Raw genomic sequence first — 130621 nt, 5'->3', positions numbered from 1 at the left:
ATCCAGGTGAAAGCGTAGAAATGACAAGATACACTGATATTGTTACCCTGGGTGAAAGTGAGGGAGAATTAAAGAATCTCTTCGAGGGAATGAACGGTCACCTGAGCATCAGAAATGAGAAAGGCGACAACCTAAAAATCAAAATTTAGGCACAGCAGACGAAGTCGTTTTTGCCAACTTCGAACCAAACTAACGTATTTCAGGTGAAATACGCAGGACATAACAAGCAGATTAACCAAGGCGTAGACATTCTTCGCCAAAAGAAGTTATTTACTATGAAGGATAGTCATTAATTGGAGGGAGAAATGTTATTGTTTACCATGCTGCCGACGAATATGTCATTGTAGACATGGAACAAGCTTAAATTGCAAGAATGTAAGAACAGGCCCTCGGTCGTATCCTATCCGATGTAGCTATTCCTGCATTTGCATAAACTATTTGGGACAATGACGACAATGTTTATCTGGATAGACCGGGATATGAACAGCCTTCTTCCGAAATGGGTGTGTTGTATGCTGACTACTGTCCCACTTCACCTGGTTTGAGTAAGAAATAGTATGGAAGTGAATCACGAAATGTGAAAATCGAGTAAGAGGAGAGTGGAAGCATTTGATATGTAAAGTTCTATAAATACACTAAAATTAAGCGAAATGGTAAGATAAGGAAATAGCAGCGTATCTGAAGGACTGGCGAGGAGAGATATAAATGGAAAACAATTTGTTTCAGGAACGAGGTGCTAAGGAATGTACGAAGGCATCGGCAAATACCTTTCATTGAACAGTGGAGCAATATGTAAGACTTGGGCAGTGTTTAAAGGTTATTCACAATTTGAGCAGGAACTGGGCTGTAATTGAGTCGAACATGGGAAGGAATTAGTATTTGAGGAGGTAGTAGTATAGGATTTTAGCCTATTCCATTGCTATTTAATCTATACATTGAGCAAGCTGTAAGGGAAACCAAGGAGAATTCTGAAAGGGAATTAAAGTTCAGGAAGAAGAAATAAAGACGTAGAGTTTTGCTGACGACAATGTAAGTGCATCAGAGACGGCAAGGGCCTTGTAACGACTAATGTCTCGAAAAAAGACTGTAAGATGAACGTCAGCAAAATTAATATAAGAAGGGTAACGGAATGTAGTTGAATTAAAACAAATGATGCTGAGGCAAGTAGATTAGTAAATGACGCACTACAAGTAGAGATGAATTTTTCTAATTGGGCGGCAAAATGACAGCTGTCAAAATTAGCCACTGAACGCGAGCAGCTAGAAAAGCGTTCCTATAAAAGAGAAATCTGTTAACATCGAATATAAGTTTGTTAGGAATTCACTTCTGAAGATTTATGTCTGGAACGTAGTCGATAAACACTTCAGACGAGAAGAGAACAGAAGTTTTTGAAACATGCTCTCACAGAATAATCCTGAAGGGTAGTTGGGTAGATCGAATTACTAAAAGATGAGATACTGAATCGAATTGAATGTAAAAACTTACGGTACAACTTAACTAAAAGAAGGGATCGACTGATATTACGCGTCCTGAAGCATCAAAGCATGGTCAATTTGCTAACGGAGGGCTACGGGGATAAAAATTCTAGAGACACCAAGGCTCCAATACAGTAACCAAATTCAAATGGACGTACGTTGTTGTAATGACACAGATGAAAAGGCTTCCACAAGACAAGCTACTGTGGAGAACTGCATCTAACCAGCCTTTTAGCTGAAGACCACCACCACAACAACAACAACAATAATAACATTAATAATTGAGGACGTTAAGAATAAGTGTCACTGTGAGATGATAAGATCGTCACAATAACTGGAACGGTGGATTTGTAACCTGTTCACACGCTAATGCTGTGTGCGTGTATTGTGAGGTGACTAATGGCACCATTGTGAAATAACCTTGAAATTGCGGAAGTTATTATGTCATTACAGTCCAGGGAGAACGAGAAAACGCAGTCAAAGACTGTGCATGATAGCAACCAGGCGTAGAACAAAAGAATAGCTCGCAGTTCATACAGTATAAACCATGTCTGGCCAGATTTGCGTCTACTGCAGCACTTTATCAAAACCTGCAGCCTATAGGTCGCCGAAGCATATCATTTATAATAACTCTGCATCGAATAAACACATTATCTCGATTATATAGAACAAGGGCAGCAACTGAAGCTTACACAACAATTTATCACAAGATCGCCTAAGTACTATAGTATTCACATTACCGGTTCTGGAAATTTACAACCATCATCAGATGTGGTAATTAATTCACTAACAGATTCGCCGTAATACAAAAACCCTCAACTTAAATCCATTCTGAAAATAAGTGGCTTATTGTTACTTCATCTCCCTCGTCCCATATGGGCGGGAAGTGGGTTGTCAGCGGTTACAGTTCGTAAATATTCTGCCAAACGATTTCAAAAATTTAAAACATAGTAAAATTTGACATAACGTTAGAAAAATTTATGGGATAAAAGAAATTGGAATTAAAATAATGTCGCGTGGTCTCTCTATTGTACTTGTGGAAGACAATGGGAAGGGAAACTTATCATTTAAGTATAGGAAGAAAGTCACTATTAGAAACCAGTTGTAAAAGTTACATTTACGAACAAACGAGAGCAACAAATCGACATTAAAATGTTAGTTTCAAGAAAATGGATTGACTTTAGGGTAACACTGTCCTGTACTAGGTGAAGTGGTTCCTTCTCTACTTCTTTATTTTTCAGATTAGAAGGTATCATAAAGACTTAAACAATAGGATATGCGCCACAGGCAATAAGAGAGGAAGTGCAACTACTCCCATTTGGAAATGAAATTATTGTAAGTGCTGTTTATTTTTACCTCAAACGAAATCATATTGACCGGCTTTATTGGACTGAACGTAAATTAGCATGAGGCCAAAACGCCGTTTTTGATTGATGGTGCACTTGGTGACGAATGGCCTGACAAGTAGATAACTTTCGTATAAAAGAAGTTATTTTGTAAAATGTTAGTCCGATTTCAAGGTAAGACATTAATAATAACAAAAATAATGATAGAACACTGGTGGCGCTCGTTTATTGCGTCAACAAACCAGCAGTTTCCAGCTTAATTTAAACGCCACAAATTAATTTCTTAGTTTAATTTAAACAGAAGAACTTTCAGGTTTGAAATTTTACAATAAAACGAGCTTACAATGGAACACTAATTTTTATTGGCAAAAATATATATGTAGTAAAATTTATACATCGCCTCATTGTCAGAAAAAGAAGAGAATACGGTGCTGCATAATGCTCAGATATAACGTGTCAAAGATTTTCATTTTTTACAGGACCTTGCTCTGACATCGGTACAACCAAAAGAAAGATTTTTTTCCTTTTCATTTATTAGAGTTGACAAACTCGCGAACATTGTAACTGAAATAATACTAGTAGCTGTTAAATGGCTGTCCAGGAAGAGGATTGTCATTTGACATTTTTAGTACCATGACCCTTCAGGATTATTCAACCACGCACAAGGATTCACCACGTACGTTTTTATCAAAACATGTTTTATATGGATAATGTAAGAACCTTAGGTTGGCGAACAATTTCGTAGCGTTTTTCCATAAGTTTAATGAGCACAACAGATATACGTAACAGAGAATTTAGTCATCAACAATGTATCCTCTTTGACTGTTTACAACAGTCTGTAAACGCTGGTATAATTTTAATTAATTATTTTGTGTTAATACTGGTTGCTAATGAGGAGGAAATTTAGTTATTAGTATTTTATTAATAAATCTCATTCATAAGCAGCCATATCACAGTCATCACAGTCGCTGTAGAAAGCTATAATTAATCTTTACTTGTTTAATCAGAATCGGACGATGACTCTCGTTGTCCGCAGTCTCGACGATTCGAAGCGATCTGCAATCCTGTGTATATAAGTCTTGAAGTTCTTGCGTTGCGTAGTCAGTCGGGAAACCTCAGATCAAGCTGAAATTTTGCTTTGATAGAGTTTAATTATCCAATGAAATAGTGGAGCTCTTGGATCTAGTAATTGCAGGTTCGTTTCCAATTCATCGGAAATTCCCTTATGATTACCAACGAAACGACACCTCCGTGCAAATTTCCAATTACAGAATACATATATAATACACGCCTTTGATGTAAGGGTTCAGTATATATTTTCTTCAGTAGCATACAATATATTTTCAATCTCTTTCTCCCAGTAATCTTGATAGAAAATTACAATTATTCAATGCGGTTATTCGGCACGGAGAAAATCCTAGAAGTCCTCTCAACACACACCAGAGAGAATATTACAAAGCGTAATTAAGCGCTCATGGAATAGTAATAGTACTGTACCACTTTGCGCATCGATTGTGAGAGTATATAGGTGGTCAAGTAGGAAACATAATCACTCATCGAATTGTTCAGGGATAATTGGTAGAATATAGAGAGAGATTACACTGGGATAACTTTTAGATTCCGCGACTCTTAGAAATCACGTGGTTTTGGGGTGAAGCACTCGTCGAGCCGTGTTCTGAGTGCTTTTTTCGTCCTGAAAGAAATTTCCTTGAACGCTGTTAGACAGAAGAGCGGAAAAGGTGAAACTTTTGAGGGCGCAATGTCAGGTGAAAAAGGTGGGTGTGGAATGACTTCTCAACCCAAGGCTTTTACACTGATTTTTTGTCAGTCTAGCAGAATGCAGTTAAGCGTTCTCATTGAGTACTAAGACTTCATGCGGTATTCCTGGTGGTCGCTCGTGGACTGCAACAAGACATCTCAGTTATTGACCTCGAGGAAGCAATTCGTAGTACATCACACCGCCGCTGATCGACCAGACGCATAAAAGTATCTTTTGTGGACAGGTTTTTGTGCGGGGGACTCCTGCTTTGTTTTGTCTCAATCAATCCTTATATCAGCATAAAGGCACCATTTCTCGGCACCAGTGGCAATACAGGATAACAATGATCTACGTCATTCGAGCCAAGTGATGAGGAGCAAGCAGAGATATGACCACCCGCCGATTTTTGTGATTTTGGTCAAGAGCTAGCCGTACCCATACTCCGATTTTTGAGCCTTCCCCACTGCGTGCAGATGGGGCACAATGGTGGAATGATCGCATTTGGTAGTTCTCGAGTAAAATGACATGGATCATTGTGGATTATTGCTTTTAATCGATGTTGATCAAATCCCGCGGATACTCCTGAACGTGGAGAGTGGCTATAGTGAAAACGATCCTTCCTAAAACTAGAAAACCATTTTCATACCGTGCCCTGTCCAGTGGCATTAACCTCTTACAGGGCGCAAATGCTTCTGGCTGCCACCCGTCTGTTGAACACAAACAGAATAATTTTTCGGAAATTTTTCGATTTCTCCACTTGGCACTCCATTTTCTAGCGTCGACAGTTGCACACTTCATTTCCAATTAACAATATGTAAACTCGAATAGTAACTGTATGCACCAACCTGTGTAAAGTGTGTGTCTCCATTACATTGAAAACAATATAGTCAACTCAACACTATTCTTTGCATTGTGTAAGCACTCACATATCGATAGTAACTATCTGAGGGCGAAACATAGGAGCGCGATTCTAAGCAATGTTGTGAGACGAGGTGTGTCTGCGAGAATGGAAGTCGTAGTGTCGGTCGAGAGATCGGAGACAGAAAATGTCATGCTGCCCTCACGTCGGTGATGGCAGATCATACCCCATTCGAGGTATGATTTCGTTTATACAGCCAGGAGCAATTTAGATGGCTTAGCTACGCTTGAAGGTGGAATTCAAGGTAAAATTTGCAAGCATAGCGTAAAACGCAATTCCAGGGTTAAGCTCGATATTGTTAGTCTGAGTACGGAATAATGAAGTGTTTTGCTTGTCAGATAAAGAAGTCACCTAATCCTCCAAATAATAATAATTTTCCACGTCTAATTAATAAATATACTGTAATTGTTTCATGTTAACGTAACTTTGAAATTGAAATATTCTGTTAATCTGGCACTCGCCCATTGTTACCTATATTATTATTATTATTATTATTATTATTATTATTATTATTATTATTATTATTATTATTTTCTATTATTGGTTTCTGAAGTTTTAAGTAGACTTTCAGAAATCCCTTCTCACAAGTTACTTAGTTACTTTAGCAGTTATCAGCAGTGCTTAGTAGACGGCCTACATAGGCAGTGCGCTTTTCCAACTCGTTAATGGTTTTCCTTTGTTGCACTTACCAATGACAATTTTTTTAAAAATGCACTTCATTGTTCATCCGTTTACCGTTTATTGTTTATTTACATAAGTTTTCGATGTGTGCGCTTGTATGTTGGTAGTTATGGTCATCCGCACTTTTATACAATTGTTACCTTACTGAAAACTATCTCTCTGCCTCATGACATTACGATATGATGACCGTTGACATTTGTGTACTCATTAGAGCACTTAAACTTCAAAAAGTTATCTAAGCGTGTAAAATCAAATTTGTATATTTTATTAGTTTTTTTGCTCCTGCTTTATTTAAAGTTACATTTTCTCCAGGACGTCTATTAACGCAGCGTACACGTCAGTAGCACTACATGTGATGCATGCAGTATCCAGTTATGTGGAAAACGGAGACTGGTCACAACATTCGCTGGGGTCATGAATTTTCGGTGTCTCATGTGCCAGTTCTGTCGCCGATTGTAGCGGCTGGTAAACGGCGCCGTGCTTTTATTGCATTTTATGGAAGTGGGGACCTAGAAACGACGAAAGGGCTTTGTCCCCACCGTAGCCCATACAGGTATGCAAACCCACAATAGGCTACTGCAGTCAACTCACCCCACAGCCACCCCACGCACAACCCATGGTTCATGTGCGGTTCGTGGGTCGGCCCCCAGTGGACCACCCCACTCCCCCCACTCCCTCCCCCTCCTCCCCCCCACTCCCTCCCCCTCCTCGTCCACTCCCTCCCCCTCCTCCCCTCCACTCCCTCCCCCTCCTCCCCTGGGAATGTTTCACACCAGACAATTAGAACCCTGAATGTTTGCATCGTAATTATGGTGTACACGTACGTGGAGAAAGTGATTCCGCAGCGATCGCAGGCATAGTGTAACTGAGGCGGAATAAAGGGAAGCAGCCCGCATTCGCCGAGGCAGATGAAAAACCGCCTTAAAAACCATTCACAGACTGGCCGGCACACCAGACCTCCGCACTAATCCGCTGGGCGGATTCGTGCCGGAGACCGTGACGCCTTCCCGCCCGGAAAGCGCTGCGTTAAACCGCTCGGCTAACCGGGCGGGCTGACGGTGTGCTTACTCATTTAGTGACGATACAGTGAAACATTTGAATTTCCGGCAGTGCTGGGCAAGAAGGACGCGTGGCGCGACCTGGACGCCAACTTCGATGTGCTGGTTCCGCCCACGGCAGCCGCGACACCGGACGAGAGGCGGGTGGCCGAGCAGGAAATCCGCCGCTTCTACTTGGGAGACCGGCCGCTGGGCGACGACACGTTCTTGCAGTACGCACAGGTACGTGCAGAGGTGGCAATGCGGTTCCTAGACGGTTACCACGACATCATTTTTGCGTTGTAGTCTTCAGTCCGAAGACTGTATTTATGCAGCCGTCCAAGCTACTCCATCCTATGCAACATATTCATCTCTGAATAACTGCGGCAACTTACATCCTTCTCAGTCCGTTTAGTCATCTTTCGGTCTCCATCTATGGCTTTTACCTCACATTTCCCTCCAATGTTAAATTTGTGATCCCATGATTTCTCAGAACGTGTCCTGTCAACCGATCTCTTATTCTAGTTAGCTTGTGCCACAAATTTCTTTGCCTCAGTCCTGTTCAGTAACTCCTCATTAGTTATGCCATCTGCCGATGTAATTTCCACCATTCTTCTGTGGGACCACATTTCAAAAACGTCTAGTATCTTGTTGGCTGAACTGCTCATCATCAATGTGTTACTTCCATTCGTGGCTACATTCCGTAAAATAATTTCAGAAAATGCTTCCTAACACGTAAGTCTACATTTGATGTAACAAGTCGCTCTTCTTCAGATACACTTTCCTTGACATTGTCAATCTACAGTTTCTCCTCTTCACTTAGGCCATCATCAGTTATTTTGCTGTTCAAACTAACTCCGAGTATCAACTGACTTAATTCGACTACATTCGATATCCTTGTTTTCTTTTTATTGATGTTCATCTTATATTCTCCTTTCAAGACACTGTCCATACCGTTTAACTGCTCTTCTAAGGCGTTCGCTCTCTCCGACAGAATCACACTGCCATCGGCAAACCACAAATTTTTTATTTCTCCCACACAATTTTCTTTCCTTTACTTCTTGTTCACTGTACAGATTGAATAACATCGGGATAAGCTACAGCCCTTTCTCACTTCCTTTTCAAATATTACCCCTCAACTATTGTAACTCTTGCCTGGTTTCTCTATATGTTGTAAATAGCCTTCCGCTTCCTGTATTTTATCCCAGCTGCCTTCAGACTTCCAAAGCGAGAATTCCAGTCAACACTGTCGAAAGCTTTCTCTAAGTCTACAAATGTTATAAACGTAGGTGTGCCGTTAGTTACCCTGCGTTCTAAGATACTTCGTGTGGTCAGTATTCCTCCGGCATCAAAAATGATCTTCCCCAAGGTCGGCTTCTAACAGTTTTCCCATTCTTCTTTAAAGAACACGTCTCAGTATTTTGCAATCACGATAATCATCATCATAATAAAAACTGGACATACAAGGTTTCCAATGAATGCGCCTCAACTTGAAAATTAAATATCTGGAATACAAAGTTCGATAGATTGGTGCAACAAGCATATATTGATGGTGGAAGCTGTAAGAATTTTGAACAGAAGTAGTACAAGTTTCGAAATGGTTCTAAAAGTAGCTAAAATATGGTACCTTGAGCAGCTTGTAAGGATCAGCACTCATAATTGAACTAGTCCGCGGTAGGCAGTCACTGCAACCAAATCACACCGTTTCGGGATATCCACCAGTCACAGTAAAGAGGTGACGCAAATGAACAATGAAATTTCCATCAAATACTATAGTGTCTAGACGGTAATGAATTCAGATGCCAAGCAGATTAGAATCGCCAATCTGTCCAGCACGGTGGAGTATACAGTGATTCTGCCCCACAATCGCTTCATTTGTGTGTTCACACCACCATCTTGGTGCAAGTACTTCACCTGTGAATCAGATGCAGCCAGCATCAAATCTTTCATTATGAATCATTGTCAAAATGTGATTCGCAAAGTCAGCTGTCTGTCGCACGGATCGTGCAGGTGTTGTATGACAGCTTTGGATACTGAGTAGAAACATGTGTGGGCCCCTGTCTCAGTATTTTCTGCGTGCTGGTTCTACTGGCTCTTAGCAGTACGGGACTCAACATCTGAGGTCATCAGCCCCTAGACTTAGACCTACTTAAACCTAACTAACCTAAGGACACCACAGACATCCGTGCCCGAGGCAGGATGTGAACCTGTGACGGTAGCAGCAGCGCGGTTCCAGACTGAAACGCCTACAACCGCTCGGCCACAGCGGCCGGCTTCTGCGTGCTGGAACCTCCAAAGGAATCTGCACTCACCTATCGATCTTAGTTTTCAAGATGTCTAACTCTGAAATCAAAAACTCCTTCGCTAGACACCTGTACTTGGTCTGGCTTTTACGCAGCTCCCTCAACGAAGATGTAATGGAAAGGAAGGGGGCGGACCTCCTAAAACTTTTGTAACTCATACCCTTCAGTAATATAAGTTTCTCAAACTAGGAAATTCTCTTTAGTTTCTTATCTTAAATATTCTCGGATGTTTATTACACAAATTATCTCCAGATTTTGTTTTTAAATCAATTAGTACGTATAGAGAGAACTCGTAAAGAATGTGACCTCGAAACCTTCATAACAGCACGAAAATGTGCTCAGACAGTGTAAACAGTGGCATGAGCCATTCGCATGCAAAATTGCGCGTCTTACCATAACAGCTATTAGACTGATCAATTATTTAAGATGTAAGAGAGGAACCTTGGTAAAGCGAAGAGACAACGTATTTAAATAATGGGTTGTAAATCACACATATTTTGTCGTCGTAAGTTGCTTAAAATAACGGCGCTGGCTGAAAAATAGTGTTTGTATGGTTATTTTGTCTTCCAATTGCAGGTGTAAGGTCTCAATGATGTGGTCAAAGCAAAGTGGAACAGTACAATATACGCAGCTTAATAAACACAGTTATTTACATTCTGGATTCAAGCCGGCCAATATCAAACGCCACACCAGTTAAGTTTTCAGACGATGATATTGGAATGTCAACGACATAATATGCCTTTTACCAAAGAAACTGTTAGATAGGCTTGTTCTTATGCATATCTCTGTTCTGCTTTTCCTCTGGCCACATCACTGAAATCCCACACCTGCACTTTGAAGACTGAATTGCTGTATGACACTATTACGCAAGTAGGATAAGATGGTTGTTCAAATCGAGCAATTATTTTAGCAGAGGGAAATACAGCCAGGTCATGACATTGACATACAAGTGTTTTTGGTTCTATTATATCGATACTTCATTTCTTTGTTTTACCAAAGTTCCGTCTTAGACATTTAATGGGTGATCATTCAAAGTTTTCCATGGTAAGACGCGGTTTTGCATGTGGCTCTTATACCGCTGTTTTTGGGATGAATGGTTTATATTCTAAGCACATTTCGTGCGGATATGAGCGGTCAAGGTCACTTCTGTTCTCAGTAACACTAAAGCTTTTTATATCAATGAAATTTCTTTTAAATTTATTACATAAAGCTACGGCATACGAGTTAGCTTTAAGATAGTACAGTTGAAATGGCAATGATTTCGTTGAGACGTGTTACTCTGTAACTTCGTTACTGTTGTAAATAACTAGAAACTCTTTACCTTTGTGATATTGTAAACGCAGCATCAGTACACTATTGCTGTTTACTTTGTGTTATTAAACAGATCATAAGATAAATATCACTGTCCGAAACCGGTAACTCTGGGAATATAAAACGGCACTCAACAAACTGAAACTGCATTTTCTAATCATAGCCACTTCTACGCAGACAGATATTAAAGTATCGTAGAGCAGCTCTTTTCAAACTTTTCACGGCGAAACTTACGTAGAGGAGCATTTCTATCCAACCCCACTAGCAGAATCAATGATTGCAGAAACAGCACTGGTCCATGCCAGTTGATTTTGAGAAAAATGGAAAAATATGTTTATTTGCTGTCTTGTCAGTTAAATTACGCTTTGTAAGATAGTTTCTGATGATATCGAGACACTATTTTCAGTGTCGTGATTATACAATTTATTTTAACACCATGCCGTCCGGCGACACCACAGTGGTGCCGTGTGCATAGTATCGAGCAGTGGCCGGCGACAGCACTTTAGTATCCTTTGCATTGTGTTTCTTTGTTTAGGTAGCAGTAATCTACACACGCCAACAAATTTCTTGTTTTTGTAAGTACTTGTGCCCTTTCATCATGGCAGACAAGAGACGATACGATTATTCACGATGGATGCACGGACGTCTTGTTTGACGAACCGGACGACTTGGCTGATTGGGAAGAAGACACTGAATATCAAAACAAACGAAAGTGAAGCAGAATCGTCGCAAGATAATGAAATGCATCAAAGAACAACTCGGTGAACGCTACGGTTGCACACTGATTCGGATGAATGGGGAAGGGGGAAGGGGGAAGACACTACACCATGGCCAGATTTTGATTTACCGAGGACCAATAATAAATTTGCAGGATCTCCGGGTTCAAACATATTTCCCAAAATACGCAGAGCGTCGAGAATATCGTAGAATTGTATATTGGGAACGATCTATTTGAGTGTATTAGCAACGAAACGGAGTCGAAATCGCAATAGAAGGAAACTGGATTAAAAAAATGCTAAGTTTGTCGACGTTACGGGACTCGAACTTAGAAAATGGTCTGTGCCTGCTATCCTTATGGCAACTGTAAAACAAAAAACAAAAAGGCAAGTACCGATGACAATTAATCAACGAATCCGCTGATACACACCGATGTCGTGCACCAGATTCAGACAAACACTATCATTTTTAATTTTTCCGACAACAGCAATAAACCGGATAATGCCGACCGGCTTTTCAAAGTGCAATTCTTAACTGATTATTTTCCCCAAAAGTTGAAAGAAACCTTTAATCCAAGTCAAAACATCTCAGTTGATGAAGGAATGTACAGTGGCTTGGACGGTTAAATTTTTAAAGTTTACAATCCGTTGAAAATTATGAAATATGGCATGCTCATTCGGATGCTGTGTGATTCGAGTGCTGGATACATTTCCTCGTTAAGATATATATTCCGGTGCTGGGCAGCCTTTAGCAAAAACACTGATGGAACTATTGAGACCTTATTAGGCAAAGTGGCATCACTTCTACATGGATAACTATTAAAAAAAATTAGAACTTGTTGAGAAGTTACTTCCAAAGAAAATTCCAGTTTGTGAACCCATACGGCGAAATTTAGGATTTCCGAGAAAATTAAAGCGCGCAAAGTCAATGTCTTTGAAGCTTGTCATCAATGGTGAAGTTCTCGCATGCACAGGTATGGAGAGCGTCGAAAATTAACGATACGAATGATCTCTACAGTACATAATGCCAACTTGACTGACATTCAAAGATAATAAAGAAAAACCAAATACACAATAAAAACCTGAAAGTGAATTAGACTACAGCACATACATGCAGAAAAACTATAAAATGGTCAAAAAAGTTTGCATGTTCCATTTTAATTACGCATTATTTAATGCGTTCCGTACATGGCAATATTTCGATGGAGAACACAAGAGTCTCCAATTTCACGACTCTTTATTGAAAGTGTCGTAAATGAAAGACCATGTACCTGCTTCTGAGCAAAACTTGAGGGTTGCCACTACATCGCGTCAGCTCATGATGCAGTTGACAGGCTTTCCGGTCACATAAAGCAACACCAGCTGATACTTATTTCCGAAATGAATAAACGAAAACGAAGGAACTGCTATGTATGTTCCAAAAACGAAAAAAGAACAGACTTAATAAAGTCTTGTGGAGTTGCGTTACATCTTGGAGACGTTTGCTGCGTATCATACCAAAGAGAAATACTAAGTACGAAAAACAATGCAAATAAACAAGTATATGAAACAAATTAATTTACTTCTTATTTCCGTATGTATGTCTTCGGAATTTCATGAACGTAGAGGAACAGGGTTGTGAACTTACGAGAACTAACGATGAGATTAGTAAAACTAAACAATACATAGTCTCCCGATAATGTCAAAACTGCCGGCGCCAAGCGAATACATTTTTGAGACGTGCTGACGGCAAAGTGGATACAGTTTCTCATGATATCCAAGACAATATTTTCAGAGTCGTGATTATACAATTACTTTAACGCTTAATGTTGGTGGACATGTTGTTCCTGAAATAGATTGCTTTTCACAACTGCAATTTCATGTTACTCAACAGTTTACTTCAAAATTTATTGATTTGAACACACAAACTGTTATTGTAAGGCTACATAATAGGTTCAGAAATCCAGCTTTATTGTTTCTCAATACCTAAACTTTGAAAGTTCACATACAGGTAACACCAACTTGTAAATACTGAACACTGTCAGTGAAATAGAAGGGTTGGTAAATTACTCCTATCCCCATATTTCTTATTCATTCAGGCTCTTTATAGTCCGCTAAAAGTCAGTTGTCGAATGCTCTATGAATGGAAATGTGCTCTTCAGTGATATGACTCCAGTTTCTTAGTCAGCGGATTTCTTGCCGCTCAGTGACAGTTTTCGTATGATGCACAAGTTGCTAAGTTACTTTTGTGTTAAAATCAGTAAGTAAACGAAATAGGATGCCTAACTAGGCCTCCAATTTGCGGTTGTCTGTCATATTTCCACTACTCACTTTTTTATTCAAATTCCATGAATTCTGATACAGAGAAAGATTTTCTTATTTTTTTGGAATTCTTCGCTGTTCAATGATTCTAAAGACAGGACACTGCGTTTGTAATTTTCTGGCCATCATTTTTTAACTTCAGCCGGAAAGTTTTGTAAGGTACTAGCATTAGCAATAAGTTATACAAAGTGCATTTCCTGTGAATACTATAAACAGCTCAAATTTTGTTCTTAATGACCGTGAAGTCCTTGTCATATTGCAGAGTGAATGGCCTCTAACTGGGAAATAACTGCGACAAAACGCTGAGAAATCTCAACTGCCACAGGAATCTTACCATAGGTTAATTCCTATTCTTCCCTGAGTTACCCATTTAAAAATATATGAAAGAATTTGATGTTCTATGGCAAATGGTTTTGTGTGAAGTTCAGTAAAGAAATAGACTGCATCAGGTTTATTTTTGCGACGACATCATAAATTTACAATGTTTAGAATGTTGAACGTCCTGTTTTGAGGTAAAGGATATTGAACCCAAACGTTAAGTTTCCGGAGGTAGAACGCATCTTGATCCGGCATGCTAGGAAGTGACAGATGGTACATAAAATATATGGCAATACCTGCGACATCACCCTCTTTTTGACCTACTTCTTTTCCATTACGAATATGACCAGAACATTTTGAAGCTCTGCATTTATGGTCCATCAGTATTGTGTCAGGAACAGTCATGGTATTTCATTCAGTATTTTTTATTTTTAAGCCCATAACAAGTTCCATATTTGCCATCTTGTGAACGACCAAATCTAAGTGTAAACCGTTCTTTGAGTATTTTCATCCAGAAGTCATACTTACTATTACTTTCTTGGATATGACGTGTTTTCAATTGCTCACGCATGAGTTTGACATTAAAGTTGCCCATTTAAACGTTTCATAGTAAGTTTTTCGGGATAGGAATTTTTGTGATCGATAATCATACTTATTTCTGCATTGAAGATTAGATTTCCTGGTGCATTTTTACCCCTCTTATTAATAGGGGACTTTTCACAAGCAAAGAGATACGTTATCCTCCTGACCCTTTGGCTTGTGACCCCAAGGATACATATGAAATGTTTCTTGCACACCTCAGATCGTCCATAGATGGAAGTAATGAAATATTGTAAGTTGTTGCGCATTGGTTTGCTGTTTGCTGCTTCTGGTACTCTTCCTCTCCTTCAACAAATATTACCTACAGAAGTCAATCTCTGAAGATAAGAATAGTGAGCATTCTGTGATGTCACGCCATGGAAAAGGGAAAATCTCATTTCCGTCCTCTTCGAAAATCATTTCAAATATTGCTGACGACGCCTAGAAAATCATATATTTACTTCACTGATACAATAAATCTTTAATTTTTCAATTATACATATCCTTTATTATCATGACATTACTTACTTCCAGCCTTCACCCATGTTTTTTATTTTAAACTAGCTTCCCACTGTAGTTTGTGTACTCCAAATCTTCAATTTGCGACCTTTTTATGATTTCACGTTGATGCTAATCATTACTTACACCCTTTTCCTCTCTAAACTTTCACCACCGACATCTGCATCCAAATATTCCGTCATAGTGTTCAACATCGCAAATTCGCACGAATGCAGAGATAAAATCAGGCAACGAACTAACCAACGTAGGTTGCAGAAATAGCACTTGTTCTGGACAAGTGTTGTTTCTCCTCTGATACAACTTTGGAGTCTCATTTCTTCCATTAAGAGTGAAGGAAAAAATGTTCTTCTTGCATTAGTTGGCTAGAGGGAGCAGAACAGGGACATCAACTCTTAACTTATTATAACCAAAACGTAGACCAACGTTGTTCCTGCAGTCAGCTATTAATATAATTACTATTAAAAACATAAACAAAACAACCAGAATGCGTCTGCTATATACGTAATTAGTACTAACAAATAAGTCATTTGTTTTGCATGAAGACTATCTCAATGACGTTCTTTCCTGTTATGTGTGAGCAATATCTGAAAAAAAAATAGACTAGATAAATGTATCGTTAAATAAATGTGTTAAAGTAGAAAATTAAAACATGAACGATGGAAACAACAGAAGAGAATTAGGTTTTAAAATTGAAAAAATACGTTATTTATTCATTTATTACTTCCAATTTGCGTATAAAAATTACTTTCTGCTGAAGACTGAAAAAAGATAACTTTAGATTTCATGAGATTTACTTTCAAACAGTTAAAGAATTTGTCTCCCTGACAGGCATTACATATCCAGCGTAAGTGTGCTGCCACACCTCAGCACAGCTTGCCCCCATGCCAAATTGTTCGACCCTGTTGGAAGTTTACCACATAGCAGCAGTTACTGATACGTTCGTCTTTTTGAAGCTTTTTTTTTTGTTTTCGAGCATTGTTCAGACACGTCAATTTATGCGATCTTCTCAGTAAAGAGGGTCGCTGGGACAGAGACCATGAAAATATGTACTGCTATTTCGGACAGCGTGCCAGCGTAACTACCTACTCCTGAGTATACAAAGGAATGGCCTTGTTCTGTGAGAAACTGCAGACCTCAGTCCCACGTAATAATGCGATCAATGTGTTTCCATTTGTTACAGTTACGAGGAGACTACTATTTCGTGTACACAGCGCTGGAAGTCACTAGGTTGCATGCTTCAGTTCCTGCAGCGCAACCCGTCTACTTCTATTTCTTCGATGTCGAAACGAAGCTTAACATTTTCAAGGTGATGTTCGGAGCCTCAAAATACAAAGGTATTAATTTCAGCATGCAATACTGTTTTATGGTCTGTTAATTAAACGGCGCAGTTACCATCGCAACTGTGTGTGTGTGTGTGTGTGTGTGTGTGTGTGTGTGTGTGTGTGATATAGATAGTCAGACATTATTATGATAAGCTAAGTAACTTTTTTGATTGCTGGAATACGCTTCAAAGTGAGACAGTTCATTACACTATTTTTCAGTGTAGTAACCAAGCCATTAGAAAACGACCGTGTTAACGGTCTCTTCATTGGCATATCTCTTCCCCCCCAGTTGGTACGTCGATTTGTCGAAAATGTGCAAATACTATGGCGCAAGATTTGCTTTCCTTCCATATCAAAAGCACCCACGCTTTTGCGATCTTGGGCACATCATTTGCACCATTTCAGTTTCGTAGGATGGATATAACGTTTGGTTGGGATGTACTGCCAGAGTTTCACGTTTAATCTGTGCGAAATTTAGACTTTTGTTAACAAGAATCGTACTAGTTGGCGTATTTAATCTTTTGTGTACGTTTCTAGTTCCCGGATCATTCACTGTATGATGATGTACCTCTTATCAGCAAAACAGAACTTCTGGGTACAGGACACCTGAAACATGTAGTCTCCTCTGACAATGCGCCACTCCTGTTGGTCCTTACCGCAGGACCCCGTGCGTAACCTACTTCCCAAAGTTCTTACTTATTATTTAAATATATTATTATTAGTTAGTTAATTTAAAATAGTCCTAATTTACTAGAAATAAATATTCTTTATATTTGCTTCTATTTTAATTATTGGTTTTAGTTTATTTAGCTTAGTTCCTTATTTCCTTCTATTTTTACTCTCCTGAAAACCTGGAAAACATACTATTTCATTTTAAATACCACAGAAGGGCAAGAGATATATTCCGCAGCGGCGATCTCGCGGAAATTTCTCGTCGTTATCTGCTCCAACTGAAATTTCTAAAATATGCTCCCTAGGCAGATCATTCGGCACAACTGTGTGCTATGTTGTTTGATGAGTCTGATTTATAGGTACAACAATTTAGCATGTTAAACTTTATTAATTCGTATATAATCACTCGACGAATTCCGACTGAAAATGCAGGTTCGTACTATTGTTCCAAACTTCAACTCCGAGCGACCTACGTCTCGTAATATCTGTACCGTGATAATTAACTAATTTCGATATGGAAACACACACCCCTTGAATACTTTGTTAGTTATTGGATTTTATTTAGTGCAAAAAAGTATTTGAACATTTACTATACACCGTAATGACGTCTCACACCACCATCCATTCACCTCTTTCGCAGTAGACAGTATGTTTGTTCATTTCTGTCGCTCTTCAGTGATACCTTACTTGAGGGTACTGTCTACAGCAGCGATGCATTAACATCAGGAGACGGAACATAGCGCTCCACAGATTCTTCCCCAGACGTAGTACCTCTCCTTATCCGACCTCTTCGCAAGTCCGAAATATACATTTCTAGCTCGTAATTGAATGATCAACGCAGTTGGGTAGTCTGTAGGATATCCTGATACATTATGAGCTTAGTACGAGGGTTGTTCAGACAGTAATGCACCGCATTTTCCTTCTCAGCCGAAAACAATTCTACGAATGCGATACTTTAAGTATGTATTATTTCAAATTTTCTGAGTGAGCACGCCAAGTTTCCGTAACTTCCTATCGATAGTGTAGCTGCAGGTCAGTTTTATAATGGTGTCTGGAACTAATTTACATTGCAAGCAACGTGCCGTAATTTAATTTCTCACTGCAGAGAAGAAACTGTGGCGAATATTCAGAAACGCTTGTGCAAAGTCTATGGAGCATCTGGTGTCGACAATAGTACAGTCACTCGCTGCGCATGGAGGGTGAGGTCAAGAGAAGACGGTTCGGCGGAACTCCACGATTTGCAGCGGTCGGGGAGACCATCCACGGCAGTCTTAGTTGACATGTTTCAGCGAGCTGATGCGGAGGACATGGCAGTAAGACTCGGCAGTTGGCAGACATTTTGAGGTCGATAAGGGGGTGATTCACATTATATACCAAACAAAACGATATTCTCGACGGACGAATGTTTCTTTTACACACAACCCCAAAGTACGTTCTCAAACGTGATCGGTTTAAGGAATATATTGACCACCAGCAGTATGTGTGTCTTAGCCGGCACATAGCAAACAAATCGTCGACGACAAACGTTTTTATAAGAAATCCCAGCCCCCCTCCAACGAGATAACTAATAATTCGCGATTATTTCCTTAAATCGAAACGGTGTATGAAGGGAAGATATACCTGAAAAGCGCTGCGAGCTTTCCAAGATGAGATGTTGTGGGGTGGTCCTCAACTACGTACCCTCCAACTCAGAGTTGCAATATTAAAGGTTTTGTCTGGTTTCGTTGTCTAGGGGCTGGGATACGTAGTTGCCACATTACAGGCCAAATGCTGCTGAGGCTACAATATACGATAAGAATACACACATGAATCGAATGGTCGAAGGTTTCTATCACTCGGCAATAGCGAATTATGAATGTTACATATAGATTTATAAATAAAATCTGCAGGCACTATCTTAACGCCTGAGTACTGTAGTAGTACTCCTGAGAATGCGGTATATTTCTGCAAAACACTTATAGGTGTCGATGGTCCAGCAATTAAATAAATATAAGTTGAATAACAGGGAAAAAATAGATTCCTACAGCACGAAATTAGTTATGAACAACAACATAGCTCGCGAGATACTCACTTCTATAAACGCACACATCATCTTCACTGTGGAAGCCAGGCAAATCCCACAAGTGCACAAGATGGCACTCCGAGGTATTTCTGTCTGCCACGACCACGCGCAAACCGCTCCATACTCTCCAAGTCTTTCCGCCGACTGTGCGTCCGTCGCGCCGTACCGTCCCCTGTCCTGTGCCATACCGTCGCGGCCACTCCTCCCCCACTTCCATGCAGAGACACTATTGAAGAGCGCTGTCATTGGCTAGAACGCTCCGTTCATGTCTCAAAGCCAACACATCCACACAGACATAATGAAGCGCATACGAATTACTGGATTTACATTTAAATAACTTGAAATTAAATAAATATTCCTACAGCTGGACCATAAACACGGTCTAACACACATTATTAGATACATGAACAAATTAAATAAACACAGATCAAAGGAATAGAGCAAAAGGTAGGCCAGTAGCCTAATGTCTCTGTGCTTTCTAAAACACAGTACATATTTAACCAGTTTCTTCATGAACAGTATATATCGGATATAAGCATAGACAACGATGAATAAATATATTTGTAAGCATGTTGCTACGGTTTTTCGTTTAACTATGGAGTACTTATGGCCTGACGCGATCGATAGTAATCGGCCACTTTGACCTCCAATACCTCATTTACTAATAAAGTTACATGACTGTAATTAAAGGCAATTTAGGTTTACACTAATAGCTTTCGAAAGACATGGCGATCGACAAAATGGGATGAAGTGTTTAGATTTTCGAAATTCGTTGCTGGGTGTAATTTGTATAATTTATCGTCAGATATTAAACTAACAAAGATATTGGAAATCTGACTACACCATCAGAATCTTCGTGAAAATAACGGTAATTTACATGTTAGTTTTTGAGGTGTCATGATTCATCTGGCTACAATTAATTTCTCTTCGGATTGTGAAACGTGTGCCATTATGGTTTCACAAAGTCTGCCATCTTCGGCACTCCCGGCGTAGACATCTCCTTCATCGACACAAAGCACCGTGCTCGTCACAGCGGAACTCCCGGCCACGCGGCTGGACCACGCGCTGGGCTGCCCCTCTCGTCCGGCTGACGTTCGCCACCACGTGTTGGCTGCCGGGCCCCGGCTGGTCGACCAGCTCGTGCTGCCACCACAACTCCGAACACACATTATTTAAAGGGCACAACTACTCTCCCGTTACCTCACAGAGCACCACCGTTTTCTTCCCTTCCTCCAATACGACCTTAAGTTTCCTCTCTAATGACGTCTTCGTTGATTAGATGTTTAAATCTAATCGTCTCTAAGGCTGCTCGTGTTTGGAAGATACCCTAAAGTAGGTCATTTCTCCCTGTGTGGAGTGTCTGCATTTCGTGAGGAGAGGGTCCAACATAGCTTCACATTTCCAATAAAAATCGGGGACGCAAGCTTCTGACGTGGAGAGGAATTCTTCCGTATCCGGATGCACCAATTATATCTTCCCTTCCCAGTAATTAGCAACGTAGTTTGCTTTGTCACTGACTTTCAAAATATCATCTTTAGTGCATGTTATAGACATATCTGGGCAAATCAGTAGGTGGTCCAAGTCCTGTATTGCTCCGCATTCACACCTATCGCTATCACTGTAACCCCATTTAAATAGGTTTGATTTGCACCCAGTTACTCCAGTACGCAGCCTGTTTAATGACCTCCTAGTTGTAAAAGGTAGTTGAAATCCTGCAGATCCCTCCTGAAGTAGTTCCATTGTGGAGTGTGGCACCATTTCTTCCCAAAGAGATAGCCGCCTTGCGGCGGGCTTGGTGGCGAGCTCTTCAGTAGTTTCAATGAAACTCCTGCGGGATTTCAGCCGGACACGTTGTTTTCGGTGCATATGCAACGGGTGTCGGGGATCATTCTTTTGTTTTAATCTTTCTATCTCGGCGGCTACTTGTCTGCGGATAGTGGGTGGTGCTATGCCTATGATGGGATAAATGATGTCTGTGGGAGTTGGTTTGAGGCATCCTGTGGCAATACGTACAGTTTCGTTTACGGCGACGTCAACTTGCTTAGTGTGAGCAGAGGTCCTCCAATCTGGCGCCGCAAATTCCGCTGCTGAGATACTCAGCACCAGACCCGTGGTGCGCAAAACATGTGGTTGAGCTCCCCACGATGAACCTGTTAGCTTCCGCAGTATGTTGTTCCTGGCACAGACATTATTTTAGTGTTGTGACAGTCCTGCTTAAAAGTGCTCTGTCTAATGTTACTCCCAGGTATTTTGGGCTGTTTGTACGTTTCAGCTCTTCCCCTTGCCACATGACTCGGAGTTTCCGTTTGGCTTGTTTGTTCCTAAGATGGAAGGCGGATACTTGAGATTTACTAGGGTTTGGTTTGAGATTATTGCCGTCGTAATAGGTAGCAAGTTCTGTTAAGGTTCCTGTGAGATTCTCCTCCACTTGTTCAAAGGTTTCATCCTGTGTGGCCACTGCTGCATCATCAGCATATATGAACATTCGTGTCTGGTGGCTGATGGGAAGATCATTGGTATAGATGTTAAATAATATTGGAGCCAAGACACTACCCTGTGCAAGTCCATTTTTCTGTGTCCTCCATCGGCTGTTTTCAGATTGTTAAGGTTACATAGTAGCGTCTGTTCTGTAGCATGCATTTCACGAACATAGAAAGGGTGTACTCCTTAGTGACATACCCTTCCTGGGTAAGCAACTTACGGTTAACTGTCATATGCAGCACTGAGAAACAGGAATGCAACCCTAGTTACTTCTCTCTGATAGCCGTCTTCGATGTACTGTGTGAGATTAAGGATTTGGCCACAGCATGAGTTTCCTGGTCGAAATCCAGCTTGTTCGTTAATGATGGCTTGGTCCACATAATCGGCTATGCGTTTGAGGATCATTCGCTCCAGCACTTTAAATAAATGACAAAGCAGTGAGACAGGCCGAAAATTTTTAACTTCAGCTGGGTCTTTCCCTGGTTTTAGTAACGCAATAACCCGAGCTTTCCTCCACAGTTTAGGAATTTGCATTGTTGTAATACAGTGATTCATTAGCTCTAGGATCCATGTTTTTACTCCCGGTCCAAAATGTTTAAGTTGCTCAGGTCTCAGATCGTCGAGGCCAGCGGCCTTATTGTTTTTCAAATCGTTGATGGCATCTTGTAGCTCCTGAATGAAGAACGGGCGAGCTAGGAAGCTAATCTCCTCGTTCAGTTTTCTTTTAATTTTGCCATTCCTGATCTCCCTTTTAGTTTTTCCGTTCATGAGTAGTTGGTGAGCTATCTGATCTGGTGTAACTTCACTGTAATTTGGTTGTGGTTCTCTTGGGTCGTTGCTGAGACTTTTTTGACCAGTTTCCATGCCTTCCTACTGCTGTGCTTCATGTCAGTCTCTTGTAGGAGGTTATACCACTTTTCCTTTCTCGCTTCCGATATACCACACATCAGCTCCTCACCTGCCTGGATCGTTTTCTCTGAGAAGGGGTCCTTGTTGTACAGTTCTTCATACTTTTTCAGAGCTTCCTTGCTGCTACCATTGAGTCCAGCGATTTACTGGGTGCGGCACCCTCTAGGTATGCGCCGTCGAGAGATTTTCTTGACAAGGTCTATAAAAGTTTCATATGATTGTATCTCTGGTTTAATTTCAAAGATCTCCTTATCAAGGTCCTCTGTGAAAAGTTCTCAATGAGCTTTTTTGAAATTGAAGAGTCTCTTGAAGGGCATTACATCTGATTCGATTACTGCAGTAATGCAGCAAGTTATTGGTCTGTGTTGCGATCTTGGAATTGGGTCCTCGATTTGCTTTACAGATTGCATGGATACCTTTTCGGAGACAAAGATGTTATCTGGATTATATCCTCGTTTCCATCTTCCGCTGTTAAATGATGCAGGCAACTTTGGGTCATGTATCAATTTCAGTTTAGCCTGTTCTGCCCAGATCTCCAGCATTTCACCATCGTCATTTGTCTCTTTATAACCGCATGCGAGACCGTGACAGTTAAAATCTCCTACTATAATGTTTTTTGAATGGCAATTTCCAGGCTCCGTAAATTTGAACCTCGCACTGGGTGGTTTGTACACGGATGTTACAGTACATGAATGTAGCTCAATTGTTAAAATTTCTATATTTTCTTCGCAGGTCAGAGCACAGCAGCATATGTCTAAGTTCGGTTTCACAAATATAGCACTTCCGTACCTTTCGTGTGCTCTCTCAAGAACTAATTTCATGCCCTGTGTTTTTGGTCTATGGCTAGTTGGTGCCCTGTGTGTTTCTTGTAGCACTAAAACATCACAGTTGTTTCGTTTGCACATGTCAGATAATAAAATTTCTTTATTTACTGATAAGCCTTCAGTAATGCAGGAACTTGTCACTAGTGATGGTCTTGATAAAGGCCTTTTTTGAGTCTCTTCGGAGAGTTTTTTTGTCATCTTTGGTTTTGGTGCTCCGGTCTTTGCAGGATTGGCCGACTAGGTCGTTTCCAGGGGACGCCCGATTGCTTGTTGTTCGAGTGGTGAACGCAATCTTCGTGGAGGCTCCTGCAGTGTGGAGAGGAGTGAAAACAGGAGATCCAGTGAAAACATCACTTCACAGAATAATTCGTTCGATAAATTATCAGATTACGTATATGCAGTTGATCTATCGAAAAATGCTTGTAAGTAGTATTATGATTGTTTTGTGCTGTGCACCAACAGGTTGCTTACATTACTCTATGAAGAAATATAACAAACAGTTGAGAGTGTGATGTCGAAGTTAAAGTGTGCAGTCAAAGAAGCCAGCGGATTCTAATTGTGTTGTTAATTTCAATACCACAGCCAAATTCACTGGTGTGCGAGAATTCCCAGTACGACGTAATTGCAAGAGTAGCATATTATACTGAAGCAGCGGTGACCTGATCAGTTGGTAGGAGGATATGGGTATCTGAAAGAATTTTTAAATGAAAGCGTTGATTAAAAATAAGACAACATGCATTCTGTGTACGGAATACAGACAGGCGGTGCAGGCTGCTCTGTGAGGGTGTTAGCCAGTTTTGGGGAACTATAAGAAGTAGTTAATTTTATGTCGGAATAAAGTCCGAACAAAGACATAGGAGAAGAATCACGACTTTGCTAGCTGACAGCTGAGGGCGGGGAAATTTTGTGCCTGGAAACGAGGCTTTGAGTGGCGACAACAGACAACGCGTGATACCTCTTCGACACCACTGTGCACCACAGTGGATGCGTCGTGAATGTGTTGTCAATGGATCACGTTTCAGAGGAACAACCTCTGCTGACGAGTGATCCTTCTTGGCGTGTACTTCACGATGAATTCTACTTTAACAAGTTAAATTCAGAACGAAAAATAATCAGCTTGGCTAGCAGACCTGCACAATATTAACTATACAGTAAAGCGAAAAACTACCGTAAAGAGAGCTATTAGAACCCAATGCCCTCCACGTACTGAGCGACTAGAATGGAATCGTTTATGACTGAAGTTGGCCGCCGGTGGCTTGGGGACTACTTCCTTTGTGTTTAGATGGCTGCTGCATACGGGTTCGTGAGTCCTAAATACCGAGTGGGTTTTTGGAAAGTAGATTACATAATATTTTGATTTATTTTTCAAGCCATTCGAACTGCATATTCAAATGTATTTAGTCATCTGCTGAACTTGTAGTTTAATATTCTATCACATTACCCAATTTACTTCAGTGATGTCTCATTAACTAGTGTGACAAAAGTAACGTTCCATCCGGTGTAAAATAATGTGGAAAATGGCTAACATTCTCGCCGTAAAATCATCTCGATGTAGATGGAATACTAAAGCTTTCACGCTTTTGAATGCTGAATCATGCATTCGTCCCCCTCTGTTCCTTCTAACAAAAACCTAGCTTGGTGATAGTAATCTAGCGTCTCCGAAACATATCAACAAAGTGGAATAGGTATGATCTCTAATTATAGCTGCTATCCGCATTTTTTTACAATTCTGACGTGCTTATCCTTCTTTGCTCCAATAGAGCTCCTTATATTTCATAACTAACAAAAACTCTATTTTTTTTCCTCTTTTGGTACACACTTCCACATCTCTTGGACTATACGTAAATATTTCTGAGATCTCCACTATGATGTATTCAACAGTGCTTCCTTCTCAAGAGTGAAACGAACGTACGGCATATAACGAACTACATGTTAATGAAAAGATCACCGCAAGCCACTACTATTCATTTACATTGACTAATTTTCTCTCTTTTAATTCGTAGAATAAAGCTAATTTTTGCCTACAAAAAAGGGAAAGTGAAAGCACTTGGCGTACTTGTTCATAACATCAAAACAGTAACTCACTTGAGGAGAACATAAATTAAATCAACAGTTTTATGCGGGAGAAGTCATCAGTACTATTTCATTGTTGCACCGATGAATCAATCTATAAAAAAACTCAGAATTAGAAATCTGCCTGTGTTATTTTAACTGTAAGACTCAAAAGTCTCATAGTTACGAAACGCATTAATAGGATGTAGTTACTGAAGTGCACTAAACAATAACGGTGTTGAAGCGAATTATGATGAAGACAATGTTGTTAAAAAATCGATTGCAAATAAATTAATAAACACAGCTGAATGGAAGATACGTGGTATGAAAATAGCCTTTCTTCTGTATAAATCGTACACCTGTTCCACGTAAGTGCAGGTGTACCTCAATTGAGGTAGTCGGTTTTCAGAGAGCAATGACATAAATCAAGGGCAAAAACCAGTATCACATTAAATGCCAGTACACGTTGTTTCTTAGTAATCAGAGAAGTATTTCTGTTCGTGATACCGTGCTTTGCCAGATACAGTAAAAAATAAATAGCTTGGTGAATAAATAAATACGCACCTATTTGGGAGGGGGTTATTGTACTGGGTGAGTTTCCACATGAATTATAATATCTAGCGGCATTGTTAGATTGTGTTCCACCTTCCCATATGGAATCAGACATCATCAAGAGGCGACAGTGACAGCAAATGGTTTTTTTATGTTCAGGAGCGGCTCACGCTGATGATATTCCGTACCTGTTTCGTTTTGGACTCCTCAACCCCAGCCCACCGAATAGTGTGGAGGGAAGAGTCATCGCCAGAATGACTAAACTCTGGACCAATTTTGCTAAGACTGGGTAAATTCCTTACACTTACTGCTATTCCTTATTTACTTCATATTGAGAAGAGATGAATTTTTTTCTGGTTTGATTATCAACTTTTTTCTCTTGTGAACCAATACATAGTCGGATTTTGGTATGCAATTAAGATGCGATTTCATAGCTACAACGTGCATTTTCTCATTTTCCAGGAAACCAACACCAGGAGGCGACGATATTATCCCTGTGTCTTGGCCTGCGGTGAGTGCGGACCACTGCCAATACCTGGAGATCACGAACGATGGACTTGCAATCAAGGAAAATTTGTTCAAGGAGAGGATGGATTTCTGGAATGCGCTGCATAAAAAGAAAGCTGGTGTTCAGTCATCTACGTAGCCTCACTTACCAAAAGTTGTCAGTAATGAGCACTGATAAGGAAACTTGCACATTTACGGAAGAGAAGAACGCGGTATCTGCATTTGTATTCAGGGTTCAAGAAAGTGTGTGCGATGCCGTATGTTGAATTATGGTTAATTATTACCGACAGTATTCCTTCACTATCTAATAAAATACTTTGAAACTTGTAAACCACTGCAAAAAAAAAATAAACACTTTATGTTGGTAGAATAGATCGAAGTCTGTATTTCATCTGACAGTACCCTCATTTTGTATATCTGAAGCTTTAATGATAATTCTTTCACAGCTGGTATGCTACTATCATTGCCTGCACGTCGCGTAACAGACATTTCTCATTTAAGATCCTGTACTTCTTTTAGACTAATACTAACCGTGCCCTTGGCAATCAAATCACACAGTAAAATAACTAAGAGCAGTGACAATATGTCATACGTTCAATTTGGAAAATAAATATTGCACATCATAGTGGGTAGTCCAGATAGTCATCCTTTAGTTTCTGCACCAGTAATGTTACGGTCTATAATTAAAAAAAAGTTACCTGAAATCTGTGACTCTTCAACTCATGAAGGGGAACAAAGAATCATTAACTTGCAGAATTTTTGAATGCGTGTCTCAGACCACACTCCACCCTCCATTGATGTAAATAGTAGAAATGTCTCTTTTTATAGTTTCACTGCTTTAGTTTTCGCCAGCATACCCGACGCGTATAAAAAAAATACTGGAGGATGGTGCTTGGAAGTAGACAAACAACATTTAAGACTAAGTAAGAATGTGTATTAAGGACATGTGGTGGGGGGAAATGGACGTGCCCTTTCATAAGGACATTCATGGTGTTTGTCTCAAGACAATCAGGTAACTATGGAAATTTTAAATATGTCTGTTTAGTGATTCTAATCCTTCTCCCAAATATGAGTTCCCTGTTTAACCACTGCACTATCTATCATGGTGCGTGGAAAGAAATATAGAAACCTGACAGATTGTGCTGACAAAAACTGAAACAGACCACTTAACGGTTTAAATACATCAGCCACATAATAAAAAATATTTCGATTTAGATAATTATAATTCGTTATCGTAACCCTCAGAAAAATAACATCAAACAATGTTCACAGGTGCACTGAAAGAAACTTTCTTACTTTCACCTGATAATGGAAACACCCTTAAGTAACCACCACATTGTAGGATTATTGCTGAGTAGTCAGACGACACACTGTCTCATCCTTGCCTACCTGGACAAGTGTTCCATCTCTAATGATATGACTATCAAAGAGACTAATTTTAAAATTCGATCCTTTCTTCCCTGAATCTTCTTCCTTATGACATTCTCACCCTGCATTGTTACCAGATCCTTTACGTAAACTGGGCAATGTACAGACGTTGGGAAACTCAAATAATCAAGAGATCTGGTGAAGCCAGCATGATTGCCAAATTTACCACAAATTTTTAGCGTATAATAAATAACCAAGTTACCTGAAATTAACCCCAGGTTATATACGCTTTTATTCTTTAAGTTGATACTGAAAAGGGAAGTGGCATGGTGAAGCCACTGGTATTAAAATAGTCCGGTGATAAAAAATTTAATTCTCAAAGATTTGTATATTTTAACTAAAGTGGTAACCTACAAATGTTGTTAATAGTTACACATATTGGGTTCAGTCAGTAAAAAATTGGCATATTACAAAACAAAATACATTGTCTTGATATATTATTGTTCTTGAAATTATTAATGTGAAGTCTGTGTGTACCACTGTAAATATAAAATGTGACTGTGATTGAGATCATCTAACTATATGCTGAAAGGCTCTCTGGTACAGAATTATCTTGAATGCTAATGTTTTACATGATGTAAACGTCTCTGTGCTCTGTCGACACATTCACATCAGTCTGCTTCATCTAAATTGATGTCTTTGTTAATTCCTATCGTGTCTAATCATTTGCTACATCGAGTAATGAAACATGTGCTTCCAAGGTTTGAACATCAAGAAAATTGTAACTCTGAATAAGTAGTCTGATCGTCGCACTTTCATGTACATAAACCGAAAATCACTTCGTTGCTGTAGATCAATCAGTCTACTTCTCCTCTCTGAAACATCGTGGATTCCTGTAATGTTCTGTTATTTCTTTTCTTTCATTATAATGAAACAAGGTGTGCGTGAAAATGCGGAAATCATCGTTGTGATACAACGAACTGCTGTGTAGCCATTTGGATGTCGGAGTCGAGTGAATGGAAAGCTTTTTGAAACTTTCGAAATGAAAGTTCAGCTTTAGATCGCGTAATTATGTGCAGGTTCTGTCACCCAACCAAAGCGTTCATATTTCTCTTTCTGCCGTCAAATCACAGTGTCTAACACAATAAGGTGAAATGGATTAAATAATTATTTTCACGGACCAGTTTAGAATCAATGGATGTAGCATCTATAGTTAGTTGTATTGAAGACACTTACGGATGGTTCTTGCCACAGTTATTCATATTTTAAACTAGTTCATCCTTAATATCCATTCAATTTTGGAATTGGAAGAAATCTATGTGACTATTGTGGCCCTGGTCCCTAATGTCAGTTGTAATTTTGGGCCTAAATTCAGCCACCTCTCGTTTAACAGTTCCTGAGCATTTGTGTGCAGTTGACACAGCCTCACATCTGCGATTAATGGTGGCTGGTTATATCCTCATTAAACCTGTTCTGGTTATTGTTATTATTATCACATGGATAAGTCAGGTGGTATCTTCAACCAAATTTATTGGTGCACGTGTAGTTGTTTCCACGTAACGTTGTTGTCGATGCAATTTGTTTTAAAATGGTTTGCTGACTGTCTCCCTTCACTTACCTGCGTGCAGTGACCTATTCGAATGTCATATTATTTTCATTTATTCATCCTTGTTTCATAACCATTATTTCGTGTCCGTACCTCTTCCTAATCTGAGTCGGCAGAACCGATTGCGCTGAGAAATTGTTGACGGTTGTCTCCTGGCAAACGCACCTGTGTTCCCTGTAAATGAACAGTCATCGTTCAGAAATCGTCTTATGTCAACAAGTGACAATGGAGAGCCCCACTGTTCAGCTTTGTTCAAGTATTTCTCCAAATATTTTCTCAACACTTTACTATGGAATGAGAATGGATCTGGATCTGACACTTACGTGCGTAATCTTAATTGAATACCTTTAGCCTAACATTTCGCCAAAAAGGACTTCTCGAGCACTTTATACATAGCACAATTCTCCATTGCCTCCCATCCCCATAATGAACCGTCACCATGAATGTATCCATATACATAAGCTTGTCCTCTATTACTCTTACCATGAGCATGGAAGAACATTGCGAAATCCTCTCATGAATACGACAGAATTCACACTTTTCTTATCAGGCACAAATAATTGGAATTGCCAGTACTGTAGGGGAGATCCTCCATGAGGTTAGAGGTGTATAGATTTTGCGGTGGTACAGCTGCAGATTCGGTTAGCATCACACTTTGACACATGAGGGCTACACAGTAAGTGTTAACAAAATCCCTACTGTCGGTTGACGTCTGTGTGTTACTAGCAATCGAGGCTACTGTGTGTGTGTGTGTGTGTGTGTGTGTGTGTGTGTGTGTGTGTGAGAGAGAGAGTGATTCAGTCCCTCTGGCCCTCTGCACCCTTTCCGAGAAATTTTCTAACGATACAGTTATTTGTTCTTTCCATCGCGTCAAGTCTGAACCAATGCGTTGTTTCAAAATTTCTACGTCTTGTTTCACTGAATTATCAGTTGAAGCAATAATATGCGGAAGTTCATCCACTGTGGATTGTATACTCTCTGTAACCTGAGTGGATATTTATTTATTCTTTTGATCCATCCAGTCTCTTATTTTAATGGAAATGACTCGACCATAAATCTAAAATGTTTCTTCTTTCAATTTTTCATGTCAAACTGATGTGATTTACCTTCTTACTCATATTTTCCACAGCACTGTTTACCTCATCTTGATGTATTCCAATTTACATATGTGGACAGTTTCTGAAAGTGAGAAATTACCAAGGCCTGTGAATCTTGAATTTCTTTAACTTATTTTTGAAAATCCTGGAAGCTATTACTCTAGCAGAATACTTTTCTTCATAAGATTGTTTGTGCCATCGTATTTAATGCCAAAGCTATTCGCTGGTGTAAAAGGAAGCACATTAAAACCAACACAAACAGGCGGTAAAAAAGTGGAAGCAAATACTCCCCCCCCCCCCCCCCCCCCATTTCCTTTTTCAGCGTCTGTGAGTTGGCGTGTGGCGAGTTGACACTACTCCCGGCTGCTTCAAGCAACATCCTCATTTTCACGGGCATGTCCATGAACCAAAAATTACTCAGTCACTAGCATCAAAACAACAAATTAATCCAACAGCAAAATATACTAGGACATATGTTGTCCATCTATTTTCCGTTCACTCCTTCTGTCATCTTTTGCACTCTGTCTGCCACATTGTATTGTCCTTACTGTTACTAGCGTGAAGATGTTAGTTCTGTGCCGGTGCAGTGGTGTGTACCATTGTACATTTACTGTGGGGCAGTGTAATTGTGACCTATATTTGGGAAAGCTCCCTATTACAGAATTATCTTTAATAATGACGTTGTAAATCGTGTATATGTTAGTACGTCCTTTCTATACGCACACATACAGTGCAATCACCCAGGCAGTCCGCTTGATTTAAATTAATACTTTAGATATCTCCAAAAAATAAATTTCAGAAGGTCGTTTTGAATTCGTATCGTCACTGTTAAAGCAATGAATAATATATCAGCAAAGTACGTAACCTTAAAGAGGTCAACGTAAACGTCTCGCTACACATAAGTAATTAAACATTCACCTCCAAGGTTTCGTCAGTTTGAATATGTAATGCTATAGTCAGGCCTTTATATACACAAACGGAAAATCACTTGCTTGTAGTGGGTCAATCGACTTTCGTCTCTCTGAAACTCCGGCGATACCTGTAACGTTCTGTTGTTTCTTTTCTTTCGTTCATTTAATCATAAAGTGTGCATGAAACCGGGTTGATTGTCGTAGTGCTGTGTTGGAGTCAAGTGACTGGGAGACTTTTTCAGACTTGCGGAGTGAACGTTCAACTTCAGACCGCATAATTACATTTAATATAACCAGGTGAAATGAATAAACTAATTTTTTCACGGGCCAATTTAGACTGAAAATAATTTCCTTCCGCATTCAACGATCTGTAAACAGCGTGCACTTGACTTCAAGTTGACTATATCTTAGCAACGCCATTAAATTAAATATTTTCTTAAGGCACTTAACAATGCACTTAAATCTACCTAAACAAAGTACACGTTTTTATAGTACAATTCTTCATACCATCGTGATTAAAATTTAATAAATGAGTACACATATCAGATTTAATTCAAAAGAATGATTATCCTTTCAGAAAATTCACTGTTAACGAACTGATGAGCTTCCGTCTCGTCGTATTACAGATTTTTCGAGGCGCGTTGCACTTTCATCTATCCGTCGCACTTACTGGCTAAATCGGCTAGGAGCAACAACTACTATCTCTCCTGATTTTTTTATGTCTCAAAGCAGTTCGCAAACGTTCATAAAATTTTTAATGTAACCGTACGTGATGCAGTACATATTCCACGAAAACTACTTTGAGTCCTCAGCTTCAAGGCAGGAGACCGACTTAAGTATTCTTTCTCAATGTGTCACGTACATGATTATGATACTGTCTACAATACTGTATTCGCTGAATTTGATTGCTATACTTCTGCTTCCTCGTTTTACCATCTTTTACACAAACATAGCACCGACATTCCCCTGGGTAAGCTGATAAGCGTGTGTTTTCACGTGTTTTTCTTTCGTACAATACCTTTTATTGACGAAGAATTCGTTTAGATGTGAAAAGAAATGATTGCATGCTATTGTTGTCCGGGAGGTCCCTTTCGGATTCGGGCGCCATGTGCTAGTCGTATTTCCGCCGGCTTCACATTGGGCGACTTGCAGCCGATGATGAGGATGGAATGTTGAAGAGGACAACACAACACCCAGTTCACGAGCGGAGAAAATTTCTAACCCGGCCAGGCACGTTACCACCTGGCTAAGCAGGCGGGTATTTGTTTGGATAAACATGCATTAGTATTTTCTGTTACCGTTCCAACCCATCTTACAGAAGGAAAAGTTTCCGTTTGATGTGTTTCTTCTCATTCCATCTGGGACGTTGAGCTGATAGCTCAGATATTGATAGAGTAAAGTACTTTCATTTGTTCTCCTCTTGGACATGGGCGTACGCTCCATTTGATCAATGCTATCAGTTCCGCCTTCAGTGGAATTATATATTTTGTAAACCCTTGTCACCAGTTTTGTAAACCCTCCTCGCCAGTTTTGTAAAGGTCTGGTCGCTACCGCGGGCGAGACCGAGCTGCCACTGTCGTTACTGTAGGCTGAGTTTGTGAGTTCGTGAAACGGCTTTTAGTGCGGTACACCGCTAACACAATTACTTCCTGCCAGTTCTAAACAGCTATACCCTAGCGTCAGGTAACAGGGCAGGAGAACGAAGGCTCTACAACATTCCAAGAACTTAATAACTGTATCACACAAACGAGTTAACAAGATTTACTTATCTTTGTTAAATAATGAAGTCTACAAAATTGCTTGTAATGTAAAACAAAAAAGGCCCTCAATGGCTAAGTGCAAACAATAAAAAAATAAACTTCATAGTACCTAGTTAAGGCAGTTCACAACAATTGTGTTCATTTCTGAAAGTTCGCTGAACGACATTGTCAGCACTGGACGATGTTCTATAACCAAGTGCGCAAGAGCTGCTCTGCTATCTTCCGATTAGACTTCCGCCCGTTGACGTCCGGTCATTGGCGGATTGAACTTGGCCGCCAACTGTCCGAGGCGAAGTCGATATTCTCATCTTCAGCGCCGCCCGTGGCGCTGGTGGAAGGCGCGCAAGGGGGCAAGTCTGTATGGCGCTGGTACCAGCTCGCATCTTAGTGGCTGTTGTGGTTTTCCCTGGCTGCGTCTTGTTCGAATGACACAGCAATATATTTATGTTGTATTTTTCGTACTCCACTCCTAAAGCAGCTTCATCTTGAAGCATTGTCGATAACGTTAGCAGGGTTATTCTCTGTCGCTTTCTCTTCTTTCTGTGTAAAACACCTAGGTAGCTGGTGGCCTGCCTGTTATTGGGCCAGTGAACAAGAACACTAATGAATATCGCTCTCGATTCGATCTGATGGTATTTAGTATGTGTGGAATATGCTTCCTGTTTGAAGATTTCCTATAGTAACACTGCAGTCTTCGTATAACTCTTCCGTCAAATTCTCCAACGTGTAATATCGCTCCGTAGTAACATTTCGAGAAGAATTTTTCACAGGCACTGCGCGACGTTTGACAGTTGCTGAACCTCGTTCTTCCTAGGATAAATCCTTTAATTTACCTACATAGGGATACATAATGTCTATTGTGTCTATTCTGTCTATTGCGTCTCACATCATCTGTATACGTATGCTATATTTTTACAATTTCACCGTCACAGACACTTCAACGGGACAGTGTCCTCTAGACAAGCTGTGTATCTCATCAATGGCAGGATACACTCATGGTTTATACACTCCTGGAAATTGAAATAAGAACACCGTGAATTCATTGTCCCAGGAAGGGGAAACTTTATTGACACATTCCTGGGGTCAGATACATCACATGATCACACCGACAGAACCACATGCACATAGACACAGGCAACAGAGCATGCACAATGTCGGCACTAGTACAGTGTATATCCACCTTTCGCAACAATGCAGGCTGCTATTCTCCCATGGAGACGATCGTAGAGATGCTGGATGTAGTCCTGTGGAACGGCTTGCCATGCCATTTCCACCTGGCGCCTCAGTTGGACCAGCGTTCGTGCTGGACGTGCAGACCGCGTGAGACGACGCTTCATCCAGTCCCAAACATGCTCAATGGGGGACAGATCCGGAGATCTTGCTGGCCAGGGTAGTTGACTTACACCTTCTAGAGCACGTTGGGTGGCACGGGATACATGCGGACGTGCATTGTCCTGTTGGAACAGCAAGTTCCCTTGCCGGTCTAGGAATGGTAGAACGATGGGTTCGATGACGGTTTGGATGTACCGTGCACTATTCAATGTCCCCTCGACGATCACCAGAGGTGTACGGCCAGTGTAGGAGATCGCTCCCCACACCATGATGCCGGGTGTTGGCCCTGTGTGCCTCGGTCGTATGCAGTCCTGATTGTGGCGCTCACCTGCACGGCGCCAAACACGCATACGACCATCATTGGCACCAAGGCAGAAGCGACTCTCATCGCTGAAGACGACACGTCTCCATTCGTCCCTCCATTCACGCCTGTCGCGACACCACTGGAGGCGGGCTGCACGATGTTGGGGCGTGAGCGGAAGACGGCCTAACGGTGTGCGGGACCGTAGCCCAGCTTCATGGAGACGGTTGCGAATGGTCCTCGCCGATACCCCAGGAGCAACAGTGTCCCTAATTTGCTGGGAAGTGGCGGTGCGGTCCCCTACGGCACTGCGTAGGATCCTATGGTCTTGGCGTGCATCCGTGCGTCGCTGCGGTCCGGTTCCAGGTCGACGGGCACGTGCACCTTCCGCCGACCACTGGCGACAACATCGATGTACTGTGGAGACCTCACGCCCCACGTGTTGAGCAATTCGGCGGTATGTCCACCCGGCCTCCCGCATGCCCATTATACGCCCTCGCTCAAAGTCCGTCAGCTGCACATACGGTTCACGTCCACGCTGTCGCGGCATGCTACCAATGTTAAAGACTGCGATGGAGCTCCGTATGCCACGGCAAACTGGCTGACACTGACGGCGGCGGTGCGCAGCTAGCGCCATTCGACGGCCAACACCGCGGTTCCTGGTGTGTCCGCTGTGCGTGCGTGTGATCATTGCTTGTACAGCCCTCTCGCAGTGTCCGGAGCAAGTATGGTGGGTCTGACACACCGATGTCAATGTGTTCTGTTTTCCATTTCCAGGAGTGTAAATACAACGGAGGAAACCTATCGTTCACATTCTTGAAAGGTTTGCGGATTGCTGCGAGCTCGTATACTCCCTTTTTTGCTGACATAGTTTTTTCACCAAACATAATGATACTAATGGGGTTCTTGAAACATTCTTTTGCCACAATATCCTTGCAAACAAGCTGACTCAATAGCTTCGACCACAGAGCATATAAACTCACAGAATTGTCCATATATGTATCGATAATTATCCGTATTCCGATAAGGACATGCAATTTCCCACTAGTAGAACTAACATTTAGCCCAACTAACTGCCTGTTTGTTTAAATCTTTCACTCTAACATCCATGATGTCAAGTGTAAAAAGTAACATGAAGTCGTCTTCAGAAGATTGCCAAAGACGTACTGAAGGTACTGCTACCTGCTCCCTTACAATATTTTCGATAAATCTAAGTATTCTTTGATTTGTGAGTACATACTTTCTTACACACATGACCACTTCGTGGAATTGTATAATTCTCATTGTCTCTAGTGTCCACATAACTTTCCTGGTCTGTATCACACTAAATATCATCCTCACATTCATTTTTACTCCCAACGATAGAATCATCATCTAATGTTCCATTCAGAACTCTTTCTAAAGGTGATTCATGTAATGCTTCAGACATCTGAGTCTCTACGTGAACTACAGAGATCCGTTACAACCGCTGGCCAGAAAAAAATTCTTTCACCTTGGAAAGTAAGTATTACCGCCCATTTTCCCATATAGTTATTATTGTGTGTATATATGCATTTTCGTTCATAAGTTCTTCCTCAGCACAATGGATCGCTTATGAAGAACTGGACCAGTACACACAGAAACAGTTTCCATTGTGACACTCGAGTTTCTCCTGGCGTATACAGTTTTCAAACAACTAACGGAAATTCAACCAAGCAATATTAAAAGCAACCGCCGCTATTTCGGCGTGAGCACACCCCGCCATTTTCAAAGAAAACTGCAACGGACAGGTGACGTACAATTAAATTTAAAACCTCGGTTCTTGGACTAAGGCAGGAAAAATAACACACACACACACACATACACACGCGCACACACACACATACACACGCGCACACACACACACACACGCACACACACACACACACACACACACACACACACACACACACACACACACACACACACACACACACACATATATATATATATCACATGGTCTAATACACATATACTTCATGGCAAATGCTGCTGCTGACAGACAGAGTAATGCTGAAGTGTACTAAAAATGTGGAGCATATTTTATTTACATCACTGGGTGTTTGTTGGAAGGAGAAGAGAGACAGGATCCATTAGCAACCAGACAATGGTATAATTTCTCTCCATTTTTTTTTTTCGCGCAGTATGAGGAGAGAGAGAGAGATGATGCTGTTGCAGCTGTCTTGAGAGGCACTCAATTGATCAAGGTGGAGAAGGTAGGGTGTACATATAACCAGCCATTGTGATAAATCACACCGTATCTGTTTCAGCCAATAAGAGTTGAGTGATAATGTTGACACTACAGTTATATACTCAAAATTTACACCTATGTCCAATGCTTAACAAAGTGCAGCAAACCTTGTAACCTCCCCCTCACTTATCGACCTTAATGACAGTGAAAAATTAAACCACGTGCATCTAATGTAAATTTGGGAAAAGCAATAGTCACCGATGTTAATTTGTCGGTAAAGAGGGAGGAAAGAGTTACATCTAAAAGAAAGGAAAAATGCAAATGAAATTGGTGGAAATTAATTTTGAGAAAAGGGTAAAATTAATAAATAAAGTAAATGTGCGGTCTGTTATGTTAACAATTAATTGTCGCTAATTAGATATTTGAGATTTGGGGAAAATTACAGTCGCCAGTCCTATGGACAATTACTATAATAACTGAAAATGAAAGATTAATGCACATATAATTAGCACTGGAAGTGTGGCAACTGAAGGTTGACACGTGTTGTGTGAAAACTGAATGTTTGTCAGAAGTAATAAATTTCGCTACACTCTGACTTCATTTAGCACAAGAATTAATAAAACAGGAAAATTGAAAATTAATTTAGTGACTGAAATTAATAGTGAACTTTGTTTCTGACGCACTACGAAATTCATTAAGATAAGGTTAGTCTTGGGCTACCTCAACAATCATTTCAAAAGCTACTTGAATCTACGCAATTTAGTAATAAGGGATTTAACTTTGAACTTGAATTGAATGATTAACAGTAGTAAAATTTAGTACGTACCAAGCTGAGCTTCAGTCACAGGTAAGCTAAAATATGGTAACAAAACTCGCACTTTTAATTTCTGCTTGTGTAATATAAATATTGTAACCAGCTATGAATACTTTAACTGAACTTTGAAATGAAAGCAGTGAAATGGAATGATGTTATTTTAATGTTGGAATATGAATTTCGATTACACTCGGGTTCATTCCAGAAATGAAAGGGACCCTGCTTGGTAATGCATTTGGGACAATGAGCCACAAAGGTTCATGCTAAGTTGTTATAATTTTGTGATGCAACAGTTTGAAAAGGTGAGGTCTGCCATACGGTTCTAAAACTTTACCTGCTTGTAGTCTTCCTAGTTGGTTGATTGAAGGTTTGCAGTCGTCGATCGGCGAGGTGGCGACAGTCACTTACTGTCAGTCGTCGTTGTTGCAGAAGCTGGATGTTGGCCTGCCTACTTCTAGACACGGTCACCAGGCGAAACGGCCTTTTGATGTGCACCAGCTAATGTTTCCCGTCCGCGACACCGTCTCAGAAACTATCATAGGAAGTCGAGCGCAATTACATGCTGCCACACCCCGAAAGCGCAGCAACTCGCGGGATCGTGGCACAACACACCTGCTCCACCGCCCTACTCCAGCCACACTCCGCTCTGCCCGCGCTCCATGCGGAAGAATTAACACTACCATGGATCCTAAACACTTTGGTTCTCCATACGACCTATCGATGTAATCGATTACAATATATAAAAACTCAGAAATGTCATATCTTCAGGTAACAAAATGAGGAAAAAATTATACTACAATAGATGGAAATAGGAGGATATGCATTTCCAGCATTACAACCTGTAAGTGAGGGCGTGTAATCATGCTGTATGTGCCCCGCAGGAAGTTAAAAAATTTACTGTGAAATGTATTAGGAACCCTTTGTATGTATGGAATGCTGACTCAATATAGTGGACACACACAATGCAGGAAATTATTAATTATGATGTGTCTTTCAGAGTATTGTGTGAGAGTCTATTAACAAATACAAACATCGAAAAGGGTCTTCCGTCACATCAGTTCCGAGAGTTCGTGACCATGTACAGAAAATAAGAACAGAGATGAACATAAACATCATTTCCAGCCTTTTTATTACTCATGAAAACCACACATTGCATGTTGTACCACCATACAGCTAGACCTTCAGAGCTGGTGGTCCAGATTGTTGTACACACCGGTTCTTCTAATACCCAGTAGCGCATGCCCTTGCATTAATAGATGCCTATATTCCTCATGGCATACTATCCACAAGTTCATCAATGCATTGCTGGTCCAGATTGTCCCAATCTTAAAGGCGATTCGGCGTAGATCTCTGAGTGTGTGTTGGGTCAAGTCGTCCATAAACAGTCCTTTTCAATCTATCTCAGGCATAGTGTTCATGCCTGGAGAACATGGTGGCCTCTCTAGTCGAGCGATGTGGTTATCCTGAAGGAGTCACTCACAAGATGTGGAGAATGGTGGCTCTAATTGGCGTCGATGAAGACGAATGCCTCGCCAATATGATGTCAATATGGTTCCACTATCGGTTGGAGGATGGCTTGCATGTATCATACAGCCATTCTGGCGCCTTCCATGACCACAAGCAGCGTACGTCGGCTCCACGTAAAAGCATCCCAAAACAACAGGGAACCTCCACCTTGCTGCACCGCTGGATAGTGTGTCTAATGCGTTCAGTTTGACTGGGGTGCCTCCAAACACGTCTCTGACGATTGTCCGGTTGGAGGCATACACGCCACTCATCGGTGAAGAGAGCTAGATGCTAATCCTGAGCGGTCCATTCAGCATGTTGTTGGGCCCATCTGTACCTTGCTGCTTGGTGTGGTGGTTGCGAAGATGGACCTCGCTATGGACGTCGGGACTGAAGTTGCACATCATGTAGCCTATTGCGCACAGTTTGCTGTGGCTGCATGAAAAGCATTATTCAACATGTTGGTGTTGCTGTCAGGGTTCTTCAGAGCCATAATCTGTAGATAGCGTTCATCAACTGCCGTATTAACACTTGTGGGGGGCCTAATCGAGGCATGTCCTCGACTGCACCTCTCTCTCTGTATCTCCTCCCTCCATACACAAACATCTCTTTGGTTCACTCCAAGACGTTTGGACACTTCCCTTGTTGAGAACCCTTCCTGGCACAAAGTAACATTGCAGACGTGATAGAACTGTGGGTTTGACCGTCTTGGCATGGTTGAACTACAGACAACACAACCCATGCACCTCCTTTCTGCTGCAATGAATGGAACTGATCGGCTGTCACACCCCCTCCGTCTAATAGGCATGATTCTTTACGTGTTTGGTTGTTTACATCTTTGGGTGGGCTTAGTGACACTTGTGAACAGTGACACCGAATGTATCTGTGATACAATATCCACAGTTAACGTCTATGTTCCCGAGTTCTGGAAACTAGGGTGATGCAAAACTTTTTTGATGTTTGTAGAATGAATTTACTCTCTGATGGTAGTAGTTACAAATTTACTGTGTTTGTCCATGTAGAATATTGGCATCATTTACCCTCTATTTTTTAATGTGCAAAGCACTGATGGAGCTGCAAAGTGACTGCAGCTGCTCCTGTGTGAGGCAAAGACTTGCATGTACTACTTAAAAGCAGAATGAATGGTATATAACATGGAGGTAAGTGAGAACGATGATTCAGAACAGTGCACACTATTAATTAGCCACCTGGCTCTCACCACTGTAAAATGTAAAATACCGCAGCAGCTTTTAGAGGTGGAGCAAGAAAGAGCCATCACATGTGGTTTGATGCCTCCACTACTGCCCTGAATGTGCGTGTGCGCGCGCGCGCGCGCGCGCGCGCGCGTTGATGGTCAAGTGAATATGTGGAAGGTCATTCGATAACATCAAGGCGACTGGGAGCATTGTAAGTCTCTCATGCTGCATAGTGTGGCGAGGTGCAGCACAACATGGCTCACTAGCTCTGCAGTCATTTGACACAGTGAGACCGGTCTCTCCCCCTCTGTTTGGGATGTGGTTCAGTGTGAAGTATTTTAGCACACTGACACTTTGAGAACAAGTTCCATAAAGTTTTCAAATGTGTTATTATATGCCAGCAAGTGATGTGCAATTTATTTCAACACAATTCTAATGTAAGAAAAAATTGGCCTTTTCATTAAGCTATAACACTTGCCAGCACAGTATGATGTGTGTTAACACACTGATAATGTAAATTCAACTTGCTTAACTAATTAAAAAATAATAATTTCACATTACCGCTGTTCTGGTACTTTCTCTAGTAAATATGTGCCACTTCATATTGATTTTACTCAATTTTACCCACCCACTATAATGTCGAACTGTCTGGGCAGTTATATTTGACTGTGATGCCGTTTTAAGTCATAAATTCTGCTAATTAAAATAAGGGTGATGGATGTACACAGGAAATCATGTTGAGTCATAAATTATAATAATTAAGATATAGTTATTCCCAGGCAGCCATTTTCATAGTGGCTCTTAAAAAAAAATGTGTGTGAAATCTTATGGGACTTAACTGCTAAGGTCATCAGTCCCTAAGCTTCCACACTACTTAACCTAAATTAGCCTAAGGTCAAACACACACACCCTGCCCGAGGGAGGACTCGAACCTCTGCCGGGACCAGTGGCTCTTAAATTAAGGTAATTGGGTCACATATCAAGTCCTAAATATGCACGCGAAATCTGGGAATCATCCAGGGTTAAAAAGATCTAACTAAAAAGATAATGCCGCTTTTAATTTTCTGTCATTTACGCCCAGTGAAATTGGCCCAGAGAAGTAGTATAGGGGAGAGGGTTTGGGAAAGTAGGGAGCGCGTTCTAGAACGAGATACGGCAACAATGCAGACTGCATCAGAATATATTCTGCTTCATTACTTATGTGAAACTCTTCACCTCAGAGTAGCACTTGCGCCTGATGTTCTCAGTTATTAGTTGGATGCCTTCTGCTACAGTTTTTACCCTCTACAGATACGTCTAGTAACATGGAAGTTATCCCCTAATGTTTTAACCCGTGTCCTACCATTCTGTACCTTCTTCTTTTTAGTGTTCTGCATATGTTCCTTTCCTCGCCGATTCTACAAAGAATCTCCTCATTACTTCTTTTTTAAGTTAACTTAATTTCTAACATCCTTCTGCAGCACCAGATCTCAAATGCTGTGATTCTCTTCGTATCTAGTTTTCCCGCAGTCCTTGATTTCCTCCCATACAATGCTGTGCTCCAGACGTGTGTTACCAGGTACTGCTTTCTCAAATTAATGCTCACGTTTGGTAGTAGTAGATGTATTATGGCTTTCTTTGACTCAGCTTCTTTTTAAATTTTTGATCCGCTTCTGAAACGTTATTTCACTTCCAAATTAGCAGATTTCTTTCACTTCATCTACTTTCTGGTCTCTTCCTCCCCCCCCCCCCCCCCCCCCCGCCTCCCAGCGCTGCTAACTTAAATTCTTTTCTGATACTGCTCATTGCTTTCGTCTCTTGTTGCTTCCCTCTGAATCCACATTATGCTCTCAGTAGACCGTTCATTCAGTGCAATATTACTTAATTCTTTCTCGCTTTCACTGAGGATAACGATGCCATCAGCAAATCTCATCAAATGGTGCAAATGGCTCTGAGCACTATGGGACTTAACTTCTGACGTCATCAGTCCCCTAGAACTTAGAACTACTTAAACCTAACTAACCTAGGGACATCACACACATCCATGCCCGAGGCAGGATTATAACCTGCGACCGTAGCGGTTGCGCGGTTCCAGACTGTAGCGCCTAGAACCGCTTGGCCGCCCCGGCCGCCCCGGCCGACAGCTAATCTTATCGTCAATTTTGTTTTTAATTCTGTTGCATATTCTTCTTCTTAAGTGCTTTGATGCTTGAGATGTCAAGTTGATCGTACGAGGGTTTTTACACTTACTGACCTTTCCTATCTCTGGGGTTCTGTGAATGATTTTTGTCCAATAGTTTGATAGTATGTGTCCAGTCACAAACTAATTTAGTCGTCCAGTTTCCACTACCCTAGTGCTCTTAAAAATTCCGAAGTTATGTTGTCTATGACTTTCGAAGCTCTGTTACCTCTAAAAAGAAATGCATTATCTATGTCTGCCGTACCGATTTCCCTTGTTTCTTCCGTCCTGTCATCAGGAGTTCTACCGTCTCTTATAGGTTTTTCAGTGTATTCTACCTGCCATTGCTTATACCTGCACAGCAAGCCTTTCTCACTAAGGAAATTATCAAAGTATTTTATAAAAAGAATTGGAATATTATTTATTCAGTAAATCTCTACCATTCGTCTGCAAGACGATGTTCTTACCGACTTCGAATATGTAATTTTCTGGTAGAAACTGAGATATGATTCGTATGCGACATGTTTAAATATTAGATTAGTATAGATTTACTTTTCATTCTAGTGGTTTCGTAATGAGTAGATCCTCCAAGATATAAAATGTGCCAGAAAATCAAGAAAATGCAATAGTCAATTACACAGAAAAATATGATCATCTATCTGCCACAGATAGTAACTGAAACGGTCCTTGTGGATGTGGAATAAGTAAAAATCTCTCGAACACATTTTATGTAAAAGGTAATAGATAACTTATCACAAAACACTGAAATATTCAATACACTGAGGTAGCCATGCAAATTCAAATACAAAAATAATTGCATAACAACTGTTTACAATTATTGCATTACTGCACTGAATGTGTACAGAAGTCACATAGTACTAATAATTCACATAATACTAATGTTGGCAATATTTTATATTATTAGTAACATACGTACATCACTTATTTCTAAAAAGAAATACATCAATGGAGAAGAAGGAGTTGGTCACCAAATAATTCTTTAGGCTGCTGTTAAATTTGACTTTCATCAGTAGTTGAACTTTTTACAGCTGTCAACAATTTATAGAAAGTGGACACATCCTGGACCAAAGGAGCTACCTTTAAATCATTGTGAATATTATCCTTATTTTGACTAATAGCCAAAGAACTGTGATGTTAATTTGGAAAAAGAGATAAATCTTTAACGACAAATTCATTACAGGATAAGCATATTGGGAACCAATTGTCAGTATACCTGATTCCGTAAACTTGACACCACAAGTAATTTTTATGAGACTTTTTGGATCCAAAATACTTTAGCTTGGCTTGATGAGTTACACCAAAAAATAATCCCTTATAACACTATGGATGGAAGTAAAAATGGTATCCCACGTTCTTTACTTTTACCTTACCTATGTCTGAAAACATTCGCATTTTAAATAGAAATTTGTTCAGGTGCTTCAGCAGTCCCGCTTTATGCTCATCCCACTTGAATTTTTAACAAACTTTAATTTCAAGTAATTACTCTGACAACTTATTCTGTTTGTTTGATGTTATTTTTTAGGTATATATTGATGGGAACGCTCTTAAAAGTTCCAAACTGCACGTAGTGTCTTCTTTTTTTTTTTTCAATGTTTAGTGATGAAGTACTGGCTACAAACAGTTTATTGGTGTCCATGGAAATTCCATTAACCATCTTTCTATGATTATACTTGATTTTCTATTTATTGCAATTGTTTCATCATTACCAAAGAAGGCAAACTTGGCGTTGGTAATATTACACTTGAAAGATAATTGATATACTCAAGAAAAAATAAGGGCACTAAGATAGAACCTTCTGGAACGCCACAAGTAATTAAGCCGCAGTTGGATGATGACTCGTAACTTAATATTACATGTCTCTTTCCAAATGCTATCCTTTGTAGTCCGTCAGGTATACAGGATTTGTAATATTTTGCAATATTTCCTATTATATCGTAATATTCTAATTTACTTAATAGGATATCGTAATTTACACAGTCAAGAACGTCAAAGTAGGTTAAATTGAGTCACCTGTTAGTTAGACTTTTGTGAGCGCAGCATGATTTGTTGTGAAGTCTGAGTAATTTCCCAACTACCTCTTTGAACCATGCATGTGTAATTTTTTCAGCTATTATTTTCAGTCACAGGATTTACGATTAAACATGTGGAGTCATTTGTAAGGTTAAATACGTTTAAAAGAACTTTAACGATGTTGACAAATAAGGCAAGAAGATCAGTATATTGTTATTTTAACGTGATAATCTTGTGAATTTTGGGTGAGTATGGTCAGATTTTCTTTAATTATATTTTGTGTTCTTAAACATGTAATAGAATTCAGAAACCAAAAACTGAGTTGGATGTTATGCTATCAAAGTTGTCATCTGTGGGTCTATACCTTGACCTTTGTGCAAAGGGAGCAACACAGGTGTCAAAATTCGCTGCAACTTTTCGGTTCAATGAAGAAACAAAAATTATGCACAGGAATCAAAATTCTAGCTTTTTTTGTCTTACTTAAATGGTTCCCATTGTCCTTTTTATACTCATGTTGTCCATCATTACATCAGCTGTTCTTGATGATAGCTCCAGACCGGATGGTCCACGATTTACGTTTGTTTATGAAGCGCAACTGGGTTGGTAACTGAGGAATATGAAATCAACTGCCAGTTATCTATTTGACAGCCTGCTAAAATTTTTCGGCATCCATAGTTTCCTGTTATTTTGCAATCAGCAGATTGAGACAGGCATTCACTTGAACGAATGCAACGAGTAAAGAAGCACAGAAAATGCTATTACTATCGTTATTTGGTTTTGATGCCTTATCAACGACTATGTTAGCAGTCTAAATTATAGGGATTGATTTCCACCTTATTAACCAGATAACTAGTATGTATGCTGCCTAAACATATTACAACAATTTTGAGCAGTCATCGGCAGGTCATATTTAATTCAGGTCTTTGTCTTTAGATTAAATTTTATATGACCTGTGTCAAATAGTCATACAGATTACCATCGTTGTTTTCGAGGTTTTTGTTCTCATACTTATGTTCCTCGCTTCGAAAAAGAGGCACACGAACACTCCACGACATTTTAGTGCACAAATCTCACAATTTGGAGTATATTTTCAAAACACGATTCTTACGTTTCTGTTGTGGGCTCCTATTTTCTAAATTGACATATACCGTGTTCCTGTGCCTATTTTTGGAAGAGAGAAAATGCATATGAGGGCAAGAAATGCGAGAAAAAGAGTGACAAGATATTATGACCATGTAAAGAAAGGCCTTCAAAATTTAACCTTGTTGGTGCCAAAACCCGAGTAAAAAATTTCCTACTCATGATGGCAGAAATAAGATGAAACATATTTTTGGAAACGGGAAGATCAGTTGTATACTTAATCAGATGGAACCCAATTCAAATAGTGTAAGTTATCAATTTTTTGTATTTGTTGACCTGTTTGACATGATGAAAAGCCAGCTTCTTACTTCGTATTATTTTACAGCTGTTGTTTATTTAAAACTTTTTCTTCAAGGTTTGTGTCTTGACGAGCATTTTTGTCATAAACAAGTCAATTCGGTGGATTAATATTTGTTTCAAGCAGTAAATGGTACAACAGTCAGTCGCAAATGATACATATTGCCTATATAGATATCGGTCACTGTGTGGCCGACTTCAGCGCAGTACATGCAAGTTAAAGCGTAACACTTGTATATGCACACAGTCTCAACTGTAGTACAGGAATTCTGTCAGAGACTGAATTCATAGTGTGAACTCAACCTCTGACATGAATAGTACAGTTGGGATTACGTGCATATGCAAGTGTTTTTAATGTTTTAACTTACACACAGTGACCGAAATATACACTTCTGGAAATTGAAATAAGAACACCGTGAATTCATTGTCCCAGGAAGGGGAAACTTTATTGACACATTCCTGGGGTCAGATACATCACATGATCACACTGACAGAACCACAGGCACATAGACACAGGCAACAGAGCATGCACAATGCCGGCACTAGTACAGTGTATATCCACCTTTCGCAGCAATGCAGGCTGCTATTCTCCCATGGAGACGATCGTAGAGGTGCTGGATGTAGTCCTGTGGAACGGCTTGCCATGCCATTTCCACCTGGCGCCTCAGTTGGACCAGCGTTCGTGCTGGACGTGCAGACCGCGTGAGACGACGCTTCATCCAGTCCCAAACATGCTCAATGGGGGACAGATCCGGAGATCTTGCTGGCCAGGGTAGTTGACTTACACCTTCTAGAGCACGTTGGGTGGCACGGGATACATGCGGACGTGCACTGTCCTGTTGGAACAGCAAGTTCCCTTGCCGGTCTAGGAATGGTAGAACGATGGGTTCGATGACGGTTTGGATGCACCGTGCACTATTCAGTGTCCCCTCGACGATCACCAGAGGTGTACGGCCAGTGTAGGAGATCGCTCCCCACACCATGATGCCGGGTGTTGGCCCTGTGTGCCTCGGTCGTATGCAGTCCTGATTGTGGCGCTCACCTGCACGGCGCCAAACACGCATACGACCATCATTGGCACCAAGGCAGAAGCGACTCTCATCGCTGAAGACGACACGTCTCCATTCGTCCCTCCATTCACGCCTGTCGCGACACCACTGGAGGCGGGCTGCACGATGTTGGGGCGTGAGCGGAAGACGGCCTAACGGTGTGCGGGACCGTAGCCCAGCTTCATGGAGACGGTTGCGAATGGTCCTCGCCGATACCCCAGGAGCAACAGTGTCCCTAATTTGCTGGGAAGTGGCGGTGCGGTCCCCTACGGCACTGCGTAGGATCCTACAGTCTTGGCGTGCATCCGTGCGTCGCTGCGGTCCGGTCCCAGGTCGACGGGCACGTGCACCTTCCGCCGACCACTGGCGACAACATCGATGTACTGTGGAGACCTCACGCCCCACGTGTTGAGCAATTCGGCGGTACGTCCACCCGACCTCCCGCATGCCCACTATACGCCCTCGTTCAAAGTCCGTCAACTGCACATACGGTTCACGTCCACGCTGTCGCGGCATGCTACCAGTGTTAAAGACTGCGATGGAGCTCCGTATGCTACGGCAAACTGGCTGACACTGACGGCGGCGGTGCACAAATGCTGCGCAGCTAGCGCCATTCGACGGCCAACACCGCGGTTCCTGGTGTGTCCGCTGTGCCGTGCGTGTGATCATTGCTTGTACAACCCTCTCGCAGTGTCCGGAGCAAGTATGGTGGGTCTGACACACCGGTGTCAATTTGTTCTTTTTTCCATTTCCAGGAGTGTAGATATGCAGTAAACGTCATTCGCTACTGATCACTGTGCCATTTATTACTTGAAATGAACAGAGTCGCTGGGCACAGCTCTGTCCCTATAGAATCAAACCTGACGATAATGTACTGTTTGTCACCTTTCCTGTAACTACATCCCATAGAGTTGAAAAGCCTTCAAACAAGTCTCCTAATCTATTGCTTCGGCTGTTGCAGAACTTCCCCTAACGTCTGCACCTCTCAATTAGTAAGTACGTGGTGTGCAGTTGAATTCTAAAGGCCTTCTTCTCCTCCTCCTCCTCTTCTTCTTTTACTTAGCTTTATTTCCGTTTAGTACATGGTCCGCTTTACTCATGTTGTGGCACGTTTACTTTGTGACTCTTGCGGCCAGATACCCTTCCTGCCACAGCAGCTGTCAGTTACCTGAGGGGAAGGAAGTTGTGTACGCCACTTGCCTAGTGAACTGCATGGAATTCGTTCTGTGCGTCATCGTATTTTACGTGGTAGTTTGTGGGGTTTTCTGAGGCAGAAATTGGGTACCAACCCAGCATTTTCCTGAACGGGCGTTGGAAATCGCCTACATAATGCACTCAGACTGGCTGGTGCACCAGTCACTGTCGTTAACGTGCAGCGTGGATTCGATCTGGGTATGGCTCAGCTACTTGTCTCACTAGCTAGAGGGCTGTGCATATTCAGATTTCATTAAATTCACATTAAATATGCAAGTTAATAGTAGTACTTATTTGTTGCAGTAAAACACATTTTGAAAAATAAATGTGTCACAACATCGGCAAAAATAACCATATGTTTGTATTTTACAAACGAACGACGAAGAAAAGTAAAACTGAATTACATGAACACACCTTAAAAAGGCCCAAGATTTACCATATACTGACATTGAATTTTATTTCTCAAGTTTGTGAACTATGATGTCAAGAGCTGAATGAAGTAACGCCAAATAATCGTAAATCGACCTGCATGAAATTGATAAAGGCCATTTTAGTAGGGTACAAAATAACTTAGACAAAATTTAGCAGTTGGTGTGACGTATGGAAGTGAGCTCTAAATATAGAGAAAAGTAAGTTACTGCAGATTAGTAGAAGAAACAAACCTGAAATTTTCGAATACATGTTAGTGGTGTCCTGATTGACACGGCCACATTCTCCAAATATGTGAGGGTAACATTACAGAGCTATATGAAATGGAACCAGCATGTGAGGACTGTGGTAGCGTAGGCGAATGGTCAACTTCGGTTTATTGGAAGAATTTTGGGAAATATCTGTAAAAGAGGCCTCATATAGGACGCTAGTGCGACCTGATCTCGAGTACTGGTCGAGTATTTGGGATACCGAGCAGGTAGGTTTAAGGAAAGCATCGAAGCAGTTCAGAGGTGTGCTGCTATATTTGTTATTGGTAGGTTCAAACAACAGAGAGGTATTACAGAGATACTTTGTGAACTCAAATGGAAATGCCTGGAGGGAAGGCGATGTTCTTTTCGAGGAACGATATTGAGAAAAATTAGAGAACCGAAATTTGAAGGTGACTGCACAAAGCTTCTACTGTGGCCAACATACATTTCGCGTAAGGACTACGAAGATAATAAACGAGAAATTATGGCTCATGTGGAAGAATGTAGACCAGTGCCGTTGAAGGCACCGCTCCACGGAGCAGCGCGATTCCACTCTTTGCTCCGGCTCCGTCGGAGCTCTGGGAGCAGGAACGCTGATTACTTGACTTCTCGCTTCACAGTGACAGCTAAGCGGCGATGCGCCTAGCTGGCTGATTCTCCTATTGTGGAAGACTGTGGTGTGGTAAATAGAAGGCTGTATCTGAAACTGCTTAGTCACAAGTAAATCAATACTCTGCTGAGAAATTGGGGATATGTAAACAAAAGGAGCCGTAAAAGTTAACGACAGTTCTAGTCAAACACGTTGAACGTTTAATAAAGACATTTCTGACAGTCGACTTAATACCAAATAGATTTTCGAATTCACGGAAACATTGCCTGTAGATAATGAAGTACAAAAGGAATGTAAATACACTACTGGCCATTAAAATTGCTATACCAAGATAAAATGCAGATGATAAACGGTTATTCATTGGACAAATATATTATACTAAAACTGACTTGTGATTACATTTTCACGCAATTTGGGTGCATAGATCCTGAGAAATCAGTACGCAGAACAACCACCTCTGGCCGTAATAACGCCCTTGGTACGCCTGTGCATTGAGTCAAATAGAGCTTGGATGGCGTGTACAGGTACAGCTGCCCATGCAGCTTCAACAATATACCACAGTTCATGAAGAGTAGTGACTGCCGTATTGTGACGAGCCAGTTGCTCCGCCACCATTGACCAGACGTTTTCAATTGGTGAGCCATCAGGAGAACGTGCTGGCCAGGGCAGCTGTCGAACATTTTCTGTATCCAGAAAGGCCCGAACATGACCTGCAACATGCGGTCGTACATTATCCTGCTGAAATGTAGGGTTTTGCAGGGATTGAAAGAAGGGAAGCGCCACGGGTCGTAACAAATCTGAAATGTAATGACCGTATGGCATCATATTCTGGGGTAATTCATCTTGAGTAAAGTATTCATTGCTCAAAAACGTGTAATCAGAATAATTGCTGGAGCCCACCCACGGTCATCCTGCACACATCTATTTAAAGAGATAGGGATCGTCACAGTATATATATTCACTTATGAAATTTGTTGTTAATAATCCAACCCAGTTCAAAAGTAATAGCAGTGTGCATAGCTATAACACCAGGAGAAAGGATGATCTTCACTATGCAGGGTTAAATCTGACTTTGGCTCAGAAAGGGGTAAATTATGCAGCCACAAAAGTCTTTGGTCACTTACCAAACAGCATCAAAAGCCTAACAGATAGCCAAATAACATTTAAAAATAAATTAAAAGAATTTGTAGATCACAACTCCTTCTACTCATTGGATGAATTTTTAGATGTAAATTAAGGAAAACAACTTACACATTAGTGTCATGCAACATTTTGTGTAATGTAATATCTTGTACAGACATCTTCTATTAAACTGACACGTTCCTTATCATTACGAAGTGTCGTATTCATGATCTAAGGAACAAGTATTAATCTAATCTAGCCTAATCTAGTCACTGTTTAAAGTGCCGTCAGTGCGAACAAGAGGTGACGGAGACGTGTAACCAATGGCACCCCATAGCATCACTCCAGGTCATACGCCAGTATGGCAATGGACGAATACATGCTTCCAATATGCGTTCACCGCGATGTCGCCAATGACGGATGCGACCATCATGATGCTGTTAACAGAACCTGCATTCATCCTAAAAATTACGTTTTGCCGTTCGTGCATCCAGGTTCGTCGTTGAGTACACCATCGCAGGCGCTCCTGTCTGTGATGCAGCGTCAAGGGTAACCGCAGCCATGGTCTCCGAGCTGATAGTCCACACTGCTGCAAACGTCATCGAACTGTTCGCGCAGATGGTTGTTGTCTTGCAAACGTCCCCATCTGTTGACTCAGGGATCGAGACGTGGCTGCAACATCGGTTACAGCCATGTGGATAAGATGCCTGTCATCTCGACTACTAGTGATACGAGGCCGCGGGGATCCAGCACGACGTTCCGTATTACCCTCCTGAACCCACCGATTCCATATTCTGCTAACAGTCATTGGATCTCGACCAACGTGAGTAGCAATGTCGCGATACGACAAACCTCAATCGCGACAGGCTACAATCCGACCTTTATCAAAGTCGGAAACGTGATGGTACGCATTTCTCCTCCTTACTCGAGGCATCATAACAAAGTTTCACCAGGCAAGGCCGGTCAACTGCTGTTTGTGTATGAGAAGTCGGTTGGAAACTTTCCTCATGTCAGCAGGTTGTAGGTGTTGCCACCGGCGTCAACCTTGTGTGAATGCTCTGAAAAGCTAATCACTTGCATATCACAGCATCGTCTTCCTGTCGGTTATATTTCGCGTCTGTAACACGTCATCTTCGTGGTGTAGCAATTTTTGATCACATAGTGGATGTGTGGTACTCTGATGCGTGATTAACCGTATAATGAAGTCTTTAATTTCATTTCTTTATATGATTTAAGACTTCGTGACACGCTAAACACGATCATCGTGTTCAGTAAAAAGGTACAAATCCTGCCATGCAGCATCAAAACAAGTTGGCGCTGAGGTGCTGCTGTTAAGAGCTGCTTGCTGCTCCTGCCACCCACGTCTGAACGCGCTGACAGCTGCGACTGGCGGCCGACACGGCTCCCGCTCTTTCCGTTACTCCGGCCTGTCGCTCTCTTTACTTCTCGCGCTTCCGCGTTCTCCATCAGTATTGCTGAACGACTCCGGTGTCGAAAGTCGTTCTTCCCTTGCTCTGTTTGCGAGTTGATTAGCAAAGGAAATGATTAGTAGTGGTACAGGGTGCCCTCTGGCACAGTGAGTGGCTTCCAGAGTATGTATGCAGATGTAGGCGGCAGTCTTTTATCACGAATACATTTTTCTCTCCAAACACGTTAGGCTCCCAACACAAATTAGCGATCTTTTGTACGCAGCTTGCGGCCTGGTGAGCGGCGTAGCTGCCGCTAAATCACAGGGTCGATTTCCAACTGGGTCGCATATTTTCTTCATATGGCGATTGGGCGTTTGTGTTTTCCCAATAACTTCCTCTCATTTTTATTAGAAAGATGCGTATGTCGACGAAGTGGCGTCAAACACATAAAATGCCCCAGGAAATCTATAGCAGACGTGGTGTCCCGGTCAATAATATCATTCAATCATTTTACGTGAGTGCTCTTCTGTACATGGGGATACATTACTTCTCTGGCATCATTTATCCGATCGATGAATGAGACAGTGCTTTCTGTAGAAGCGAAATATTGAGCATTTAACAGCAACACAAACATCGAAGACCAAGATAAACTCAGAAAAGATAAAACAGCCAATTTTGCAAGCATCTTCCGCACTCGCCATGCTCACCAGATATGTGCACCTGTGTAACAACCACGTTAACTGCTATTCGACAATCTACACCTGACTGTTCCTGTGGCGAAAAACGCACCAATACAACGACTGTCTTGGATTTAAGAATTTTGATGTTTCACGGACGAGGCAGTGAGTGAAACACTACTATTGTAAATTCTTCCACTTGGTTACTGTTATTTGCGTCCACTGCTGACTACTAATGTGTAATAACGTCGCTATTATGACAGTTCCAAACGGCTGTTCATACTCTGAATTCTGAAGACCGATCATCAAAAACTGAAACTGATTTCATTCACGTATGTTTACTACTACATTTCAATATTTAAATAATCTTTTGCCCCTCCTACTCGAATGAACTTTTTATAGCGTCTCTGCCGGTCCTCAAACACATGGTACTAGCCTTTTTTGTCAGGTATTTGAGACATTGAAACCCACTCGTATCAAAAATTCATGGCACGTATAGGAAAGTATACGAAAGAATCGGTCTCAATTTTCGTTGCTCAGTCTTCGTATCTCACATTTAATTCCGCGCGAAGAGTAGTTACTCTGGCAGCTAGATTCAAACAGTTTCGATTCAAAGGGTTTCCAGAGAAAAGTGAATGAATGATGTATAAAAATGTCTAGAGCACAACGCGAGACTTACAGGCCTGCACTGTACAGTGAGATGTAACATGTTAAGAACATAGATACTTGCTGTTTTCCTGTCAGCATTATCATATGCTAGGTAGGCGGTAATTTCATAAGCTGGCGGCTGCTGGGTCAATAGCAAGGCGCCTGCCCCACTCCTTGCGTATACGCGACGGTCGGCCTTGGCGCGCATACGTAACAGATGACGCACGCGGAAAGCGGCGGCAGCAGCAGCAGCAGCAGCAGCCAGAGAGCATAGACCGACAGAGATGTCGGCGGCGAAACCGGTGTTGGCGGCGGTGCGACAGGGCTCTTTGCGGGGGAAGCTGGTGACGTCACCCACCGGAACCGCATTCTGCAGCTTCCTTGGTATCCCTTATGCAAAGCCGCCTGTGGGATCGCTGCGGTTCAAGGTCAGTGCTTCATAGGTAGCGGCATTCTCAGTTCAGTGTTTTACCCGAAGCTTAGCTACTTAGCCCGTCCCACACTAGCTAATTTCTGATCAAAACTGACTATTCGTTGTGCATTTGCGTCAGGTGCTTGAGTGTAAGTCAACGCCTATCTCGAATATGTCAGTGGCAATGATGAGTTGACTGCGTGGAGAGTGGAACTCTATAATTTTGAGTATATGCACGTGCGAAAACAGGTGTCTGAGGTGTCGTCTGCCAGCATAAGTTACCTATTCTCACGTTATTCTCACCACACAGATGTTAAAACTGAGAATACAGAACTGCACCTCAGTGGCAGTGCAAAGAGCAAACTGGGAAACGTGTGCAAGTGGAAGTGGCATTGATAATGTTTGCAAAGTACATTTAGGTTAAAATATGAACCACTTAGAATGGAATCGCCAACATGCTTAGATTTATGGTGGGACATTAATCAGATCCCCTACTTAAACTGTGCAGTGTGTGGTAGGGTGCACAAAAAAGTTTCTTCCAGAATTTCGGGGTGGTACGCAGGAAGACAGAGAGCTCGTATCCATCAATAGACGTTCAAATTTCTCTTATGTTACTTTCGCTATGATCACTTGAGAAGTAGGATGTATGTTCCTTTTATTTTAACTTGAGATCTTGGAATTCGGAGAGAAAGACACTGATTTACAGGGTCCTACGCAGCTTAACAGGCAATATACACCTTCGAGTGCGACGATCTGTCAAAAGCCTGAATAACCACTTTTTACAGCGCGGACTAGTGCGAGACGGGCACGAAGAGACTCAGTGAGGTTCTGGAAGGTACCGACATGGATGTGTAGTTATTCCGGCTCCACTGGAATGGCAAGCTGTGGTAGGTTTCTCGGCTGAGGATCAATGAAGCGAACAGCCCGATGAAGGTAGTACGGCAGATACTGAATTGGGTTTAAATGTGAGAAGTTTGGTGGCCAGGGAAGTACGGTAAACTAATCGTTGTGTTCTTCATATCACGCACGTAAGTCGATGCGTCCTTCTGAGCTAAAACGACGCAAGGTGCAGCGCAAGTGGCTACTGAGTGAAAGGAGAACCCAAATACTTGCAGGGGCAGCAGCATTCATAGTTATACACCTCTTATTTAAGCTCGAAACGCGATTAACAAACACGCAATTTAACTGGTCGCAATTATTTACAATAAATAAATTTTGTATAGCAATCAGTGAGAATCTCAACAATTATTTATATTAGTCCTCAGGGAAAGTAAACACAGGTACTAAGTCTGCACCTTTATTCCAAAATTACTGTAACATTGGATCTCATAGACAATATTAAATTCAAACTGCAAGGAAAATGTATGGCCAAAGTCATGATGAGGCAGCACTTAAACACAGGGATTCACATAATGAATGCTCTCACTGTACAAATAACTGAAGTTCATAAAAGACCTTTAAAAATGTATGAACAAATATATTACACAACAATATACTAACTGTATATATCTAATCAGCCTTTTAAATGTATGAACAAATATATTACACAACAATATACTAACTGTATATATCTAATCAGCGGGATGAAGTAGCTGCTAATTCCCCTCCCCCCCCCCCCCCCCCCAAGGCTATGGCCAAATTACACAGGATTAATTTGAAAGTAGTTTTTTTCCTGCAAGGATACTGAATGCAACTTCTCCAAAATTTATGTAAAAGTAGAAATAGAGAAATAATACAACGATTGACAAACGTTAGCACTTGAAGCAGCCGGTCTCCAAGAAAATCGTGATCAAATAACTCTAAATATTAGCTTACCTGAAACGTAAGGCTTATATTCTTATTCTCTTCCAGGGCATGGCAATGTGTAACCAGATTATCCGAACATTCAGTGTCAGAGTGAATTAGCCACACACAGTGAGATTAAGACATCTGTATTTGCCCTTTCAGGCTTAAATTACTACTACTTAATTCAAAAGAAAATTTACAACTAAACTTCGCAAGATGTACGAATTTACGCTGCAGGCCACCAGTATTCCTCTCGTCTCCAGGCAAGATACAGTGACAACGCCACACGTAAGAGACTAGTGGCGGCAGAAAACAAGTGACATCTGTAACAAACTAAGATTGGCTATAAGCAAGCGGCAACAGAGTGGATCAAATTCGATAACAGACATACTATACAACAAGACAACAGATATAGCACGCTTTGGTGGGTACCTAAGAAAGAAGCGGACACCAGCATCTTAGCGAACGCAGCCAACCGGCAACCAGTCAGCAAACAGCTAGCAGGCAATGATGATACGAGTACACGAACGTAACGCAATGGCTTAGCAGCGCAAATAAATAAACCAGCACGCCACTTTAGCAGACACAGGAAAGAACTGAGAACCACCTGTAAGCCAATGCATGTATTCAACCCAACCCCAGGATTCGAAAATTTATGGCAAACAGTAGATTAGAAGACTGATATTCACTCTTGCCATTTGAAAATGCTTGGCACAGATTAAATCTGCATGAACAATAACCACTCTTCGGTTTATCAAACAAACTATTTAATTGCAAAACATACCCTCACTCGTGTTGCCTTCCTGCAAGAAACTTCATACATTCATATCACAGGCACACAATAACGAGGCCAATCAGGAGCGGCCTTTACTCCAACAAATTAACAAAATTACGACACTCAGACACCACTGCAGTTTAGCACATCGAGTTCAGTTTAAATTAGGGACAAGGAAAGCTGCAGCATGTGGTCACAATAGAGATTCCATACACAATGGGCTTACAAGGTGAGACTGTGTTAGAGATACGTTGCAGATGAAAAATTACTCACTCACCACAGTCACTTGAGGAAGGGACCAACCATTAGCAACTGTCGTGGTAAGAAAACACTGTCTCTCGGAACGCACTAGCCGTTTCGCAGAAAAGGCGGGAAGGGCCTGTTGCACGTCTACAGCTTAGCCACGGCGATACGGTCCAACTAGAACACCGCTCCGGCTCTCTTTTTACCCAGTGCCGACTTGTGCTGAAGCCGACCTAGACGTCGTAACAGGCAGGAGACGACCGCTGTCAACCGGTGTCCGTTGCTATCTGCCCGCCTTTCGGAGCCACACCTCCAGCTGTTCCATAACAGCCAGAAGCCAGCGCTGCTTCCCCGACCCAACGCGCAGCGGGAGATTACACACACACGTGCGGTTCAATGTACTGCCGGCTAGTCACACGGCTGAGTACCCAAAGATAGGTGCATTCTTGTGTTGAAACATTGTACCTTCTATAATGACGAGATCACTCTGGTAATGCCACGAAAACATTCCCCAATGGATAAATTTCCGTCCTCCGGCCTGGACCCTTCCGACGATTGTTTCAAGGTGTTTGCAGTCAGGCGATTCACTCTCATAAAAAAGTTCATTTGAAAATGTCGTCTGTCGCAACTTGGTGGACGTCTAGTTGCGGTACTCGCGTGCAAAATCCAGCGCACGGTGATGATGAATAGGTGCCGGCACGGGTGCATAACCAGGCGCCTGCTATGGAGGCTCATACGCAGCAATGTTCGCTGATTGGTAGGTGATTTTTGCGGTCAGTTGCCCCACAGTTTCAAGTCTATTCGCTAGCACATATCTCTGTAGGCGTCGTTCACCCCTGTCATCTGTGGCCTGTGTGGCATTACTGTTGCCTCTGCGCCGATTTTGGAAAGCGCCATGCACAGTTGCTTTTACCATGGCGGCATGCAAGCGGTTTATAAACTTGGCCGTTTCGGAAATGCTTTTTGCCTTGGCACGAAAGTCAATGATCATGCCCTTTTGGATGTGAGATAAGTCGCTCTTTATCCGCAGTACGACAACGACTGCATTCTTTTCCGCATCCCCCTATCACTTTTTAGCTATACCCTCCGCTGCTGGTGCTGCCATCTGCCATCTTTAAGTGGTTATTGCACGTTGATGTCCAACAAAAGTGATGGTTAGATTTATGTGACTGGACCATGTGCTAGACAGCTCATTAACAGAGGTCACAGGACGGTCTGGAGCCCTGGGTGAGGCAGCTAAGTCATAACACCCCTTGTATCTTCCCAACCGTAATATATATAAAGATGCCGTATGGACAGTGAATTGCAGGGACAGGGGCTACCTGAATGCATCACATTTCATGTTTGTGCTATTTTTATTACAGAGATATGTGGCCACCTTTGGTTTTTTTTTAAATGGTACCCTATGTTAAATTTTAGCGTAACATGATGGGCTTAAAAAGACGGTTTCAAATACTTGTATATCATAATATGGTTTATGTTCTTCTATCGTGTTCATCCTTCGAAGCGGCGTTGTCTAATGCGACCTTTCCTGTTGTGTAAAGTACATGGCAAACGTCGCGAGTCCGACCTCACACAAACAAGCCCATTTACGCGACAAATATATACTATTAAAATACTACACGATTTTAATACATTTTAAGTAACAGAAATACGATTGCAAATGAGGAGGCCCTTATTGATCACAATTATTTCGTACATATTTGTTTTTTTATTTGAAAATATTTACAATTGATCACCATATGAAGCAAATACACACAAAAATGCGAAATACACACTACATGATACTTTACTGAAGCAGCCGTCCGGGGTGACCGAGCGTTTCTAGGAGCGCAGTCTGGAACCGTGCTTCGGGCATGGATTTGTGTGATGTTCTTAGGTTAGTTAGGTTTAAGTAGTTGTAAGTTCTAGGGGACTGATGACCTCTGAAGTTAAGTCCCATAGTGCTCAGAGCCATTTCCACCATTTGAGCCTAAAGGCCTGTACAATGGATTTTCAGCATTTCCGTGACTAAACAACCCCGTGGAACACGTAAATTTTGTTCAAACATATGTGGTGAATCCTTCAAAACTCATAAATATGACATAGTGTGGAAGTTACTGATGAGATCGCCCACTTTGGGAGCCAATTATTAAGTGAAATCAAACAGCAAATATACATAAGCGAAATGAGCAGGTTCTTTAGATAACTAAAACATGGTATGTTGGTATGTTATTACAATACCTTCGCTACATAAAATTACAGATCCCAGGGACGACTTTATTGGGTGTGAACGTGACTCAGATATTAAGTGGAAGGAGTAGGGAATAAATCATCTCTCAAATCTTCATGGTCATTCGTGTATGGTTACAGATTTTGGTCGGTGCGGCCTCATAGTGGCGGTGGCAAGTCTGTAGCTCTCATCGTTGAGGTCTCTGTAACATTCCCCGTGTTGAGTGTCGCCGTGGGTTGGCATAACCGAACAGCGATGTCACGATGTCGAGAATGGATGTAAGGCGAGGAACTGAAACACTCAATCGAGCGCTACATAACCAAGCAATGGACACAGGAAAAGCATCGCAAAACGTAGACGAACATTAGGATGGAATTAAGGATCAGTCGTATTGAGCAGACTTTGTAGGCGGTCGGTGGGACAGTCTCCATGTCACGTTGCTTGCACGCCGTCTCACTTACCGCCCACCAATCACCCTCCTTAGATCACAGACAGCTCAAATTTTTCTTCCTGTATCTTTTGTCATTACCACCAGTGAATGGTGGTAATTTTATACCTTGCGTGGGCTGGTGTGTGAATCGAGCATTGGCGTCTTTCTCAAATGCTGACGTCGAGGCTGTTCCCTGCATATGTGCACATTGTTCCAATGTCTTGTCTACAGGTCTTAGCTGCTGTGGAAGCAGCCATACTACACTTTTTTGTTACGGTTACCTCTATATGAGGCGTGGAAAGTCTTATGCTTGTGTTTTGTTTAAGACTCTGCTGGAGTTCATGATTAATAACCGGCCATCTTACTGTTCAGAAAACATTATTTTAAACAGGCTGACTTCTTCCGTAGATCCACAGCTTCACATACTCCTCTGTGCGGATTTTTGGCGCTCTGTGTCTTATGCTCCGTTTCAGTGCCTGCACGGGTCCATCACTTCTCAGTACGTTTCTCGCTTCTTTAAGGCAGGCGAAAGCTGCTGCTGCCAGACAGGAGTTTCACGCGCTTACAGTGTGCATCCTTGACTCGTTCGTGCCTTTTCTCTGTCTTAGTGCCTCCAGGGGTTCACTATTATCTGCACATTGTTCATTGTGCGCTAGGCTTTTCGGAAGGTTCCCATTCTCAGACTAGCTGGAACATCTGCCAGCCTACCCCTTTCGTGGCTGCAGAGTGTCCATGCCTCTGGTGCGCGCCGTAGGTGGTACAGTTTTCTTCTCGCCCTTTACCGCTGACTCTGAGAATAAGTGATCGTGGTCACTGGCGGAAATATCGCAGTACCTGACTCTGAACTAACTATGTAAGAACTTAAGCTGCAATCATTAATCAAGAGTCTTAAGAAGGTTGTAGGGTATAGATAAACAGTATAAGACTTTTGTTCTGTCGGATGCAGTTTGGGCTATTATCACTTACTCATAGCCAATTTAAATGCTCAAAATATGTGCGATGTTTATCAAAAATGCCTTCTGAGGTCCGTTAAGAAGCTATTTGGTTCGAATGAAGCAAACTGGGTGCTTCAAGAAGATAATTATCTGGAACGTCGCGGCCGTCTCTGTGCAGCGGCGAAACAAGACAATAGGATGTCCACGATGGACTAGCCTGCAGTGTCTACGGATGCAAATCCGATCGAAATGTTTGATCGTACATTAAGACGAAGCTTAAATGAAAGCCAATATATACTTTGATGCAGCTGTCAGGTAAAATCAGGACGATATGGAGATCGTTATGGACAGAATATGCAGAAAATCTAGTGAAAAGCATGCCGAAAAAGGTGCAAATCTATAATCTATAACGAAGGTGTTTGGACAAACTATTAGGTAATTGAGCAATTAGTAATAACATGTATTTGCATGTAAACATACATTTACAGTAGCGTCTCTTATTTAATACAGATAACGGCGTACACTTTCTTGTGAAACAGACTATATGTGTTTATTGCCCCTGAAATCTACATCGTAAGCCACCTCACGATCTGTGGCGGACGATTCTTCGTGTAATAGTCTTACTTCTCTCTTTTCCTTTTACAATCGCGAATGGTTCGCCGAAGAACGACAGCTGCTTAGCCTCCATGTGGGCTTGAATCTCTCTCATTTTATCTTCATTGTCTTTTCGTGAGATATACGTGGGAGGAAGCAGTATATTCGTTGCCCAGTTTGAGAGACATAGGCTCTCAGAACTTTAAGAGTGACCATTAAGTGATGCAGATTGTCTCTCCAGCAGCATTTGACACTGGAGTTGGTTGATAAGCTCTGTGACGCTTCACACTTACGCGTTCACAGAATGAACCTGTAACGAAACGTGCTACTCTTACGTGGATCTTCTCTACTTCCTCTATCAGTCCTATCAGACACGAATCCCAGACTGAAGAGTGGTATTCAAGTATTGGTCGAGCGAGGGTTCTCTAAGCTAAATGCTTTGTTGATGGACTACATTTTCTGGAGATTCTTCCTATCAATGTCAGTCTACCTTGTATCTCATCCATGACTAATTTTTTGTGGTCGTTCAACTTCAGATCTGTACGCATAGTCCTACATATTTTGTGGAAGTAACTGCTTCCAATGACTGTTCTGCAGTCGTCTAATTTACAATAACGGGTCTTGCAGTCTATGTATAGGCAGTACGTTGCATCCGTTTATACTGAGTGTGGATTCCCACTCTCACCAGCAAACGTCGTTCCTCTGCTTGTCCTCCTACATTTCATTACAATCCCGCAGCACTGCGATTTCTCTTTATCGGCCACAAAAAATTTATGAACTTACGACGTTATGTACTAGGCCATTTATACATACTGTGAAACAGTTGTCCCGTAACATTCCCTTGGGGTACGTTTACGTCTGAAGATTTCTCTCCGTTCAGATGAGATTCTGTCTTCTGTTTACCAAAAATGCTCCAGTCTAATCACGCAGTAGGTCTGGTATTGCATACGTTCATATTTTCTTGTCTGGGTGATCATCCGGAATTGTATCGAATGCCTTCCGGAAATCAGAGGAGACGGCATCTACGGGTACGACTGAATCCACTGCCTTCTCTGTCTCGTAGGAGAACACAGCGAGCTGATTTTCTCGCGATCGTTGTTTTCTGAACCCATGTTAACACTTAAAGAGCATATTTTTACTTTCCAGAAAATTCATCATACACGAGTATAAAACGTGTTCTAAAACTCTAGAACAGACTGACCACAGAAGTAAAGGCCTATAGTTTCGTGCGTCTGTTCGACGAACATTGTTGAAAATGGGGATGACCTGCTCTGTTTTCAAATCATTAGGAATGGTTTACTCATTCGGAGACCTACAGTTCACTGCTGCTAGAAGAGAAGCGTAGTTGTTTGCGTACACTATGTAGAATCGAATTGGTACCCAGTCAGGTACAGTAGCTTTTCCTCTGTTGTGCGACTACAGTTGCTTTTCTGTCCCATGGTCATTTACTTCGGTATCTGTGATTACGTCGTTCGTGCGACAATTTAGAAGAGGAACTGCGTGTGATTTTCCTGTATGAAAAAGACATTTAGTATATCTACCTTTTGTTTGTCATTCTCCGTTTCAGTGTCATTACCGTCACAGAGTGTCTGGTCAGAAGGCTCAGATGCGTTTACTGATTTAATGTAAGTCCAAAACTTCTTAGGATTTTCTGTCAAGTCGATAGACAGTATTTTACATTCGAACTTGTTGAACGCTTCACTCATGGCCATCCTTGGGCTAATTTTGGCTTCAATTAGCTTTTGCTTCTCTGTATGGATTTGGCTGTATTTGAATTTGCAGTGCAGCTCTTTTTTCTTTCGTATCAGTTTTCGAACACAGTTGTCAAACCACGATGGCTCTTTTCCATTCCTCACAACTTTGTTCGGCGCATTACTGTCTGCAGCAGATATGCGTGGATTCTATAGCAGAAAATAGAGAATGAATGACAAAACAACTCTTAGGTAAAAATTGTTTACCTAATTTCAATAGGTCGTAGTGGCACACAAATGCCCGCAAATACAGTATACAATCCAGAATAATCCAAGTGCGTTGCCGAAGCAGTATTGACGCCATAGTATCACTACAGACGCTGAGTATCAGGAGAAGTACTACACACAAATGAACTCCGGTAACAGCTTGTGGCGGGCTCTTGACAGTGGCGCTTTCTGCGTCTGTAGAGTCGAGCTTATCCCTGGAGGGGCTGCTGGATGGCGCTACACTGCCAACCTCTGAGCTGAGGATCATGTTACTCTCTAAGGTAATCTGACAAGGAGACCATCAGACCTGGTAATCACCGAGATTTAATTACGTTGTAGAGGGATCTATCGTGAGTACAAAGCTCGTGGCTTTTTATGCTACGGCCCCTACGTTTCGAGAAAATCGATATTAAAATTTTATGGTTACCACCTATACCCGCAACGTTAGTCATGTTTCGACCAAGCGAGCGGAGTGCAGCGGCCAGGGTTTACAGCTGCCACGCTATGGATTAGCCAACCGTCTGATATTTACTTTCACAGTATGGGTAAAATATCCACGAAAAAAATTCAAAATGTTGCATACACAAGAATGACCTAACACGCGTGGTGCTTGTTCGGACCTCTCAAGAAAATCGTCCACAGTCCGAACAGTCGATGCATTTTATGCTAACTCGGCCATACTTTCAGCAGTGAGCAATACCTCAAATCTGTTTTTAAGGCGTAATGGGACATCTGTGTGGCACGTATCCGGTTTCGTCTTCCACCCAGATATTTGCGATCTCGCACCGTGAGGTAGGCCTAGGCGTCGACCAGCAGGGACATGCGAATCGAAAGGCGCAGCGGCGTCAGGGGCCCCAGGCAGCGGTGGAGGCTTTCCCTATCCTACTTTAATAAACTTTTGTCTGGATCACAAGTAATGGAACACTAAGCCAAAAAGTTGCTGGGTGCTACCTAAATTCGGCTGCTGCTTCTAGTTCACTGCAAAATCAGTTCCTCCAAGCCGAATCCACTCAAAATTTACACAAAACCCTTAAGATTAAGTTAGTAAACACTGTCCTAGACAGTAAAATACACAGACACAGTTCACTTTTTCGCAGGAGTACATGAAAATTTAAACTGAGCCAAATACTGGGTGTAAAGCAAAAGCTGTTACTATTCTTTAACGCATCCATGGGCGAGACCTCCTACTATCTTCCGTGACAGCTATCCGTAAATACTGGATGCTAGTGACAACTTTCACTTGTGACATTATCTTTTTATTAAGAATTACGTATTGAATTCTATTAGCTACAATGTTCCCAATCAAGTTACTTACCTGATCTTTTAACCCGTCTTTACTATGTATAGTCATGTAACTCTATCGTAGACTTGTTACATGTCAATAAACACGATATCATTGGGGGTTACGCTATGTAAGGTCCATAAATTGGTTCTAGCACAGTTAGGTCTCAGAATTCTACAACAAACTGCTCTGTAGTTCCGCGCGCCTTGCTGAGATATTCCTTAAAATGTGGTACTACTTGCACAAATTACCATTCACGTGAGAAACATTGTTGTTGTTCCAGCGACTTGCAGTAGTTACTAAAACAGGAACCAATTCTTTCGCTGTTTGATATAGAATGTCAGTTTACAGAAAAGGACCAAAAGAATAACAACGACAAAAAGAAAATAGCTGTCGGGCTCATTGCAGAGATGTGTTCAAAACACCAACGCTTCTAACTGCACCATTTACTAATCATTTGAACACATGGAAGTTATAGCTGGTCTGGCGAAATAGCTCTATAAATGACCAGGAACAAGATCTAATCTGAACTTACATTTACCATGACAGAATGAACATAAAAACGCAAAACAGCATTTTCTACCAGGTAATAAAACTGTACAATAATCTGCCCAAGCAGACAGAAAAAATTGCTGAGACAAAATTTCTGGGAAAGGTATTTAAAAGCACCTATTAAGCAATACATCCTCTGCAGTTAGGGATTATTTACATTACACAGAGATTTGTTAAAAATCTAACACAAAGAAGTAATAAATTGATCGTAAAACAGCTATTACATCACATAACACTTCCATACTATGTTCTTCCCTTTCTTTCTTCTACGTTCTTCACTTTTTTTTTCCTTTTCTGTTTTTGCTTTTTGTGGAATGCCTTACTCACAAATCTGCAGGTTGTACAATCCTCTTATTCTCTTTCTAAGCGCAACATGCCACTCATTGTAGACGAATACTTATTTCGTATTTTCGGCTTGCAGATGGGAAGTTGCTGTACACAAATATCGTCGCAATGGTCCTGACGTCAACCGATTAAAGTGTTACTTTATGAAAAGATGTAGGTATAGTGTGTGTGTATGTGTGCGTGTGTGTGTGTTTGTGTGTGTGTGTGTGTGTGTGTGTGTGTGTGTGTGTAGTGAATGGGATGAGAAATGAATAAACAGTGTCTTGCTTACCTTTTAAATTATTAAATAACTTATTTATAAAACTTTTATAAAACTGTAATATATAGAGGATAAACTGAATTAGGTAGCATTGTTTTAAATAGACCGACCTTGAAATAGAGAGGGATGGGGCTGTGGCCATCATGCTTTACATTTTACGTGGTTTCCTTACATTACTTCAGGCAAATGCCACGACAGTTCCTACTATAAGGCCACTGTCGATCACCTGTTCTATCCTTGTCATGCTAGACCTGTGAGAATGTAAATGCATGTATAAATGAATTCCGTTATTTCTGTTGTGATATTGTAGAACCAAGAGGCGTGTAGTATCCTTGTAAAATTGATTTACAGATGAATAGAACTACTACTACTACATCTTCTACTAAGACGTAACAAGCAACGTCGTCCGTTCCAGTAGCATTTTCTCTGTCGTGTGTGTTCAATAGGAGTCAGTTCATAACTCACTTGTTTCTCTCTCTCTAATGTTTTAGCATCCATGCGACAGTCGACAGAAGGAATTTTTTTAGTGAGTACTCCCTTTTCGATCATGCGTGTTCATCTTTTAATAGGAAGCACGTTTCAACACTACTAGAAAGAAGAAATTAGTTTCGCGTCCTGGAAGGGCTGCCGTTTGAGATCAAAAGAATTAAGCTGTACTTGTATCAGGTAATTAGTGAAATCTCGTAAACAGTAGTGAAATCCTCGCGACATGGCTTGTGTTGAGAATATGTCTCACCCGTGTGTGACAAAGCTTTTGACCTATACGTCGGCATTAATACGCATCATCAAAGAACAAATCATTTCCTAGAAACTTCTTGACAGCTTAAAACTCTGTGCTTGACAGTGACTCTAACCCTGAACCTTGGATTTTCATTGTGACACTAAGAAGGGCGTCCTTTTCTGGTCCTCTCCCAAAGTTTTCATCAAATATGTGTGCGTTTAAAAGTGCTGTATCGCATCATCTCTGGTGTAACACGGAGTATGGATGATTTTCTGTCGACCTTGATGAATCGGATATGATAAAAGCCCAGCCGAGATTGCGGTCTGTTCTTTTATCTACCATGAAACAAGTTATATATGGCTGAGATAAGGATGGTGTTTGTACGTTGATAGAGCAATATTGTAGACTTGTGTCGTCTGCTTGGATGGTTGGCATCAGTTTAACGATGTTATTCAGACTCACATGATTACTCTCTTGAAAGTGTGAAAATAATAAAAAGGAAACATATGTACTATTTTATCAAGCCGGAAATAATGAAATACCTGAGTTTCATTACGCACTTGTTCCTCTGAAGAGATTATTTTGTTACGAAAAGCCACCACACATTCGTCTACAGCTATTTTATTTATACACATTTCAATGCTTAGAGTGCTGTTTTAAGCAGACACTTGTATGTTATGTGCAAAAACACACAGTTTGTTACTACACAAATTTCATGTAAAATTATAGCTACAAAATGTCATAAAAGTTGAATTTCCTTACAAAATTCAAAGATATTATATGTTACAAAAGCTTGAGACAGTGGCTCTTAATAGTTAATGTTTGTGTCTTGTTTTAAGAGATTTTTACGTCAGCCACCGTTTAGAAAACATTGGAATGAACGATTTTAATTACCTTCAGTATGATAGTTACTGTTCGTTTATCGTGGTTCCACCAAGTAGTCAAGCTTTAGGAAAAAATTAAAAATTACTTGTACGTCAAGACAGCGACTGATACTGAGAAGTTCCAATTACATCAGTTCTGATGTATCGGTTACGATTCACCTATAAATTTTTGATGAAATATTATAGACTCAGCCAAGCCATGGTGTTAATGTTACGGAAAACACACTAAAAAAACGTTAAAGGAGAGGGGTGATGAGAGGTTTACGTCCAGCAAATATACTGGGCGCTACCTTGGTGCTGTTTCCTCCCTCTCCGTTGTCACACGGACGTTTTTGTGAAACTGGCTGTTGACACCAAGGTGAAGTCAGATTTCACTGCGTCACCAGTAGTCGATGATACAAACTTAATATGTTGAAGCTGTATTTGCTTTGGTAGTAATTACAGGTATTTTGGACACTGTAGAGATACGGCCTGTTTCGTCTTTCCTATAACATTGAAAGTACTCACCACGGTAAGTTCTTCAGAGGCGCAGGCAGCTAGGTACTGTGCTTCTGATTTTGGGAAAGCTATAAGAAACTATCTGCGCTACACATGCAAACAGGATGCGTAGAGTTATTTTATTGTCCTACCCGTGCAAAACGAGTTAATTTCATTATGTCTGACAGTAACTATTAAATGAAGAAAAAATTCTTTCTGTAAGCATCTGCTCCATATTGACCCTGTAGCTACACACATAGGTTCACAAAGTTTGCTACCTAGTCCGTCCTAACACATAGTTCCAGAAATTGAAGTACGAAAATACGCTCAGTTTGCACAAGCCCTTTCACATTTACAGAACACGTTGTATCTAGCAGCCAGCTCAAGATTTTAACTCACGTCCTGTTATTGAAATAATTACACTTTTTATAAGTTAATAAGCTATTTGTAGAAAACATTCGATATTTAATGGTATTAAACGCTATCTAACCCATGTAGTTCACCACGATAGTTCGCAGCTACGACTGAACAGTACGCCACGTGGTATTTTCATCCTTCGAAAGAAAATCTCACTTCTCACACACACACAAAAAAAGAAAAACCACCTTGAAATTTCTATAAACGTCACCGCGACTAATCATAAGCTTTTACATATTAATTCAACCCTTTGTAAGACAATAATTGCAGAATCCTCACAAAACTGATCGTAGCTCCCTGCTGCATGGTGCTACATGGCCTCAGCATGGGAGCAAACGACGAACTCCTCAAGACTGAAGGACTAAAGTCCTCTCCCGCTACCAAAGCGCACGAGATATCTCTTCTCTGATACGTCGAATAACACAGTAGCCAATAATCTCCCCCTTTCAATTTAAGTAACCTGGTATCTTATTCTATTGGCCAATCACATTTCTTAAATCAGTTTACACGAAAATTCAAATTAACACATTGCAACCAGCAAATGAAATCAAATTAATCTCATCTTAACAGACATAATGGCAGAATAAATTATTTTATTTCAAAACAACCGAAAAACGGCTATTTTACAATCTTGGTATTCCCTCATTTCTGTGACTCACTGTAGAACAAACCGATTCACGTGCTCACTAGCAATTAATTTATTAACAGTACAATTCATACTTCACATTCACGCCTCATTCACCCCCTCATTCACTCAGTCAGCACAACGAATGAAAATAATGTCATTCAACACATAAAATAATAGCACCTGTTTGAAACTGAAAATATTACCTAAATTTTAGATTTTTAATCAAAATGCTGTTTACTCAATTATTTAATGATCAAGTACCCAGTTGAAATTCTTCACAGAGTTCCGCAAAAAACATGTCTGGATGTCAAAAAGTGATACATTCTGTATTTAGGTAATTTTAATTCTGCGCATTTAAGAAGTTAATTTTGATGTCAAACTGAAATCCTTAGTGTCCTGAAATCTGATTCCCATCACAAAAGAATATGCAAGATTCCATAACAAATGGTCTACTAGAAACGTATTTAATAATCGACAGTTATTTTAGTGATAGCGGACCTCTGTTAAGTAGACACGTGCAGCTTGACTTCACGCTCCAGCCGATTTAAGCGCTACGTATGCCACTCGCGGCGTGCAAAAGTGTCCACAGGGCTTGTGAGTCACTGAGCGTCGCAAGAAAGGATCTGTCCCGTTCCATACCGATGATTTATCCTGTTAGCCGGCCGCGGTGACCGAGCGGTTCTTGGCGCTTCAGTCTGGAACCGCTCGACTGCTACGGTCGCAGGTTCGAATCCTGCCTCTGGCATGGATGTGTGTGATGTCCTTGGGTTAGTTAGGATTAAGTAGTTCTAAGTTATAGGGGACTGATGACCTCAAATGTTATGTTCCAATGTGCTCAGAGCCATTTGAATCATTTGATTTATCCTGTTAAGCTCGATGTATAACAGCACATATCCATAGTGGGGATTACAGTGTCTCTTCATTAAGGTCACAAAACTCCACATAAACTATAACATAGGAACGTGTTCGGCCGAGATCTTCACATGACTCATTAAATAATATTTTCACCACTGACACCATTTGATATTCCTGATGTGATTGGAAAGCTTGTGAACTATAGGATAAATGTTTTGGGGCAATTATTCATAAATAATTGTAGCTTCGGTGATAATTGTATCCTTTGCTGAATTCATGCTTTGTCCCTTTCTTCCTCTGGAGCGACTAGTAGCATATGACTCGCATTCACCTAGTACGTAAATAATCTCGTGACTTGATGTTGACTGGAGAATATCTTACTAGCTGCTTGTCATTTTGGCGTTGTTAGGCATCAAGACACTTAATTTTACGTGTCTTCTACATTTTCTTTCATGAAGTTGAATAACATAAGGAAAGGGCCATAAAGATATTGGTTTCCACAAAACGGTTTCAGGCGGCTGGCAGTGAGGTTCCTTTTAGAATGAAAATGCAGATAACCTTGACTTTTTGCCGTGAGGATCTCTTGTACCTTCTTCTATAGAAGTTGAAAACAACTTCTGATTTCGTATTGCCTGGTTTTTGCCCCATCAGAAAATATCTGCTGAGCCAACTAATACACGTTACGTAATTATAATTTATTATTCATCCAGAGTTCCATGATTATTATAAATAATCAGTTTCCATTCTTCAGTGGCCTTAGCTCCCCCAGCTCCGTCCTCATTCCATGTTTCTATTCAGAAATTCTCCAAAGTTTTAATGTTAGAGTACCTTTATGACTGCTGACTAGCCACTGAAATAATTACTGTGTGCAGAAATGTATATGGATAATAGTGCTCGTCTGTATGAATATAGTGAACAACGCAAATAACATTTTTCTGCGTTGAATGTTCCAGATCTCGTACTCGAATCTATTGTGGCTTAATTTCGGCGTCTGTAAAAAATTGTAATGCAGCTCTCTGTGTTCGAAAATCTCAGATATAAACTAAAGTCATTGTGTGTAACCAGAGCATTCGATTTCTAACCACCAGACCAGTAATTACTTATTTAATCAAATTGTGTAATCAAGGGCGAACGAATTTTTCAGTCAGTCGTAGCATCTCTGTAAGTGGAATCCACTCTGTTAAGAGGTCTACAGCCCAGAGACACTGTACTTCGTAAATCTCCTATTATTTGTTTGTAATTTAGAACCTATTAAAGACAAGACCATTTAGTGCAGCCACATCTTTGGACTGTGTCACCAAATTTATATTTCTGTGTGAACAACTGTTGTAATTATTGCATAGTTCATTAGTAAATAAGTTACATATTTTATCTTAGCCAAGTAATCTTAAGTCGCATTTACTCTGAAATAATCCCTCATGTTGTATTCCTAAATCTAGTTTAGTTTTTCACTAGTTTCAAAACGTTGATTCAACAAAACTTCACTGCACCGCATACTTATCCTCGTACCTGATGTTGGGCTAACAGCCGAAAATTGGTTTGTGAAATAAATAATATACATTGTAGAATATTGCATCAGTGTTGTGTGTGTTTTCATTCATAACATATAAAATACTCTTCCAACAACCGACTGAACAGCCGATCAATGAAACTATTTGTTGGCACCGTAAATCGGTTCCGCATCAACGCATTAGCATATCTACCAAGTTACGCTGCGATACGGTAGTTACAGTCCACACTAAATTTCCATAAGGAGCTGCACTTTAATTACAACCCCCTGGTATGATTTCATATTATCTGTCAGAGTAATCTGAGAAAAATATTGAATTGAGAATACCAGTCGTTTGACACTTTGTATACTTCTTGTGAAATTCAGGTGTGGCACACACGTTGTCATTATAAAAAAAAATGTCAATTTCAAAATCTTGCCCCTTTTTGTTAAGTTTATGCCTATGTTTACGCTTGTCACCAAATTAGACTGATTTGAGAGTTTATTTAACTATATTTATTTATTTTTTGCAGCCGCCTCAGCCAGCAGAGGCATGGACTGGCATTAGGGATGCGACGTCTAAGTGCCCAGTTGCTCCACAGATCAACGATGTAACTAACAAGTACGTCGGAAACGAGGACTGCCTCTTTCTCAATGTTTACACACCAGAGGTACGGCACCTCATTAGTGCGCTTCTGATAGTTAATTCTAGTTAACCCTTTAGAGGCTCACGATCCCGCCTCGTTATTTCATAGGCAATGCGTCAAATTACAGTTACCATCGGGAGCGAGTGATGCGCTGAAGCCGGTGATGGTGTGGATCCACGGCGGGGGATTCACGACGGGGTCTGGCGACGTCGACCTGTATGGCCCTGACTACCTGCTGGGCCACGGCGTCGTCGTCGTGACCTTCAACTACCGCCTGGGTGTTCTGGGTAAGGATGGATGTACAAACACTGAAGTTGTGTCCAGTGCTATAGCTGTAACAGCAAAGGTGAGTTCAGACTATGGGCAGTGTCAGAATAGTGACCTTAGGGTAAGGACGAGACTTCTGACAATTTTAGATGCGTAATATGGATGCGTGTATGGTAGCTGAGTAATGAAATTATTTTGTTCGTAGTGGATCAATAGAATTCGACGATTGTTTCTGGATTAAGTGATGCAACAATGAGATCAATTACCTGATTATAAACGCGATTTTGGATTATCTATTAGTTTTGTCGTTTTATAATTTTCGGGAGGGGATAGAAAGATTAAGGATTTTGCTCTGCATTTCTTTCTTTATTTACTTGACTTGCAGTTACGAAAGTATAGACGCATTAGAGCCGTAGCCGTCATTGTTGACAGCAGTTTTGATTTTCTTGATTTAATCGCTCTCACCTGATTACGTCTGGATCTACAAACGTACTCCAGAAATCATGGCACGTTGCTTGGAGCCGGGTACATTGTACCACTACAAGGACCGAACACCAAATCATTACCTCAAGGTAATAGGCGAACCTGCAGTTAGCCGGCAATAGACGCTGCGACTCGCCTGCCTCATAGCATTCCCGCCGCATGTACACTGTTAACAGTGCAGTAAGTCAGCGCCAGCTAGATGTTAATTTTTCTGTGCGGTATTGTGTGTTCGTGGGCGCTTTCAGTATTCTACGGAATGGAGCATTGACGTGTGTTTGGTAGTGAGCGAAATGCAGGAGCAACGGCACACAAGGATTCGTGCGTTGTCGTTCACGGAGTCTCTCGTAGATAAAATGCGTTAATACGTGACACGATAGAATAATTATATCTCAGATCTTACCAAAACTATTTTCATTGTTTTATTAACAATATTCTCTCTGGAAGTTCCTACAAAGTCCAACAGAACGCAGACTGATTAGCGACAACATTTTTTGCTACACAGGTGGAACAGGTTCAAACCTCTTACGATATTTTATTGTTTATCTTGGAATACTTTAATGTTTTCACGATGAAATATGTATCGTATCCATCTACAAACTTCGAGAATGATCATTTATTATTTTCAGTCCAAATATGTCTGTGGTTTTGTTTTTTCCACAGGGTGAAGCAAGGAAAATATTTTTCTTCAACATTCCTTGTAACGTTAGTTTTTAGTTTTTCGTAGCAGCTGCCAATGGTTTTTGTTTTTTTGAAAAGTACTCCATCACATTCTAAACGCAAACTAGAGACGTTGTTTCTAACAAACTGGCATTCTGTACGATAATGATATGTCCTTGAGGTGCTTATTTTCGTGACGCAGCTATACTAATTTCCTTTCCTGTCCCTCTTGCTAAAGTGGAACAGGAAAAACTGCTGCCTGAAAACCTCTGTACCAGCTCTAATTTAACATAAATTTTCTTTGTGGTCCTTACGTGATATGAACGTTGGTGGCAGTACAATTATTCTGCAGTTGGTCTCAAATGCCGGTTCTCTAAATTATAGGAACAGCTACTTGCGAAAAGAGCGTCGCCTATCCTACAGGGATTCCCATTTGAGTTAACGAAGCATTTCCGTAATACTTGCGTGCTGATCGAACCTTTCAGTCACAAATCTTGCTACATGCCCCTGAATTACTTAGTTATCGTCCTTTAATCTCACCTGGTGCAGATCCCAAACACTCAAACAGATTTTAGTTTATTATACCCGGACTCAGAATGTGTTCAAAAACTCTGCAAATGCTCCACAGACTTTGCACAAGCGTTTGTGAATATTCTCCACCGTTTTTTTCTCTGCAGAGAGAAATTCAGTGAAGTCACGTTGCTTGAAAATTACACCTACAGACGCCATTTTGGAACTGTCCTACAGCTACGCTATCTGTTGGAAGCGACAGAAACTTGACGCACTCACTCAGGAGATCTCAAATAATACATACTGAACGTTTCGCTTTCGTCGCATCGATTTCGGCCGAAAACGAAAATGACGTGGATTACGTTCTAGGCAACCCTCGTAACTTCGGACGTTACTGACATCTAATGCATAGCTTTTCCATTTAGCCAATGCAGACAGCTCAGTCCCATAGCTTTCTTCTCTCTTCTTGCTTATTAAACGACGTGACGATACAATAATTTACAAGTAATCATCGTATGTCGCACCACTCACTCCTTCCAGTTCATTGAGTTCTCCCTTACCGTCTGCACCGAACCTGTCGGCCTTTCCTCCACCCTCATCTACCTTGTCCTTCCTATTGAACGTCACCCCACCTGGATCCCTCATCTCCGCTTTATCACATCCAAAGCCCACAACCGCCTCCAACTCCTCAAATTCCTCTCTGGCCAGACATAGGGGTTGAACCCCTCTACTATCCTTCACACATACAAATCCTTAATCAGTCCCATCCGCTGTTAAACCAGTCCCACCTGGATATCCGCCCCCCCCCCCCCCTCAAATTCTATGAGTCCCTCCAGATCCTCGAGCGCCATGGAATCTGCCTTGCCTTCCGTATACGCATCCTGTCCCACATGCGGATTCTCTACGACCTGATTCCTTTTCCCCATCTGTTCCTATTCCTTGAACATATCCACATACTCTACACCTCCCTCCGCCTTGATCCCCCTCATTCCCTGGCTGCTCCTCTCCTCTCCAACCCTCGCCCTCTGCTACGCCCTCACTGTTGTGTCCCCCCTACCCTCCATATCTACACCCTTTATCTCCTTTCCCCTCCCTTATGATGCCCTCTCTCCCTTCCCTCCTATCAACTCCGATACCTCTCCCTCTCCCTTCCTCTGTCCTTTTCCTGGGATACCTCTCCTCCCCCTTTCATCCTGTTTTTTCCCTGCCTACCCCTTCTCTCTGCCTCCCTCCTCTCCCCGAGTCCTTTTGCATTTCCCTCCTCTGCCTTTCCCCATTCCCTCTCGCGTCTGCCCTGCCCCCCCCCCCTCCCTTATGAGTCCTCTGCCCTGTTGTTTCCCCCCCCCCCTTTTCTTTTTTCCTCTCATACCCCTTTTTCCCCTCATCTGTCCAGCCCCGCCCCATCTGCCCTAGGTTGTGGTGTGTCATCTTAATGCCAACTTTTTAGTGCAGTGTTTCCAGTGATTGTGAAGTGTTGTGCATCTTTTCCGAAGTGTTGCGAATGGACATCATACTGTCACTGGGTGTGATTTTGATATCTCTTGCAAACAGAAACCAGACTGTCGCCGTGTTTTTTGGTTGTCTGTCTACTATTTTACCTACCTGCTTCATGTGTATTTTATTAGCATCGCCCACCCTTTGTTTTATGTTTTAACTTTCCACAATTTTACAATTTAAGTCGCCCTTTCATTGGCTGCTTTAATTGTTTCTTCTCTTAATATGTATTAAAAAATCTGTAGGCTGAATAGCAGCGTACTAAGTTGCTGGCAGCGTGCCCACCTGGGGTGGAATCGAAATTAAATAAATGATAAAAAAAGGCAGTAACGTATGCTGGGTACTTCTCTCCTTGTGTTAATTATTGTTTTATATGAAGTTTCTACATTATCTTAATTCACACTCTGAATGCTTCGAGTAAAAGCCATAGCATCTTGGTGGTCTGTGTATCTTCGAACGGGCAGGATACCAATTACTATAGCTTGTTGCAGTGCCTCACATGCGAATTAAACATATTGACGAAGAGTTCGTTTGTTAAGAAACTACGTATCGTGTATACATACTATCTTTTACCTAAAGTGGATTTTATTGAATAATAAACGCATAGAAAACCTGGTGTGACATTACCTTCGCACCTGTACTACACATTTCAATGCTATACCTGGATCATTCAGATTCTCAACCTAGCGTCTTCTGTCCTTAGATCAGGCATCTGATACCTACGTTTGTGACGCTCTACAGGCAAAAGCTCAGACAGTATGTCCGAAATACTTATAAACTTTTCATCTGAACTCGTACGCTAGTTAGATGAAATTCTTGTTTGCAGCTGTACATAATTAGCATATAACATGGCACCAAATTTACACGTTCCTTTCACGTTGAACAGTTCCAGCGAAAGTGTCATGTAATTTCCGTGTGATATTGTGCTAAGTCCTGGTTGAGACATTCTTCTCGATCGTTGTTTGCAATAGGAGAGTAATTAAGGAACTAGGTCGCAATTATTCCCCTATCTTTTTCGTTTGACTACACAACGGTTGATTCAGATTCTGAATCTCTGCTTAGCTGATTATTGTTAACCCCTCTTTAATGACAATGAACTTGTCACCTTTACTAGTGTGTCATCATGTTGCCTTATGAATATAAAAACGAGGTTACCCTTAGTAGTCACCCTGGGATAATAACTTACTTTCCGTCGCTAACATTACAAATGTATTTGATTACTTAATAGGGGATAGTACTCTTGCGAGTACTATCAGCCTACAAATTAGCTTATAATTTTATATGAGTACTTTTAAGGCATATAGACGTACACTACCTAATCAGAAGCACTGAGACACCCCTACATAAGATTTGACCACTGAATGTCACGAAATGCGGGCCCGCCAGTATAAAAGGAGGCTGGAAGTACTGTGTTATCAGTGGAGAAGCAATAGCAGCAAAATGGGTGGGTCAGGAGAGCTCAGTGACTTAGAAGGTGGACTAGTCATTGCATGTCTCCTGAGGAACAAGTCCCTGCTAAGGCCGCGCAATCCGACTCTTGGTGATGTGACTGTGAAGCGAAAACGTGAAGGAACAACCACAGCTAAAACCAGACCAGACAGATCAGGTACTGAAAGTTAAGGACTGTCGAGCACTGTAGAGGGTAGTTGTAAAAAAACAAAAAAACAAAAAAAATTCGTGGAATCAGCAGAATAAGTCACTCGTGACTTTTAAAGTGCTACTAGCAGTGAAAGTACCACAGAGATTGTGGGTAGTGACTTAAAAACGAGGTGCAAAGGTCAAGCTGCTCCTGATAAGTAACACATGTCTGTGGTCAATGGAAAGCGGATCTTGAAGTGGTATAGAGAGGGGAGTGGATGATTGGAAACTAGTGATATGTGGTGATGAACGATTGTCTGCCTTGGCAATCCAATGGAAACTGATTCCTTCCCCTCAATGCTGGATGAAGCCAATGCTGTCCGCGGAGCCTCTTGGTTTGCCTTAAACCTCAGAGTTAGGAAATAATATATAACAGCACTTCACAAAAACTTCTCTTACTTTAATTTGGGCAAAGTTAATGATGACACTAGTCAAATCAGTGTCGCTAAGCAAATCATATTATGTGTTCATGAACTTGTTTACATGTTCTTGTCCAATGGTGTAGCGCTTTAATGTTGAAAACGAACATTCCCCACTTCAGTTGAAGATAATCAAAGACGAGTAAATGCTTAAGACTATTTCTACATTTTGGAAAGACTATTCTAACGAATTTTCTATCGATACGAGGGTGAGTCAAATAAAAACCTTAAATTTGTAATAACAAATCGCGCCGTTACGCTGTAAGTAGGTAAGCGTGCTACAAACAGCGTGCAGAATGGCCTGTAGGTGTCAGCATAGTGCAGATGCACACATACCGTCGCATTATCAGTATAAAGATGGCCGCCCCACTTGCGACTTGCACCAGGGAAGAACAGCGTTCTGTTATTCGATTTTCGCGTAGTGAAGGTGTGAAACCTGTTGAAATTCACCAACAGATGAAGGTTCAGTACGGTAATGCATGTTTGTCACAGCAGCAAATCTACGAATGGAGTAGGAAGTTCGCAAATGGTGTGGCTTTAGTGGAAGATGCTCCTCGTAGAGATCAGGCACATCTAGTTGTGGCTCCACAGAACATTGCAGCATTGAAGCCATAGTGAAGGAAAACAGCTGAGTGACAATGAATGACACTGCAGCATGTTTACAGATTAGTCATGGGTCTGCACACCACATTGTGCATGATGTGCTCCAGTTTCAAGAAGTGTCTGCAAGATGGGTTCCACGGCAGCTGATTGCTGAAATTAGAGAACGACGTGTTGATATTTGTGAAGAACTTCTTCGGCGTTTTGAACGAGAAGGTAATGACTTCCCTGCAAGAATCGTTACTAGGTACGGAACCTGGGTTCACTTACACTAACCGGAAACGAAGACAGCGGCAACCCAGACCTTGCCCCAAGCGATTTACATATGTCTGGACCACTGAAAGACGCAATGGGAGGAGAGAAGTTCCGTTCGCATGAAGAGGTACGCCACGCGGTGCATAAGTGAATAAGTGGTTGCGCGGACTATTAAAAGAATTTTTTTCCAAGGGGATTTATGCACTTTTTAATCGCTGGAGTACTTGCATTGTGCGTGGGAGAGATTATGTTGAATGGCTATGCAGCTTTGTACCACTTCTGCAAATAAATAATATTTAAAAAAAATATTTAAAGTTTTTATTTGACTCACCCTCGTAGTTTATAGAACTGCAGTTCCAGGGGCTCGTGATTTTTGCTATCAATACCAGCAGCGAAATGTGTTATGAGCAGCTCACATTGAGCTTTCTTCCGTATCGTCTGGGTAAGCATTGAAGATAACTGGAGCTCTTTTCACGATCTCTTCTGCTGTTAAAGACAAACTGCTGAAGTATTCCAAATACACTAGTCACTTGATGGTGCTCTTCTGTGTGTTTAACTATTGCAGTCAACACGTTATCAATTATCACAGTGAACTCCTAAATTTCAAAATTTTGTCCAGGAGTTTGATTTGCTCCTACTTCGTTGAGTGTATTAGAGCCGCTGGAATTGTCGTACTCTATGTTTCACCTGAATCGCCTTGAAGTCTGTTGCTTATATTCTTTACAGCCGGTCAGTACTTCGGCTTTTGTTTCAGAATCTTAAAATGTGGACTTATTTGCTTGGACGTAACCAAGTAATTATTTAAAAGGACGTATCCCATGTTACGAAGCAGAGAAGCGTTCTAAGATTTCGTTCCAAACGATAGTCATTGTTCCCGTTTACAACGTACTAATCTTCGAATGTAGTCCGTAAGCCTTATTACAAGACTTAACTTTTTAATCCACACTGTTAGGTATTGCATCCAAAACTTGCCTGATAGTGGTAAAACTACATACAAATGGCTTCGTAGCATCTGCTACGGTCAGTGGCACTGTGTTCGACAAGATTTTCAAAATCTGATTATTTGAAGTAGTTTCTTTCAATTCTTTCAAAAGAAGACCCAGCGCCAAGTAAAAGCGGAAAACGTATGTTAAACAGCAGTATAGTATTGCAGTCTATCAGTCCACAGCGATCGAAAGAGAAACAACGACAGGAAAGAAATCCAGAAACCGCGAAACTGCCACACGTTATACAACAGTAGTTCACCAACAGGAAAGCAAGCTCCGCTCTAGACGGCTGGTATCTGGAGTACTATACGAAACACAGAAGGAATGACTCTGGCACAAAAACTAAATATGGTGTTCATTAATTACTTCCTGATTGCTAATCAATAGAGCCCTATTCTGACTGAACAGGTTATTACAACTAGCACGGCCAACAATAGGAACCTCCCATGTAAGTTCTGCGGCGTTGTCAACTTACGATAAATAATGTATGATGTGGCCAGCGTTCCCTTTTAGAAATAAGCTAAAACTGTTACTACTCATTGTGGATTTGGTCACCAACGTCTTTCCAGTTGGACGGTAGGTAGAATACAATTCATAACTAATCGTTCAAATGGCTCTGAGCACTATGGGACTTAAGTTCTATGGTCATCAGTCCCATAGAACTAACCTAAGGACATCACGCAACACCCACTCATCACTATAGCCAGGTGGGAAGCCTCCTAATGGATGAAGCTCGCAGCATTTGCTAGCTCTTGCTAGCTCTTGCTACGTGGCTAACCCTGTTCCGATTCCACTGATTTCATCCTTTGTGTTTTCACTTCACAATCACATCGACCAACAGTCGACTTGGGATGTTTTAGAAGGGCAGAAACGCCCTCGATCGATTTGTTTCTCAAGTGACATCCAATAACCGGTCGACGTTCGAAGTCGCTGACCTCTTCCGACTGATTCCGCTTTCGCCGCTTCCCTGCTGACAACAACAGACTCTCCTTTTATGCTGGCGTGTCCGCCTCTCATGACATCTAGCGGTAAGTTGTATATAACATACCGATGTCCGGACACTTGTGTTCAGATAGTGCAGGCACACTGTGACACGTCCGCAGTGCTTCCTCGACCTCGCCCCTAAAATGCGCCCTGTGTCCACAGTCTCGCTGCGATCAGGTGTACTGGCACCGCTCGTCCTGATCCTAGTCGCGCGAGACAAGCGTAACAACTCTCCTAAATCAGGTGCTCATCAATGTATGATGGTCATTATCTCTTATTTTCACTTTTCGTACCATTATAGTTTTCAGATGATTCCCATTCATTCTCAATTTTGCCGACGGTAACAATCTGCAGGTTTCCTGAGCACTGGAGACTCCGTGGTGCCTGGGAACATGGGCTTCAAAGACCAGTTGATGGCTCTGCGCTGGGTAAAGGAGAACATCGCTGCATTTGGAGGGGACCCGGAGAACATTACACTTTTCGGAGAGAGCGCTGGCAGCAGGTCTTGTCATCTCATCATGCTCTCTTCAGCTGCAGAAGGTGAGAAGGCCCATATATTGTAAATAAATAAATAAAAAATAAAATAGTGAAATAGTCCATTTGAGATTAAGTGCTTGACATACGTTCTTTAATTTTTTATGTTTTTCACGACACAGTCACACGAGCATTTTACGAGTGGAGTTCAATAAGTAAAGCAACACATTCTTTTCCGAAAGGTTGGGTTTACATAGCTTTCCAATGCATCATATTGATCCTCACTTTTCTGGCTACAAAGCCCTGTTTTCCAATAATTTCCGTTCAATGCGACGGCTTTACCCCACTTTGTTGGGAGGGCCTACGTGCTCGCATGGTACCGCTCTACTGGTAGACGTCGGATTCAAAGTTTTGCCGCATCAGTAACCACCTCATCATGCTTCCATCGTTTGGCCAGACGGATGGAAGGCGAAAGTGGGAGATCCGGGCTGTAGGAGGGATGTGGGAGAACAGTCCCACAAAGTTTAATGAGCTCGTCTCGGGTTCATATACTTGTTTGAGACCTTACGCTGTCATGAGGAAGCAGAAGTTTGTTTGCATTTCTATAGAGACGTACACGTTGAATTAGTTAATTCAATTTCCTGAGAGTAGCACAAGACATTAGAGAGTTGAAGTTACATCACGCGGGAGGACATCAAGCAGAACAACCACTTTAGAGTCCCGAAGACAGTCGCCGTGATTCTATCGGCTGAATGTACGACTCTGAACATTTCCTTTGAAGAACAGGTGGTGTGCTCCACTCCATGGACTGCCTTTTTGTTTCCGGTTCGATGTGATAAACCAATGTTTCATAGCCTGTGACCATGTTTTAGAAAATTTGTCACTATCAGCCTTATAATGTGCAAGTAATTCCTCATAGATGGTACTTCGTTCCTCTTTATGGCCTTTCGTTAGGCGGCGAGGAACTTAGCAGGCATACGCTTTTGAATACCCAAACTGGCAGACGAATGTGTCAGCACTACCAAGAGAGACGTCCTGTTGAGCATGGAGGTCTTTGGTTGTGATACGTCGATTACCGCGAATGAGAGTGTTTGCACATTCCAACACTGCAGGAGTCACATCTGAGTGCTGCTCACCGGCACTCAGGTCGGACAGGTTTGCAGACCTTGTGGCGATGATGACGGACGCCTTGCCTAACGCCTCAACGCGCTTTTGTTCTCTGACAAGTCTCCATAGACATTCGACAAGCGCCTATGAATGTCTCCGATGCTCTGGTTTTCTGCCAAAAGAAATTCACTGACAGGTCCCCCTGCCTGGAACACACAACCGTTCCAGACACCATTTTGAAGGCCATATTTAGCGCCGCCACCTATAGGAACTTCATGAAACTACATGGGCTGAATTAGGAATATTCCATTATGTCCCACAGCATATTCCGCTTTTTCTCAACGAAATTTTTCTAAGGAAAAAAATGTATGCCTTCAGTATGATGATGACCAGTGGCTGGTATGACCAGCGACTGGTCGAAAACATGTACGACATTCACATGTTTGTGTTGCAAAGAATATGAAATGTAAATAAAAATGTATTCAGATCTCGTTCCCGGGATGTGTTAGCACAAGTCTCACTATCCACTAACTTGTGATGAAAATTAATCAACTAACGTGATGGCACAGTGTTTAGCACACTGGATTTCAAATCTGCTTACAGCCATACTAGTATAGGCAATCAATGGTTGCTATAGATCTTCTCACAGCAATACCAATCCGATTGCTACATTCAGGTTACGACTTATTTTAGTTCGAAAGATTATACTGAGTAGCCGAAAAGATCTACATCAATTATCTCGCTCTCTTCGAGTATTCTATAACTTCATTTTCATACTATTGCTTCTGGCACCTCTGCATTGTATGAGCTGTTTTACTTCTTTCACCTGCAGGCGTCTGCATCTGATACCTCATCTGTGTTGGATATCTCAGCCGATGTGTATTCTTAGAGAACAGAATTCATAATGTTGTGGTATGGTATCAATCCACTGCCGAATACCAATAAATCACCAATCCATTTTGTGCTACCACGCATGATTTCAGTATTTTCACTGTTTCACCTCAATGTTCCTTGCTAAGTCTGAACTCTACTCCGTTCAACATTTTTTCTAGTTATACATATATCTACTATACCTACTATGCAAGCATTTGCAGAATGTATGCCGGAGTGTATATTCTACCCAGTGGTCATTCCATTTTCTAAGGAAAAATGGTCGACTGTATGCCTCTCTTGGAATTCTAGTACCTCTTATCCCTGCTGTCCGGAGAATATGTATGCGGGAGCTAGTGGAATGTTTCTGCACCTTCGATAACGTTTCCCGAAACGAACGTCTACTTCACTGTGTGGATTTCCGTTAAAATTCACACAGTGTTTTGGTAACAGTTTTTTGCTGAGTGAGTCCGCTATGTACGTATCTTCCAGCACGCATCTAAATTGATTCAGAACCTTCCTATATTCCTAACATGAGTGAAGAATGGGTGGCACAAACCTTTCTTTATTCAATATTTAAAAGTCCTGATAGATATTACAAGTTTCTCTGTCACAAAACGTTTGAATGTATTGGGAAAATTGAACGTTGCATGTAAATAAATGATACCACAGATCAACATGGAATACATTTCCGTCCATGCTTTGTGGCGTGTTTAAGCTATAAACTTGCTTTCAACGTTAAGTGTTGGATCTCGTTGACGACTGTGCTTTCATGTTAAGTGCACGATTATGGTGACGGTATTGTACCGGTTGTATATAATTAATGTGCAGCAACTCACAGAGTTCCAGTGTGGACTGTAATTATCGTATGGCAGCGACACTTGGCGGATATTCTAATGTGTTAATGCGGAAAAAAATTGGTTCCGATTTTGGCCACCAAATGCAAACCTGCACTATGAATGCAAGAAAAATGTACAAAAATGTGTACATATGTGAAGGATTAGGAACGGGACGTGGACACAATTTCTCAAACAAGTGAGAAAGACATAATGTTGATTTTATTATTAACGGCAGCTTTCACAATTTGTCTAATATCATCCCTGGAGACGTTGAAGAGATGCTATTCAGCGCCGATTTGCACCTGGTGACCAAAATTGGAACTAAATTTTTTCCAGCATACATCGTTAGTGTACGCATTAACGTATCAGCGTATCTGCCAAGATTCGCTGCCATACGATAATAACGGCCCACACTGGACCTACACGGATAGTTGGTCTTAAATAGCAGTCTCCTGTGCTTTACCAAATTCTTCTCAGATTTTTAAATATCCGTTTTCACCTAAGGCAGTACTTTCTCCAGTTCCACATTAGTGCTGATTTAGTTAATTCTTTCTCACGGCACACCACAAAGACTAGGTGTTAGTTTATAGTATGTAGTTAATGTCACCCAATTTACGTAATCTCCCCGTCATTTCTCATTTAATTAATAACACAAGCTACAGATGTGCATCTGATTCCCAGCCCGATGCACGCGTTCCAGTCGGCCGCTACTTAGTAGACTTGCTTGATAGAGTCGCTGCTTCATTGGCCTCGCAACTTCTATTGTATCTTCAGAAGACCAACGGCACTCCGTCTTAGGAGTTCAAACGGAGACACATATATGTGCTCTTAGCGAGAGACGCCGGCCAGTAGAGCATAATAACACTTTGGTGCAGTTTGCTCCGTGCTGCCTGTTCACCCGTCGCCGGTTGCAGGGCTGTTCCAGCGCATGATATGCCAGAGCGCCGTGGCGTTCCGCGGCTGTCTGGTGCCCATGGCGGAGCGCACGCACCGGCTGGCCCGCCACCTGGGTCTGCAGCAGGGGGCCTCGTCCCACCAGCTAGCGGACTTCCTCAGGAAAATACCGGCCAAGGTGCTCGTAGAGCAGGCGCCCAAGGCGTTCTCCGAACAGGTAACTCACGCTGTCCTCAATCTGCGGTAACGTTAACGTTACATGAGTCCACCAGCATAACACTGTATGAAGCAATTCGGAGATTACTCTTATACGCTCGGTTCTAAGATACGTTCTTTTTTGGGGGTGGAGGGGGGTGGTAAGGGTGCGGGGGCAGGGGGGCAGCGCCATTGTTTCCATCTCTTTCTCCCACTCCCCCCCCCCTCCCTTCCCCCACCCAACTCTGCCTAATATAAACCAATGGATAAATAATACAATACCCTAAATGACTGTTTTCAATGGCACCAATGTAGAATACAGTCAGGTGACTAGAGTCACGGGATAACGATGTACACATATTCAGACTGCGGTAGTACCACATGCAAAAGATATAAAAGATTCTGCACACCAACGTGGTGGCTTTGTTGCCACTACCCCCATGATTTTAAAAATTCTGGTGTGATGTTAACAGTCTCCTACGTCTTGTTTGGTCTTAAGTCTTTCAAAGTTCTTTAATGGCTTCTATATCGATTCCTGTTTCTTATTCTGTCACGTCAACAGGGCAGTCTCCCTCATCATAGAGACCTACAAAGTGCTCTTTCCATTTATGCGATACCTCATCTGTATTTAACACTCTTAGTGTTATCACTCTTGCCTTTATTTCACTGCCGAGTCAGTCCTTCCGACAACCATTTCTTTCTCGATTTCTTTACATTTTTCACGCATCCTCTTTGTCTAGCTTCCCTCCACGTTCTGTTTATTTAATTCCCAAATGACTTGTATTTCTGAATTCCTGATTTTCCCTAAACATTTTTGTACTTCCTTCTTTCGTGGATCAACTGAAGTACTTCTCTTACCCATCGTTTCTTCGCAGTTACCTTCTTCGTACCTGCATTTTTATTTCCACCATCTGTAACGACACTTTTCAGCATGTCTACACCTCTTGAACTCAACTACCTATTGAGCTGTTCGTTATCGCAGTATCTAAAGCCTCAGAGAACTTCAAACATATCTCTTTATTCCTTAGTACTTCCGTAACCCAGTTTCGCGACTTTTGACACTTTCTGGCTACTCTCATAAACGTCAGGCTGCTCTCCATCGTTACTAAATTGTGGTCTGAGGCTGTATCTACTCCGTGGTACGCCTTACAATCCAATGCCTGATTTCGGAATCTCTTCCTGACTACAATATGATGTAACTGTAAGTTTCCCGTATCCCCCGGCCTTTTCGACATATACCTACTCCTCTTGTGATTCTTGAACAGAGTATTCGCTACTACTTGCTGAAATTTATTGCTGAACTCAATTAATATTTCTCCTCTTTGTCCATATTCTCCCGTAACCCTTTCTTCCCATACAACCACATTCCAATCTCCCATGACTATTAGATTTTCATATGTCTCTACGTACTGAGTTACCTGTTCACTATCATCGTTTACTTTCTTTATCTCTTTATCATGTGTCTGCAAAGTGAGCTTGCGTACCTGATCCATAGTCGTCGGTGTTGTCCATATTAATGTGAAGATCACTATCACTGAACTGACAAAGCCGTTGGTTGATTGAGGGTGACTTTTTACGCGGGAATCTTCCGCTAACATAGATGACGGTTTCTTTATTCAAAATGTATTAATTTACGAAATTTAGCAGCATAACTATCCGTTGAGGGCTGATACGACTCATTCTTCATGGTCATGTTGTTGCTATTTAGTTACTGGTCATGAAAACGTATGTGCGACTTTGGTCAATATGGTGAACAGAAGGACATGATTGATCTATGAAGCAGTTGTTGACATTTATGGAAGACAATGAATCAGTGTATGGGAGGCTCTCAGATGCCTCTCTCTCTCTCTCTCTCTCTCTCTCTCTCTCTCTCTCTCTCTCTCTCTCTGCATGTGTGTGTGTGTGTGTGTGTGTGTGTGCATCTGTGTATCTTGTTGCAACACTCCCCTTACATTAGGAAGTTCATGTACCGGTGCCTGTACTAAACTAAGCGTAGATGGAAAAATTGTGTTTGGGGACATGCTGATCCGTTACTCATCGCCAAGAGTATCTATAGAGTCCATCTACATGGAGTTCTCTAGATTACCTCACTTTCGCAGCAGCTAATAGCACCAGTCGTGAACTCGATGAGATATCAGAGTACGATTTAGTGAAAATCGTAGGACAGTGAGCTTGACCTCAGTAACTAACACTTCTAGTAAATTTTAGGGATGCCAGCTTTAATGACGTCTGCATTTCATGCCACAGCAAAATGACAAAATAATTTTATAATCCTAATATCACACGGCAATTTAAGCCAATGGTCCCTAATATGCGATGGTTCTACAACATCATAATGGTGCACGATCAAATAATTACGATTGTCAGCACTCTGGCAGCCGTTTGCTATTGAATTTTGAGTAAGATTTTAACTTTAATTAACGATAGTTAAGCCATCAGAGAACAGTTTGTGCGGCCAATGATCGACGCGTGGCTGTTCGCTATGGCCGACGCTGCGAGATTCTCCCAGCGGTTTTAATGTGATTTAGGTTTCAAACTGTTCTGCCAGACAGAGGTCTAGATTTTTATTACGTTTTTAATGCCTTTAGAAAATAGTTATCGAGTATGTTGCTTCCTTGTGGATGATGCAGCGCCACGTCAGCAAACTGCCACACTGGGAACTTCACGTCATCAGAACGTAATGTATACCTTCTTTCTAGACTGAAGGTCTTGTGCAGCATTACACCACTTACGAGATCTATTTAAAATAAGTTTAACATAGCGGATAGTTACTAATTGGAATCTACTTGAGTTCGCTGTGACAACAAGGAAAATCCTTGTAGGTGGCGTGATCGTATTGATCCATTTTCGTGTTTTGTATTGCTCTCGATAACTACCATATGAATGTTGATCTTAATGAAAAGTTTTAGATAATAGCATACATCCTACACTATGACAAAAGATAGGAGTTGAGCTTTAGCATGTTAATTCTCATTTCAAAAATTACCACAGCTCGCAGTTAAAAGAAATATATCAGAATTGGCCGCTCTAATTATCGTAGGGATAGGAACGAGGTTGTAGAGGAAAGAACACAAGAAAGAGTTACGGGACAATATGAACTTGATATTAGAAAGGAGCGAGGAGAAAAGTAATTAATTTCTGCACATATCAGATGGTATTAGCAAATATTCTGTTCAAGAATCACAAGAGGAGAAGATGTACTTGGAAAAGAGCCGGAGACACGGGAAGATTCCGGGTCTATTACATTGTGATAAGCAACAGATTCCGCAATTAGATATTAGATTGTAAAGCGTACCCAGGTGAAGATATACAACAATCAACCAGACCACTAACTTACCTTTTGCACAGATAACAGCGACGACGCGTCGTGGCAGGGAAGCAGTGATACCTTGGTAGGTTACTGGAGGGAGTTCGCACCACCTCTACAAACACAAATCACCTAATCCCTTAAATTCCGTGGAGGGGGTAATGAAATCTGACGCCATGTTCAATCGCATCGCAGGCGCGTTCGATCGGGTTCAGATCTGGGAAGTGGGAGGCCACTGTTTTCGTCGAACCACTCCATCACATTCCTGGCCTTCTTCAAAAATACCACTGCCGTTAGAAACATTATCGTCATGGAGGGTGGTGCGTGTACTGCAACCAGTGTACGACACTCCTTCACCGTAGTGGTGCCTTGCACGAGCTTCACAGGACCCATGGATGCCCACGTGAATGTTCCCCAGACCACAATGCAGCCGCTGCCACCTTGTCTCCGTCCCACAGTACAGGTGTGAAGGAGATGTTCCCCTGGAAGAAGACGGATTCGCACGCTCCTATCAGCTTGATGAAGAAGGTAGCGGGATTAATCAGACCATGCGACACTCTGCCACTGCGCCAACGTCCAGTGCCGAAGGCCACGTGTCCATTTAAGTCGTAGTTACCGATTTGTCGTTGTGATATAACGTTGGCAGACGCATGGGTCGTCGGCTGTGGAGGGCCATCGCTAGGAGTATTCGGTACACTGTGTGTTCAACGAAAGGATAACGTTCTACGAGTCGGGGCGTGGAATGTCAGAAGCTTGAACGTTTTAGGGAAACTAGAAAATCTGAAAAGGGAAATGCAAAGGCTCAATCTACATATAGTAGGGGTCAGTGAAGTGAAGTGGAAGGAAGACAAGGATTTCTGGCCAGATGAGTATCGGGTAATATCAACAGTAGAAGAAAATGGTATAACAGATGTAGGATTCGTTATGAATAGGAAGGTAGGGCAGAGGGCGTGTTACTGTCAACAGTTCAGTGACCGTGTTGTTCTAATCAGAATCGACAGCAGACCAACACCGACAACGATAGTTCAGGTATACATGCCGACGCCGCAAGCTGAAGATGAACAGATAGAGAAATTGTATGAGGATATTGAAAGGGTAGTGCAGTATGTAAAGGGGGACGAAAATCTAAGAGTCATGGGCGACTGGAATGCAGTTGTAGGGGAAGGAGTAGAATAAAAGGTTACAGGAGAATATGGGATTGGGACAAGGAATGAAAGAGGAGAAAGACTAATTGAGTTCTGTAACAAGTTTCAGATAGTAATAGCGAATACCCTGTTCAAGAATTACAAGAGGAGGAGGTATACTTGGAAAAGGCCGGGAGATACGGGAAGATTTCAATTAGATTACATCATGGTCAGACAGAGATTCCGAAATCAGATATTGGATTGTAAGGCGTACCCAGGAGCAGATATAGACTCAGATCACAATATAGTAGTGATGAAGAGTCGGCTGAAGTTCAAGACATTAGTCAGGAAGAACCAATACGCAAATAAGTGGGATACGGAAGTTCTAAGGAATGACGAGATACGTTTGAAGTTCTCTAACTCTATAGATACAGCAATAAGGAATCGCGCAGTAGGCAGTACAGTGGAAGAGGAATGGACATCTCTAAAAAGGGCCATCACAGAAGTTGGGAAGGAAAACATAGGTACAAAGAAGGTAGCTGCGAAGAAACCATGGGTAACAGAAGAAATACTTCAGTTGATTGATGAAAGGAGAAAGTATAAACATGTTCCGAGAAAATCAGGAATACAGAAATACAAGTCGCTAAGGAATGAAATAAATAGGAATTGCAGGGAAGCTAAGACGAAATGGCTGCAGGAAAAATGTGAAGACATCGAAAAAGGTATGATTGTCGGAAGGACAGACTCAGCATACAGGAAAGTCAAAACAACCTTTGGTGACATTAAAAGCAACGGTGGTAACATTAAGAGTGCAACGGGAATTCCACTGTTAAATGCAGAGGAGAGAGCAGATAGGTGGAAAGAATACATTGAAAGCCCCTATAAGGGTGAAGATTTGTCTGATGTGATAGAAGAAGAAACAGGAGACGATTTAGGAGATATAGGGAATCCAGTATTAGAATCGGAATTTAAAAGAGCTTTGGAGGACTTACGGTCAAATAAGGCAGAAGGGATAGATATCATTCCATCAGAATTTCTAAAATTATTAGGGAAAGTGGCAACAGAACGACTATTCACGTTGGTGTGCAGAATATGTCTGGCGACATACCATCTGACTTTCGGAAAAGCATCATCCACACAATTCCGAAGATGGCAAGAGCTGACAAGTATGAGAATTATCGCACAATCAGCTGAACAGCTCATGGATCTAAGCTGCTTACAAGAATAATATACAGAAGAATGGGAAAGAAAATTGAGAATGCGCTAGGTGACGATCAGTTTGGCTTTAGGAAAAGTAAAGGCACGAGAGAGGCAATTCTGACGTTACGGCTAATAATGGAAGCAAGGCTAAAGAAAAATCAAGACACGTTTATAGGATTTGTCGACCTGGAAAAAGCATTCGACAATATAAAATGGTGCAAGCTGTTCGAGATACTGAAAAAAGTAGGGGTAAGCTATAGGGAGAGACGGGTCATATACAATATGAACAACAACCAAGAGGGAATAATAAGAGTGGACGATCAAGAACGACGTGCTCGTATTAAGAAGGGTGTAAGACAAGGCTGTAGCCTTTCGCCCCTACTCTTCAATCTGTACATCGAGGAAGCAATGATGGAAATAACAGAAAGGTTCAGGAGTGGAATTAAAATACAAGATGAAAGGATATCAATGATACGATTCGCTGATGACATTGCTATCCTGAGTAAAAGTGAAGAAGAATTAAGTGATCTGCTGAACGGAATGAACAGTCTAATGAGTACACAGTCTGGTTTGAGAGTAAATCGGAGAAAGACGAAGGTAATGAGAAGTAGTAGAAATGAGAACAGCGAGAAACTTAACATCAGGATTGATGGTCACGAAGTAATTGAAGTTAAGGAATTCTGCTACCTAGGCAGTAAAATAACCAATGACGGACGGAGCAAGGAAGACATCAAAAGCAGACTCGCTATGGCAAGAAAGGCATTTCTGGCCAAGAGAAGTCTACTAATATCAAATACCGGCCTTAATTTGAAGAATAAATTTCTGAGGATGTACGTCTGGAGTACAGCATTGTATGGTAGTAAAACATGTACTGTGGGAAAATCGGAACAGAAGAGAATCGAAGCATTTGAGATGTGGTGCTATAGACGAATGTTGAAAATTAGGTGGACTGATAAGGTAAGGAATGAGGAGGTTCTACGCAGAATCGGAGAGGAAAGGAATATGTGGAAAACCCTGAAAAGGAGAAGGGACAGGATGGTAGGACATCTGCTAAGACATGAGGGAATGACTTCCATGGTACTAGAGGGAGCTGTAGAGGGCAAAAACTGTAGCTGTAGAGGAAGACAGAGATTGGAATACGTCAAGCAAATAATTGAGGAAGTACGTTGCAAGTGCTACTCTGAGATGAAGAGATTAGCACAGGAAAGGAATTCGTGGCGGGCCGCATCAAACCAGTCAGTAGACTGATGACCAAAAAAAAGAAGCAAATAGAAAGTGTAAGGGAGACAAGGCGAAATGACAATAGGAAAGCTGTGAAGAAAACGAAAGGAAATAACCGTCGATAGGACTTGATTCAAATGGGTCTGAGCACTATGGGACTTAACTTCTGAGGTCATCAGTCCCTAGAACTAAGAACTACTTAAACCTAACTAACCTAAGGACATCACACACACCCATGACCGGGGCAGGATTCGAACCTGTTACCGTAGCGGTCCCACGGTTCCAGACTGTAGCGCCTAGACCCGCTCCGTCACCCCGGCCGGTGTTGGGAGGACGCTCTCAGCACACAGAAAAACAGAAAAGTGGGTGAAATTAAAAGGAAGGGTGGCAACAACAAGAGTTTGATGTGAATTCCTCAGGTGAACGCAGAGGAGAGTGCTAATGGGTGGAAAGAGTAGGCTTAATGTCTGTATGAGGAGGGAGGACTTGTTTATGGGTGTAATAGAAGAAGGAACTGCAGTTGAGCCTAGCGATCGTAGGCGCTGCAGTCATGGGCTGTGCTGCTGGTCCCGGCGGAGGTTCGAGTCCACCCCCGGGCATGGGTGTGTGTGTTTGTCCATAGGATAATTTAGGTTAAATTGTGTGTAAGCTTAGGGACTGATGACCAAAAGTCACATAAGATTTTTTTTTTTAAAAAAAAAGCTCCAGATGATGTGGAAGACACAGGGGATCCAGTACTGAAATTTAATGGAGTTCTAGAACAGTTTAGATCAAATAATAAGGTAAAAGGGATAGATAATATTCCACAAGATGATCTAAAATCATTGGAGGGTGTGGCAATTAAATGACTATTCGAGTTTGTGTGGAATCTAAGAAACTGGTGACGTACTATCATGCATACATTTCCGAAGATAAAAGGGGAAGTCAAGTGCGAGAAATACTGCACTTGCATCCAAGCCATTGACAAGGACAATATACATACAATAGAGCGGAAAATAAATTTGAGGATCAGCTAGATGGTGTTCAATTACGCTTTAGAAAAAGTAAAGACACTAAAGAGGCCATTCTGACATTTCACCTGACAATAGAAGCAAGATTGAAGAAAAATCAAGACACGCTCTAAGGCTTTACCTACAAAAAGCGTTAGATTCTTTGAAATGCTGGAAGGTATTCGAAAGTGTGAGAAAAATTGGAGTAAGCTGTAGAGAAAGATGGGTAATATGTAATATGTGAAAGAACCCCGAGAGAGCCCTAAGACTGGAAGGCCAAGTACGAAGTGCTGGCAATAAAAACGGCGTGAGACGGTGAAGCGGCCATTCGTAGCTACCGTTTAATCTGTAAATCGAAGAAGCAATGACGAAAACAAAAGAAAGGTTCAAGACCGAGATTAAAATTCAAAGTCAAAGGATAACAAAAACAAGGTTTGATGATGACATTAATATCCTCAGCGAAATTGAAGAAGAATTACAGTATCTTTCGAATGAAATGGTCAATCTAATGAGAACAGAATATGGAGTGAGAGTATACCGGCGAAAGACAAAAGTATAGAGAATAGCGAAGAAAATTGATTATCACAAAACAGACGAAGTTAAGGAATTTTGCTACCTCAGCAGAAAATTACTCATGATGAAAGAAGCAATAAGGACATAAGAAGCTGGCTATCGCAGGTAAAGAAAGCATTCCTGGCCAAGAGAAATCTACCAGTATCAAACACAGTCCTTAAATTAAGGAAGAAGTATCTAAGAATGTACAGTTCAGTACGGTATGGTTGTCAATTGTGGAAAATGAGAAAACCGGAATAGAGGGGAGTTGAAGCGTCTGGAGATGCGGTGCCACAGAAGAGTGTTGAAAATCAGGTGGACTGGTAAGATAAGGAAAAAGGAAGTTCTGAGGAAGTTGTCAGAAGAATTGTAACATACGCAAAAAACTTACAAGAAGAAGGAACAGGATGGTAAGACATGTATATATTCAGACGCCACTGAATAACCTCGAAGGTGCTAGGGGGAGCTGCAGGGAGTAACAGCTGTTGAGGAGGACAGACAATGGATACATTTAACAAATAATTGGAGACGTAGGTTGTAAGCGCTACTCTGAGATGATGAGGTTACTGCAGGGGAGGAATTCGTAACGGAATTCATGAAATCAGTCAGAAAATGGGGTAATGTTCACCTTATGAACTATTGATATAAACATTACTCAATTTATTTTTATTGGGAAGGTGAGAGGCAGAATCTTAAAGGCAACGTTACACTATCATTAATGTCTCACGGATGGAGTGGTCTGCTATTTTATGTTGGACAAAATTGTTTTAGTTAAATATTTTATATTTATTTATATTCCTTGGAGTTACGTAAAGTAAAAACCATCGAGAGTTGAACACAGAAGTTGTACACAAGGAGCAGATCAAAACGATGATACAGCTAAGGGTAGCTCAGCAGAATCGAATACGTTACAATGTTATTCTTGAAGTTTTCCCGGCGGACATAATGATGAAAGATGGTGGAACGTTACAATGTTGTACAAAAAATAAAATTTTATTTAGCAGCCTTTCGGGTAAAGAAATATAAATACTACGATGTTTGGGCCTAATAATCCCCAGTATCTCTTATCGATTGTAGATGTCCGACAAGAAATTATTGACTCATAACAGCCGCATTGCTGTAGGTATTATATGGATGTGAATCGTGATTACTGAATAAAAGACAATAAAAAAAATACAAGGAGTAAAAATGTGAATTATCACAGCAGCGAGGTGATTTAAATGAAGAGATAAAATGCGAAATGTAAATATTCGAAAGAAGTGGAATATTGTACTGTGTAAAGAAAATTGGATGAAAACAAAAAGAAATGCATTCAACTTCTACAAAGAAAAGCTCTAGCGAGATTATCACGTCAGATAGCAAAACGAAAAAGAGATTCTGGCGGCGGAGGAAAAGACGGGAATCGTAACAGGCCATAATTGGCCTAATACGGCAAGTATAGACGGAAAAAATGACTGCTGTGAGACTATGCATTTGAGCGTCACTCCGTTTATTACTATAAAAATGGAACACTCCGTTTATTACTATAAAAAATCTAACATGTTTGCTTATGGATCGACCTCACGATATGAAAAAAAATCTAGAAAATCTTCGAAGAGAACCGGTCCCAGACATTTGATTTTTTATCACGTGTTTGTGCCGAAATATAAGGAGGACTTGTCATATCATAGGCGAATTGCGCACCTGTGCAGTTACAAACTGCGTTTGTGTGTGGCGGGTTGTAATGGAGCCTGCAGTACTTTGTAAAGGTCATCCTTCAAGTTTGTGGACGATCAGGGAATGATTGTAATAGATCTACATCTACATCTACGTGATTACCCTGCTATTCACAATTAAGTGCCTGGCTGAGGGTTCAAGGAACCACCTTCAAACTGTTTCTCTACCGTTCCACTCTCAAACAGCGCGCGGGAAAAATGAGCACTTAAATTTTTCTATACGTGCCCTGATTTCTCTTATTTTATCGAGATTATCGTTTCTCCCTATGTAGGTGGGTGCCAACAGAATGTTTTCGCAATCGGAGGATAAAACCGGTGATTGAAATTTCATGAGAAGATCCCGTCGCAACGAAAAACCCCTTTGTTTGAATGATTGCCACTCGACGTGTCATGTCTGTGGCACTATCTCCCCTATTTCGCGGTAATACAAAAGGAGTCGCCCTTTTTTGAACTTTTTCGATGTCAGTCGTCAGTCTCACCTGATACGAATTTCACACCCCACAGCAGTACTCCAGAATAGGGCAGACAAGCGTGGTGTAAGCAGTCTCTTTAGTAGTTATGTAGCACCATGTGAAAGTTCTGCCAGTGACTCACTGTCTTTGGTTTGCTCTAACCGCAACATTATCTATGTGATCGTCCCAATTTAGGTTATTTGTAATTGTAATCATTAAGTATTTAGTTGAATTTACAGCCTTCAGATTTGTGTGATTATCGGGTAACGGAAATTTAGCGGATTTCTTTTAGTACTCATGTGATGTCGTCATAAAAGTTAAAGCGAGCGAAGATGGAACTGTAGCATCTGCAAGGCGAGTGTTCCTGCTTCACTCTCATAAAGTGTGTCGTGGGCACTGCACCCCTCCGATGCTGCCGGCGTGGGATCTGAATTACCCAGCGGCAGAGCCGAGCGATGCCGTTGGGCTGTACAGAGGGTTGCGGCTCTCCCCGCTCCCCACGGGGCTGAAGAAGACGTACGACACAAAGGTATTACAGACACTGGCTGCGAGTGAGCACTGATTTAAATCAATGGGGAAATTTGAAAATTCGTGCCGGACAGGGATTCGAACCGGGGTCTCCTGTTTACTAGGCAGATCCGCTGACCAGTATGCCATCCGAACCCTGTGGTCCTCGCAACTGAACTCAAATTCTCAAATTATCCACACAACTACTAACTTATTGCCCCTTCCCAGTTGTACTCATTACTCACTGAAAAAAATGGCTCTGAGCACTATGGGACTCAACTGCTGTGGTCATTAGTCCCCTAGAACTTAGAACTACTTAAACCTAACTAATCTAAGGACATCACACACATCAATGCCCGAGGCAGGATTCGAACCTGCGACCGTAGCAGTCGCACGGTTCCGGACTGCGCGCCTAAAACCGCGAGACCACCGCGGCCGGCTACTCACTGAATTTCGCCGATTCCCGCAAGAGTTTGGGTCTGGTACGCATCAGCATTCAAAAGAGCATTGGACATAGTAACCTTAAATATAGATATTTGTGGTGTCTGTTATTTCAGACATGTCTTTAGTAGTATGTGGTTAAGTTGAGAATTTGGGTCTGACAGAAGGGTGCTAGGATAATCCGTGCAGCTGCGCTGATTACTGTGTCCAAATGGCTGCCGGCACGGTACCTTAGCGTGTTCGCTCAGAGAGCTGGCTGGCCTCTGTAATAAAAACCTGACTGAAAGTATCAGCAACGAACTTCAACGGATATCATGTGACGTCCGCAACGACCAAATACAACGAACAGAACGGACAAAACAAAAAAAGGCACAGAGATCAGCGCATCTGCCCAGTAACCTGGCGACCTGAGTTCGAATACCAAGCCGGCATAAATTTTCAACTTTCCGCATTGATTTAAATCAATGCCCACTCGCAGCAATGCCTACAGTTCCTTTGTATTTTCATTCATAGTGGCTTCTGGATCAAGACGAAAAAACGGACACCACATGTACTGTATCTAGTAAGAAAACTTGTTGCAGTGGTGGAAATAGGGTCCCAGTTGTACGCAACAGCAGACCATGTTATGTACGTGTACAAGAGAACAGATGATTACAATTTCAGAAAAATTTGATGATTTAGTAAAGAGAAAGAGTTTCACAAACTGACGAAGTCAATAATGCTCTGGTCGACCTCTAGCCTTTGGTAAGCAATTATTCGGCTTGGCATCGAACTGTTGGATGTCCTCCTGAGAGAATCTTACCAAATTCTGTTCAATTGGCGGTTTATATCGGCAAAGTCTCGAGATGGTTGAAGGGTTCTGCCCATAATGCTGCAAACGTTCTCAACGGGGGGGAGAAAATCGGCTACCTATCTGACCAAGTTGGCAAGCACGAAATCAAACGGTAGAAATTGTCACTGCATGCTCTGGATATTTTCTTGCTCAAATGTGAGCCCAGAGCGGCTTGCTATGAACGGGGCATAGAATATCGTCGACTGATCACTGTGCTCTAAGAGTGCCGTGGAAAATAATCAACGGGGTCTTGCTGTGAAAAGAAATGATACCCGAAACCATCAATTGTGGTTGTCAGGCAGTATGGCGGGTGACAACCAGTTTGGTATCCCATCGCTGTCCAGGTCGTATCGCTGATCGGGGCTCATATCGAAGCGTGACTCATCAGTGAAGACAATTCTACTCCATTCAACTAGTTTCCAGGCTGAAGACGTGTCTAGAGAAGCCCTGGACAGAAATGGAATATTAACCTGACTGTCACCGGTGAGACGGCCCGATAGAGAGGAGTGATGGTTTGGGGCGTCATTTCTTTTCATAGCAAGGCCCCTTTCATTGTAATCTACAGTACCCTTACAGCACTGCAGTACGTAGACGATATTTTACGCCCCGTTTTATTGCCCTTCAAGGCAAGCTCTCCTGAGCTTACATTTTAGCAATATAATACTCCCCCGTACATGGCAATAGATTATATTGCATATCTTCGTACTTGTCAAACCACAACTTGGCCAACAACGTCACCGGATCCCTGCCCAACTGAGACATTTGGAACATAATGGGTAACACCATCCAACCAGCTCGGGATTTTGACCATCTAACGTACCAGTTTGACAGAATTTGTCACGATATCCCCTCAGGAGGACATCCAAGAACTCTGTCAGTCTGTGCCAAGCCGAATAACTGCTTTCACAACTAGCAGACATGGAGCAACACATTATTGACTCGCTCAATTTGTGAAGTTCTTTCTTTAAATAAATCATCAAATTTTTCTGAAACTGTAATCATTTTTTGTCCCTACGTGTACATGACATCTACTGATCTCCGTCGCATTCTGATAATTCGTTCGTGGTGCGTTGTTTCCTTATTTTTTTAATGTTATTTGTATTGTGTCCGTTTTCCAAAATTTAGCTGGTCACTAAGCAATTCTTTATTGTATTCTAATGCTTTGTGAATGTTGAGGTTTTCTTGAAAAGGCAGGAGCTGTTCATCCTTAAGACGGCCTGGCAGCTGCATTTCCGTACAACTCGGGCCACAGACTCAGCGATCGCGGCGTCTTCTTTCTATATACGAGTACATGTGGTGCCTGTCCTTTCGTTTTGATCCAGAAGCTACTGTAAATTAAGATACAAAGGCATTAAAAGCGTTGCTGCGATTGGGCATTCATTTAAATCAATGGGGAAAGTTGAAAACTTGTGACGGACTGGGATACAACCTTGAGTGCACAGCTTCCTATTACCGTCCCATTCGGATTATTCCTTCGTGATACGTATTTTTTGTCTCAGAGTGTAAGTAAAAATCACGTAATGGGAAAAAATCCTTTTCCTCCCCTTTCTCTCTCTCAACACATACACACACATACTTCCCCCCCCCCCCCCCTTAATTACACTTCTTCTTCCTTACGTCTCTTCCCTCCATCTCATTACCAGTTCACTCTTCATTGCCATACTTTGCTATTCGCGTTCACATCTGAACCCCCCATCCCCCAACACCTCCTTCACATACACATACCCACTCACAATTTAGATCTTCAAGTCCATCACACCTCCTTCGTTCTCCAACATATCAGGTAAATACACTGAAATATAAGTCAACGACGTAACACGCTTATGACGATTCACAGAGGAAGAGAAAATTTTGAGACTAAAGGGGAATCTTGCAGTTAATTTGGTACACTACGCACACAAAACATACAGAGACTTCTGTAGTTAGAAAAAGACAACAGTGCTGCACAGTATTACGTTCCACATCTAGAAACGCATAGTTCCGCAACGCAGTGTGGGGTTACGCACAAAATAACAATGCCAAATGCAGAAATACCTCAAAAACGTGGAAGAAAACGGCGTTTCCTCCTGCCAGCAAAAGTCGAGCATAAATTAACTTGAGTAAAGCAAACATCTTTTGTAACCAACTGTCCCTTTATCTACGCATACGCCAAATTTTTCATTAAATAGCACTGATTATAATTTATCTCAATAAAACGAAACCTGTTTGATGACACGAGTATGCAATATGTTATAGGCGCAGAGACGGATTTAAAATACCTTTATACTTAAGAAATATTGTTTTAATCAGTATGGCGATAAATGGTGCAAGTAATATACCTAGCCTTACCGCTCTCTACCACTACGTAAGAGCAACTATGAAAGTGTTTGCTGTGACGCCAACCACTCTACTAGATCTGTTCTTGCCAGTGAGGCAGTGAGAGTAGACTTGTGATAAAGTAACCGATAGAGACGCTGGACAATGGATTTCTAGATAGTCAGGAGCGAAATCTTTTGCAGAGACGCTGGACAATGGATTTCTAGACTGCATGGAGCGAAATCTTTTGTTTAATGACTTTAACTGTGCCTCACCAACACGAAAGTAACCTAAGAAATTATATTTTATTGTTTGTTCACAGGACAAAGCGGCGCGGAAGATGTTTCCTTTCCGGCCAACGATAGAACCTGCCGACAGCGAGGAAGACGTCTTCATGAGCGAAGACCCTTACGATGTTCTGACAAGCGGACGAGCCCTCCCAGTGCCCACAATATTCGGTGTTAACTCGCAGGAGGGCTTTCTGTACGCTAAAGGTGACTTTCTGTCCTGAACTGGCTGAAGGAAATTAAATTTTCATATCCACAATTTCTGCTGATGAAGCGTATTTCAGCTGCACACAGATAATTTGTAGCTAAATATCACATGTACAAAGTACAATGCGTTAAATAAGTTGGTTGATCCTTTCCCCAGTCCTTAATTCGGTATGTTTGAAGGCTTCGGTAGATAGTCTTTCGTTTCTGGTTGTAGTCAAAATTACATAGCAAAAAGCACCTGGTGGTTGTAATTAAACTTTCCCCGTTTAAGACGTAATAACACGAGAACTAATTACCGTACGGGTACCATACTTGGTAGCATTAACGCCAAAGACGTGGGGAAGAGAAGCAGTGTAAAATCAATTCAATTGAAACACGTTTACATTGCTGATACGGTACAAAATACCATTACACACCGGTAATATTACTCGTACAAAAGGGGCTCAATATGGCGTCCATCAGTGTCCAGAAGAGTCTAAATGCACAGGATTGCATTCTGCACTGCGAAACGAACCATTTCCACAGGTATGCTGGCTATCTCTCTTGATATGCCGCACTTCAGATCAACACCAGAAATCACAGGGAGTGAGATGAGGAGATCATAGCGGCCAAGCATTTGGAAACGATCGGCTGATAATTCGATCGACTCGAAATGTGTTTCGAAGAAGCACATGAACTTCACGAACGATGTGCGGTGGGTCCCCATTTTGCATGTAAACTGTTGAGTTCAATGTATCTCTCTACTGCCAGCCGGGGGTGGCCGAGCGGTTGTAGGCACTACAGTTTGGAACCGCGCAACCGCTAGGGTTGCAGGTTCGAATCCTGCCTCGGGCATGGATGTGTGTGATGTCCTTAGGTTACTTAGGTTTAAGTAGTTCTAAGTTATAGGGGACTGATGACCTTAGAAGTTAAGTCCCATATTTCTCAGAGTCATTTGACTCTCTCCTGTAGCACAGGTAGGACATGCTGGCGAAGCATATCGCAGTAACGCTGGCCAGTGACACTGCACGTCATTGGTCCTTGAGGGCCAATGATGAACGTAGCCGTGAAGCCAAACCATACAGTGACACGTTCACCATACAGAGATACTTCATGCACAGCGATTGGATGTGAAGATCCCCACACTTAGCAATCCCCCCACCTGTCAGAGAAAAATGAGCTTCGTCTGTCCACAGGATGGTCCAGGGCCAGCCCTCAACAACTTACATCCTTTTGAGAAAGTGGAGAGCGAAGTCAGCACGTCATTGTGTGTTATGTAGTGCAAGCTACTGCACGATATTGATCTTGTACGGTTACCATTTCGGAATGGTTCGAAGAACCTTCCGTACAGTGGAAAACGGGATGTTCAACTGTCGTGACATAGCACGCGCACTGCCTGATGATAGTGAACTGCGCGCAGCGTTGTCTGCTATAGCAAGTGCGATTTCATCAAGCACCTGTGGCAACCGGTCGTCAGCCTCTTCTCGGAACGACGCCCAGTTCTCCAGTTGATTCGAACTTTCTCAACGTGCTCTGCACAGAAGATGGAGAAAGAGGACTCTTCTGTAATCCTATCAGCCAGCTTCTCGAAGTGAAGCTACTGTATTACTGTTGTTTTAATAATAGCCGGCTGGAGTGGCTGAGCGGCTCTAGGTGCTACAGTCTGGAACCATGCGAAAGCTACAATCGCTGGTTCGAATCCTGCCTCGGGCATGGATATGTGTGATGTCCTGAGGTTAGTTAGGTTTAAGTAGTTCTAAGTTCTAGGGGACTGCTGACCTCAGCAGTTAAGTCCTGTAGTGCTCAGAGCCATTTGAACCATTTTTTAAAATTATATCCACACGGTACTGCGTTAGGTAGCGATTATTGTGTTCTGTGTTATTGTTTCGTACTTCAATGTTCTGAGGGTTCTCTATTGTGTGCCACTTTACTACAATGAGATAAGAGACAGTTCTATGTCCCATAAGCCTCACACTCCGCAGTAAACGCAACACTGCTCCCGGCCACGACCGCATTACCCACCGCCACCTCAAACTCTGCCCTCCCTCCTTCCTTTCAGTCCTTGCTACCCTCTACAATGTCATCCTTGCCACTGGCTTCTACCCCGACCTGTGGGAAACCTCCTGTATCCTGATTTTCTCCCAACAAGCCTCCATCTGATGCCTCTTCCTATCGCCCTATCTGTCTCACATCGGTGTTCAGCAAGCTCTTGGTATCCATCCTTATCTGGCGCATCCATCACCATCTCCACCAAAACCACCTCCTCCCTGACACCCAATGTGGCTTTCGACCTTCCTTCGCTGCTGATGACCAACTCCTCCACCTCACTCATCTCCTCTCTCTCCAGCTTAACTCCCGTCGCTCCGCTATTTTTGTCTCCCTCGACCTCTAAAAGGCCTGCGATCGTGTCTGGCATCCCGGTCTCCTGTTTAAACTTCGAACCTACGCCCTTCCTGTCAACTGCATGCTTATGATGGGCTCCTTCCTCTCTCACCGCCCTTCCTATGCTACCATCCATAATGCCAATTCCCACACCTTCTACCCTTCTGCAGGTGTGCTCCAGGGCTCTGTCCTCTTCCCTCTCCTCAACCTCCTGTACACGGCAGATATGCCCCAACCTCCCCCCCCCCCCCCTCCAGTACACATTTTGGAAAATGCCGATGACACAGCATTCCTCGCCCTCGCTTCTACCATCCAACGGCCCCAACGCCTTCTCCAGAATCACCTTGATCTTTTTGACACATGGTGTAACTAATGGCTCCTGAAAATCAATCCTTCCAAGACACAGGCAGCTCGGTCCTTCTGGCTCCTGCAGTTCTCCCTTACCGTCTGCACCCGTCCTGTCCGCATCTCCCCCACCATCACCTACCCTGGCCTCACCATTGACCGTCACCTCACCTGGATCCCTCATCTCCTCTCCATCCAATAAAAAGCCCACAACCGCCACCGACTCCTCAAACTCCTCTCTAGCCAGACATTGGGGTTGCACCCCTCTATCATTCTCCACACCTACAAATCCTTCATACGTCCCATCCTCTGTTATGCCAGTACCGCCTCGATCTCTGTCCTCTCCAAATTCTATAAGTCTCTCCAGATCCTTGAGCATCATGAACTCCACCTCGCCTTCCGTATATGCCTCCCATCCTCCACGCTAATCCTCTATGACCTCATTCCTTTTCCCCACCTGTCCCTATTCCTCGAACATATCCGCATACTCTACACCTCCCAACGCCTTGATCCCCCTCAGCCCCTGGTTGCTCCTCTCCTCTCCGGTCCCTGCGCCCTGCCACGCCTTCACTGTTGTGTGCCCCCTAACTTCCATCTCTACACCATCTCCTTTCCCAAGGTGGTTTCCATCAACTCCCCCTGCCAGATGATGCCCTCTCTCCGTCCATCTATCCCTCCTATCAACTCTGATCCTCATCCCCCGTCCTTTCCTCCATCGTTTCCCTGGGCTCCGTCTTGGCCCCCCTTCCGTCCTGTTTTCTCCCCACCAAACCTCTCCCTACCTCCGTTCTCCCGCCCCTGAGTCCTTTTGTATTCCCCCCTCTGTCTTCCCCACTCACTGTCACATCTGTCCATCTCCCCCTACCCCTCTTATAGGCCCTCATCCTTTATCAGTTCCTTTCACCCCTCCCCCCCTTCGCTTTTCCTCTCCTTCCACCCTTCTTTATTTTCCCATCATCTGTCCAGTTTCCACCTACCTGCTCTAGGCTGTGGTACGTCACATTTGCTATCTATTTAATGCAGTGTTCCATTGAATGTTCAGTGTTGTTCGTCTTTCTAGTGTGGAAACAGAATCCATGCTGTCGCTGGAAGTGAATTTTTTGTCTTTTGCGAACAGAAACCAGACTGTCATCGTGTGTTTTTTCTTAATCGTCTGTCTATTATTTTACCTGTCTGCTTTGTATGTATTTTATTAGCATCATCATCCCTCTGTTCTATGTTTCAAGTTCCACGAATTTTTCGCCATGTTACTATTTAAGTCTCCGATTATATCGCATGTTTTTATTATTTATTCTCTTCGCCTTATTAAAACAAAGTCTGTAGGCTGAAGAGCGGCATACTAAGCTGGTGCCAGCCAGCCCCCTTCGGGGGGACTCAAAATTCAGTAAAGAAAAAAAAAGAGACAGTTCTTGGCACATCTTAAGAGTTGCCCGCAATGCCTACCAGTACTGCCACAATAAAGCCAGTGGTACTTAGCGGTGCTCGGAAAATTATATTGCTGGGGACTGAAAGATGCGATATCGGAAAAGAGCGGAACTAACGGCTCCATCCCATCTCAGAATCTTACCTAAGAGTAGCTGCAGACACAGTACAAACAACGTGTAGTTTTTCAAGAATCAGCCTGGTTGATGGAAACTCCTGACAATATGGTGTTAGTTTCTATTCCAGATATTTTGTTAAACTTCATTTTGAAGAGGTCCCATATTTGTTCTGTACTACTTTAAACTGTGCGTTTCGTTACTGTCGTAGTCCTTTGTGTAGAACCACAGCTAGTTATTTTATCGCTCAGAAATATATTTCCTTGAAAACATGCTTGTCTGCAGATGGATTTGGAATATGTTCCGCCTCAGATTATGGTGTATGATCGTGTCTACGCTATTCTAAATAAAAATACTTATACGTATTTTCAGAATAAAAATTCACTGTGCAGCAGAGTGTGCGCTGATATGAAACTTCCTGATGGACTGAAACTGTATACCGGTCCATGATACAGATTTTATACACACATCAAAAAAAGGTTAGCGTCATCTTGGTTCTGAGAGTTCCGGAACCTGAACAGAAAATTGAAATAAAGATTAACATAAGCATCACTTCCGCCATTTTTATTACTCATGAAAACCCCGCATTGCATATTGTACCACCATACAGCGATATCTTCAGAGGTGGTGGTCCAGATCGCTGTACACGCCCCTCTAATACCCAGTAGCACGTCCTCTTTCATTGACGCAAGCCTATATTCGTCGTGGCATGTTATCCACGAGTTCATCAAGCCGCTATTGGTCCAGATTGTTCCACTCCTCAAAGGCGATTCGGCGTATATCCCTCAGAGTGGATGGTGGGTCACGTCTTCCATAAACAGCCCTTTTCAATCCATCCCAGGAAAGTTCAGTAGGGTTCATGTCGGAGAATATGCTGGCCACACTAGTCGAGCGATGTCGTTATCCTGAAGGAAGTCCTTCACAAGATGTGAACGATGGGTGCGCGAGTTGTCGTCCTTGAAGACTAATGCCTCGCCAATCTGCTGCCGATAAGGTTGCAGTATCGGTCGAAGGATGGCATGGTCTAGTACATCCGTTACGCCGCCTTCAATGAGCACCATCGGAGTACGCCGGCCACAAATAATGCCACTCCAAAACATCAGGGAACCTCCACCTTGCTGCACTCGCTGGACAGAGTGTCTAAAGCGTTAGGCCTGACCGGGTTACCTCGAAACATGTCTCCGACAATTTCTGGTTGACACTCATCAGTGAAGAGAACGTGAGGGCAGTCCTGAGCGATCCATTCAGTATGTTGTTGGGCCCATCTGTAAGCGCTGCGTGGTGTCGTGGGACCTCGCCATGGACGTCGAGAGTGAAGTTGCCCATTATGTAGCCTATTTCGCACAGTTTGAGTGGTGCCACGACGTCCTGTGGAAGCATGAAAAGCATTATTCAATATGGTGAAGTGTCTGTCAGGGTTCCTTCGAGCCATAATCCGTAGGTAGCGGTCATCCACTGCTGTAGTAGCCCTTGGGCTGCTGAGCGAGGCATTTAATCACCAGTTCCTGTCCCTCTGTATCTCTTCCATGTCCGAACAACATCGCTTGGGTTCACTCCGAGACGCCTTTACAATATCTTTGTTGACAGACCTTCCTGACACAAAGAAAGAATGTGGAAGCGATCAAACCGTGGTACTGACCGTCTACGCATGGTGCACCTGCTTCCTGGTGGAATGACTGGAACTGATCGGCTGTCGGACCCCCTCCGTCTAGTACGCGCTGCTCATGCATGGTTGTTTACATCTTTGGGTGGGTTTAGTGATATCTCTGAATCTGTGATACCGTATCCATAGTCAATGTCTGTCTTCAGGAGTTCTGGGAACCGAGGTTATGCAGAACTTTTCTTGATGTGTATATGTTTTATCTGAACCCAATACTGGTAGCGTGTCTTTGTGAATTAGCCTTTTCCCGAAGGAAAGACCAGCAGACTACAAATATGTGCCACTTTTAGGAACGTTTTACGTGCGTATTGTGAACTGATGTTTGTAATATCGAGAATGAAAACAATAAATGACTGATACGTTCTATTTCCTGGTGTCTTGAAACTGGCGTAGTGTGTTGATTGTACTTTGAAATTGAAGCTCCAAGTAAAAAATTTAAAACTGTTTGTTTTAGTGCTATATTTACTACATACTGTTTTCAAAAGTATTCCGCTTTCAGTAAAAGTGATAATGTTATGACAAGATCCGTAGCGAAGCTCGCAGACTGCGTCTGGTGCAGAAGGAACATCCGAATTTATCCTTGTCTACATTGAATCACCAATTAATGTATCTTTACGCTAGCACAAAAACTTCATAATAATCCTGTATACTTCACCTTTTGTCTGTATGGCCTAACAAATCAGGTAAATTGATAACAACTAACACCCCGCAACAACTTGAGAACAATATCCCAAAGCAATTTTTAATTTATGTATTTGTAAGTAGTTTGTTGTTAGTGTTATAATGACCATTCTCATCGATTTTCATCCACACAACAGATATTAAGCGCCTCTGTTTCGATGAATTAGGACTATTATTTCCACGTGGGCTTGAAAAGTGGGCAACGTAAAACCACACAATGTAATATAAACACGCAACACAGTATGTGATACAGTGAAAGTGAAACGGAATTAATTGGTAGAAGCAGAAAGAATCTACAGGTTCAAGCGATCTTAATTGAATCTGTTGGTAGTTTCTGCCGTTTCCTGCAACAGGTTACCATGGCACCGGGTAGGGAACGTGAATTCCCCAAGTGGCGTGGTTTGCTGAATGATCTCGTCCATCATCTGTATTTCATAAAATGTGGGCATTTCAGCTCCGTAAAGCCTCAGTTTGAGGCAACATATCTACCCTAGTTGACTCGATGACTTTGTAAGCTTCACTTTTTTAGTCGTCTCGGGAATTTCGTGACTGAATGAAGGCACAAAAAGTGTCTGCTTGGTTAAACGTATTACGTGTCCTACATCAATTCGATTGTGGCGTCAAGGTATGCTGTCCTTTAGAAGACTTACGCAAGAAAAGCAGCGAAAGACTTACACGGGCCAGTACTGGCAGTATTGTGACTTGAAGAGGACTCACCTGGGAGTTCATGGGGCGTCAATTGTTTACAGCAGGCCTACTGACAGCTGCGAAAGTCACGTCCTTTCGTCTTCAACGTCGTCCCCATCGGGTATGGTCATTTCCAGTTGTTGATGTTCACTATCAACTGTTCTTGAGAGTTTGATAATTGTAGTTTCGAATTACAATTTCACTGAACCACAGCACATATCAAGTCTATTAAAGAAATTTCTGGCAACATCGGGTGCAACTTCAGTATTCCTAAACCTTCATCTCAAAACATTTGGGGTGTGGATGGATATGTAGTGCCTATGAGTCGGTCCTCGAAGAATTAACTTAAACATAGCACTTCCATACAACTGTAAATGTACCGAATTCCAAAATCGGACCAAAATGAACTGCCTGATTATTGTATGTACATCAAAACAAGCGATGCCTTTTATTTAACACTATATAGCGTCATGAAATTGGTACGCACCACAAAAAAAGAAGGCTAGTGTAAATGAATGAGTTAGCCGATGAATACTCGTATTGTAAGCTGTGCCTGTGTTGGTGTAAGGAACATCGACTAATCTTTTCGGTAATGATAAATATGTCCTAACATTTTTGTGATATCTACAATGCAATAAGAAGTGCCCAAGCAATAAGTTAGTATTGCTATCTGCCTCTAGAAACATCTATAAGGTAATGGCACAGCATACACTTTCATAAAGCGAGCGTAGCAGTGATGGACTTTGGGGCACTGCACATCTTAAAATAATGCGCAATACATGAACGGACGGTTTCATGAAAGCAACAGGTTGCGTGAGTACCTATTAGCCTTCCGCTTATAATGTCCGGCAGTGCAATGGAGCTCTTTCACCTGTTATGTACACACAAACTGAGAATGGAAAAAATAGATAACTAGCTAAAAAATCATTCAACAGAAACCTAAGATTCTTTCGGCGCTATAACGATAGTAGTTCACTGAGGCAGTGCTGCTACATGTCTCATATCTGCGTCTAGTGACGCAGAATCTTACACAATTCCTGAAAACTAACTACCATCTTAAATACTGTAGGATTTGTTACTAATAATAATAATCAGTCTTCACTCCGTGAGTGAGTGCCTGTTCATGAAAACAGCTGGAGGGAATGTGCTTGAGATACACAAGATAACATGGCACCTTGGCAACGTGGCACATTTAATTAAAGTTTGTATACAGGAAGATACGTTGCTAGTAGATAAAGTCGCAACTTACGATGGTGTATTGAACTTGAGAAAGGAAGCACACTCTTTACAAAATTGTAGCAGTAACATAACCCACGCTTCTCGTTACAAAACCCAGAAAATCGTGTTTGGTACGTAATCAAAATTATCAGTACGGCTGTAACCTCATTATACAGGCTAACATTGCGGTTTTTAACATTGCGCGTAGTGAAATGAAGTTATAAATGATATAGTAACCGGCTTCGAAGGAATCAGTAATTCTCAGCCTCTCCAAACGTGTCCCACTCCGCTCATGCATGTGGAAGGATATTAATGTAACCCTGGTAATCAGGCTGTAGTAGCATTTCAGCACAGAACATAAATCGGATCCATCTTGCCAGACGTCGTCCAGACTGTTCAGTAATGTGCCTTTCCATGAAACAAAAGTGACTTCGTCAGAACTCATGCCAGAGTACTGTGCAGCAACGTAACAGAAAATAGAATAGTAATAATGGCTGAGTTCCTTCGAACAAGGCACCCACATGGCTTGTTAGCCGGCAAATAATTGTGTTGGCTGAAGGCCAGCCAGCTCTTCAAAGACCTATTACCAATGTAGTGATTTAGCATTGAGTCTGCGAAATTAACTGAGTAGATATATAGAAACTGGTGATTGCAAGCCCTAGAGGATAGTACTACAACAAATATTACAAATCACGAAACAGATATATGTTTGAAAACAATGAAAGAGCCAAGAAACAGCCACTTTTTGTTCCTGCGCAAAATCCAACAACGGCACGCCGAGCGGGAACATTGTAGCAGTGAAGAAGACGTCAGCCAATTGCAAGCGGACCGACCACTCTCTAGGACGACAACTTGACGGGAGCGCCATCGACACGAAGATGACACAAGCGGTACGCCCCCTGACCGCGGCCTAGTTGAAGACTAGCAGTTCTACAACTTCCACAGCGGCATCAGGAGTAGGCACTTGTATAGCAGTGACTTAGCAATGTCTTATTTCTCTTTTTTACGAACTGTATATACTAAAGAGATTTCTTGTTTGTCTGTCGCTCTTTCCTCGCGACACGTCTGAATCTCGTAAAGTTAAGTATTGTAACCATTTCCTTTTGTAATAAAATTCACTTATACAGTTTGCTTGAATTGTTTTCTAGAAACCCTAGAAAGCAGGTTTCCTAGACACTCCATATTTGACAAGAAGGCAGGATAGAACACTTCTCAATATACACTACTGGCCATTAAAATTGCTACACCAAGAAGAAATGCAGATGATAAACGGGCATTCATTGGACAAATATATTATACTAGAACTAACATGTGATTACATTTACACGCAATTTGGGTGTATAGATCCTGATATCACGGTTTATCAAGAGCAGTGACTGGCGTATCGTGACGAGCCAATTGCTCGGCGACCATTGACCAGATGTATTCAATTGGTGAGAGATCTGGAGAATGTGCTGGCCAGGGTAGCAGTCAAACATTTTCTGTATCCAGAAAGGCCCCAACAGGACCTGCAAATTGCGGTCGTGCATTATCCTGCTGAAATGTAGGGTTTCGCAGGGATCGAATGAAGGCTAGAGCCACGGGTCGTAACACATCGGAAATGTAACGTCCACTGTTCAAAATCCGCCAATGCGAACGAGAGGTAACTGAGACGTGTAACCAATGGCACCCCATAGCATCACGCCGGATGATATGCCAGTATGACGATGACGAATACACGCTTCCAATGTGCGTTCACCGCGATGTCACCAAACACGGATGCGGTCATCATGATGCTGTAAACAGAACCTGGATTCTTCCGAAAAAATGACGTTTTGCCATTCCTGCACCCAGGTTCGTCGTTGAGTACACCGTCGCAGGCACTCCTGTCTATGATGTAGCGCAAGGGTAACCGTTTGATGTAAGTATGGAGGACCACATCGTGACTGTCATCTGACAGTATTCGTTTTTCAGTCATTTATTGGCGGTATAGCGCAGTGTTCCGATTGGACTACTTTAAGGTGCGATGATGAATCCGAACGTTGGTCATGAACTGTCGTTTCAGCATTTGTGATCGTTTGCGTTATTTTTTGCTTTATTGTTAATTGCACTTACTCCTACAGGTTCTGTTTGGATTTTAGAATGAAACATGGTAACGCGGCACATAACTAACCGACATATAAAAGAAAGGACAAGCTCGTTACGTATAGTCGTTAACGTTTTCCATCTGATAACTGGCATGACACGTGCTGATGGAACAATTTTCCACTGAAATGCTAACAGCGGCAGTCAGCAATCTGTATTTCAGGGTAATGTTTCAGTAATGGAAAAACGATAGGCGTCCTGGCAATAACGCAGATGAGGAGCTCTGCTATCGATTGTGATTAAACGTCGGTCTTGTTGTTGTGTCCAGGGGTGATGGGCAACGCGGCGGCGTGGCGTGACATCGACGCTAATTTCGACGTCCTGGTGCCGGCGAGCGTGCGCGCCGAGAAGCATGAGCGGCCGGCCATCGCGAGGGCCATCCGCAAGTTCTACCTGGGGGACAGGCCGCTCGGCGACGACACCTTCCAGCAGTACTCGGAGGTACCGGCGGCCGCTTCCATTTCAACACTGGCCAGTCGCGGCATGTGGAAGCTGTAAGGCAGTGTTGTCTCAGTAACAAAACAAAGGACCCATCACACTGCGTGGTTATAATCAAAGTGCAGCCACACACAGAGGTCCAGTAAGAGCTGTAATTATCGAATGGACAGCGAAACTTGGTAAATATGCGAAACCACTCTACGCTGGAAAAAAATTACTTCCAATTTTCTTTACCAGGCTCAAATCTGGAGCTGTGAATGCATAAGAAACATATGGAAACATTTCCATATATAATGGAACAGGAACGAGACGTGAGCAGAGTAGGTCAGACAAGTACAGTCTTGAACGGACTGTGACAGAAGGCCGAAAAATATAGTAATTACGTACTAGAACATGCATTGATGCCATGATATAGTGCATTGATAATTGCTAGGTAGCAGCGGAAATCTAGATTTCCCTAATAAAACGTGAAAGAAAAGGACGACTGACTGTTGTGCTCTATTATTTGAAGGTCATATCACAATTGTCGAGTGCACCCACATTCCTAATGGAAGATAACATGACAAGACCTAACGCTGATTTTATTATTAACCACCGCTTACAAAATTTGCTCAATATGAGCACTGGAGACGTCGACAATATAATGTTACTTAAGAACCGTCTTGATTGCAAGTTTTTTTTTTATTCATATGACCGGTTTCGGTTCATTCAGAACCATCTTCAGATCTGTAAATATAATGATACTAATTTACTATTTCACGGAAGCAAATCTTTTTCATCCTATCTAGTCAACATCAAATGTACCAGAGCGTACCTGATAGTTCAGTTACAGGAGTAACCCGTCCAAATCCAGCGAATTTCACATGCTACGTCACATAAAATTGGTTGGCAGAGTGCACGTCATTTACATTAATTATAACACTCTTACCGACAGGTGGTGTCTGGTACATTTGTTACATTCCACTTGCACATACTGTATTCAGTAGATCTTTTTTCAATTAATTAAAAATTCCTAATTAAAATATGTAGATGTCAAGGTTAAAATCTGTACTTGTCAGCATTAATAAAAACAGTAAAATTATCATTTTTATACGATCTAAAATACATAGGGCGATTTATATATCTATGGTGATGGTGTGAACTTGTTTTCCTCTACGGTCTGCTTCCGTATTTCCCGCCATTTCGGTGTTGTGCCGCGGTCCGCTCAGTCGTCTGATGTCCAGATCTACTGAATACAGTATGTGCAAATGGAATGTAACAAATGTACCAGACGCCACCTGTCGGTAATAGTGTTATAATTAATATAAATGACGTGCACTCTGCCAACCAATTTTATGTGACGTAGCATGGGAAAACCGCTGGATTTGGACGGGTTACTCCTGTAACTGAAATATCAGGTACGCTCTGGTACATTTGATGTTGATTAGATAGGATGAAAAAGATTTGCTTCCGTGAAATAGTAAATTAGTATCATTATTTTTACAGATCTGAAGATGGTTCTGAATGAACCGAAACCGCTCATATGAATAAAAAAAAATGTACAATCAAGACGGTTTTTAAGTAACATTATAAAATCACTGCTTGCTGTTATCCCATAAGACATTATGTCTGTTTTTGCAACGTCGACAATATGCTGTACACCGCCAGCGCCTGGTGGTCAAAATTCGAACTAACTTTTTTCCAGCGTAAATCGGTTCCACATTAACGCATTAGCAAATCTATCAAGTTTAGCCCCGATACGTTAATTACAGACCACACTGGATCTCTGCGAGTAGCTGTACTTTAAACATGCCCTGCCTTTACTACGGTCCTGAAGTACTGTTTATCTGGAAGTCTTAAGGAAAACGATAAAACTGGATGCTCCATCGCACTGGTGCTCCCCCGAGGATCACTCTCATCTCTCTGAAATCTGTTTACATCTACATCTGTACTCTACAAGCCAACTTACGGTTGTAATGTAGGAAACGTCTGGTACCACTACCTGTCCCGTTCGCGAATTGTGCTTGGAATAAAGGCTATTGATGAACCTCCGTATGTACTCCCAATTTATCTGATTTCACAAGAGGTATATGGGAGGATATACTGTTCAAATTTTCTTAGACTGTACGCTATCGAAGTCTTAAGAGTATATTTCCCCGTAATGTGCAATGTCTACCTTGTAAAGTTTGTCACTGGAGTTTGTTGAGTATCTGTGTAACAGTCTCGCAACTTACTAAACGACACCGCGGAGAAACTTTCAGCTCTTCGTTGGATGTACCCCACTTCTTCTATTAATCCTACCAGGGATTAAATTAAATTTCTTTAAAAAATTTCCCGTGAAGTTCAGTCTGGCATTTGCTTGTCTACAATTAGTTTTACGTGGTTAGGCAATAGCAGGTCGCTTTGGAAGGTTACTTCCAGGTATCTTCAGGATTTTCCGTTTTCCGGTGGTTTATCAGCAGTACTGTAATCTGTACGTATTTTCGACTGTTTATGTGCGGTACAGTTAATTACATACAGGATCAACTACCCATCCCTGAAGTGATCGTAGATGCTCCGTAAAGATTTCTGCAATTTCTAGGGTACAGTGGTTGAGCAGTTTCTCATAAACCACACATTTCTTTATTCGATGCTAAGCGCACCTGAGGTGGAATAAGGGGCGACAACACTGGACAGTGGATGACTCGAAGCGAGTGATTGTGAGTGATGAATTGTGGTGTGACGGTGATGTCTGTCGTGGCTAGGATGTGATTCCTTTATAGCGCTTAAGAATACGCAAAATGTGGAACGATATGGGCACATTTTAAAGCATTGTGTAGAACAGTAGAGGAACAGTTCAGGGACGATGATTGTATCAACATGACAGTTCACCGGGTCAATAAGCAGCACATGTGAGACAATTGGTTATAGACAAAAAGATTCATGAAATGATTTTCCTACTCGGAGTCTCGAACTGAACTTAATGGAACACCTCTGGGGTGAGTTTCAAAGTCGACGTCGCTCCAAATGCCAGCATCCGAAATCACTGCCTTTTCTGGTTTGTGCTTGTGAGCAAGAACGGGCTACCATTCCATCACACTCGTTCAAACACCTCATTGGAAGTGTCCCCAGCAGAGCTCAAGCCACGATAAAGGCGAAGATTGGACCCCCCAAATTAATGTCTAATAATAGGTGTCTGGGTACTTTTGAGCAGACATATATGCTATAAACAGTAACGACGTGGCAACATTCCCTTGGGGTACTCCTGAAATTAATCTTAAATTTGGTAGTTTCATCTTGTTATTTATTTATTTTGTGAGAGTGTCTTCCTTTGAAGCGGGAAGCTTATTCTCAAATTGGCTGTTTCGTCAGCATTAGAAAGATTCCGAGAAATTCTGTTGGAATCCTAAATGTAAGTCTCATAAGTTTAGTAATATAAATTAGTTGGGTGAATAGTTTCTCACTGATTCATATTTCTCCCTTTATTCTTGTCTTACTTAAAGCAGATGGTTTTTTCACTCATGATCTCAAACCGTAGAGTCTACATATTACCTGATCCATCGGTTGGGTACTCTCTCGTCGCTAATCAGTTATCAGCTAACTCTTCGGTAACACACAACCAACTGTCCTTTTGTTCGGTTACGTAACATAAGATAAGCTATTAGCTGTCGAAACTCGTCCATATTCATTGACATACGGAAGAATTGCGTTCCTTTGAAGGACGTTTGATTGCTTCTTGCTTTCTGTAAAGAAAATCGCAGAGCTCTCCGAGTCCACCAGTACTCTGTTTCTTAATGTAGTGTTACCCAAACGTATTTGGTCTCGCTGACAGGATGCAACGATATTTGCTATCATCTATCTGCACATATTTGTATCAAGACATATCATTCGTTTTCCTGTTAGATTTACTCTCACAAGTTTGATTCCTCCGTGTATCATCACGTAAACAGAAAAAATTAGTATTAGGCAGTTTTATGCTGTGTTCTCCATCATACTTCTTACCTTCACGGGTAGTCGGAATGAGAGCAGCAGGGGAGACTATGTTGAATTTAAAAGAGCCGAGAGAGGAACTGAGTGAATGTCTGATTTGGTCCATCGTGTGTAAACAGTTTCGTTTTCACTGTCCGAAGTACAGAGTTGTTTAAGTTACAACAGCAAACTGTTTTAACCGGTCATGATGAGCACACTTTATGATCATCACCTTGTAAGATGCGCACAACATAAAAAATCTTTTTATTTTAAGGACAGTAACTGTATCCAAAACAAGAGAAAACATTATTATTGCTTTCCGTGAACCACACTATCGGAAGAAGGTGCCCTTTGGTTTTGAGATACATTTGTGTTGCAGGTACAACTATGATGTACGAACCTATGTTCCTATGGTTATGTGATCTACAAGTGAATTATCTGCTAGGCGTTATAACAACAAATTTTTTACTAAAACTGAAATAAACACGTAATTTAAAAATGACAAAGATAAAGAGAGCCGTACGGTGAAGATATACGAGCTACTATTCAAAATGTCTATATATACATGTTTCAGTCATTAAGAAATGCTGTTTCACATGAAGCACTTGCGGTTATTTGTTCTCTCAGACTGTTTGAACCTAATCAGTGTTTATCAAAGGGATTTTGTAAATCTGTTCATGATTTCTGCGGACATTGTATGACTCACTGCGAAACTAGTGCCTTGTAACCTGCGAACTGCATGTTCACAAGTGTCTGTAACACTAATCTGACACCTGTAAATTTTACAGATGAGATTTGTCCCCTTGGCTGTTTTTTGATGTATTTATTTATTTACGATCGCGATTTAGGCAATAGTGTCACTTTCAACTAGCAGTTACAACAACGTAAACTGCGCCGTACTTCATGGGTACAATTTCTTTTAAATAATTGGCCGGTACAATGAATGAACAGAATTAAATGAGAAAATTACCTTATATGGGACACCTGGAGCATGTTTCTTATGGGAAGTGATACACTCAGATACCCACCGTGTAGTATATGACGGTTACAATTTTCATTTGTCGTGAAACTACTAATAGTTTGAATATTGAATGCCGTAATTATTGGACTTGTCATCTCGTACAGCACCCATATTCTTTACACTTGGCGTCCCGAGTTTGGTGCAAATGCCATTAAACAGTAGTTAAGTTGAACAGGTTGTATTATCTCTTATTGTAGTCGTTACATATTGATCAGGGTGCTCGGAACATACCACTGCACAAAAATTTGCAACTACACGAATTTTGATTTTCATTGACTGGGTTATTATGCCATCGGCTTAGTCACCTACTTGGTTAAAATTATTCACTTCAACTTTCCCGTGAGCGCAATGAAATCAAAAAGTCTTAAGTAAATCTTTTGCCTAAACCAATTACGTTTAAAATTCTATCTCAGCGTACACAAGTACCGATGCAATAGTTTCTTTGTAACAAAGCCGGAAAGACAAAACAACTTAAAATTCACAGAATTGTTAGGTAAAGTTTACAGAAACGTCCGTTCTACAATTTTAATGCACCACTACGCCGCTGGCGTACTAATAGCCCAGTCAATGACGACTAGAAGTTACCGAATGTATGTAACTATTCTTATACTGGAAATTTTTATAAAGTGGCAGGAGGGAGTGGTATTAACATCATACTAAAACGCCTGACCGGTTGGGCGGTGGTGTAAGTGTGGGAGTGTGCATGTGTTTGAAGATCACTTTTGTACGTTAGCCTAGACTAACTCGAAGACTACGAGCTTTGGCGAAAAAGTATCCCCGAACGACGTTAAACCACATTATATTTGGGCAGTGGTGTAAGTGTGGGAGTGTGCATGTGTTTGAAGATCACTTTTGTACGTTAGCCTAGACTAACTCGAAGACTACGAGCTTTGGCGAAAAAGTATCCCCGAACGACGTTAAACCACATTATATTTCCTACAAGAAAGCTGCTATTCATTTTTTCTCTTGGGCCAATAGTTCGCGTGAAGAGAGAGACGGAATACAGACAATCTCTCACGACGCGCATGTGCTGCGGCCTAGGCCCGTTTCCGACTTGACTGACCACATGTGTCCCACACGAAATTGTTCGTCTCGACTTCCTATGGTAAGTTGTAAGTAACTATCATTTCTAGCCTTTATTTTAATTTCCCTGTAATTTTAATACATAGTTACTTCCTGTTAGCTGCTTAGAGGCTATTAGTCTTTCATACTATATGCTTATTTCGGCATTGTTGCTATTTTCTGTTATAACCTGAAATCATTACATGCAGTATAGATGTCCTCAATGAGCTGGTAATTGAAACGGAATATGTACAAAGGTACACTTACGTCAAGCTGTTCCCAATGTATGTACATAATGCATGTGTGTCTGTTCGCTATTTTCTTGCTGTCTAATATTATGATCAATTATGTATATTATTTGACAGTTGGTCGTATTACGAAACGTATATAAATATTCACACAGATGGAACAATGCATTATTCAAAAGAACCTCCACAAATACTGAAAACTACCCATCACTGATGTACAAAAAGTTACAGATCTCCTCGTACTGACATTGGCACAAAATTAGTACACACTGAACAAGAAAATGTACAGAAACACTGATGGGATAGATACGGGTAACAGAACAGAGGAACAATAGCTGATATCTCCTTAAAAAAACTAGAAGAACTATTTCAAATCACACAAGCCATTGATAAACAAAATTATATACACTGATCAGCACCAACATTATGACCACTGACTTACTGTCGATAGACGCCCGTCCAGCCGATAGCAGCGTCACATGGCAAGGAATGACTGCTAGTCGAACAAACTTAGGGCGCATGTTGTATTACTGTGCGTCCTGTCCATGTTTAGAATGGGGAAAGCGCCCAACTATCTTAGTTTGATCGAGGGTAGATTGTGAGGAACCGGAGTCTCGGCATTAGCATTTCGGAAGCTTCACGACTCGTCCGGTGTTCGAGGAATGTTGTGGTGCGTGTCTTCAACACATGGTGAAACCAAAGTGAATCCACTTCCAGACGTCGTGGGGTCGAGCGGCCACCCCTCATTACAGAAGTCGCACGTCGCCGACTGGGCACACTGGTTAAACAGGGCAGGCGGCGAACTGTGGAGGAACTAACGTCAGACTGTAATGCTGGGCAGAGTAGAACCGTGTCTGAACACACAAACAATCCTAACGATGGGCCTCCGCAACCGACGACCCATCTTCTGCCAATGTTATAACACCACGACAAATCGGCAACTACGACTGGACACGTGACCATCGTCACTGGACCTTGGCGCAGTGGCAGAACGTTGCCTGGTTTGACGAATCCCGATACCGTCTTCATCATGTAGATGGCAGGGCACGAATCTGTTGTCTTCCAGGCCAACACCTGCTTGACACCTGTTCTGCAGGACGGAGACAAGCTGATGGGCCTCCATTATGCACAGGGAAACATTCACCTGGACATCCATGTGTCCAGTGGGGCTCGTTAAAAGTACCATGACGGCCAAGGAGTATCGTTAACTCGTTGCGCAACACGTACTTACCTTCTTGAGGATCATGTTTCCCGACGGCAGTGGCATTTTTCAGCAAGGTAATGCGCCAGGTCATAAGGGTAGGAGTGTAGTGGAGGGGTTCGAGGAGCACAGTGGCGAGATCCTGTTGATGTGTTGGCCTCCCAACTCGTCAGATCTGAGCTCGATCGCGCTCATCGCCCCCGCCCCCCCCCCCTCCCCCCCACCAACCACCCTCCTTAATTTGCGGAAATTATGTGACTTTTGAGTGCAATGTGGTGTCACCACCCTCAAGCGACATACCAAGACCGCACTGTTACCAGGTCAGGATGCGTCGCCACTGCTATACGTGCCAAAAGTGGATATGTGGGCTACTGAGTAGATGGTCATAATGTTCCGGCTGATCAGTGTATTATTACAGATATACAGGGCATACACTACTGCTAATAAAAGGGTCAGATGTAGATCAACAACTAATCCACCAACAGCCTAACAAACTAGACTACAAAATAAAATTTACTATGGAAGTGAACAATTCATTGCTTTTCTGCCTGCCGCGTTGGCCAAGCGGCTCTAGAAGCGTAACTCCGGAACCGCACAACTGCTACGGTCGCAGGTTCGAATCCTGCCTTGGGCATGGATGTGTGTGAAGTCCTAAGGTTAGTAAGGTTTAAGTAGTTCTAGGGTCTAAGGGACTGATGACCTCAGATGTTAAGTCCCATAGTGCTCAGAGCCATTTGAACCATTTTTTTGCTTTTCTGAATCTAAAAATAAGCAACACTAATCACTGTAATTTGATGTCAGTGATGAGACGCAATTCCTTGTATTTAAATCTGCAGAGCCCTGACTAAGTAGTTCACCTGGTATTATACCGTCATCAGTAGACATGGCAGCAAAACTGTTAGAGGAATACCGGCCACAGTCCAGTTAATTGTGTCTGTTTTAGGCGAGAGGTGACCCTGTGTTTCCGTACGGTGCGCAACAGGTGGCCAAGGTGCAGCTGGCTCTTGCGCCATCAACGCCTGTCTACTTCAGCTATTTCGACGTAGACGCCAAGTTCAACCTATACAAACAGATGTTGAAACTCCACAAATATGGAGGTGAGTCTGTTTAACTACTATCAATTTCCTCCAGAAGAATGGAAAGAGGTGAAAATGCATTACGTTGTAATGTCCGTTATACTTTCAGAAAATTTATCCAGAGTTTAATCCCTTTATTTTTTTTCTGAACGGTAAGCTTGTCTGACTGCCATGTGGATGACGTGGGTTCAGTTCCCTGCATTGCTACGAATTTTCTTACTGAGAGGATGGTTTGCACTCGGCGTCATGCTGAAAATCTGGATAAAATTAAGTTTTTCCTTGAGCATGACGAAACGACACTTGAAAAAATGATAGCTACAAATAAAATAAATTTGAACTGTAACACCAAAACGTCAAAAAATTTCCCACATTCTAGACGAATTTGAAGCCGGCCGCACGGTACTTACACGTATAAGCCAAAAATTTGTGACCACTGCCCACACCGTGGTTCGATGCCACCTGGTGATGATACGGCCATTTGACGCGCCATGACAAATATGTAATGTTAGCAGAGACGGATGGTCTGCAAACGGAGAAATCAATTACAATGAGCGACATTTTCAAAGGACAAATTATTACTACACAAAGCGTGTGGGCGAGTTTCTCGAAAACGGCCAAGCCGTTCACGTGCTAGTGTCGTGAGAATCTACCCAAAGAGGTAGAAGGACAGTGAAACTACCACCAGGCGCGCAGGCTCTCGCAGCCTTGTCTACCATGTAAAGCAGGATAGAATGTAATATTGCTGATCTGTGGCATCTCTGCTCGAAAAAACACAATTCTGTTGCACGAACAAGTGTTTCGGAACACACCGTTCATCGTACATTATTGAAAATGGAGTTCCGCATAAAATCACACCTATTTGTTCACATATTGGCCCAACGACTTCGTTAACTGCGACTACAATGGGCACAGAGCCAACGGGATTCGAATGTCGATCAATGGAGACGAATTGGCTCTTCGGTCGTCTCCACAAACGCCGTCATCGAGGTGAACGGTGGCTCAAAACGTGCAGCGCGCCATGGAGACAGGCTGGCGGGAGCAGTATTATGCTGTGGGAGGCATTTTCATGTGCTTGCATGGGACCTGTGGTAGTAATCGAAGACACGCTGACTGCCGCGAACCACCTGAATCCCTTGATGTCTTCCGTGACAACGATGTCACCCTTCAGCAGTATAATTGTCCATGTCTCTTAGCCAAAATCGTGCAACAGTCGTTTGCGAACCATTACAGTGAACTCACGTTGAACGTTTCGACGACCGAGCTCGCCTGTTGTAAATACACTCCTGGAAATTGAAATAAGAACACCGTGAATTCATTGTCCCAGGAAGGGGAAACTTTATTGACACATTCCTGGGGTCAGATACATCACATGATCACACTGACAGAACCACAGGCACATACACACAGGCAACAGAGCATGCACAATGTCGGCACTAGTACAGTGTATATCCACCTTTCGCAGCAATGCAGGCTGTTATTTTCCCATGGAGACGATCGTAGAGATGCTGGGTGTAGTCCTGTGGAACGGCTTGCCATGCCATTTCCACCAGGCGCCTCAGTTGGACCAGCGTTCGTGCTGGACGTGCAGACCGCGTGAGACGACGCTTCATCCAGTCCCAAACATGCTCAATGGGGGACAGATCCGGAGATCTTGCTGGCCAGGGTAGTTGACTTACACCTTCTAGAGCACGTTGGGTAGCACGGGATACATGCGGACGTGCATTGTCCTGTTGGAACAGCAAGTTCCCTTGCCGGTCTAGGAATGGTAGAACGATGGGTTAGATGACGGTTTGGATGTACCGTGCACTATTCAGTGTCCCCTCGACGATCACCAGAGGTGTACGGCCAATGTAGGAGATCGCTCCCCACACCATGATGCCGGGTGTTGGCCCTGTGAGCCTCGGTCGTATGCAGTCCAGATTGTGGCGCTCACCTGCACGGCGCCAAACACGCATACGACCATCATTGGCACCAAGGCAGAAGCGACTCTCATCGCTGAAGACGACACGTCTCCATTCGTCCCTCCATTCACGCCTGTCGCGACACCACTGGAGGCGGGCTGCACGATGTTGGGGCGTGAGCGGAAGACGGCCTAACGGTGTGCGGGACCGTAGCCCAGCTTCATGGAGACGGTTGCGAATGGTACTCGCCGATACCCCAGGAGCAACAGTGTCCCTAATTTGCTGGGAAGTGGCGGTGCGGTCCCCTACGGCACTGCGTAGGATCCTACGGTCTTGGCGTGCATCCGTGCGTCGCTGCGGTCCGGTCCCAGGTCGACGGGCACGTGCACCTTCCGCCGACCACTGGCGACAACATCGATGTACTGTGGAGACCTCACGCCCCACGTGTCGAGCAATTCGGCGGTACGTCCACCCGGCCTCCCGCATGCCCATTATACGCCCTCGCTCAAAGTCCGTCAACTGCACATACGGTTCACGTCCACGCTGTCGCGGCATGCTACCACTGTTAAAAGACTGCGATGGAGCTCCGTATGCCGCGGCAAACTGGCTGACACTGACGGCGGCGGTGCACAAATGCTGCGCAGCTAGCGCCATTCGACGGCTAACACCGCGGTTCCTGGTGTGTCCGCTGTGCCGTGCGTGTGATCATTGCTTGTACAGCCCTCTCGCAGTGTCCGGAGCAAGTATGGTGGGTCTGACACACCGGTGTCAATGTGTTCTTTTTTCCATTTCCAGGAGTGTACTATGGTACCCATCTGGGACGCTATCGGGCACCAACACCGCGTTCTCCAATCAGTGTTATTTATTATGCGAAGTATACGACCAGTGCGAAGACATCTCACGTTACATACATCAAGAAAATATACCAAGAAACTGTCGGAACCCTGATATCCAGAATCAGTGATGCATTTGTTTCTAAAGACGGACAAACAAGCTATTAAGCATGCAGTCATATTGTTTTCCTCATCAGTGCGCGTCCACCGACAGTAAAGATTTCAGCGGTAAAGAAAGCAAACTTTGCACAACAACAGAAAATGTCTGTGAATATGGGAGAACATGATGAAACGAATTATGATGTGAAGAAAGTTGCGATGCTTATGCTCCTACCTGGAGTTTTAAAATAAAACTAATGTTTATTAATTTCCACGCTATTACACCGATAGTGCAATGCGATGAATGAATAACTAATGTTTGTGGCTCAGTAGTGTCAAAAAACGTTGACATGCAAGATCGCATTCTGTTTCACCGAAAATACTGCTCATGGAAAAGACCAGCAAATGTTACTAAACAGTAATGATTACGGATAATTTCAAATTACGCTAGTCGCAAATGTTAGAATTAAAGTTCACACGTACAGGCCTTGGTGACTATACCAGTGTCCTACCGCAAAAACTAAATCTTCGACTAATTATCCAGCTCACTGCGCTGAGAATCTTCGAAAGTTAATCACGAGTTGCTTATTACGGACCAAACACCAAGTCCCTGGGAGAGTTAAGGTACTGAACGGTAATACTTCTCGCTACAAATATTTTGCCAACGTAGCTAAATCGTTGGCCAAACCGACACATTTGCCTCGCACAAACGAGTCTCATACAACGTAAAATAAAATAAAACAAAATAAAAACTTGGTTTCTCTCTTTACTCCACAGAGAATGGACAATAGATACCATCAGTGTTAATCTTATAATGTTTTCTACCTATTGTTTTTTGCTGTGAGTGGGGATAAGCCAGAATTTATTTTGGATTTTAGAGGAAAAAAATTGCCTTGCTCACAAAATATTCTTTTCTATGCAAAACGTTATTACATGAACTGTGGTTTTTATTGTTTTTGTCGTATAAAAACTGTTATATCGCTACATAAAGCCCCAACACACCACCACATGTTATATCGCTAACTACTTTATAGTGAAATTAAGTTGTGGAAGTCACTAACATAATGTTCCGAAATGATGTCTTTGAATGTACAAATCGTAGACCCAGATAGGCAAATCCTTGACTAGAAAATGAGTCCTCATCTGTTAAACTGCCTTTTTTCCCTCATCCCCCCCCCCCCAAAAGAAAAATCTTTGATGTCTAAATAATAAGTTTTACATGAATGCAATCTAAATGTTCCTGTTTTGAGAACACTGTCAAGTCGTTCTTCGTATCTGCCAAATTCTTGGTGATCTTCTGAAGAAGTACCGACTGTTACTTCTTCTGTTCACCCTATAAATTCCTAAAACACAGTCCTACATTTTAAATTAGCCGGAATAGAAGTCACATTAAAGTACACTTTAAAATAACTTTTGGTTAATGTAATTGGAACGCGAATTTGATTACCATGTACTTAAATTTAGAGACATGTTTCATTAACCAGAACGTTAGCTTTAAAGTATAATTTAATGTGACATGTGTTTCGGCTAACTTAAAATGTAGAGTTGTGTTTCCGGTGCATGTGGGGTGAACAGAAACAGTAATCGACAGAGTTTCTTCAATAAAAACAAGAATTTACGGAATCTCAGCACATGAGATTATGCTGGATTAAGGTATATGGAGAAAGTAAGCGGTCATTTAGACTGTATTCACGTAAAGTTTATTATCTGGAAGGCAAAGGTTATGATGATTCTCTTTGAAAAACTAGGGAGATCAAAAACATTTATTTGACCAAATTAGGAGTCATTTTTGGTCGATGAGATTTTGTTCGGAAACTTGTCACTACGTCGACTTAATGCACTTAGAGGCAAAGCAAGTTAAGCATTTCAATGTTTCAATGAAGTTAATATAGACATAACAACTTTCATTTGGAAAACATAATAAGAAACCACAATTCACACAATAGCTTTAGTTTTTGTGTTCACAAAACATTTTTTGAGCAAGATAAATTTCGTTCCTTACTCTCTTGAACCTAAAACAGATTCCGACATGTTCGTATTCCGCCCAGGGGCCAATAAATAAACAACGTAATAAGAGTAACGCTCATCTCACGGGCGTGAAAGGAAACGCAAACTTTTGATTTTAATTAATTGCTTTAATTACTTATTTATTTTTGTTATAAAAGCATGAGCTAGGTCCCAAATGTAATTATAAGTTGGAATTAGGCAGAATTCCTATACTCTCATTTAATTTTGATTTTCCTATCGCTTTTTGGTTATATCACTTTTCTGTAATTTCAAAACTGTTTCTATGCACCCTGTTTCGCTGTATATGTCTTAATCTCTCGATACCAACATACGTAACGACCTTGTAAAGTACTAACCCTTAAACAGTTGAAATGTATCTTAATTTTATGCTGACACTACTAATAGAGTTTCCTTCCTATGGAGAAACGCCCCCATTTCGAAGAGTGTACTCAGAATCACCGTAGTACTTCTAGTTCTCACATAATTGACGATATTAATAATACACATTTACTTCCACCTAATTTTGACTTAATTTATATGACAGGCATAGAAATTCATATTTATTTTGATAACTAGGCCTTCATACTAGTGCATGCCGCTGTGTCAAACATTCTGCTATTTATGCAGCTTCTCAAAAGTCGCTAATCGATTTCGGTAATAAGTGAAAACCTCCTGCTACCTACCCCTTCGTATGAACGTTGTAGGTGCATTTATTTCTAGATAGCTCTAACCGAGATCTTTTGACACATTACTCTCATATCAGTTTTGTGAACAGATATAATTACTCTGAAAGTACGATAATTGGCAACGGCCTCCTGCCAGCTAACCACCCTGTGAACAATGCGATTATATTTGTAAACAGCTCTCTCCAAGATCTATATATGACACCTCGTTGAATATCTATAAATTTTTTTAACAGAGTTAATTAATTTCTGAAAGTGGTAGTGAAATATGTTTTTTACTATGTGTACCTCTGGAATTGCTAGTTGTATTAGAAAGATATCACAACCAGTCAATTTCCTCTCAATTTTTGTCATCAAATATCCGTTTCTACATATTGAGTACCAATACTCCTTTGTGAAATATGGTAATATGAGCAATGCCGCTACGTCATTTTTACCGTCTGTGCAAACGCTAGCAGTAGTCCACAGTTGTAGAGCTGCACAGTTTACAACGGTCGCGGTTTTCCATCCACCAACAAATGAGAGCCCATCTCATGATGTGATGTGAGGCACACCCTGTTCAAATGGATCTCGCTTACAAGTCGGCCTGCCCCAGTAAACCAGTGGGTGGCTGCCAGCTGTCATTCTGCTGTCAAATTGTTCTTCCATAGGACATGTCATCTGATGAGTATTTCATTTCGTTACGTTACACTATCCATTACAAGACTAATACCAGCTGTGAATGGGGTTACCTAAAATAGCAGGTATCAGTGCTGCGAATGGTTTGTAAGAGAGTGACAGGTTTTCGGTTTGAGCTAGCTGTTCCGATGACGAGTGTTTGACTCTTCAACTCACTATAGCTGAGCAGCTAGACATGGAAGTGAATGTAGTAACATAAGGTGTGGTCTCTTATGGCGCCATTTGATTGATCCCTTCAACTTTGATGGTGTATTAGTCACACTGGTCGCATGCACCTCAATATCCTTCAAGCATTGATTTTTCTCTGTCATTCCGTAGCTGTTTTGTGGAAGACAGAAATATGACACCCTTGCTCTCATCCTCGTGTCTGGCGTATTTGGGATTCTCTACCTGGACCGTCAGTCGTCGAAGAGGTGCTATTGTGACCTAAACATGGCGTCGCATCTAACACCTCCTAGTCTTTATTTCTCGGCGATCTTGAGGAGTAAATGTTATATAGAACCATCATCCGCCTGAAAACGATCCGAAACGAATGAGCAACCGTCACTGCAAACACACTGATAAAAGTAGTTCACGGGACAGATTAGACGTACTACTCAACTACCGGCACTGTATGCCTAGAGCACGTGACATGAGTCATCAACACCATTATGATGGTAACTGTGCTCGACTCGGTTTTTCAAGATACTGACTTCAAACATTTTTGGAGGACATGTATTATAAAATTAGTGGATAATAACGGAAACATGAAATGTTCTCCCTAAAACTTACATAAAATTCTATACTCTCAAACGAGAAAAATGGAAATGACTTCTCAGTATACAAATAATTTTACTGGATCGAATGCTACACTTTGTACGTGGCAATTTTTAGTAGTGTGCATACAAAAAATTAAGTAACGGCTGAATACACTCCTGAAAAGAAGGGAAAGACTTCAGTGTTAGAGTAATGTTGACAAGTGATTGTATCGTATTGAATGGTTAGGAGGTCATTACGCAATCACCGTAACGTCTGGAGCCCCGAAACGACCACATTCGTCAGTGTTCACTGTACAGTGTTGCAATATTGAGTGTACTGTATTCAAAGAAATGGTCATTACGTCCTCATTGTAACATCTGAAACGCTAAAACAATCAATTTGGACAACAGTCACCGATCAACGTTATTGTGTTACACAGTGCTCCTTCCCACGTGCGTCTTTCCAGTGGGGGGGGGGGGGGGTGAGTCGAGTCTGATTTCATGTTTGTGACTGTCGATTGGTGACTCCATCTAACAGTGGTGCAGACGGGGCGCAGCTCTTTATTGCGGAACATCCACATGCACCAACGACCATCCGACAGATATTAACCGCACTTGTTGAGCAATGGAAGCCCTATCGCAACTAAGTACTAACCTTGTGACCAACTTGGGAGCACTCTTCAAAGAAAGATTTGCTGTCCGTGGTGATCACACTCCCTACTAGGAACTTATCGTAATGCCCACTGGTGTCTTCAGTGTAATTATTGTCTATGAATGAGTCATTTATGTTCGTCTCACGGCGTGTTTCTTTCAGTTATCTACTGTACTTTGCCGCAGCAGGTCTTTCTGTGTGTGGTACAAGTTGCATCGTGCTAAGTTACTTGGCGGTCACAGTGATGCGAAACTTACTGACATCCTTAGTTTTTTGTGACAAATGTATTTCTGCTTTATGATGTAACCGCTGTAAAATTGTGATGCAGAATTTTTTTTCTATCGTAGGTGCTGCTCACGCTGACGACATCGCCTACGTTTGGAAGCCAAGGTTGCTGAGAATCCCCGAACCGACCTCTGTAGAAAGCCGTACCATCGCCTCTATGACCAAGCTCTGGACGAATTTCGCTAAAACAGGGTACACTTACAGTGTATTATTGCCCTTTCGGATGAATCTAATACAGTTTCTGCCTAATACGTTTCTATAATTACCTAAATTACTCGTAAGCAAGGAGAATACAAACTTCCTGGCAGATTAAAACAATGTACCAGACCGAGGTTCGAACTCGAGACGTTTCTCTTTTGCGGACAAGTGCTCTACCAACTTTTTTTACCTAATTTTGTTTATTAATTCTCGTTGCATTTGTTCGCTGCGGACGTCCCATGACACTGGTTCAAGTTCATCGATGATCCGTTCACTCAGTTTTTTATTACAGAGAGCAGCTAACCCTCTGCCCGAATACTCTGAGCTACCATGTCGGTGCCAAACTGAGCACTCCAAGCACAACACACGACCCTTTCTCATACCTTTACTTCCGCCAGTACCCTGTCTCCTACATTCTCAATTTCACAGAAGTTCTCCTGCGAAACTTGCACAGCTGCAGTTCTGCGAGATTCGTAGGAGAGCTTCTGTGAATTTGGAAAGGTAGGAGACGGGGTACTGGCGGAAGTAAAGGAATGAGAACGGGTCGTGAGTCGTGGTTGGTTAGCTCAGTTGGTAGAGCACTGGCCCACGTGAAGCAAAGGACCCGAGTTCGAGTCTCAATCTGCCACACAGTTTAACCTGCGAGGAGGTTTCACATCAGCGCACACTCCGCTGCAGCATGAAAATTTAATTCAAGAAAAATATGAGCTTAACATTACATCAGCGTTTTTTTTAAGTGACTGTACGTGGAACACAAACTGTGGCAATCTTACCAACTCCTAAAAAACGTTCCCCCTAGCACCAATTCGAAATCCCCATAAATTTCCCTTCGAACCCCCTAAAATTTCGAATACGCATCTGTGTGTGATAGAAACTATGAACTATGAATAAAAAAACATTCTGCTAGGAATAAATGGTTCAAATGGCTCTGAGCACTATGGGACTCAACTGCCGTGGTCATTAGTCCCCTAGAACTTAGAACTACTTAAACCTAACTAACCTAAGGACATCACACACATCCATGCCCGAGGCAGGATTCGAACCTGCGACCGTAGCAGTCGCACGGTTCCGGACTGCGCGCCTAGAACCGCGAGACCACCGCGGCCGGCTGCTAGGAATAAATAATGATTTTATTTACATAGATTTTATAATCTAAATACCCCATAAGATAAACAGACACTGGTGAACGTTTTTGACTAAGGCTTAAGCGTTGTGATGATTTTAATTGATTTAAAAATAGACATCTTTTTGTAAGGATGATTGATTCATTATTTGAAAAACTTAGTAATGCTGTTTTTTAACGTCCACCAATAACAGTACAATACCGTTCAGCGCTTGCGCGGTACTAATCTCTTTCCCGTTGCCTTGGAGGCTAGAGTAAACCATTCTCACCATTACCCCGTCTACTTGTACATATATCTTAGATGTTGCCGACCGCAGCGCCGCCACAAGAGGTACCGCTTTCGTGTCCACTGCTGAAGCATTCTGTGCAAATTCTTTTGCTCTAGTCTCCATGATCTCAACCGCTGTCGTTCACGAGCGCTTTCTGTCTTTCGGTTAGAGTCCCCCCACAAATCTCCCCGTAAAAATGAAGCCCCTCCAAAAAACCTTTTCTATCTATCTTCCTGCTAAATTTGTGGGGAAAACCGTAATTTGGCAACACTGGAATGGTGTCGGGCAGGACGTCGTTGGTCTTCTTAATACCACATTGGCATTTACGTCAAGATCGTACAGGGAAGAATTCGGGAAGGCTACACAGTGATTTGAACCCAGTTCCTGACGAAAGCAGGCCTATTGTGGACCCCCACAGTGTTATCTCCGTAGGTGGGTGCAGTACTCCACAAAACTACATTCACTGGAATTTCCATAAAGTTATTCGTTCTCATTGGGCTTAGAAACGCCACATGTGTTGTGAAGTAGAGTGAATGTAGTGTTACAAAGAATGTGTTGTCACTACCATCGGACTTTATTGGGTGGAATCAGTAATGTGATTTTTCGTCACGTAAGTGGAATATTTAATGTTATATTGTGTTTTTCTATTCTTTCCTCCTTGTCCTGGTAGCTACATAGAAAGAATATTGTTACAAAGAGCAGGTTTACAGGATCGAATCACAGTGTAGGTCCTAATTTTAATGTGTAAGGTACGATCACATTTCAGAAACGTGAATTTTTCTTTCCCTTATAATGATTTCCGTTAGGTATATGCTTACTTGTGATGCAGCTTTTCTTTGGCAAAACCTGTAATACCTGCATCAACATGATTTTCTTGCCGTTCACTTGTGATTTCAAATTTGTTCGCAGCAATCCCACTCCAGACCCGAATGACCCAGTGCTTGGTGTGTCCTGGCCAACTTTCAGTGTTGACAACGGGAAGTACCTGGAGATCAGCAACAGTGGACTCGCCATCAGGGAAAACATGCTCAAGGACAGGATGGACTTCTGGGATGACGTGCACAATAAGAGACTGTACCTGCAGTGAGCGACTTCAGTTTGGTGTTGCTCCTAACGACGTTCTCATATCGAGTACCTGAAAGCGATTATAAGAATCATTAGGCAAGTTTCAACAACACCATGGAGAATAAAGAATCAACTGAATTTTTAGTCGTTATGAAAATAAATACTTTGTAGTTGTTGCTTGCTCCAGTTGGGTCTTTTTAATATGACAGCAAGATACACACAGCTACAGCTGCTACTTTGACCTATTTTACACAACATGTCCCGCGTAGACGCACATGCTGCCACCTGACACTCCGGCCCGTTATTGGAGCAGTCTGTAAACCGGCAATAGACGTATTCGTGAAGGAGTGGCCTTGGAACATGCCACTAGCATTTGCTCACTAAGCTGTGGAGAAACAAACCGAAACCGAACGAAGTATAAACAGGGCATCGACAGGCTAATTCAGATAATATTATTCCATATCAGTTCTGCAAGTGTCTACTGCAGTCTGTGCATGATTTCGAGACAGATCTGAAATACATTCTGAATAAAGTGTGACTGTACTTCAACAATTAGATACTGATTACAAAAGATTATTGTAAAACTTACAGAGTAAAATCCATTATCGAATGAATGCGTAATAGAATACATTAAAACTAAGAATAGGTAAAGACAAAAAACAAGGGTTTTATGGTGACCCAATCTAGATTACAAGCTCAATTATGGTTAAAGATACAGTAGATAGTGTAAATACAAAAATTTACAAAAAACTACTGATGCACAAATGGAAAAATATCAGAATACTAAGTAGTGTGTAATGCATTGAAAATTACGGTACAAAAAACGCTTAGCAAAGTGAATGAGTAGAATGGGTTCGAAAGTATGTGAAATGTGTATAAACTGAATAGATAAATTTGAAAAGAAGGGTTGTATTTAAATAAGTTAAACATATTAAAATTAGGTATGGGCTGTATTCCTCCATTTTCTGTAAGCAACTAAAGGAATCGCCTATGGTGCATATAAGAGCAGAATAAACTATAGCTTTCGTTTTTTTTTCTGAAGT

At 41.9% G+C, this 130621-nt stretch overlaps 2 protein-coding genes across 3 annotated transcripts in view; both read left to right on the top strand.

Moving 5' to 3' along the window:
* LOC126332857 (esterase E4-like) overlaps positions 1-27333 on the top strand; it is an 82447-nt gene extending 55114 nt beyond the window's left edge. Inside the window, exons 7-10 of the mRNA XM_049996688.1 lie at positions 7291-7460; positions 16445-16598; positions 26298-26427; positions 26601-27333. Coding sequence (XP_049852645.1) covers positions 7291-7460; positions 16445-16598; positions 26298-26427; positions 26601-26784 — 638 coding nt within the window. The 3' untranslated portion in view covers positions 26785-27333. The remainder of the gene's footprint in view (positions 1-7290; positions 7461-16444; positions 16599-26297; positions 26428-26600) is intronic.
* Positions 27334-53998: 26665 nt separating this feature from the next.
* Positions 53999-129764, top strand: LOC126332816 (juvenile hormone esterase-like). 2 transcript variants are annotated; one of them, XM_049996685.1, is made up of 10 exons: positions 53999-54188; positions 71547-71684; positions 71788-71947; positions 80308-80493; positions 84158-84354; positions 99290-99461; positions 110344-110516; positions 118916-119069; positions 126986-127115; positions 129423-129764. In XM_049996685.1, exons 1-10 carry the CDS (start codon positions 54045-54047, stop codon positions 129598-129600), a joined length of 1632 nt encoding a protein of 543 aa, XP_049852642.1. In that variant the 5' UTR covers positions 53999-54044; the 3' UTR covers positions 129601-129764. The 2 variants fall into 2 exon arrangements, with proteins under 2 accessions (XP_049852642.1, XP_049852640.1); XM_049996683.1 differs by having other exon boundaries at positions 54032-54188; positions 84119-84354.
* Positions 129765-130621: the final 857 nt, after the last annotated feature.

This window comes from Schistocerca gregaria, chromosome 2 (assembly GCF_023897955.1).
Source record: "Schistocerca gregaria isolate iqSchGreg1 chromosome 2, iqSchGreg1.2, whole genome shotgun sequence".
Lineage (NCBI taxonomy): Eukaryota > Metazoa > Arthropoda > Insecta > Orthoptera > Acrididae > Schistocerca > Schistocerca gregaria.
Note: the sequence above shows the minus strand (reverse complement) of the source record. Positions and strands in the feature narration are given on the sequence as shown.

Coding starts and splice junctions, on each gene's coding strand:
- LOC126332816 (XM_049996683.1), top strand. CDS start 54,045: ATGTCGGCGGCGAAACCGGTGTTGGCGGCGGTGCGACAGGGCTCTTTG. Junction 80,494..84,118: donor GCTCTCTTCAGCTGCAGAAG/GTGAGAAGGCCC, acceptor ACTTTGGTGCAG/TTTGCTCCGTGCTGCCTGTT. Junction 119,070..126,985: donor GAAACTCCACAAATATGGAG/GTGAGTCTGTTT, acceptor TTTCTATCGTAG/GTGCTGCTCACGCTGACGAC.